The 144,179-nt window shown below is 45.4% G+C and overlaps 1 protein-coding gene across 1 annotated transcript; it reads left to right on the forward strand.

The window, feature by feature from the left end:
* Positions 1–17,488: 17,488 nt before the first annotated feature.
* PFN2 (profilin 2) lies at positions 17,489–97,359 on the forward strand. Its single transcript, XM_073674704.1, has 3 exons — positions 17,489–17,856; positions 82,179–82,371; positions 94,380–97,359. The coding sequence occupies exons 1-3, from the start codon at positions 17,725–17,727 to the stop codon at positions 94,475–94,477; spliced, it is 423 nt and encodes a 140-aa protein (XP_073530805.1). The 5' UTR covers positions 17,489–17,724; the 3' UTR covers positions 94,478–97,359.
* The last annotated feature ends 46,820 nt before the right edge of the window (positions 97,360–144,179 follow it).

Below are 144,179 nucleotides of genomic sequence, written 5' to 3' on the forward strand. Positions count from 1 at the left end.
AGGGCTGCACTGTATAATACCCTGGATCTCCTGTATAGCAGACACTGGGGCTATGTGCAGTGATTCCTGATCCTATAGGGCTGCACTGTATAATTCCCTGGATCTCCTGTATAGCAGACACTGGGGCTATGTGTAGTGATTCCTGATCCTATAGGGCTGCACTGTATAATTCCCTGGATCTCCTGTATAGCAGACACTGGGGCTATGTGCAGTGATTCCTGATCCTATAGGGCTGCACTGTATAATTCCCTGGATCTCCTGTATAGCAGACACTGGGGCTATGTGTAGTGATTCCTGATCCTATAGGGCTACACTGTATAATTCCCTGGATCTCCTGTATAGCAGACACTGGGGCTATGTGCAGTGATTCCTGATCCTATAGGGCTGCACTGTATAATTCCCTGGATCTCCTGTATAGCAGACACTGGGGCTATGTGCAGTGATTCCTGATCCTATAGGGCTGCACTGTATAATTCCCTGGATCTCCTGTATATCAGACACTGGGGCTATGTGCAGTGATTCCTGATCCTATAGGGCTGCACTGTATAATTCCTGGATCTCCTGTATAGCAGACACTGGGGCTATGTGCGGTGATTCTTGATCCTATAGGGCTGCACTGTATAATTCCTGGATCTCCTGTATATCAGACACTGGGGCTATGTGCAGTGATTCTTGATCCTATAGGGCTGCACTGTATAATTCCTGGATCTCCTGTATATCAGACACTGGGGCTATGTGCAGTGATTCCTGATCCTATAGGGCAGCACTGTATAATTCCTGGATCTCCTGTATAGCAGACACTGGGGCTATGTGCAGTGATTCCTGATCCTATAGGGCTGCACTGTATAATTCCTGGATCTCCTGTATATCAGACACTGGGGCTATGTGAAGTGATTCTTGATCCTATAGGGCTGCACTGTATAATTCCCTGGATCTGCTGTATAGCAGACACTGGGGCTATGTGCAGTGATTCCTGATCCTATAGGGCTGCACTGTATAATTCCCTGGATCTCCTGTATAGCAGACACTGGGGCTATGTGCAGTGATTCCTGATCCTATAGGGCTGCACTGTATAATTCCTGGATCTCCTGTATAGCAGACACTGGGGCTATGTGCGGTGATTCTTGATCCTATAGGGCTGCACTGTATAATTCCTGGATCTCCTGTATAGCAGACACTGGGGCTATGTGCAGTGATTCCTGATCCTATAGGGCTGCACTGTATAATTCCCTGGATCTCCTGTATAGCAGACACTGGGGCTATGTGTAGTGATTCCTGATCCTATAGGGCTACACTGTATAATTCCCTGGATCTCCTGTATAGCAGACACTGGGGCTATGTGCAGTGATTCCTGATCCTATAGGGCTGCACTGTATAATTCCCTGGATCTCCTGTATAGCAGACACTGGGGCTATGTGCAGTGATTCCTGATCCTATAGGGCTGCACTGTATAATTCCCTGGATCTCCTGTATATCAGACACTGGGGCTATGTGCAGTGATTCCTGATCCTATAGGGCTGCACTGTATAATTCCTGGATCTCCTGTATAGCAGACACTGGGGCTATGTGCGGTGATTCTTGATCCTATAGGGCTGCACTGTATAATTCCTGGATCTCCTGTATATCAGACACTGGGGCTATGTGCAGTGATTCTTGATCCTATAGGGCTGCACTGTATAATTCCTGGATCTCCTGTATATCAGACACTGGGGCTATGTGCAGTGATTCCTGATCCTATAGGGCAGCACTGTATAATTCCTGGATCTCCTGTATAGCAGACACTGGGGCTATGTGTAGTGATTCCTGATCCTATAGGGCTACACTGTATAATTCCCTGGATCTCCTGTATAGCAGACACTGGGGCTATGTGCAGTGATTCCTGATCCTATAGGGCTGCACTGTATAATTCCCTGGATCTCCTGTATAGCAGACACTGGGGCTATGTGCAGTGATTCCTGATCCTATAGGGCTGCACTGTATAATTCCCTGGATCTCCTGTATATCAGACACTGGGGCTATGTGCAGTGATTCCTGATCCTATAGGGCTGCACTGTATAATTCCTGGATCTCCTGTATAGCAGACACTGGGGCTATGTGCGGTGATTCTTGATCCTATAGGGCTGCACTGTATAATTCCTGGATCTCCTGTATATCAGACACTGGGGCTATGTGCAGTGATTCTTGATCCTATAGGGCTGCACTGTATAATTCCTGGATCTCCTGTATATCAGACACTGGGGCTATGTGCAGTGATTCCTGATCCTATAGGGCAGCACTGTATAATTCCTGGATCTCCTGTATAGCAGACACTGGGGCTATGTGCAGTGATTCCTGATCCTATAGGGCTGCACTGTATAATTCCTGGATCTCCTGTATATCAGACACTGGGGCTATGTGAAGTGATTCTTGATCCTATAGGGCTGCACTGTATAATTCCCTGGATCTGCTGTATAGCAGACACTGGGGCTATGTGCAGTGATTCCTGATCCTATAGGGCTGCACTGTATAATTCCCTGGATCTCCTGTATAGCAGACACTGGGGCTATGTGCAGTGATTCCTGATCCTATAGGGCTGTGTGGCACCCCAGGGGTCTGGTTTCCACAGTAACAAGCAATGTTATGTCTGAGAGCAGGTGGGAGGTCTCTTGGTCAGGAATCCTATGCATGCCACACCTCCTGCCCAGTCCTGGGAGGGGAAGGACTTCCCCTATATAAACCTGGGGCTGAGGCAGGGTTAGGGAGTTCAGAGGGAGAGATCAGCCAGGAGGGCTGACAGGGAGCTGTGGCTCCGGCTGGGCCCAGCTCCTGGGCCATGCCAGAAGTAGAGACAGAGAAGAGAGGCAGCTATGGGAAGAACAACAGGAGCTCTGTGGGAGCAGTGTTACAAGGAGTCAGGGGCTGGCAGCTGCAGAGCTCGCCCTGACAGAGAAGATTTCTTACCGGACCCGGAGTCCGAGGCTGTGGGGACTAACTCCTACCCAGCAGCAGAATCCGTCAGGCAGGGGATTTCAGGTCCTCTGGCCAAGAAACCCGAAGGCACGGTCACACGCATGGGACCAGCACCGCCGTCGTGGAGCGGAAGCTACTAGAAGGCCCCGAGTCACCGGCCATACGGGTGAGCACCACACGGTACACTCAGGGACGTGGGCTACTTATACTCGCTTCTAGCAAGGTAGCCAGAAGAGTATCGTTAGTTTGGGAGGCCTACAACTCCGCCTGGCCAGGGGAGATCCCATCTGCTCAAGGACTGACCAGGCCCCAATCGCTAGCCAGTACTCCGGGAGGGTCTATCGTTGTCACCAGTAAAGACCCTGAACTACACCGTACCGTCTCTGAGTGATTCCTGCTACCCCCATCATCCACGTCGGCTGCCCTGAGGCCATACCCCTCCCGTTGGGGGTTATACCATCCACGCTGCACCATCCTTCCACCGGCCTCAGCGGTCTGCCCTGCAGCGGCAGCTCCATAGCTGCATTCAACGGGTGGCGTAGTCGTCCAACATCTACCGCTAATACAGCGCCACTTAGTCTGACTCCCTGGGCACGGACCGGATCACCGCCACGAGACTACAACCCTCAAGAGATCCGGCTCCGGGTAAGCTCCCGCATGCGCAACGCAGCGCGACACAGGCCCAGGGGCGCGTCAACTTTTGGCGTAGTCGGCAGGATTTCGTGCCCGCAACCACCGGGTACTGCGTGCCTGAAAAAGACTGTTCAAACTTACCTGTGGTGAAGATTCCCGCCATCCGGCGCCATCTTCCGCTTCCTTCCCGCCATCGGTGGAGTTTTCCCGCCATCCGGCGCCATCTTCGGCCTTCTTCCCGCCATACGTGGAGTTTTCCCGCCATTGGACGCCATCTTGAGGACGCTGCGCGGGAAGAAGAGGGGCGTGGACTCCGAAAGCGCGCGAGAACTGAAGCCCCGCCTCACGTCCGGACGTTGCGTAAGGTCCTGGAAGGAGCCCAGCAGACGCCGACGTCACAGGAGCGCGACGGAAGGTCCTCAACCCTGACGATCCACTGCGGAGCCGCGGCCTACGGAAGAGGATCATCGCAAGGTAGGCCACGGTTCACTAGGGGGGAGGAGGATGTCGGATACGGAGGAGAGCTTCACTGCCTCAACCCCCGCCAGCGCCACCGCTGCTGCAGTCATGCCTTTCACCATGCCCTATATCCCGGGAGCAGCCTGGCTACCCCAGTACTCAGGGGAGTCACATACCCTGAATGACTTTAAAGAAAAGCTGGATAGCCTCTTCCAGGTGTACCCCCTCACAGAAGAGGAGAAAGTGAGCATCCTGGTGGCCCAACTAACCGGGGCAGCCCAAAGGGAGGTAAAGTCCTGGCCACCTGGGAGGAGGACTGTCGCAGAGATACTAACCCAGCTAACCGAGGAGGAGCTGCAGTACTACCAATACGAGGAAAGCCAAGAGGACCCGGACGGGTCTGAGGACTACCCTCAGGAGGGAGCACAAAGAGGACATAGCTACTGAAGGGAAATAGCGTGAATAAAGAGCTGTAAATAGTTACCCGTAAGGGTACAAGGACTGCTGCTAATTAAAATATGGTCCCCGTTGGGATTAGTGAATTGTTCCCCGTGTGTCCCTATCCCTTACCAGGCTGAGGACTGTGAGCAGCCATCCCCTATCCCTTACCAGGCTGAGGACTGTGAGCAGCCAATCCTTATCCTCACTGGCCGAGGACTGAGAGCGGCCATATCCTGTAAATAATTATGTGTTTCTAGTAATTTATAGGAGTCCTTGGTGGATTTACCGGGAATCCTTTGTACAGTTAGTGGAGCGTAACCCAGGATGGACTAAAAGACTGTTAAGGACTCGGGGAGGACAGACCCCTACCTGGTTACGTCTCCCTGTTTTGGTGAAATGGACACCTTGCTTTTCTTCAAAGACTGCACCCGGTTGCGGACACGCCGTAACCATCTTTATGTGTTTTTCTTATTGTATTATTATTGTTTATACCTTGTTATGTTTTTCTAAAAATATGTTTAGTCCCGGAGTACTAAATTTCACTAGGGGGGAATGTGGCACCCCAGGGGTCTGGTTTCCACAGTAACAAGCAATGTTATGTCTGAGAGCAGGTGGGAGGTCTCTTGGTCAGGAATCCTATGCATGCCACACCTCCTGCCCAGTCCTGGGAGGGGAAGGACTTCCCCTATATAAACCTGGGGCTGAGGCAGGGTTAGGGAGTTCAGAGGGAGAGATCAGCCAGGAGGGCTGACAGGGAGCTGTGGCTCCGGCTGGGCCCAGCTCCTGGGCCATGCCAGAAGTAGAGACAGAGAAGAGAGGCAGCTATGGGAAGAACAACAGGAGCTCTGTGGGAGCAGTGTTACAAGGAGTCAGGGGCTGGCAGCTGCAGAGCTCGCCCTGACAGAGAAGATTTCTTACCGGACCCGGAGTCCGAGGCTGTGGGGACTAACTCCTACCCAGCAGCAGAATCCGTCAGGCAGGGGATTTCAGGTCCTCTGGCCAAGAAACCCGAAGGCACGGTCACACGCATGGGACCAGCACCGCCGTCGTGGAGCGGAAGCTACTAGAAGGCCCCGAGTCACCGGCCATACGGGTGAGCACCACACGGTACACTCAGGGACGTGGGCTACTTATACTCGCTTCTAGCAAGGTAGCCAGAAGAGTATCGTTAGTTTGGGAGGCCTACAACTCCGCCTGGCCAGGGGAGATCCCATCTGCTCAAGGACTGACCAGGCTCCAATCGCTAGCCAGTACTCCGGGAGGGTCTATCGTTGTCACCAGTAAAGACCCTGAACTACACCGTACCGTCTCTGAGTGATTCCTGCTACCCCCATCATCCACGTCGGCTGCCCTGAGGCCATACCCCTCCCGTTGGGGGTTATACCATCCACGCTGCACCATCCTTCCACCGGCCTCAGCGGTCTGCCCTGCAGTGGCAGCTCCATAGCTGCATTCAACGGGTGGCGTAGTCGTCCAACATCTACAGCTAATACAGCGCCACTTAGTCTGAGTCCCTGGGCACGGACCGGATCACCGCCACGAGACTACAACCCTCAAGAGATCCGGCTCCGGGTAAGCTCCCGCATGCGCAACGCAGCGCGACACAGGCCCAGGGGCGCGTCAGCTGCACTGTATAATTCCCTGGATCTCCTGTATAGCAGACACTGGGGCTAGGTGCAGTGATTCCTGATCCTATAGGGCTGCACTGTATAATTCCTGGATCTCCTGTATAGCAGATACTGGGGCTATGTGCAGTGATTCTTGATCCTATAGGGCTGCACTGTATAATTCCCTGGATCTCCTGTATAGCAGACACTGGGGCTATGTGTAGTGATTCCTGATCCTATAGGGCTGCACTGTATAATTCCCTGGATCTCCTGTATAGCAGACACTGGGGCTATGTGCAGTGATTCTTGATCCTATAGGGCTGCACTGTATAATTCCCTGGATCTCCTGTATAGCAGATACTGGGGCTATGTGCAGTGATTCTTGATCCTATAGGGCTGCACTGTATAATTCCCTGGATCTCCAGTATAGCAGACACTGGGGCTATGTGTAGTGATTCCTGATCCTATAGGGCTGCACTGTATAATTCCCTGGATCTCCAGTATAGCAGACACTGGGGCTATGTGTAGTGATTCCTGATCCTATAGGGCTGCACTGTATAATACCCTGGATCTCCTGTATAGCAGACGCTTGGGATATCAGCAGTGATTCTTGATCCTATAGGGCTGCACTGTATAATTCCCTGGATCTCCAGTATAGCAGACACTGGGGCTATGTGCAGTGATTCCTTATCCTATAGGGCTGCACTGTATAATTCCTGGATCTCCTGTATAGCAGATACTGGGGCTATGTGCAGTGATTCCTGATCCTATAGGGCTGCACTGTATAATTCCCTGGATCTCCTGTATAGCAGACACTGGGGCTATGTGCAGTGATTCCTGATCCTATAGGGCTGCACTGTATAATTCCCTGGATCTCCTGTATAGCAGACACTGGGGCTATGTGCAGTGATTCCTGATCCTATAGGGCTGCACTGTATAATTTCCTGGATCTCCTGTATAGCAGACACTGGGGCTATGTGCAGTGATTCCTGATCCTATAGGGCTGCACTGTATAATTCCCTGGATCTCCTGTATAGCAGACACTGGGGCTATGTGCAGTGATTCCTGATCCTATAGGGCTGCACTGTATAATTCCCTGGATCTCCTGTATAGCAGACACTGGGGCTATGTGCAGTGATTCTTGATCCTATAGGGCTGCACTGTATAATTCATGGATCTCCTGTATAGCAGACACTAGGGCTATGTGCAGTGATTCCTTATCCTATAGGGCTGCACTGTATAATTCCCTGCATCTCCTGTATAGCAGACACTGGGGCTATGTGCAGTGATTCCTGATCCTATAGGGCTGCACTGTATAATTCCTGGATCTCCTGTATAGGTGACACTGGGGATATCAGCAGTGATTCCTGATCCTATAGGGCTGCACTGTATAATTCCCTGGATCTCCTGTATAGCAGACACTGGGGATATCAGCAGTGATACTTGATCCTATAGGGCTGCACTGTATAATTCCCTGGATCTCCTGTATAGCAGACAGTGGGGCTATGTGTAGTGATTCCTGATCCTATAGGGCTGCACTGTATAATTCCCTGGATCTCCTGTATAGCAGACACTGGGGCTATGTGCAGTGATTCCTGATCCTATAGGGCTGCACTGTATAATTCCCTGGATCTCCTGTATAGCAGACACTGGGGCTATGTGCAGTGATTCCTGATCCTATAGGGCTGCACTGTATAATTCCCTGGATCTCCTGTATAGCAGACACTGGGGCTATGTGCAGTGATTCTTGATCCTATAGGGCTGCACTGTATAATTCATGGATCTCCTGTATAGCAGACACTAGGGCTATGTGCAGTGATTCCTTATCCTATAGGGCTGCACTGTATAATTCCCTGGATCTCCTGTATAGCAGACACTGGGGCTATGTGCAGTGATTCCTGATCCTATAGGGCTGCACTGTATAATTCCTGGATCTCCTGTATAGGTGACACTGGGGATATCAGCAGTGATTCCTGATCCTATAGGGCTGCACTGTATAATTCCCTGGATCTCCTGTATAGCAGACACTGGGGATATCAGCAGTGATACTTGATCCTATAGGGCTGCACTGTATAATTCCCTGGATCTCCTGTATAGCAGACAGTGGGGCTATGTGTAGTGATTCCTGATCCTATAGGGCTGCACTGTATAATTCCCTGGATCTCCTGTATAGCAGACACTGGGGCTATGTGCAGTGATTCCTGATCCTATAGGGCTGCACTGTATAATTCCCTGGATCTCCTGTATAGCAGACACTGGGGCTATGTGTAGTGATTCCTGATCCTATAGAGCTACACTGTATAATTCCCTGGATCTACTGTATAGCAGACACTGGGGCTATGTGCAGTGATTCCTGATCCTATAGGGCTGCACTGTATAATTCCCTGGATCTCCTGTATAGCAGACACTGGGGCTATGTGCAGTGATTCCTGATCCTATAGGGCTGCACTGTATAATTCCCTGGATCTCCTGTATATCAGACACTGGGGCTATGTGCAGTGATTCCTGATCCTATAGGGCTGCACTGTATAATTCCCTGGATCTCCTGTATAGCAGACACTGGGGCTATGTGCAGTGATTCCTGATCCTATATGGCTGCACTGTATAATTCCCTGGATCTCCTGTATAGCAGACACTGGGGCTATGTGCAGTGATTCCTGATCCTATAGGGCTGCACTGTATAATTCCTGGATCTCCTGTATATCAGACACTGGGGCTATGTGCAGTGATTCTTGATCCTATAGGGCTGCAAAGTATAATTCCTGGATCTCCTGTATATCAGACACTGGGGCTATGTGCAGTGATTCCTGATCCTATAGGGCAGCACTGTATAATTCCTGGATCTCCTGTATAGCAGACACTGGGGCTATGTGCAGTGATTCCTGATCCTATAGGGCTGCACTGTATAATTCCTGGATCTCCTGTATATCAGACACTGGGGCTATGTGCAGTGATTCTTGATCCTATAGGGCTGCACTGTATAATTCCCTGGATCTCCTGTATAGCAGACACTGGGGCTATGTGCAGTGATTCCTGATCCTATAGGGCTGCACTGTATAATTCCCTGGATCTCCTGTATAGCAGACACTGGGGCTAGGTGCAGTGATTCCTGATCCTATAGGGCTGCACTGTATAATTCCTGGATCTCCTGTATAGCAGATACTGGGGCTATGTGCAGTGATTCTTGATCCTATAGGGCTGCACTGTATAATTCCCTGGATCTCCTGTATAGCAGACACTGGGGCTATGTGCAGTGATTCTTGATCCTATAGGGCTGCACTGTATAATTCCCTGGATCTCCTGTATAGCAGATACTGGGGCTATGTGCAGTGATTCTTGATCCTATAGGGCTGCACTGTATAATTCCCTGGATCTCCAGTATAGCAGACACTGGGGCTATGTGCAGTGATTCCTGATCCTATAGGGCTGCACTGTATAATTCCCTGGATCTCCTGTATAGCAGATACTGGGGCTATGTGCAGTGATTCTTGATCCTATAGGGCCGCACTGTATAATTCCCTGGATCTCCTGTATAGCAGACACTGGGGCTATGTGCAGTGATTCCTGATCCTATAGGGCTGCACTGTATAATTCCTGGATCACCTGTATATCAGACACTGGGGCTATGTGCAGTGATTCTTGATCCTATAGGGCTGCAAAGTATAATTCCTGGATCTCCTGTATATCAGACACTGGGGCTATGTGCAGTGATTCCTGATCCTATAGGGCAGCACTGTATAATTCCTGGATCTCCTGTATAGCAGACACTGGGGCTATGTGCAGTGATTCCTGATCCTATAGGGCTGCACTGTATAATTCCTGGATCTCCTGTATATCAGACACTGGGGCTATGTGCAGTGATTCTTGATCCTATAGGGCTGCACTGTATAATTCCCTGGATCTCCTGTATAGCAGACACTGGGGCTATGTGCAGTGATTCCTGATCCTATAGGGCTGCACTGTATAATTCCCTGGATCTCCTGTATAGCAGACACTGGGGCTATGTGCAGTGATTCCTGATCCTATAGGGCTGCACTGTATAATTCCCTGGATCTCCTGTATAGCAGACACTGGGGCTAGGTGCAGTGATTCCTGATCCTATAGGGCTGCACTGTATAATTCCTGGATCTCCTGTATAGCAGATACTGGGGCTATGTGCAGTGATTCTTGATCCTATAGGGCTGCACTGTATAATTCCCTGGATCTCCTGTATAGCAGACACTGGGGCTATGTGTAGTGATTCCTGATCCTATAGGGCTGCACTGTATAATTCCCTGGATCTCCTGTATAGCAGACACTGGGGCTATGTGCAGTGATTCTTGATCCTATAGGGCTGCACTGTATAATTCCCTGGATCTCCAGTATAGCAGACACTGGGGCTATGTGTAGTGATTCCTGATCCTATAGGGCTGCACTGTATAACTCCCTGGATCTCCAGTATAGCAGACACTGGGGCTATGTGTAGTGATTCCTGATCCTATAGGGCTGCACTGTATAATTCCCTGGATCTCCTGTATAGCAGATACTGGGGCTATGTGCAGTGATTCTTGATCCTATAGGGCTGCACTGTATAATTCCCTGGATCTCCAGTATAGCAGACACTGGGGCTATGTGTAGTGATTCCTGATCATATAGGGCTGCACTGTATAATTCCCTGGATCTCCAGTATAGCAGACACTGGGGCTATGTGTAGTGATTCCTGATCCTATAGGGCTGCACTGTATAATACCCTGGATCTCCTGTATAGCAGACGCTGGGGATATCAGCAGTGATTCTTGATCCTATAGGGCTGCACTGTATAATTCCCTGGATCTCCAGTATAGCAGACACTGGGGCTATGTGCAGTGATTCCTGATCCTATAGGGCTGCACTGTATAATTCCCTGGATCTCCTGTATAGCAGATACTGGGGCTATGTGCAGTGATTCTTGATCCTATAGGGCTGCACTGTATAATTCCCTGGATCTCCTGTATAGCAGACACTGGGGCTATGTGCAGTGATTCTTGATCCTATAGGGCTGCACTGTATAATTCCCTGGATCTCCTGTATAGCAGACACTGGGGCTAGGTGCAGTGATTCCTGATCCTATAGGGCTGCACTGTATAATTCCCTGGATCTCCTGTACAGCAGATACTGGGGCTATGTGCAGTGATTCTTGATCCTATAGGGCTGCACTGTATAATTCCCTGGATCTCCTGTATAGCAGACACTGGGGCTATGTGCAGTGATTCCTGATCCTATAGGGCTGCACTGTATAATTCCCTGGATCTCCTGTATAGCAGACACTGGGGCTATGTGCAGTGATTCCTGATCCTATAGGGCTGCACTGTATAATTCCTGGATCTCCTGTATAGGTGACACTGGGGATATGTGCAGTGATTCCTGATCCTAAAGGGCTGCACTGTATAATTCCCTGGATCTCCTGTATAGCAGACACTGGGGATATGTGCAGTGATTCCTGATCCTATAGGGCAGCACTGTATAATTCCCTGGATCTCCTGTACAGCAGATACTGGGGCTATGTGTAGTGATTCTTGATCCTATAGGGCTGCACTGTATAATTCCCTGGATCTCCTGTATAGCAGACACTGGGGCTATGTGCAGTGATTCCTGATCCTATAGGGCTGCACTGTATAATTTCCTGGATCTCCTGTATAGCAGACACTGGGGCTATGTGCAGTGATTCCTGATCCTATAGGGCTGCACTGTATAATTCCCTGGATCTCCTGTATAGCAGACACTGGGGCTATGTGCAGTGATTCCTGATCCTATAGGGCTGCACTGTATAATTCCCTGGATCTCCTGTATAGCAGATACTGGGGCTATGTGCAGTGATTCTTGATCCTATAGAGCTGCACTGTATAATTCCCTGGATCTCCTGTATAGCAGACACTGGGGCTAGGTGCAGTGATTCCTGATCCTATAGGGCTGCACTGTATAATTCCCTGGATCTCCTGTATAGCAGACACTGGGGCTATGTGCAGTGATTCTTGATCCTATAGGGCTGCACTGTATAATTCCCTGGATCTCCTGTATAGCAGACATTGGGGCTATGTGCAGTGATTCTTGATCCTATAGGGCTGCACTGTATAATTCCCTGGATCTCCTGTATAGCAGACACTGGGGCTAGGTGCAGTGATTCCTGATCCTATAGGGCTGCACTGTATAATTCCCTGGATCTCCTGTACAGCAGATACTGGGGCTATGTGCAGTGATTCTTGATCCTATAGGGCTGCACTGTATAATTCCCTGGATCTCCTGTATAGCAGACACTGGGGCTATGTGCAGTGATTCCTGATCCTATAGGGCTGCACTGTATAATTCCCTGGATCTCCTGTATATCAGACACTGGGGCTATGTGCAGTGATTCCTGATCCTATAGGGCAGCACTGTATAATTCCCTGGATCTCCTGTACAGCAGATACTGGGGCTATGTGTAGTGATTCTTGATCCTATAGGGCTGCACTGTATAATTCCCTGGATCTCCTGTATAGCAGACACTGGGGCTATGTGCAGTGATTCCCGATCCTATAGGGCTGCACTGTATAATTCCCTGGATCTCCTGTATAGCAGACACTGGGGCTATGTGCAGTGATTCCTGATCCTATAGGGCTGCACTGTATAATTCCCTGGATCTCCTGTATAGCAGACACTGGGGCTAGGTGCAGTGATTCCTGATCCTATAGGGCTGCACTGTATAATTCCTGGATCTCCTGTATAGCAGATACTGGGGCTATGTGCAGTGATTCTTGATCCTATAGGGCTGCACTGTATAATTCCCTGGATCTCCTGTATAGCAGACACTGGGGCTATGTGTAGTGATTCCTGATCCTATAGGGCTGCACTGTATAATTCCCTGGATCTCCTGTATAGCAGACACTGGGGCTATGTGCAGTGATTCTTGATCCTATAGGGCTGCACTGTATAATTCCCTGGATCTCCAGTATAGCAGACACTGGGGCTATGTGTAGTGATTCCTGATCCTATAGGGCTGCACTGTATAACTCCCTGGATCTCCAGTATAGCAGACACTGGGGCTATGTGTAGTGATTCCTGATCCTATAGGGCTGCACTGTATAATTCCCTGGATCTCCTGTATAGCAGATACTGGGGCTATGTGCAGTGATTCTTGATCCTATAGGGCTGCACTGTATAATTCCCTGGATCTCCAGTATAGCAGACACTGGGGCTATGTGTAGTGATTCCTGATCATATAGGGCTGCACTGTATAATTCCCTGGATCTCCAGTATAGCAGACACTGGGGCTATGTGTAGTGATTCCTGATCCTATAGGGCTGCACTGTATAATACCCTGGATCTCCTGTATAGCAGACGCTGGGGATATCAGCAGTGATTCTTGATCCTATAGGGCTGCACTGTATAATTCCCTGGATCTCCAGTATAGCAGACACTGGGGCTATGTGCAGTGATTCCTGATCCTATAGGGCTGCACTGTATAATTCCCTGGATCTCCTGTATAGCAGATACTGGGGCTATGTGCAGTGATTCTTGATCCTATAGGGCTGCACTGTATAATTCCCTGGATCTCCTGTATAGCAGACACTGGGGCTATGTGCAGTGATTCTTGATCCTATAGGGCTGCACTGTATAATTCCCTGGATCTCCTGTATAGCAGACACTGGGGCTAGGTGCAGTGATTCCTGATCCTATAGGGCTGCACTGTATAATTCCCTGGATCTCCTGTACAGCAGATACTGGGGCTATGTGCAGTGATTCTTGATCCTATAGGGCTGCACTGTATAATTCCCTGGATCTCCTGTATAGCAGACACTGGGGCTATGTGCAGTGATTCCTGATCCTATAGGGCTGCACTGTATAATTCCCTGGATCTCCTGTATAGCAGACACTGGGGCTATGTGCAGTGATTCCTGATCCTATAGGGCTGCACTGTATAATTCCTGGATCTCCTGTATAGGTGACACTGGGGATATGTGCAGTGATTCCTGATCCTAAAGGGCTGCACTGTATAATTCCCTGGATCTCCTGTATAGCAGACACTGGGGATATGTGCAGTGATTCCTGATCCTATAGGGCAGCACTGTATAATTCCCTGGATCTCCTGTACAGCAGATACTGGGGCTATGTGTAGTGATTCTTGATCCTATAGGGCTGCACTGTATAATTCCCTGGATCTCCTGTATAGCAGACACTGGGGCTATGTGCAGTGATTCCTGATCCTATAGGGCTGCACTGTATAATTTCCTGGATCTCCTGTATAGCAGACACTGGGGCTATGTGCAGTGATTCCTGATCCTATAGGGCTGCACTGTATAATTCCCTGGATCTCCTGTATAGCAGACACTGGGGCTATGTGCAGTGATTCCTGATCCTATAGGGCTGCACTGTATAATTCCCTGGATCTCCTGTATAGCAGATACTGGGGCTATGTGCAGTGATTCTTGATCCTATAGGGCTGCACTGTATAATTCCCTGGATCTCCTGTATAGCAGACACTGGGGCTATGTGCAGTGATTCTTGATCCTATAGGGCTGCACTGTATAATTCCCTGGATCTCCTGTATAGCAGACACTGGGGCTAGGTGCAGTGATTCCTGATCCTATAGGGCTGCACTGTATAATTCCCTGGATCTCCTGTATAGCAGACACTGGGGCTATGTGCAGTGATTCTTGATCCTATAGGGCTGCACTGTATAATTCCCTGGATCTCCTGTATAGCAGACACTGGGGCTATGTGCAGTGATTCTTGATCCTATAGGGCTGCACTGTATAATTCCCTGGATCTCCTGTATAGCAGACACTGGGGCTAGGTGCAGTGATTCCTGATCCTATAGGGCTGCACTGTATAATTCCCTGGATCTCCTGTACAGCAGATACTGGGGCTATGTGCAGTGATTCTTGATCCTATAGGGCTGCACTGTATAATTCCCTGGATCTCCTGTATAGCAGACACTGGGGCTATGTGCAGTGATTCCTGATCCTATAGGGCTGCACTGTATAATTCCCTGGATCTCCTGTATATCAGACACTGGGGCTATGTGCAGTGATTCCTGATCCTATAGGGCAGCACTGTATAATTCCCTGGATCTCCTGTACAGCAGATACTGGGGCTATGTGTAGTGATTCTTGATCCTATAGGGCTGCACTGTATAATTCCCTGGATCTCCTGTATAGCAGACACTGGGGCTATGTGCAGTGATTCCCGATCCTATAGGGCTGCACTGTATAATTCCCTGGATCTCCTGTATAGCAGACACTGGGGCTATGTGCAGTGATTCCTGATCCTATAGGGCTGCACTGTATAATTCCCTGGATCTCCTGTATAGCAGACTCTGGGGCTATGTGCAGTGATTCCTGATCCTATAGGGCTGCACTGTATAATTCCTGGATCTCCTGTATAGGTGACACTGGGGCTATGTGTAGTGATTCTTGATCCTATAGGGCTGCACTGTATAATTCCCTGGATCTCCTGTATAGCAGACACTGGGGCTATGTGCAGTGATTCCTGATCCTATAGGGCTGCACTGAATAATTCCTGGATCTCCTGTATAGCAGACACTGGGGCTATGTGCAGTGATTCCTGATCCTATAGGGCTGCACTGTATAATTCCTGGATCTCCTGTATAGGTGACACTGGGGCTATGTGCAGTGATTCCTGATCCTATAGGGCTGCACTGTATAATTCCTGGATCTCCTGTATAGGTGACACTGGGGCTATGTGCAGTGATTCTTGATCCTATAGGGCTGCACTGTATAATACCCTGGATCTCCTGTATAGCAGACACTGGGGCTATGTGCAGTGATTCCTGATCCTATAGGGCTGCACTGTATAATTCCTGGATCTCCTGTATAGCAGACACTGGGGCTATGTGCAGTGATTCTTGATCCTATAGGGCTGCACTGTATAATTCCTGGATCTCCTGTATAGCAGACACTGGGGCTATGTGCAGTGATTCTTGATCCTATAGGGCTGCACTGTATAATACCCTGGATCTCCTGTATAGCAGACACTGGGGCTATGTGCAGTGATTCCTGATCCTATAGGGCTGCACTGTATAATTCCTGGATCTCCTGTATAGCAGACACTGGGGCTATGTGCAGTGATTCCTGATCCTATAGGGCTGCACTGTATAATTCCTGGATCTCCTGTATAGCAGATACTGGGGCTATGTGCAGTGATTCCTGATCCTATAGGGCTGCACTGTATAATTCCCTGGATCTCCTGTATAGCAGACACTGGGGCTATGTGCAGTGATTCCTGATCCTATAGGGCTGCACTGTATAATTCCCTGGATCTCCTGTATAGCAGACACTGGGGCTAGGTGCAGTGATTCCTGATCCTATAGAGCTACACTGTATAATTCCTGGATCTCCTGTATAGGTGACACTGGGGCTATGTGTAGTGATTCTTGATCCTATAGGGCTGCACTGTATAATTCCTGGATCTCCTGTATAGCAGATACTGGGGCTATGTGCAGTGATTCCTGATCCTATAGGGCTGCACTGTATAATTCCCTGGATCTCCTGTATAGCAGACACTGGGGCTAGGTGCAGTGATTCCTGATCCTATAGGGCTGCACTGTATAATTTCCTGGATCTCCTGTATAGCAGACACTGGGGCTATGTGCAGTGATTCCTGATCCTATAGGGCTGCACTGTATAATTCCCTGGATCTCCTGTATAGCAGACACTGGGGCTAGGTGCAGTGATTCCTGATCCTATAGGGCTGCACTGTATAATTCCCTGGATCTCCTGTATAGCAGACACTGGGGCTATGTGCAGTGATTCTTGATCCTATAGGGCTGCACTGTATAATTCCCTGGATCTCCTGTATAGCAGACACTGGGGCTATGTGCAGTGATTCTTGATCCTATAGGGCTGCACTGTATAATTCCTGGATCTCCTGTATAGCAGACACTGGGGCTAGGTGCAGTGATTCCTGATCCTATAGAGCTACACTGTATAATTCCTGGATCTCCTGTATAGGTGACACTGGGGCTATGTGCAGTGATTCCTGATCCTATAGGGCTGCACTGTATAATTCCCTGGATCTCCTGTATAGGTGACACTGGGGCTATGTGCAGTGATTCCTGATCCTATAGGGCTGCACTGTATGATAACATCACTCCCTGGAGCTATTTTGTTACCATGTGCAGTGCCAGTGACTCCTGACTTTCCGACCAGTGCACTGTCTGTTGACTCTGATGCACTGGGACTACTTTATAACGGGGCTAGGTACATGTACAGCGAGTGCTGACTTTCTGTGCGGAGTGATGCACATAAGGCAGAGGGCTGTGTGATAAGCGGCCACGGGCATCCAGCAGGCCGGTGAGGATGTTTCCGGGCCCTGTACCCGTGCAGTGATTCCCGGTGCAGCTCACTGTGCAGTAAAGTGGTCGCCTTCCGTGGAGGTGTGCCAATGTCCTTCCGCTGCTGCTGGCGGAGGGATCTGTAGCGGCATTAGGGGGAGGGGGGCTACACCCGGGCGCTGTCCTATTTCCTCGGCTTCTCCCGGCTGTCGGAGCTCAGATTATCTCTGGCCGTGACGGAGCCGTTACATCCCCGTTACCGGCTACCCTCATCCCCGCCCCGGGCTCCCTGCTCTCTCTAACACCGGTACCTTTCGGTCGCCCCTGTCGGTGTTCCCCCCACTGAAGATGTCCGGCTGGCAGGATTACGTGGACATGTTGATGGCCGATGGCAGCTGCCAGGAGGCCGCCATTGTCGGGTACGTGGACGCCAAATACGTCTGGGCAACAACCCCCGGAGGCTTCTTCCAGACACTAACGGTAAGAGCGCAGTACTGTGCGGACGGGCGGGTGAGTGGCCCGGTGCACCTGCTGCGGGCGGCACATAACGGACCGTCCTCCTATTAATAGCAGCTGTGGTGACCGTGTGCTCTGCCGGCACCTCTGTTCCAGGCAGGCAGCGCAGATTTTGCTCACTGGGGTCTTTTGCGTAGTCCTAAGTCACTGTCATCATCAGATTTACGTATTTGACGTAATCGGCTTTAGAGAATCCCGCCCCCGCCGCTGCTGGCACCATGTTCTTCTGCAAGATGGCGTGCAACCATTGATTATTCCCTGCACAGGGGCCGAGCGGTGCTGCTGCTGATCCTCTGCGGGCGGCTCTCCCCTACACAGGGTGCTGAATGCTGCTGCCTCCTGTGCTGTGCACACCGGTGATGTGACGGACCTGGCTGTGCACACCGGTGATGTGACGGACCTGGCTGTGCACACCGGTGATGTGACGGACCTGGCTGTGCACACCGGTGATGTGACGGACCTGGCTGTGCACACCGGTGATGTGACGGACCTGGCTGTGCACACCGGTGATGCGACGGACCTGGCTGTGCACACCGGTGATGCGACGGACCTGGCTGTGCACACCGGTGATGCGACGGACCTGGCTGTGCACACCGGTGATGCGACGGACCTGGCTGTGCACACCGGTGATGCGACGGACCTGGCTGTGCACACCGGTGATGTGACGGACCTGGCTGTGCACACCGTGGCGTCGACGGACCTGGCTGGGCGTACTGTGACTATTACTTTTAAAATGCATTTTCTTTGTTTTTCACACCATATTTCTGTCTGCATCCCCATAATAACTAGAAACTGTCCATATTCAAGAAATCTAGTCTTATGTTTTTGTGCCCGTCTGGACAGATAGATGCTCAGAAAACACCCAAAACTAAAGTAGTTCATTTCAACTTCCTTCTTGTCAACGGAGTCTATGGTCCATCAAGGAGCTTTCTGAATCCTGTCGTTAGGCCAGAGACTTTATTCACAAGGCCTTTTTTTCAAGTGCGTGTTCTATTGTTTTTCATGGATAGGACATGTACCAATTACAATCTCATGTGCATGGTCACGTGTTTTTTTTTTTTTGCAAACCGAATGTCTGACAAAAAATGGAAATTTGTCTTTTTCTGATATTTGGATCACCCAATCTTTACAGAGCAGAATGACTGATTAGCGCACTGATGGTCAAAACAGACAAAATCGCATCCTCATCGGTGAAAAATGGTCTGTTATTTTCCTGTCCGGAAAAAAACCCTTACATGTGAATAAGGCCTTAGTCTGTGTTACCAGTTGGCTTGGCGCTTCTGTTAGTTAATCTCATCTACGTAGATGGATATTGTAGAAACAAACACTTTTGCAATTTGACTTCTTATTAAAATTTGCAGCCGTGTTTGAGATGTCTATATTAACACTTTTTTTTAACATTTTTCTTTAGTTTACAGCTCGTTGCCCAGGAGACCGACCACCACTGTTGTCTCGAAGTGCTGTGAAGCTGGTCGGAATTAGGAGGTGACGGTGCACACCCGTGATACTGGCCAGCTTCAAAACAGTGCTTACAAGCTCAATAGAAAAGAGCTGCACGTGTGCTGCTGTCTAGAAGAGGTGGTCGGCCCCATAGGCAACAATCTATAAAGAAAACTGTCAAGTTTTAAGCTGTTCTTGAGATGTTAAGTAAGCAGTATGTGACAATATCCATCTATGAAGGTGGGACTATCCCTTTTAAGAAGTTTTGTTGTAAATTTTGTCAGTTTTTACCAAAAGGGGCAACGCTCTAAAGGAAACCAAATGGAGCGCTGTATAGTCAGTAAGGAACTTTTGGCACAGTCTGCGGCCATTATAAGATGAATTTGTTTCTGTAACAAGATTCATATTTTCTGTTCTTATAGCAAAATAGAAAACAGAACTGTGAACTCGGCTCACAGGAATCGATAAAAAGTGCATTAAAGGGGCTAAAACCGCCCCCCAATAAAACTCTTATTTCTGTCAATTTCTGCCAGACATCGCTCGCAGGAGCTTGGCAGAGGATACATTCAGGCCAAGTTCACACGTCGCAGATTCCGCACTTTAAATCCGCAGCAATTTACAGTGCAGCAGAAGTAAATGGGTTTATAAAATCCCAGTTGCATGTTGCTTAGAAAAATCTGCATAAAAATGAGCACATGGTGCGGATTTCCAGTCTACAGTTCTCTCAATATTGAGATTTTCCTGGCGGTTTTCACCCCATTCATTGCTTAGTAAGTGGAGTAAAGTGAATTATTGGGTCAAATCACATCTGCAAGTAACACATACTGATTTGTTGTAGATATTTAACCAAATCCGCAGCAGATATTTTCCGCAATGTGTGAACATAGCTGGAAACCTGTCATGTAGAAAATTGGAATCTGATCTGCAGGCGAGATGTAATAGAGCAGGAGGAGCTGATCAGACTGAAATATGTTTAAGCTTCAGTAGTTTCAACCTTTTATTCATTGAAATCCCCGATGCTTGTATGTGTGTGTCCAGTGGGCGGCCCTACTAGTGATTGACAGTCTACCCTGTGTGTCTCTCTATGCTGTCAGTCACTAGTGGGACCGCTCAGTGCACTCGCATAAAAACACCAGGGATTCCAGTGAATGAAATGTTATACTGAATCTTTTCCATCAAACCTACATGTCGTCCTACTCCTATACTGTGCTGTCCACAGATTGCACTTCCTGTACAACGTGACGGGTCCCTTTTAAAATGTTTAAATGCAATCACCCCCCGGTGCCGTCACTCATTGTGAAGTCTGTGGATGCTCCTCTGCCTCCGGTTTTACATTCATTGTTGGGGAAGTAAATGGTCCCAGTATTTTGGCTGTTACCTGTCATCTGTACAAGTGGATCTAACCCCCTAAACAGAGGGCTGCACTATAATTGGGCATATGGGAAATTGCAAATAGTTACTCTTCATAATCACCTGTAATCAGGAATTAGTTTGTACTCTATTGGATTACAAAAAAACAAAAGCAATATTGATTTCTGATGATACATATGACTGGTCATTCAATGCCATTACTCTACGTTCATCCTGATCTTCTGTTACATGAATAAAAATAATCTCCGCTCTACTGGGACATACAAGAAGTGTGTTAGGAGAAGGGACTGGGTTGGAGGATTCATGACAGGGGAACGCTTCCTATGGGCACTTACTTGGCATAATCATAAGTGATTGTCACCCATCAGGTTTTCTCGCTTCAGTCAGAGCCTCCATCAGCAATCTCCACAAATTTGAGGGAAAGATTTGCTCTGTATGAGTGCTGTTCCTTTTGTCAAAATGACAGGAACCACAACAGAACTTGATGGGCCCCATAGGCTGTAGGGCACCAGTGGTATCTGTTGTTTTCCGATGAGTCTTCAGTGTTGTGGCTTCTGTTTGGAACAGAAACCACTGTAGTGTGAACAAAGCCTTAAAGCATACCGATTTAAATTGACTTTTTTAAAATTAAGCATGTGTGTGCTTATACATGAGGAATAACACTATTTCCAAACCTTATAATAATATGGATCCTACGTTTTTCACCAGTGTTCCCTTCTGCGGGCTCTTTCTCTACCAGTCGCCATTGAGTTTTCTGCCATGATCTCACCCATAAGCAGCACACAGACATGAGGGATTCCTGCTCTCCTGTCCCTGTATAGCACATGTTCACAATGAAGACCACTAGGCTATTTTCAGGTGGAGTTTTTGAAACCTTTTATCCAGCAGAATCTGCTGCAAGTAACACTCCTTTTTCGGGCTAATTTTTCTTTCACTTTTTATTTGGCAGTGCTTAGTTTGGAGCGGATCACATCCAGATCTACTTCAATGAAGTGACATTACAATTGGTTGAAAAAAAACAAACAACTGCTTGACAATTTAAAGGGAATCTGTCACCACTTTGGAGTTATCAGACCTCTAATATGGGCATACAGGGTATAGAAAAGTAAATCTATACATACCTGTATGGCCCATGGTGGAGGTCTGAATGCAGAGAAATGTAGTTTTATCTCCTTGGTTTTTCACAGGCTTGGCCAAGCTATCCCCACACATCTACTTATTATTCCACCAAATCCCCGCCCATGTACACGTTTACCATATCCCTCTCCCTCATGTCACAGGTTCCTGTGACGTGCGCTTTTTTCCCACTCCTCCTGGCGCAAAGCGCGGCTCACAGGGGCGCGCTTTGTTTCCTCCCAGGCCTGTTTGGCTGAGCACAGTGCAGCAGTGCTCTATTGCAGAGGCGCTGGGAAGTCAGTGACATACAGGTATGTATAGATTTACTTTTCTATACCCTGTATGCCCATAGTAGAGGTCTGGTAACTCCAAAGTGGTGACCTAATCACTTTAAAAAAAAACTTAATCTGCATTAAGACATACAGTAGTACTGACCAGAGTAGCTGTGAAACCAGCACTTACTAGAAAGCAGCAGCACTGTCTGCCTCTTTCACTCGGCTTCTCCCTCCTCATCCAACTTCAATGGGCAGCTATAATCATCTGAGTGAGCTGACTTGCTTATCTTGTCTAGAGCAAGATAGATATATATATATTTTTTTGGAGTGAATGATGAGCAAGAATGGAGGGGGGTGTATGGGTAGGAGTTTCGTATTTCACTGAACTATTCAGTTCTGCACAGTTTGGTGATAGACTGTGACCACTTAAACTGAGCATATACTTTTGGTTCTTGTTGGCTGAACACTCATTCAGCTGTAGCTCTTCTCTCCCATATACATGAGTGGAAAAGCTGCGAACATGCACCTTAGGTGGTGCTTATCTCCCTTTGGAGCAAAGGATCAGGCATGCTGACAGTCAGTGTGTCCAATCATTATTTCCTGATATAGGCTGAATCGATGTTGGCCCAAACATTTTGCACACAATAAATGGTTGGTCAGTCTCACTGCAATCTTCATATTCAGCCTCCCGGAGTCTGTGCATGGCCATATTTAGGCTGAAATAACAATGACTGATTTTGATAATGCATGTCGCTCGTGTCCATACACACCATGTCATAGAATTACTTGTACCAACCAAACAGCCAGGGCTTCTATTCAATGCTGTGGTTTGTATTGTGGATAGAATTCCGGGGGACGCAGGCTTCCTAATTGTTTGTAAGGTCCAGGACGGATCATGGTTTCAGCTCTATGGTGCTTGTATCCCGGAAAGCTTCCAATGTATTTGCCAAACGTTTTCTAGGGTTTGTTGTCAGGCAATGAGTTTCCTACCGACCTCTCTGCTAGTATATGGCAGTATAATGCATAATGACATGGCATAGACTGCGATCTTCCATACTGGTGAGTCCAGGAGAAAAACCTTTACCCTGTACAGTACAGACCAAAAGTTTGGACACACCTTCTCATTTAAAGATTTTTCTGTATTTTCATGACTATGAAAATTGTACATTCACACTGAAGGCATCAAAACTATGAATTAACACATGTGGAATTATATACTTAACAAAAAAGTGTGAAACAACTGAAAATATGTCTTATATTCTAGGTTCTTCAAAGTAGCCACCTTTTGCTTTGACTGCTTTGCACACTCTTGGCATTCTCTTGATGAGCTTCAAGAGGTAGTCACAGGAAATGGTTTTCACTTCACAGGTGTGCCCTGTCAGGTTTAATAAGTGGAATTTCTTGCTTTCTAAATGGGGTTGGGACCATCAATTGTGTTGTGCAGAAGTCTGGTGGATACACAGCTGATAGTCCTACTGAATAGACTGTTAGAATTTGTATTATGGCAAGAAAAAAGCAGCTAAGTAAAGAAAAACGAGTGGCCATCATTACTTTAAGAAATGAAGGTCAGTCAGTGTGAAAAATTGGGCAAACTTTGAAAGTGTCCCCAAGTGCCGTTGCAAAAACCATCAAGCGCTACAAAGAAACTGGCTCACATGAGGACCGCCCCAGGAAAGGAAGACCAAGAGTCACCTCTGCTTCTGAGGATAAGTTTATCCGAGTCACCAGCCTCAGAAATCGCAGGTTAACAGCAGCTCAGATTAGAGACCAGGTCAATGCCACACAGAGTTCTAGCAGCAGACACATCTCTACAACAACTGTTAAGAGGAGACTGTGCAGCAGGCCTTCATGGTAAAATAGCTGCTAGGAAACCACTGCTAAGGACAGGCAACCAGCAGAAGAGACTTGTTTGGGCTAAAGAACACAAGGAATGGACATTAGACCAGTGGAAATCTGTGCTTTGGTCTGATGAGTCCAAATTTGAGATCTTTTGGTTCCAACCACCGTGTCTTTGTGCGATGCAGAAAAGGTGAACGGATGGACTCTACATGCCTGGTTCCCACCGTGAAGCATGGAGGAGGAGGAGGTGTGATGGTGTGGGGGTGCTTTGCTGGTGACACTGTTGGGGATTTATTCAAAATTGAAGGCATACTGAACCAGCATGGCTACCACAGCATCTTGCAGCGGCATGCTATTCCATCCGGTTTGCGTTTAGTTGGACCATCATTTATTTTTCAACAGGACAATGACCCAAACACACCTCCAGGCTGTGTAAGGGCTATTTGACCAAGAAGGAGAGTGATGGGGTGCTACGCCAGATGACCTGGCCTCCACAGTCACCAGACCTGAACCCAATCGAGATGGTTTGGGGTGAGCTGGACCGCAGAGTGAAGGCAAAAGGGCCAACAAGTGCTAAGCATCTCTGGGAACTCCTTCAAGATTGTTGGAAGACCATTTCCGGTGACTACCTCTTGAAGCTCATCAAGAGAATGCCAAGAGTGTGCAAAGCAGTCATCAAAGCAAAAGTTGGCTACTTTGAAGAACCTAGAATATAAGACATATTTTCAGTTGTTTCACACTTTTTTGTTAAGTATATAATTCCACATGTGTTAATTCATAGTTTTGATGCCTTCAGTGTGAATGTACAATTTTCATAGTCATGAAAATACAGAAAAATCTTTAAATGAGAAGGTGTGTCCAAACTTTTGGTCTGTACTGTATGGCCATGATGGATGCCACTTGTTGGCGTCTGTCACTGGAATCCATCTAATGAATATGTTGTAAAGTGATTCCATGATAACCTATGGGTGACAGATGAGGTAAAAAGATGCCGAACAGTGGATCCCTCAACCACAGATTAATATGGCATCCTTTTAACAGATCCGTCATGTATGTTAGTTATCCATCACAACCTCCGTTTAAAGGGATTGTCTAATACTTGGGTCACGTACTTCAGATTGTAGGGTGTCCAACACCCAGCACCCCTGCTGATCAGCAGCAGGACGTACACAGTGTGCAGAGCCGGTCCTGTATACTGTGTAGAGGTGGTTCTCTGATACCGCTGCTCCGCTCCCAGGCACTTCAGTAGGGTGTTATCTGCAGTTTCTGAGAACCACCTCTGCACAGTGTACACTCAGTGTTACTGCTCTGCACATCCGGCCACCACAAGCTGCAGACATTAGGGTTCCAGCTGTTGGTCTACCACTGATCTGATATTGATAACCTATCGTCTTTAGATAATTATAGGAGGAAAATGTTCTAAAAGTGACTTGAAACAAGTAAGAAGAAGGTATTGGTGGGGGTCCTGCAACCAGGACCACCACTAATTGTTTGAATGAAGCACTACTCGTCATTCTTTTTGCTTAATACCATCAGATGCTGGCATATTGGGAGGTGGTGGGAATGAAGTGTACATGTTCCCTTCATGGTGGCATCAACAGTACCCTGTAAGCTTAAAGATGAAACCTGCTGTGTGTACGTGCATTATAAGTGGTTCGCTTTCTAGAGGTCGGCCATATTGTGATAATTATAGAGAAACCATGAGTCAGGCCACTTACTAATCCTATTTAATGAGGCAAGGCGGTGGGCCTATGTAAACCCTGTACACAGCACCCTTGAAGTAGACGTTCACCCTTCTGATCTTCAGCTTTTCTTTTCATAAACTGATTTGAGGATCCGAATAATTCAGCTCTATTCACTTCTGCACTACGGGTTTAATGCAAGACCATGTAAGTGAGGAATATGTATGTACGTAGCGATCTTATCCTTAGATGTGCGGTCAGGGATGTACATTACACAGTGGGGTAGATGTGTGACGGTCCTTGTTTATGGCCCAGCGATTGCGGTTTATAATGAGCAGATGCGTTGGTCGCTGCTTTTTCTTTCATTGAATGGTGACCACTTTCAATTTAAAAAGGAGAATTCATTCTGGCTTGCCGTGCGTCACAATGAGTCAGTGTAGCGCTCCTCCCTCACAGATGAGACCCACGCATGCAGACACATTTACCGGGCTGGAGATTACAGTATCAGCAGGCCTGGGATGACGCTGCAGTTATTCGGGAAGCCTACGCTTTCTCCTCCAAGGCTCAGGCAGTGCTGTGCATAGCTGTAGCTATCTGCATCATCTGATGTGGTCCACAGTACTCTGCTATGTAGCAGGGAGGTTCTCCTCCATTGTCGTCATCTGCAATACAGCAGGAATCCTGCACCTCTCCAAATAAATTCACCGGTCAAATATTCTTATCTTTGTAGAGTTTTAAGGCATGTACGGTTTATATTAAATAATAATCTGAGGTATATTCCCCTACTAGCAGATCCATCACTTCCTGCTCAGGAGATCTCTGCTGACTCCAAAAATGGTGCCTGCCCTGTAGAGAAGTCCAAGCACCGCTGCAGCCAGTTACAGGTGACTAGAAGAGCACATCATTCTTAGTTACAGGCTGCAGCGGTGTGTGACATCGCTTCCACAGCCGGCCGAGACCTCTGTAGAAGCCTGCATTGGATCTGTGGTGGTTCGGAAAGATGAGTGTGCCTGGATATTTTGATCAGTAAAACAAACCCTGTATCTTTAGATTTGGTGCAATTTTGCAAGCAGACTTCAATTTGCTAATTTGAAGAGAAAAAATACTAGTTCTCTTTAAAGAGAACCTATCAAGTTGTATAGGCAGTACAATCTGTGGGCAGCACTGTATGGAGAAGCTGAGCAGAATTATATAATGGATTGTTGAAAGGATCAGTATAGGGGGACGTGCATATCTGCTCCAATATCCGTATCTGTTTAAAAATGACCTGGTGTTCATATGTTCAGTTTTTTGAGCGTTTCCAATTTGTTCAGGTTTTTAAATACATCAAGATTTTAAAAGAAGTGACCTATCAATTCTTCAGGCGCTTTCTGCTATGAAGCTGCAATCGGAAAGTTCCAAAATGTCAGCAAAGGACGTCTAGGCCTTTTCCTTTTGTTAAGCATTTTGTAAGCTCCTGAAACGCTAGTTTTACTCATTGTTTAAAGGAAATCTGTCACCATGTTTTTGCTACCTAATCTGAGAGCAGTATAATGTAGGGGCATAGACCCTGTTTTCAGCGATATATTACTTACTTGGCTGCTTGCTGTAGTTTTGATAAAATCACTATTTTATCAGCAGGAGATTATCACTTGTTGCCAGGTAGTCATGCATATTCATGAGCTTTATATAACCCCGCCCTCACCACTGGTTGCTTTCTGCCTATGCACAGTGTACACAGAAAGCTGCCTATCAGTGGTGTGGACAGAGAATTTGTAGAGCTGCAGCAAAGAAAACTGATTTTTATAAAAATTAAAACGAGCAGCCCAGCAAGTGACACCTCTATGTAATCAGGGTCTCTGCCCCTACATTATTCTGCTCTCAGATAGGGCAGCAAAAACCTGGTGACAGATTCCCTTTTAATCTTTTTTTTTTTTTTTTTTTTGTTATCGTTAACATTTTCCTGAGGTGTTTTGTGCTAACATTTTGTTAACAAACTCTTCAAGACAAAAAAGCGCCTAGGAAACGCCACATAGGAGCGTCTCCTGAAGTGTCCTCCTGAAAACGCATTGATTTTGAGCGCATACACCCTTGCTTATATTTTTATTAGTTATAATCCTGGTGATTGTATGCATTAGTCCAGAGGGCAGTCCTACTAGTGACTGACAGCTATTTCTGCATGCACAGTCATACAGGGAAGGCTGTCAATCACTAGCAGGACCGCTGGACTCGTATTCATACAAACACCAGGGATTTCAATGCATACGATTCAAGTTTTACTGAAACTTTTCCCTCAAAAAATGTCTATTGATCTGATGAACCCCTCCTGCTCTATAATATATAATATCCTGCCTGCCGATCAGGTAGCATTTGCAATATGCCAAGTCCCCTTTAAAGAGACTAGCTGAGCGCAAAGGCTATGTGCACACAGTGCTTTTTTTCCGTGCTGAAATGGACCAAAAACGCATTGCAAACCTTATCCTATGATTTCTGTGCACATGAATTTCATGTGCAGAAAAAGAAGCAGCATGTCCATTCTTTGTGCGTTTTGGCCTGCGTTTTTCCAATGCAATGCATTGGAAAGAACGCATGGCAGATCTGCAGGCAAAAGCAGCGTCTTTGCTGTGAAGAGGTGCATAAATTTCTGTAAGCAATTCCTGATTGTGCACACATAACCTTACTTTTCACTCATGGAGCATTGGCTATATGTATATTGGCTCTCTGACTGAAAGAGACCATCTCACAAGTACTCCCTTGTGCTAGCCTATAAGTCAATGTCTGTCCCTTTTTAATGAGCCTTAGAACATGACCAGGGTTAAATACCATGCCAGAAAATCTTTTATGGGTGGCCTGTTTTGGAGTCTTTGCTCCTCAACAGTGTAGTGTGCAAAATCTGTTATTCCTGGTCATATTGCAAGCCTTATTTAAAGGGAATCTGTCACCCCCTGGGACTTATATGACCTACTATTATGGGCATACAGGTGATAGAAATGTAAATTCCTACCATACTAGAGGTCTTGTTGCTGTGAAATTTCATGTTATTCATTCATGTTAATGATGCCTTCCAGGCCCCGGGCCTGTAATAGATCCCTGCCTCCTGTGGTAATTATAATGGCTCCCCCCTCCCCTGCACTTCATTGTGCCCTGTGAAGTGCAGTTGCGGCGGCCAAATCCCACACTTGCGCACATCACTCTTTACACAAGGTGCACTTGTACTATCTACTATGCAATCATAGTACTGCAGGGACCTTGTGCGCAGGCGCCAGCGAGTCACTGTGACTTCCACTCCAGTGTCCTCCGGCGTGTGCAACACTAAGGTTCTCTCCCCATTTCCTCTCTGTATGTCATCGCTAGGAACCATGTGTGTGTATATGTATGTATGTATACATGGCTCCATCGCAATGCTCTTACTGGCCGGCGGCTCTCCTGACCCGAGCGTGGCAGCATGTATTTCTATGCAGCTAACACACTCAGGTCAGGAGAGCAGACGACCAGTCCGTGCACTGCGATGTAATAGTCGTCTGTGTTATACAGCCGTCTTGACTGTACCCTTAGGCTGTGTTCACACACATTGTGTTTTGCTGCGTATTTTGCACCAGATTTTTATGCAAATTTGCTGGTACTGCAAGACGCAGCTGAAAAGTGTATGAGAAGCTAGAATTCTCTGTTCACACATGTTGCTTTTTGTTTGCTGCGTATTTTCTGCCTTGCTTGTGTATTTGGAAAATAGAGCCTGTGTTTTTGTTGCATATTTGCAGCGTTTTTTCACCCATAGAAAGTAATGGGTGGTCAAAAAAAAACAAAAACGCACCAAAACATGTGTTTTTAACGCAGCTGTTTTCCTGCCAGAGAAAAGTTAGCAGCAGATCTGCAGCAGAAAAAAACACAACGTGTGTGAACATAGCCTATTAGGGTGTCTACCTCTCCTAGCTGCTGCTTGGAAAATAGTTTCACTCTGACACCTAACTTGCAAAAAAATAAACAATTGTGTGCAGCCTTAAGTAGTGTTGAAGAAGCCTTGTTTTAAAAAAAAAAAAAAAAAAAAAGGTATACACATATACATACACAATATATATATATATATATATATATATATATATATATATATATATATATATATATATATATATATATATATATATATATATATATATATATATATATAATTAGTACAGACCAAAAGTTTGGACACACCTCATTTAAAGATGTTTATGTATTTTCATGACTATGAAAATTGTACATTCACACTGAAGGCATCAAAACTATGAATTAACACATGTGGAATTAAATACTTAACAAAAAAGTGTGAAACAACTGAAAATATGTCTTATATTCTAGGTTCTTCAAAGTAGCCACCTTTTGCTTTGATGACTGCTTTGCACATTCTTGGCATTCTCTTGATGAGCTTCAAGAGGTAGTCACCGGAAATGGTCTTCCAACAATCTTGAAGGAGTTCCCAGAGATGCTTAGCACTTGTTGGCCCTTTTGCCTTCACTCTGCGGTCCAGCTCACCCCAAACCATCTCGATTGGGTTCAGATCTGGTGACTGTGGAGGCCAGGTAATCTAGCGTAGGACCCCATCACTCTCCTTCTTGGTCAAATAACCCTTACACAGCCTGGAGGTGTGTTTGGGGTCATTGTCCTGTTGAAAAATAAATGATGGTCCAACTAAAGGCAAACCGGATGGAATAGCATGCTGTTGCAAGATGCTGTGGTAGCCATGCTGGTTCAGTATGCCTTCAGTTTTGAATAAATCCCCAACAGTGTCACCAGCAAAGCACCCCCACACCATCACACCTCCTCCTCCATGCTTCACGGTGGCAACCAGGCATGTAGAGTCCATCCGTTCACCTTTTCTGCGTCGCACAAAGATACGGTGGTTGAAACCAAAGATCTCAAATTTGGACTCATCAGACCAAAGCACAGATTTCCACTGGTCTAATGCCCATTCCTTGTGTTCTTTAGCCCAAACAAGCCTCTTCTGCTTGTTGCCTGTCCTTAGCAGTGTTTTACTAGCAGCTATTTTACCATGAAGGCCTGCTGCACAAAGTCTCCTCTTAACAGTTGTTGAAGAGATGTGTCTGCTGCTAGAACTCTGTGTGGCATTGACCTGGTCTCTAATCTGAGCTGCTGTTAACCTGCGATTTCTGAGGCTGGTGACTCGGATAAACTTATCCTCAGAAGCAGAGGTGACTCTTGGTCTTCCTTTCCTGGGGCGGTCCTCATGTGAGCCAGTTTCTTTGTAGCGCTTGATGGTTTTTGCAACTGCACTTGGGGACACTTTCAAAGTTTTCCCAATTTTTCGGACTGACTGACCTTCATTTCTTAAAGTAATGATGGCCACTCGTTTTTCTTTACTTAGCTGCTTTTTTTTCTTGCCATAATACAAATTCTAACAGTCTATTCAGTAGGACTATCAGCGGTGTATCCACCAGACTTCTGCACAACACAACTGATGGTCCCAACCCCATTTATAAGGCAAGAAATCCCACTTATTAAACCTGACATGGCACACCTGTGAAGTGAAAACCATTTCCGGTGACTACCTCTTGAAGCTCATCAAGAGAATGTCAAGAGTGTGCAATGCAGTCATCAAAGCAAAAGGTGGCTACTTTGAAGAACCTAGAATATAAGACATATTTTCAGTTCTTTCACACTTTTTTGTTAAGTATATAATTCCACATGTGTTAATTCATAGTTTTGATGCCTTCAGTGTGAATGTACAATTTTCATAGTCATGAAAATACAGAAAAATCTTTAAATGAGAAGGTGTGTCCAAACTTTTGGTCTGTACTGTGTGTATATATATATATATATATATATATATATATATATATATATATATATATATATATATATATATATATATATATATATATATATATATATATATATATATATATATATAAATAATATATTTGATTCTGTCTGAGTTTGTTGGAAAAGATTCAGTACCAGGGCTCCTCCAAATCACTGATTTTTATCGCATGCAAAAATCAGGGCGAATTTCATCAGTGTTTGTGGTCAGTGTCCTCAGAGTTTTATCAGCTTTTCTTGGATGAAAAATGAAAGATGGTGGTTTCTTAAGCTTCTCCCACCCAATAGACGATTATAGGAATGAGTGTGATCTGTGAAAAGCACAGCACTCGTACAAAAATGCTTGACATGTGAATGAGCCCTATCGTTTCATTTTATTTATTGAAATCCCTGGTGTTTGTATGTGTGAGTCCAGTGGGCGGTCCTACAAGGTAAGACCCCACAGGACAGGAGATCTCTGCATACAAACACCAGGGATTTTGATGAATAAAATGCTGAAACTTGTCCCACGAAAATGTGTATTCATCTGATCAGCTCCTCCTGCTCTATAACATGCTGCCTGCAGATCAGATATCATTTTCTACCTGACCAGTTCCCTTTAGGAAAACAGAAAAATATAAAAAAAAAAAATCAAGCTCCAGGATCTACGTTAAAAACCAATTTATTGGAAAATAACATTAAAAAAAGTCACAGCTAGCAACACCGAAGTGAAAGAAGCCAACGCGTTTCTGACAAGAGTCTTTAGTCATTGCATGAAGATAAGTGAATTGGATCGGTGCTTTGTCATATCCTGTCAAGGCACATGGTGCAAGGAGACCAATCACAGAGCCAAGGAAATCAATCGAGATAAGAGTAAAAGTGCAGACAAAGTTCATAAATTAGAACATTTGTTTTCTAATTAGAAATGTTTGTTGCTAGCATCAGAAAGATGTCGTCTGAAGCGTATTTTGAGAGGCCCTGTGGTACAGCCAACATAATGCATGTTTCATGAAACAGATGATTAAAGGGGTTTTCTCACAAACAAAAGTTCATATAAATCAATAAATCTTGGAATAATAATTTCCACAATTGGTTGTGTTTAAATGAAATGTTCCTGTGCTGAGATAATCATATAAATGTGTGTGTACTGTGTAATGGCTGTGTCTGACCGTGCTGGAAGATGGTCTGATCATACCACATCTCCTGGGCAGGGGAAAAGCAAGAGTATACAGACATTACAGTACGGGATCGTAGTGGATTCTTTTTGTGAGGTAAAACATATCAATACCTGTTTTTAAACAAATTCTTTTTTTTTTCCTAGCCCCTCCTCTGCGCCCCCCCCCCCCTCACATCCTCCCATGCCCAGGAGCTGTGGTATGATCAGACCATGTCCCTGCACGGTCAGACACAGCCATTACACAGTACACAGCAGGGGCACATTTATAAGATTATCTCAGCACGGGAACATTTTATTTAATCACATTCAATTGTGGAAATTATTATTCCAAGATTTATTGATTAAAATGAACTTTTGTTCGTGGGGAAACCCCTTTAAATATATGACAAATGTAATGTTTCTGCAAGAATTTAATATTGTAATTTCTATTTGTAGATGACAATGTAAAAGTTTGTTGTGCGGTCCACATGTTGCAACAGGTGCAGATAATGTGACAGCATCTGTAAAAACCCTTTGTACGATGCCAAGTTTTATTGTCTTTGAAAATGTCACTAATATATAAACTTGGAGATGGAAAGCATCTTGTATTAGTAATTTACGAACAACAATGTTGTACATTAAATTTATATCTAATGCAGGGGTGGGAAACATCTGGCCCATGAGCCATTTACAAGCTGGAATTCCTTTCCTCCAATCACTGAGCAGATTCCTGGGGACCGGAGTGCCGGCAGCGGGCCCTATAATTACTCATTGCCGCGCGGGCACGCAGCGTTTACTAATGAACGCTGTGGCGCATGCAATAGCAGATGATGTCCTCATGCTGACACTTTGTGGGCAGAGTCAGTGCGTTCTGCACTCCCGTCTCCCCAATAAAGACCGCAGCGTCTCCTGTAATGTGTATGGCCCAGGACCTATGTGATGTGTATGCCCCCAGCAGCTCCTGTGATGTCTATGCCTCCAGCGTCTTCTTTTCAAAATTTATCGCAAAGGGCAGACCAACGTTAATCTGGAAAATCAGTTGTGAGTATCAACACAAGATAACCTCACAGCTGCACCAAAGAGAAAGCCGTTCCATTAGGGGTGAGTTAATTAAATGCTTATGTAGCAAGATAAATATCAAGTTGATGATTTTCTACCTCCTCCAAATAATGGTATAAATATCCACATGGGCCTTGGAAGAAAAAAAGGTTCCACATCCCTGATCTAAAGCCATGATAATCTACTGGCATACTGAAACAAAGCATCACTGCTACAGCCTCTGCCCCCTCCCTGAAACAAAGCGTCAGTGACGCTCATTTCAAAGGCTGGGCTAGTCCCTGCTCTGTCACTGTGTGGTATGCTTAAAGACAGTGCGCTCTCAACTGCTCAGATCAGTAGTAACGAGCCAGCAGCAGAGCGCACTGTCAGTGCATGTTGTAAGAACACCGGGCGTGCAGGGACCAGCGCTGCCCCTACAAGTGCACTGGGATTCTCAAATGAAGTATTATCAAAAATGAAGTAGGGGAAAAAAAACAGAAAAGTGGCGAGTGTAGTTAGGGAAGGATGGGGGAATGTTTAATTAAAGAATATTAGAAAATAGTTTAGATTATGGCATTAAATAGGGATTTAGGCTGAAAATTTAATATGTATTTTGGACTACCTTTTTAATGTAACACACATAATTCATTCCTTGTTTCTCGTTCTAATCTCTGTTCTTATCTGAGCATTCTGTCTGCACTTTTAGGCTATGTGCCCACGTTGCATTTATGAAGCAGAAAATTTCTGCTGCATAAATGCAAGTCCTCTCCCGGAAAAACGCATGCGGAATTCCGCACGCGTTTATCGCGCATCTTTTGCGCGTTTATCACGCGTTTTCCACATGCGGAATTGCCTTGCGTTTTTTATGCATTGGACAAAGGCAATTCCGCTTGCGGAAACGCAAAATTAAATGACATGCTGCGGATTTTTGAACGCGGCATAAACGCTGCGGAAAAATCCGCAGCATGTGCATAGAACTTGCGGAATCCCATTGGGGACCATGGGGTGCGGATATACATGCGTTTTTCAAGCGTTTACGCTGCGGAAATTCCGCAGCATATACGCTTGAAAAATGCTACGTGGGCACACAGCCTTACTCTCATCTTGATTGATTTCCTTGGCTCTGTAATTGGTCTCCTTGCACCATGTGCCTTGACAGGATATGACTTAAAATGCCGATCCAATTAATTTATCTTCATGCAATGACTAAAGACTCTTGTCAGAAATGCGTTGGCTTTTTTTCCACTGTGGTGTTAGCTTAAATTTATGTTTTTTTTTATTTTGCAATAAATGTGTTTTTTAAAGAGGATCCTGAGGCTGGATTTTCCATTTGTATTCCTCCTTGTTGCAACTCTGTGCCTCGGGACCTTCTAGTGCAGGGATGTCAAACTCAAACCCACAGAGGGCCAAAATGAAAACTTGGACAAAGTCGTGGGTCAACCACCATACAGAATAATGGGCCCCACACAGCCCAGCATACAGAATAATGGGCCCCACATATAAGTGGTGGTTCTGGTGTTATGGACCAAATATAACCACCATGCGGGCCAGATTTGGCACACAGGTCAGAGTTCGACATGTACAGTTCATCTCACTAAATAAGAATATCATCAAAAAGTTAATTTTATTTCCGTTCTTCAATACAAAAAGTGAAACTCATATATTATATAGTCATTACAAACATAGTGATCTATTTCAAGTGTTTATTTCTGTTAATGTTGATGATTATGGCTTACAGCCAATGAAAACACAAAAGTCATTATCTCAGTAAATTAGAATACTTTATAACAACATCTTGAAAAATGTTTTTAAAATCCGAAATGTTGGCCTACAGGAATGTATGTTCAGTAAATGCACTCAATACTTGGTCGGGGCTCCTTTTGCATCAATTACTGCATCAATGCGGCGTGGCATGGAGGCGATCAGCCTGTGGCACTGCTGAGGTGTTATGGAAGCCCAGGTTGCTTTGATAGCAGCCTTCAGCTCGTCTGCATTGTTGGGTTTGGTGTCTCATCTTCCTCTCGACAATACCCCATAGATTTTCTATGGGGTTAAGGTCAGGTGAGTTTGCTGGCCAATCAAGCTCAGTGATACTGTTATTTTTAAACCAGGTATTGGTACTTTTGGCAGTGTGGACAGGTGCCAAGTTCTGCTGGAGAATGAAATTTCCATCTCCAAAAAGCTTGTCGGCAGAGGGAAGCATGAAGTGCTCTAAAATTTCCTGATAGATGGCTGCGCTGACTTTGGTCTTGATAAAACACAGTGGACCTACACCAGCAGATGACATGGCCCCCCAAACCATCACTGATTGTAGAAACTTCACACTAGACCTCAAGCAGCTTGGATTGTGGCCTCTCAGCTCTTCCTCCAGACTCTGGGACCTTGATTACCAAATGAAAATTGGAACTCTGGGACCCTGTGGAGTGTGTCAATGACTGCCTTCTGGACATCTGTCAAGTCAGCAGTCTTCCCCATGATTGTGGAACCTACTGAAACAGACTAAGGGACCTTTTTTAAACGCTTAGGAAGCCTTTGCAGGTGTTTTTTGTTAATGCTTTTAATTTACTGAGATAATGACTTTTGTGTTTTCATTGGCTGTAAGCCATAATCATTAATATTAACAGAAATAAACACTTGAAGTAGATCACTCTGTGTGCAATGACTCTATATAATATGAGTTTCACTTTTTGTATTGAACTGAAATAAATTAACTTTTTGATGATATTCTAATTTAGTGAGATGCACCTGTATGTTCTAGTGGGTGAGCTGACTTTTTTTCCCCTGTAGCAAAGTGTCTCAAAATATAACAGCAATAAGCAGGGCTGTGGAGTCGAAGTTGTGGAGTCCGTATAAAATGGACCGACTCCAACTCCTAAAATAATAAATTGGGTACAGTAATTCAATGCAGTTTGTGGGGAATATTTTTTCATAAGAATTTGGGAAAGTTATGAAATGTCCTATTCCTGATCTAAGGGTCTAGACTTTTAGCGGAGATAAATTTACTGTAGCACAGATTCATCACTTAAACATGAGCCATGTATGAGGGAGTCGGAGTCATGGAAATTGAGGAGTCGGAGGTTTGGCTTACCGACTCCACAGCCCTTGCAATAAGGTCTGTTCACACATAGTGTTTTATATTTGTTTTTCGTGCAGACAAAAACTTGACATTTTACAGTAACGGCAAAATGAATTGTCCTAAAATCTGATCCACTTTTTTTTTTTTTTAAATTACAAAGCTATCATTTCTTTCAGCTATTTCAATGTGGTTTGTGGCTTGGCACCTAAAGGCTATGTGCCCAAGATGCAGAAATGCTCCAGATTTTTCCTGAGCGTTTCTGCATCTCCCTGGCAGAAAAAAAACACATGCAGATTGTACATGCGTTTTTCCTGCCAGGGACAAGCGGATGTGAAGCGTTCTTCACATGCATTTCCGCATGCGGGTTGACAAGCGCTTTCCAAGCGATTTTAGCATCACTTGGAAAGTGCTTGTCAACTTGGTCACACTATATAAATCCATGCAACCGGCATGGATTTATATAGTGTGACCCCCAAAGAATGGTTAAAAAATAAATCTATACTTACCTTCCGATGGCCCCTGTTGTCTTGCTTCGCTCTGTCCTGGCTGCCGGCAGATCGCGGTACACTGAAGGACCTGCCGACGTCAGCGTCACGTGACCCGTCACATGACTATGACGTCAGTGCAGGTCCTCCAGTCCATCGCGATCTGCCGGCAAGGGAGGATTTTTTTTTTTTTTTTTTTTTTTTTTACAGTTTCTATGGTACCCGGGTCCGGAGGAGAGTCTCCTCTCCTCTAGACCTGGGTACCATCCGCATGTATTCCGCATGTGCTTATCTAGTGAAGCGGAATACATGCGTTCTAATGCAAGTCAATGGCGGCAAAAATGCAGCGCTTCCGCAAAATAATTGGTAGACTGTGTGCCCATGATGCTTTTCCGCAGTGGCAAAAACGCTGCAGAAACGCTTAAAAAAACGAATGGTAGAAGGCCTGCCATGTTCCCCAATGATAATCCGCATGTGCTGTGCACATGCTGCGGAAATTTGCGCTGCGGATTATCATTGCGGGAAAAAACGCAGCACTACCAATTATTTTGTGGAAGCGCTGCGTTTTCGCCGCCATTGACTTGCATTAGAACGCATGGATTCCGCTTCACTAGATAAGCACATGCGGAATACATGCGTTCAGTGTGCGGATGGTACCCGGCTCTAGAGGAGAGGAGACTCTCCTCTGGACCCGGGTACCATAGAAACTGTTAAAAAAAAAAAAAAGAATAAAATAAAAAATAAATGTTATACTTACCTTCTGATGGCCCGCACTGCGCTCGTCCTCCCTTGCCGGCAGATCACGATTGACTGGAGGACCTTTGCTGACGTCAGTCATGTGACGGGTCACGCCACTCTGACGTCGGCAGGTCCTTCAGTGTACTGTGATCTGCCGGCAGCCAGGACGGAGCGAAGCAAGACTGCGGGGGTCATCAGAGGGTAAGTATAGATTTATTTTTTAACCATTCTTTGGGGGTCACACTATATAAATCCATGCCGGTTGCATGGATTTATATAGTGTGATCAAGTTGACAAGCACTTTCCAAGTGATGCTAAAATCACTTGGAAAGCACTTGTCAACCCGCCTGCGGAAATGCATGTGAAGAACGCTTCACTTACGCTTGTCCCTGGCAGGAAAAACGCATGTACAATCCACATGCGTTTTTTTCTGCTAGGGGAGATGCAGAAACGCTCAGGAAAAATCCGGAGCATTTCTGCATCGTGGGCACATAGCCGAAGTGCTGCGTTTTTTCCGCAATGATAATCCGCCGTGGAAATTTCCGCAGCATGTGCACAGCACATGTGGATTATCATTGGGGAACATGGCAGGCCTTCTACCATGCGTTTTTTAAGCGTTTCTGCAGCGTTTTTGCCACTGCGGATATGCTTAAAAAACGCATCGTGGGCACACAGCCAAAGTATGCTGAAGTTCTGCTGTTTTCTGGCCACTGCATGTGTTTTTCATGCAGAAAAAAATGCCTCAAAATTGCAAATTGTGAATGTTACCATACATGGGTTATTTGGGACTTTAGAATAGGACCATCAGTATCAGATGGGTGGATCTGACTCCTGATTGAAGGGGCCACTGTTCTTCGGTGAGGGTCGTGTTCCCTTCATTGCTTACCAAGCACAGTTCCCTTAATTTTGTAATTTTGAATGTTCCTGGTTTTAGACCTTAGTTCTATTCACATGAATGGAACAAATCTGCAGCCACCACATAATGTACACAGAGCGCACCGTGGTACTAAGTCAGCTAGTCAGTGGGGATTTTATGAGTCAGACTATGGGCTCGTTCAGACAGAACCTGCTGGTGTCGTTCATAGCAAAACGGGAAGCATATGGACATCACAAGGACCTATGCAAGTTCATGTGCAAGGTCATACGCACCGATTGGTCTGCGTGTAAAAATCACAGCAAGTGCTACTTGGGTGCCTGAAAAAGGATCATGTAAAGATTACAGTCAGTATGTCATGCATTTTCATAGATCCAATACAATTAAAGGGGTTGTTCGGTCTTCTGCTAAAAGTCTGTAGTCATTTTATGTGACTGGTGACTTCTGAATCCTGACAGCACATGCACCATGCACTGTATGGCCACGTTCACACTTTCAATATTTGGTCAGTATTTACATCAGTATTTGTAAGCCAAAACCAGAAGTGGAACAATCAGAGGAAAAGTATAATAAATGCCGAAGTGGTGACGTGTTTCTATCACCCACTCCTGGTTTTGGATTACAAATACTGATGTAAAAAAAATCACCTAATACTCAACATGTGCATGTGGCCTAAGGATTCTTTGGTATTGCTGGCTAGAGCAGGCGGTTACATGACTGCAAGCATGTTATTTGCGTACATCCGGCCACATTGCAAGTATGCGATTTGCACGTCTAGTAGGAATGTGGCCGGAGGTATGCAAATGACATACTTGCAGTCATGTAACCGCTCACTCTTGGTGGCAAAACCTGAGAATCATGACTGCGTGTGGGTAGAATGACTGCAGAAGATAGGACAACCCCTTTTAAGGTAGGAAACTGTAATTGGCCTTACTATTTTTACATGAACAATTTAATAATTATGTACAAAAAGGATGCAATAGAGATATTCAGAATGGACAATATGGATGCTAAAAAGACGTTCGACATAGAAATCAGACAATTTTGTATATGACCTACCACTGACCTAAGATTGAGCCTTCAATATTAAAGTCCCTGGAAACCTCAATAAAATCAGTGCATCAAGGCTGTGTGCCCACTATGCGTTTTTTTAAGCGTTTCCACAGGGGCAATTCCGCTTCAGAAACGTTTAAAACGCTTGGTAAAAGGCCTGCCATGTTCCCCAATGATAATCCGCATGTGCTGTGCACATACTGCTGAAATTTCCGCTGCGGATTATCATTGCGGAAAAATCCGCAGCACTACAAATTATTTTGCGGAAGCGCTGCGTTTTCGCCGCCATTGACTTGCATTGGAACGCATGGAATCCGCATCACTGCATCTGTACATGCAGAATCCATGCGTTTCAATGTGCGGATGGTACCCGGGTTTGGAGAAGAGGAGACTCTCCTCTGGACCCGGGTACCATAGTACCTGTAAAAAAGAAAAAAAATATTATACTTACCTTCTGATGGCCCCCGGTGTCCTTAGTGATGCGTCTTGGTTTGCCAGCAACTCGCGATGGTCTGAAAAGGACCTGCCATGATGTCATTTAGTCATGTGACGGGTCACGCGACCTCTGACGTCGGCAGGTCCTTTAGTCCACCGCGAGCTGCCGGCAAGCCAGGACGCATCGGATAAAGACTCCGGGGGCCATCGGAAGGCAAGTATAGATTTATTTTTTTATTTTTTACCATTTTTTTTTACGGTCACACTATATAAATCCATTCCGGTTGCATGGATTTATATAGTGTGATCAAGTTGACAAGCACTTTCCAAGTGATGCTAAAATCGCTTGGAAAGTTCTTGATAACCCGCATGCGGAAATACATGTGAAGAACGCTTCACTTCCGCTTGTCCCTGGCAGGAAAAATGCATGTACAATCCGCATGTACAATCCGCATGCGTTTTTTCTGCCAGGGAGATGCAGAAACGCTCAGGAAAAAATCCGGAGCATTTCTGCATCGTGGGCACATAGCCTTAATCACCACAATGATGTTGCCTATTTGCGTTGTTGCATAACAATTCTACCTACATATTAGCTCTATAGTCTCATGATGGCTCCTGGCCGGCTTTGATGTGTTCTGCCCTGATATGGTGGCCCGGTGTGGCAGGTGGGTGGTGATCCGGGCAGGTTTCCCATGTGTTAACTATCAAGTCATGCTGTTGTGGGGCTTACTGACATGTTGGAAAATCTTTGCGCTTCTGCCAGGCCGTGCCTTCTTACCAGTAAGGGAAGGAAGGTGTTAACAGCTTGCGTGCCACGTCTGCAGCGTATTTTGAGGTCATGGTAGATCTGTAGATGAGCAGATGTCCCTTTTGTCATTGTTGTGTGATGTATGGCTATTGTTGACTTCCCATTTATTCTTTTAGGTGTTACATTATATGCTTGCTCTTTGTGAGTGTGTTTGCGCAAAGGTGTTTTTTTTTTTTTTTCTTTTTTTTTTATACAAACCGTGGCCCATATTTGTGCCTAACACTTGACATAAGCTTCCCATTCCTTTCACTTGGCAAATACACCTTTAATTTCACCACTTTATAGTACCACTCCGGGGTATTTTGTATTTTTTATTTTAGCACTGAAGTGTTCTCGCTAATGTGTTTTCTCTGTGTGTAGTAAGATACTTACTGGTCATCATCTTCTTCTGTTCCCAGTGCCTCTCCGGTCCTCTTCTGCACCATGTGACCAGAGCTGTGACTAGCCAGATCGCTCTAGTGTTTGCTGGGCGGACCGGAAGTCACTTCTTAATGCGTGTGAATGAGCCTGGGACTCGTCACTCTGGAGCCTGGCTCACAAGATGGAGGAGAGGGACTAAAGTGACACCGGTAGAAGGCGACTGGAGGGTATTTAGCTGCACCTAGGGGAACAGACATTAGTGATACCACTCCGAGGCTGAAATAAAAGAATACAATGGAGAGGGAGAAAAAAAAAACACCACATGCTCAAAAACAGTCAAAAACCACTCTGAAATAAGGTTGTTTCCACATTTGATTTTCCTTACAGGATTGTCCATGTAAGGATATATCCTAATGTCTTCATGGGAAGGAATTTTGCAGCAGAAATGCTGTTTTGAAATTCCCAGTGTTATTTGTGAAAATGGCAACCATATTTTGATGTATTTTTTTTCTGCAGGCAAAACCTGCTCTCTTGACAGTAAAGAAGCCAAGTCAATGAAGCAGGTTTTGCTAAGTTTTTGTTGCGTTTGTTGTGGTGTTTTTGTTTTTTTTTGTTTTTTCTTTACTGTATTTTTTTCAGTGTTCATTTGTCTCTTGCGCATGCTGATAGGTTATTTTTTTTTCTGCACTAAACTAATTCATCTTCCTCAGGTTTTGGCACCAAAAAAAGCAGCAAACCCTGGTCCACTTTTTTTTTTTTGCTGCGTTTTTACACTACCCATTGCTTTCAGTCGCCGAACAAAAGTTCATTTTAAAAATTGTCTGTGTCTGACAGTGTACGGATCATACCACAGCTCCTGGGCAGGGGAGGAAGCAAGAGACAATACAGACATTACAACAGGGGATCACACAGGATTCATTTTTTGAGGTAAAATATTTCACTGCCTGTTTTTAAACCATATTTTACCTCACAAAATGAATCCTCTGCGATTCCCCTGCTGTAATGTCTGTATTGTCTTTTGCTTCCTCCCCTGCCCAGGAGCTGTGGTATGATCAGACCATATTCCGTACAGAATCAGACACAGACAATTTTTAAAATGAACTTTTGTTTGTGGGAAAACCCCTTTAAGGAAAAAAAAATATTAAAAATCAGTACAGGAAAAGAGTTTCTATTCACACAGTTTCAGAAATGCTTGGTAAGTTCTTCCTATCGTTCTCTGTGGGAAATCCACTTTGCCGTTATACTTTACGCAGCGTTTTTACTGCAGAAAAATCTACTGCAAGTAAAATACCCTTTGTGCGCACATTCCCTATAAAGCTGTGTGCACACTCAGTTTTTGGAGCCACGGATTGCAATAAAAAAAAAAAAAAACCTTTGCGCAAACACATCCACATATAGCTAGCATATAATGTAACACCTAAAGAAATAAGTGGGAGTTTTGGAGCAGAAACTGGCTATGTGCACAGAGTGTTTTTCTGAGTTTTTAGAGCAGAAACTGATTGGAAACCAGGGCTGTGGAGTCAGTAAGCCAAACCTCCGACTCCTCAATTTCCATGACACCGACTCCACCACTCCAACTCCCTCATACATGGCTCATGTTTAAGTGATAAATTTACTGTAGCACAGATTCATCTCCGCTAAAAGTCTAGACCCTTAGATCAGGAATAGGACAGACATTTATAGGACATTTCATAACTTTCCCAAATTCTTATGAAAAAATATTCCCCACAAACTGCATTGAATTACTGTACCCAATTTATTATAGATTTTAGGAGTTGGAGTCGGTCCATTTTATACCGACTCCACAGCCCTGGTGGAAAATCGCCAAAAACTTTTCAAACCCTCAAAACTCCTCATACTTAAAGTTGGTGTTCCATTTCTGATCAGAAATTTCAGCACAGACTCCATTGGCACATAGCCAAAATCCTCCCCCAAATCTCAAAACTTTTCAAAAACTTGGCTTTTCTGCTCCAATAACTTTAGAAAGACTCCCCGTGCATATAACTGCTCAGATCATTGTAAAGTACAGATTTCTGTAAACATTTTGTGTGTGTGCAATAAGTCCTGGAGGGAAGCGCTAGAGTTTATAAAGCTGAGTGCTGCCGCCTCTTCTGTATCTTCTGCATGGTCCTGTGCGCTCTGCGTCCATGCTACTGCTGATATACTCATCACTTCTGTCCACCTACCTCTCTTTTGCATGAGCTAAATATAACCAGTGACCTTTTTGTGCATAACCAGACATGACCATAGCAACCAATGGATCGCCAGTTTACATTTTTCTGTCCTACTTTTTGGAATCCACTCCTAGTTTTGGGTTCAAAAACTACATCAATATTGCACACATAAAAAGCAAACATGCAAAGGGCCCACTGCAAAAACTGGACCTTAGAGCCACAACATATAGACAGCTGTGGCCACGCCACTTTCAGCCCCCCTTATCATCATCATTCAGCTAAGCTGGGCATTCACAAGTCAATGGGAGATCAGCAGCTGCTGGTGCTGCTCCTCTTCAGAAGAAACAAAAGATTGGCAAAGATCAAAGTGTCGCACTTCCTCCAGACAAATTAATTAGTCCTTTTTAAAAGAGGTGTGAAATCCATATCTGTGGTCAGCTGGATCTCCTCATTCCAGAAATCTATCGTGAAATGCAGTAAACACGTCATGGGCCACACTTATCTCCACAATTATCTTGCTGACAATGAGCTGTTCAAGTTCTAAAATATTTGGTGCAATCTGTGCCAGATTTGCCGACTTTGAGTATTTTAACATCTGGACCATAACTTTGGCAAGGCCATGTTAGCATGGGACCCTGAAGGTAGCCTCACAGTTGGGAAACAACCATACAGGAATTGGCCATAGCGCTGGGCGGAGTATTGGATGCATGCTGCATGCGGCTTAACTGCACCATTTTACTGTATTTTTAGGCCCTGTTCACATGGCTTAACTTGTTTACACTCAATAACCCCTTTATCACTTTTCCACAGGTTGGTGAGGGTCTGACCAATGGGACCTCCACAGGTTGGCAGAGCAGCGCATGCTCGACTGCTATTCTGTTCAATCCCTGTTGGACTGCCAAGTGCTAGGCTCTCTGCTTTTTCCTGGCAGCTCAATAGAGAATGAATGGAGCGTCGGTCCGGCTTGTGCACTATAGATAAGAAGAGCAAAGTTCCCTGTTCTGCTGATCAGTGGAGGGGTCATCATCTAACCTGTGGATAGGTGATGGGCTATGTGCCCACGATGCAGAAACGCTCAGGATTTTTTCCTGAGCGTTTCTGCATCTCCCTGGCAGAAAAAAACGCATGCGGATTGTACATGCGGATCGTACATGCGTTTTCCTGCCAGGGACATGCGGATGTGAAGCGTTCTTCACATGCATTTCTGCATGCGGGTTGACAAGCGCTTTCCAAGCGATTTTAGCATCACTTGGAAAGTGCTTGTCAACTTGGTCACGCTATATAAATCCATGCAAACAGCATGGATTTATATAGTGTGACTTGAGAGAATGTCAAAAACTAAATGTATACTTACCTTCCGATGGCCCCTGCAGTCCTGCTGCGCTCCTGTGCTGGCTGCCGGCAGATCGCGGTACGCTGTACTGAAGGACCTGCCGTCACATGACTGTGACGTCACCGCAGGTCCTTCAGTCCTGCGCGATCTATCGGCAAGCACAGGGAAGGAGTCCGGGGGCCGTCGGAAGGTGAATATAATCTTCATTTTTTATTTTATTCTTCTTTTACAGCTTTTAATGGTACCTGGGTTTGGAGGAGAGTCTCCTGTCCTTCACACCCGGGTACCATCCGCACATTAGAACGTGCCAATTACGCAAGTACAGATGCAGTCTTGCGGAATTGGCGCGTTCTAATGCAAGTCAATGGCGGCGAAAACGTAGCGCTTCCGCAAAATAATTGGTAGTACTGCGTTTTTTTTCCGCAATGATAATCGCTGCGGAAATCTCTGCAGCATGTGCACAGCACATGCGGATTATCATTGGGGACATGGCAGGCCTTCTACCATGCGTTTTTTAAGCTTTTCTGCAGCGTTTTTGCTGCTGCGGAAACGCTTAAAAAAACGCATCGTGGGCACACAGCCATAACTTGTTTTCACCAGATAACCCCTGTAAAGCAGTATATACACTGCTCAAAAAAATAAAGGGAGCACTCAAATAACACATCCTAGATCTGAGTAAATGAAATATTCTCATTGAATACTTTGTTCTGTACAAAGTTGAATGTGCTGACAACAAAATCACACAAAAATCATCAATGGAAATCAAATTTATTAACCAATGGAGGCCTGGATTTGGAGTCACCCCCAAAATTAAAGTGGAAAAACACACTACAGGCTGATCCAACTTTGATGTAATGTCCTTATAACAAGTCAAAATGAGGCTCAATATTGTGTGTGGCCTCCACGTGCCTGTATGACCTCCCTACAACGCCTGGGCATGCTCCTGGTGAGGGTGCGGATGGTTTCCTGTGGGATCTCCTCCCATACCTGGACTAAAGCATCCGCCAACTCCTGGACAGTCTGTGGTGCAACGTGACGTTGGTGGATGGAGCGAGACATGATGTCCCAGATATGCTCAATCGGATTCAGGTCTGGGGAACGGGCGGGCCAGTCCATAGCTTCAATGTCTTCATCTTGCAGGAACTGCTGACGCACTCCAGCCACATGAGGTCTGGCATTGTCCTGCATTAGGAGGAACCCAGGGCCAGATGCACCAGCATATGGTCTCACAAGGGGTCTGAGGATCTCACCTCAGCAGTACCTAATGGCAGTCAGGCTACCTCTGGCGAGCACATGGAGGGCTGTGCGGCCCTCCAAAGAAATGCCACCCCACACCATTACTGACCCACTGCCAAACTGGTCATGCTGAAGGATGTTGCAGGCAGCAGATCGCTCTCCACGGCGTCTACAGACTCTATCACGTCTGTCACATGTGCTCAGTGTGAACCTGCTTTCATCTGTGAAGAGCACAGGGCGCCAGTGGCGACTTTGCCAATTCTGGTGTTCTGTGGCAAATGCCAAGCGTCCTGCACGGTGTTGGGCTGTGAGCACAACCCCCATCTGTGGACGTTGGGCCCTCAAACCACCCTCATGGAGTCGGTTTCTAACCATTTGTGCAGACACATGCACATTTGTGACCTGCTGGAGGTCATTTTGCAGGGCTCTGGCAGTGCTCCTCCTGTTCCTCCTTGCACAAAGGCGGAGTTAGCGGTCCTGCGGCTGGGTTGTTGCCCTCCTACGGCCCCCTCCACGTCTTCTGGTGTACTGGCCTGTCTCCTGGTAGCGCCTCCAGCCTTTGGACACTACGCTCATACACAGCAAACCTTCTTGCCACAGCTCGCATTGATGTGCCATCCTGGATGAGCTGCACTACCTGAGCAACTTCTGTGGGTTATAGAGTTTGTCTCATGCTACCACTAGTGTGAAAGCACAACCAATATTTAAAAGTGACCAAAACATCAGCCAGAAAGCATTGGTACTGAGATGTGGTCTGTGGTCCCCACCTGCAGAACCACTCCTTTATTGAGGGTGTCTTGATAAATGCCAATGATTTCCATCTATTGTCTATTCCATTTGCACAACAGCATGTGAAATTGATTATCAATCAGTGTTGCTTCCTAAGTGGACAGTTTGATTTCACAGAAGTTTGATCTGCTTGGAGTTATATTCTGTTGTTTAAGTGTTCCCTTTATGTTTTTGAGCAGAGTGTGAGTGTGTATATCTATCTATCTATTTATTTATCTATCTCACCCTCACTCTCACACACTGGGTATGGAAAGTATTCAGACCCCTTTAAATTTTTCACTTTGTTTCATTTCAGCCATTTGGTAAATTCTAAAGTTCATTTTTTTCTCATTAAATTACACTCTGCGCCCCCATCTTGACTGAAAAAAAAACAGATGTAGAAATTTTTGCAAATTTATTAAAGAAAAACTGAAATGTCACATATGGTGAGAGAGGTAAAGAAGAACCCTATACTGTGGCTCCGTATGGCATCTTATTTTCGGTGCACCCATAGACCTGAGTGGGCGAGTCTCATCCGATTTACGGAAGAAACTAGAGCATGCTGAGACTTTTTTTTTTTTTTCACACACTGTCCCATTGTATAACATTGATGTGAGTGCTGTCCGTTTTTTTTTTCCCCCACGGACATCACTCAGACTGAAAATTCAGTCTTGTGAACGAGCCCTTAAACCGAGGCTGTGGGTTCCCATTGTGAAAAGGTATATAATTTCACTGTTATGATCCTTGCAGTAGTTTGTGTTGGTCTCTGGATGCATGGAGGCCGCAATGGAAACACATCAGGGACTTAAGAATTTTGCAGTGCAGGGGATCATCATGCTGCTTTTATTATTATTCTGGACTTGCAAATCTTGCTGCAAAAAATACTTTTCCTTTGTGGATTTTTTAATTCTTAATTGAAGTGTGGAAGTTCTGCATATGGATGAAACTTTTAAGATCTCTTATTTGCTGTTACTGTAAAACTTGTGCTTTCATGTTTCCTCCAAAAAATCTGTACAGGAAGGAAAATGTGCATGTGAACACAGCCTTAGTGTGGTTGATCATTCCATGTTATAGACGGACGCCATGGTGCAGATGTGAATTATTTCCCCCATTATGTTTTCCTGCCCTCCCATTGTAAGTGGTTGGTTTTCCTTGTCCATCACTGTAGGATCTGTATAACAGATGTCCCATCACAGCAGTGACATACGACGTGACTCCTGTCTGTGGCTTCCCTCATACTTTGTACTGGGAACTCTCCCGCTGCCTCTTAAGTCACTAGGCGGTGCTTTATGGTAGACATAATATTACAGCGGTGGGTTTTGTGACTTGTCTTTATTAGGGTATGTGAAGGAGCAGCTGCTTTGGATTGTAGAGCAGCTCCTTCCTCCTCTAGAGACACATTGGAAGTGCTCCCCAGACTGATGAGTCAGGACTCGTGGCACGTGGTCTTTGTGCGTCTCTCCGTTCTCATTTATTGGATGAGCTGGAGGAAAGGAAAGTCTTGTGTAATTCTAGATCTTGGCATAGGGCAGATCCAAGGTTTATATGTGGGGGGCAATGCACATGAGGCTTTGTCTAGAAATTTCAAAATCCTTTCAAATCTAAGGATTGAAAAGGCAACAATGTGTTTTTTTTTATTTTTTTTTTTAACAATACGTTAAAGGGATTGTTCACTTCACCTTGCACAGACACTCATTGATCAGTGCAGTAGAAGGGTGGAAAAGGTGTTCTGACCTAAACTGCACCTCTCCAGTGTTCAGTGGCCATAGCCAAGACGTGCAAATCCGCTCCCCTCCTACTCATTGCCTCCAGAGACGAGAATGACAGAGGTGTAAGAGACGCACCTATCTGATATTAATGACGTATCCTAGGAATAACTCTTAAATATCAAAGTAGTGGACAACCCCTTTTTAAGGTTATTTTTACACGGACTGTTATTTAGCAACTAGCATTCACAAAAAAACCCACACTCTTTCCCGTATATGCATGTGACCGCTCATCCGACAAAACAGCAAAACACTCATTCAATGGATTATCAGAATGTTTAACGGCATAAAAATCCTCATGGCTGGCAGCACCCCCCTCCCCATATACACAGCGGATGTGCTTCCAATGATGTGTCCCCATACAGAATCCACTTTAGTTTTAACCATTGTTCTGTTCCCATCAGTTTGTTGGCCCAATAAAGCGATTGACTTGTAAATAGCCAATCACACTCGTTCAGGGGCTGAAATTGACCCCTGTTAATCAACCTTAAAGGGGTTGTCCACTACTCAGACAGCCACTTTTCAATCCATTTGTCTCCTTTTAAAGTAACAACACCGCTGGTGCCGCTCCGACAGTGTCGGCACCATTGCCCAGCAATCGCTTAATAGTGTGACGTCACACTAACCCTGCAGCCAATCAGCGGCTGTTACACTCCTCATCTTCGGACGTATCGCATATATACGGAGGAAGAGCGAGCAGCAGCGCTCACTTCCTCCGGATGTAAGCGATTTGTTCAAAGGTGGGACGAGCGAAGCGGCTGCTGACTTGCTGCAGGGTTCGCGTGATGTCACAATGTTATGCTATTTCCAGGAGAGACAGTGGTGTCACTGCTGGAGCTGCACCAGAGGTAAGTAGAAGTGATTAAGAAAACATTGTCCAATTAGTGGACACCCCTTTACATGTTAGGAGTGCACCATCTGTTTGTCTTTTCCAAACTTAAGTTATAGGTAACTATAGACTTATAACCCCTCAAGTCTACTCAGCTATGTCTTCAGGTACTGCTGGGTGGAGATGAGCGAATTAATTTGCAGGACCCTGGTCCAGTGATCACGTCAATTCTGTGGCTGCATGAATGATGACCTACAAATCGGAAGACGCGCTGGAGATTCCAGCAGGTAGGAGGCAGCTTACAGCCCCTGTCCAGCGGCTACTGAATACTGACGTGGTGGTTGGACCAGGATCCTGCAAATTAGAAGCTCCTCTCTCCTGCCAGGCTCATTTCGTCCTTCATCTCTGTGACTTTCCCTTTGGTTAGTGTGACAGCTGTTTGCTTATGGAAAGCCACATTTACCACAAGCACCATGCTTCTCCCAAGGCTCGCTGTGCTGTCCTGCACAGTACCCATGCCATGTCTCCAAACATGTCAGCACTTGTCTGTGCCCACCACCCGGTGTAAAGGTGTATAATCCACACAACGAGGCTTGGAGAGGGAATATACAGTGGTGTGAAAGTGTTTGGTCCCTTCCCGATTTCTTATTCTTTTGCATGTTTGTCACACTTAAATATTTCAGATCACAAAACAAATTTACCGTATTTTTCGGACTATAAGACACACCTAGGTTTTAGAGGAGGAAAATTAGAAAAAAAATGTAAGCAAAAAATGTGGTCATGATGCCCTGTTAAGTGGGAGGGGGTCTGCTGCTGACCGTGTTCTAGGGGTAATGTTCCCCAATTCTGTTAATATCTTCCATCCTGGTATTTATGGCCTCTCCTTCCTGGTATAAGTGGCCCCCATCCCATCCTGGTATGCATGGCACCCCTTGAGCCCCCATCCTGGTATGCATGGCACCCCTTGAGCCCCCATCCTGGTATGCATGGCACCCCTTGAGTCCCCATCACGCTGCCTACAAAAAAATAATAATAATCATACTCTCCTCCTCTCTGCTCCAGCGCTGTGTCCTGCTCTGTTCTAGGGGTAATGTTCCCCAATTCTGTTAATATCCCCCATCCTGGTATATATGGCCCCCTCCTTCCTGTTATGTGACCCTCATCCCCATCCTGATATGCATGGCACCCCAATCCCTCTTCCTGGTATGCATGGCCCCCTCATCCCTCTTCCTGATATGTATGCCCCCCCCCACACCCATCCTGGTATGTATGGCACCTTCATTCATCTGCCTGGTATGTATGGCACTCTTCATCCCTGTATGTATAGCCCTCCTTATCCTTCATTCCTGTATGTATGCCCCCCCCCCATGCCTCATCCCTGTATGCATGGCCCCCCCCTCATCCTTGTATGCTTGGCACCCCCTGATCCCCGTCACGCTGCACAGAAAAAAAAAAAAAAACTTTCATACTCACCTCCTCTCTCCTCCAGCGCTGTGTCCCGCTCTGTGTCAGAATAGTCACTGCTCCCCACGCTGGGACTGCGTGCTTGGGGAGCAGTGACCGTTCATTCTCCCTAATAGCGCGCACGCTGTAGCCGCAGTACGGCTCCTGCTGCGCTCGGCTGTCAGTGTGCCCGCTATTAAAGGCCATGGGTGTGGGGAGCAGTGAATATTCATTTTCTTTAGTAGCGGGCTGCTGCCTCCTGTGCCCCGCTACTCTGCCACTGTCGCTTCCCACAGCCACAGTATTTATGTATATCGGACTATAAGACGCATCCCCCACTTTCCTCCAAAATTTTGGAGGGAAAAAAGTACGTCTTATAGTTCGAAAAATACGGTAAATATTAGACAAAGATAACACAAGTAAACACAAAATGCAGTTTTTAAATGAAGGTCTTTATTATTAAGGGAAAAAGAAATCCAAACCTACAGGGCCCTGTGAGAAAGTGATTGCCCCCTAAACCTAATAACTGGTTGGGCCTCCCCTAGCAGCAACAGTTGCAATCAAGCGTTTGTTATAACTGGCAATGAGTCTTTTATAATGCTCTGGAGGAATTTTGGCCCACTCATCTTTGCAAAATTGTTGTAATTCAGCCACAGTGATGGGTTACCGAGCATGAACCGCCTTTTTAAGGTCATGCCACATCATTTCAATCGGATTAAGGTCAGGATTTTGACTAGGCCACTTGAATCTTAACTTTGTTTTTCTTCAGCCATTCAGAGGTGGACTCGCTAGTGTGTTTTGGATCATTGTCCTGCTGCATAATCCAAGTGCGCTTCAGCTTGAGGTCATGAACAGATGGCCGGACATTATCCTTCAGGATTTTTTGGTAGACAGCAGAATTCATGGATCCATTTACCACAGCAAGTCTTTCAGCAAAAAATAACACTCCAGACCATAACACTACCATCACCACCATATTTTACTGTTGGTATGATGTTTGTTTTTTTTCTGAAATTCTGTGTTACTTACTTCTATGCCAGATGTAATGGGATGTACACTTTCCAAAAAGTTCAACTTTTCTCTCGTCAGTCCACAGAGTATTCTCCCAAAAGTCTTAGCGATCATCAAGCTGTTTTCTGGCAAAACTGAGACGAGCCTTTTGTTTTTTGCTCAGCAGTGGTTTTTGCCTTGGAACTCTGCCATGCATTCCATTGTTGCCCAGTCTCTTTCTTGGGGTATGTGCCCATGGTCAGGAGCCGCTGAGGACCCGATGCTGCGGAATAGCCACGCGACTTCTGCCCTCATTTTATGCAAATGAGCAGCACTTTTTTTAATTTTTTTTTTTTACATGCGGACTTTCCTTAGAGGTTAATTTATTGGGAAAGTCCATTAGCGGACCCACAAAAGAAATGACATGCTTCGGGTCTGAAAGACACGCTGCATGTCAGTTTTCTCGGGTGATCCGCAGGAGCACAGAGACGCATAGTGGACATGGGATTCCAGAAATCTCATGCTGTAACGTCTGGCCGCTGCGGGTTTAACACTATATAAACACGTAGCTTCAAACCTGCAGTGGCTCCTGATCGTGGGCACATATCCTTATGGTGGAGTCATGAACACTGATCTTAAAGCGCATCGGTCAGCAGGATTGTGCTCCGTAAACTACATACCCTGTCAGGTGGGCGACATTACGCTGATTAAAATGATACCTTGGTTGATGAATTCGTCCTGTGGTTCTTGTGTAATCTTTACTTTCAGTTTGGAGATGATATGCTCTTGCTTCGGGGTGGCCTGTGGGGGGCGCTCTATCTGGTGCTCTCCTTACAAATTCATCTCTATGCTCTTATGACAGCTCACTGTACCTTCCCTGACCTGCCTCCTATTTTGCCCCTGCTGCCTATCACACAGTTGTGTGTTGCAGAGGAGAGGAACTGCTGCTTCTTAACAGCTGGTCCAACGTACTTTTCACCATTCTGTGCTGTCTTACTGCAAAGTAAATAGTGGCTACCAAATGTAGATGAATAGGGGACAATTAATAGGGATCTGGGGGAGGGTGTCAACCATAGAGCGCAGCATGCACGTTTGTTAACTGATTGTAATTGATACGTTTATTTTATGATTGTGGGACACTGAGCAAGGAATTGTCTTATGGGGATAACCCTGAACGTGCTTGTTCAGCCAATGCTCCTTTTCCCTGACTCCATCATAAACTTGCGCAGTCTACTTGGCCGCATAAAGGAGAATAAAGTTGCCGATGCCTATAAATTTTAAAATGAAGTTGATGAATCCGGGACAATTTCAGTATAACAAATGCTTGCTGGATGATGAAACTTTAATGATCGCTCTAGCCGAATGATGACGTCTTCTTCTGGAAAGAAGTCGGCCCTGTTAGAATTCTCTTTCATCTGAATTTTCGTCCACAATTTAACTTTTCTTGAAAGTACATTCCCAGACTAATAATTTGTCCTTCAATATTATAAAAAATTCGTGGCCACCTTAGACCAAGAGCCAATATGAACTGAAATGCTTATAGCTTTGAGGGTGAAATGGTTGTTCGAGTAACGCTAGGGTCACACGAAGAGAAACTCATCCGAGAGAATCAGAACGATTATGCAAATCACACGCTGATCAAAGTTTGATCAGAGTTTGGTCAAAGTGGGATCATAATGTGAATAGATTCTCTCAGATGAGGATAGGACGGAAAAAAGTTTCATTCTATTGGACTGCACTCAGATGTCGTCCAAGTGCAGTCCGATTTCCATGCACTTACTGACTTGCATGACCAAGTGCAATTTAAATATCAGGTCAAACTCTGGTATGCTGCGATTTATTTATTTTTTGTATATCCCCAGACCGACATGTGCAAGGCCCCATAAAATAACATTGCTCTGAGTGCGATTCGATGTTTTGTCAGATCGTACTTGGATCGATAACACGGTCACCTGCCCTAATAGTTGTTCAACCTTCTTCTAACATTTGACTTCAAGCTCAATGTGACAAGTTCTCTATAAGTGTGATCTGATAGCATCATGTTGTATAGTAAAGTCCCCATACACATTAGACTGATGTTGGCTGAACCCGCTGATGACGACATGTTCATCTGACAGTTTAATGTGTATGGGTTAACCCGACAATTGATTTTAGGTGGCTTTAAAGAGTTCTATATTTTGGACTGCTGATCGTTTTATTCTCCTAGAGCAGTGGTTCGCAACTCCAGTCCTCAAGAGCCACCAACAGATCATGTTTTCAGGATTTCCTTAGTATTACACAGGTGATAGAATTATTACATGTGTAATACTAAGGAAATCCTGAAAACATGATCTGCTGGTGGCTCTTGAGGACTGGAGTTGTGAACCACTGTCCTAGAGCTAAGTCGCCAGTACAGATGCCTGGCAGTGGCTCTCTCATAGAGAACACAGTAGCGCTTGGCAGAGCAAGCAATTCTACGTATGGTATGATTGACCGAACCATCGTTTGGCTGACAACCATCTAATGTTCATAATGGTCTAATGTGAACTCTCGATTCAACGGGTGAAATGATCTTTTGTGCGGAGTAAAAAGTTCATCGCTCTCAGCAGTGCATCTTCCTGTGTAAACAGGACTCACTGCTGAGAAAAATGGCAGCCTGTGTGCATTGAGCGATCTATTACTTAGTGTGCATCGTTTACCTTGGTCTGTGTAAACGGGCCATTAAATGACTGCTGATCTGTAAAAGTTTGCCTATTGGCAGTTATTTAGGGACTCCAGTTTGTCCAAGTAAAGAGACCTTATATAGGGGAGGATGTCCCTCACTGGAAGCACCAACCAACCTCTTGACTGCTGGGCCCATCATGAGCATTGATTTCAATGAACAAAATCCAAGTTTATATAAAACTTTCCTAAAATCTAAATATAAATCTCCTGCTCTATACACTGTGTTCCAAATTATTATGCAAATAATATTTTCTCAGATTTTCCCAAATTACCTATATGAATTGCAGTCATTGTAATTTTCCAGTCAAATAACTATTAGAGTACAATTGAAAGGTTTTTGTACAAACTGCCTATGATAACAGTATATTTTAAAAAAAAAAAAATAAACTCAAACTGCACTCAAAATGCATGTTCCAAATTATTATGCACAGCAGAGTTTTCAACCTTTTCATTTCAATAAAGAACAAAAAAATGGTCATTTTTGAAATTATAAGCATTAGCAGGTTATTACAAACTGAAATCAAACAGTTTTCAGCTCAAAACTTTATTCTAGGTGATGTTACATTTGCACGTAGGACCGCTTGTTCGAAAGGAGCTTCTGAACTCTCTCGTCCATTGAATTTGTCAGGTTTTGGATGGTTTCTGCTTCAATTGTTTTGCATGAGGACAGAATACCCTCCCAGAGCTGTTGCTTAGATGTGAACTGCCTCCCGCCATCATAGACACTCCTTTTGATGATGCTCCAGAGGTTCTCAATGGGGTTGAGGTCAGGGAAGCATGGGGGTCACACCATAAGTTTGTCCCCTTTTATGCCCATAGCAGCCAGAGATGCAGATGTGTTATGTGCAGCATGAGACGGGGCATTATCATGCATGAAATGATCTCGATGGTCCAGATGGATGGAGTGGAGGATGGCTGGTTGATGGACACCCCATGCAAATACGGCTACGGCGCTAACAAGGAGGAGGTGGAGTAATGTTTTGGGCTGGAATCATGGGGAGAGAGATTGTCGGCCCTTTTAGGATCCCTGAAGGGGTAAAGATGAACTCCATAATGTATGTTGAGTTTCTCAAACAGCACTTCCTTCCATGGTTCAAGAAGAAGAACCGTGCATTCCGCAGCAAGATCATTTTCATGCATGATAATGCCCAGTCTCATGCTGCACATAACACATCTGCATCTCTGGCTGCTATGGGCATAAAAGGGGATAAACTTATGGTGTGGCCCCCATGCTCCCCTGACCTCAACCCCATTGAGAACCTCTGGAGCATCATCAAAAGGAGTGTCTATGATGGCGGGAGGCAGTTCACATCTAAGCAACAGCTCTGGGAGGGTATTCTGTCCTCATGCAAAACAATTAAAGCAGAAACCATCCAAAACTTGACAAATTCAATGGACGAGAGAGTTCAGAAGCTCCTTTTCAACAAAGGGTCCTATGTGCAAATGTAACATCACCTAGAATAAAGTTTTGAGTTGAAAACTGTTTGATTTCAGTTTGTAATAACCTGCTAATGCTTATAATTTAAAAAATGACCATTTTATTAACCACTTTGCACCAGAGCCGGTTTTTGCCTTCGTGACCGGGCCAATTTTTTAAATTCTCACCACTGTCACTTTATGAGGTAATTACTCTGGAACGCTTCAACGGATTCCCCTGATTCTGAGATTGTTTTTTCGTGACATATTGTACTTCATGATAGTGGTAAAATTTCTTCGATATCACTTGCGTTTATTTGTGAAAAAATCAGAAATTTGGCGAAAATTTTGAAAATTTAGCAATTTTCAAGCTTTGAATTTTCATGCCCTTAAATCAGAGAGATATGTCACACAAAATAGTTAATAAATAACATTTCCCACATGTCTACTTCACATCAGCACAATTTTGGAACCAAAATTTTTTTTTTTGTTAGGGAGCTATAAGGGTTAAAAGTTGACCAGTGATTTCTCATTTTTCCAACAAAATTTACAAAAACATTTTTTTAGGGACCACATCATATTTGAAGTCACTTTGAGGGGTCTTTATGACAGAAAATACCCCAAAGTGACACCATTCTAAAAACTGCACCCCTCAAGGTGCTCAAAACCAAATTCAAGAAGTTTATTAACCCTTCAGGTGCTTCACAGGAATTTTTGGAATGTGGAAGAAAACAATGAACATTTAACTTTTTTTCACAAAACTGCTACTTTAACCTCAAATTTTTAATTTTCACAAGGGCAGCCAGAAAAAATGGACCCCAAAATGTGTTGTGAAATTTCTCCTGAGCATGCTGATACCCCATATGTGGTGCAAAGCCACTGTTTGGGCGCACGGCATGGCTCGGAAGGTAAGGAGCGCCATTTGACTTTTGGAATGGAAATTTGACTGGAATCGATAGCGTACGCCATGTTGCATTTGTAGAGCCCCTGAGGTGCCTAAACAGAGGAAACCCCCAACAAGTGACCCCATTTTGGAAACTAGACCCCTCAAGGAACTTATCTAGATGTGTGGTGAGCACATTGAACCCCCAGGGGCTTCACAGAATTTTATAATGTTGAAGTGTGAAAATAAAAAAACACATTTTTAACACACAACTGCTACTTTAGCCTCAAATGTTTAATTTTCACAAGGGCAGCCAGAAAAAATGGACCCCAAAATGTGTTGTGCAATTTCTCCTGAGCACGCTGATACCCCATATGTGGTGCAAAACCACTGTTTGGGCGCACGGCATGGCTCGGAAGGTAAGGAGCGCCATTTGACTTTTGGAATGGAAATTTGACTGGAATCGATAGCGGATGCCATGTTGCATTTGGAGAGCCCCTGAGGTGCCTAAACAGAGGAAACCCCCAACAAGTGACCAAATTTTACAATCTACTCCTCTGTATAAATTAATCTAGTGGTGGGAAAATAAGTAGATAGGTAAATGGTCACTAAACCCATAGATGAATTCCCAGAGAGGTGTCATTTCCAAAATGGGGTCACTTCAGGGGGGATTCTGCTGTTCTGGCACTTTTCAGAGGCGCTAAGTACCAGAATTAAAGAATTCCCCCTGAAGTGACCCCATTTTGTAAATGACACCCCTCTGGGAATTCATCTACGGGTTTAGTGACCATTTTAACTCAATGGATGATTTCCAGAAACAAGCACGCAATGGAAGGTTTAGATTCTGGAGAACCCCCCCCCACCCCTGGAAATTAAGTGAGCTCTACTCGAATGTGTCATTCACTAAATGAAGCAAATGTTTGAATGACAAATTGGGATACATTTTTACAGTTTAAAAACGTGGTTCTGTGTGGTAGATTTTAAAGCAGTCAGTGACGCATAAGGCTGGCAATGATGGGCATTGTGGGCAATAGTAGCGGGTATCACGCCTCATTCCTCTCTTAGTACATACACGACATCTTTTCTGGGGGTTCCTTCTTGTTTCCGTTGCTGGAATAAGTGCAATAAAATGTCGCTCAGTGAGTCTTTTCACATCCTCAGATTCTAATGGATGAGCGGGGCTAACACTTTGAAAAACAAGATTTTCAATGACCTTTTCTTGATAATCAAAAAAAGGATCTGAATTTCCTGCTTTTTTGTACAACACAAAAGAATTGTATGTGGCCACCTGAAACAAATAAATAACCAACTTTTTATACCAGGTATAGGACTTTCTTGATACCTGGTATGGCTGTAGAACCTGGTCTGCAAGGTCCACACCCACCATGTGTTTGTTTTAGTCAATGACTGACACAGGTTTTTGCTTCGGAGTGGTGGATCCTAGTTCTACAGTGGCCCCTGTGGCATCTGTGTGGATCGAGGTGAGGACAAAAATATCCCTCTTATCCCTATATTTCAGGGCAAGCAGCTCTCCGTTGCGTACAGCCCCTGACTGCCCCTTTTGAAACTTTTGGTTGACCAATGGTTGTGGAAACCCCTGACGTTTTTTACGGATGGTCCCACAAGCCCCGATGTTGTGTTCAACCCGACTTTTAAATAGGGGTATGCTGGTGTAATAATTGTCCACATATAGATTGTAGCCTTTTTGAAAAAATGGGCTTATCAGCTCCCAAACAATTTTTCCAGATGTCCCCAGATAAGTAGGGCATCCTGGTGGGTTTAGTTGGCTATCTTTCCCCTCATATATGCGAAAAGCGGATGTGTATCCGGGGGAACTTTCGCACATTTTATAGATCTTTATTACAAACCTTGCCCTTTTAGATGGGATAAATTGCTTGAGGTGCAGTCTTCCTTTGAATTTTACAAGGGACACATCTATAGAAATATTTTGTGTTGGGGTGTAGAGGCTTAAGAATTTTTCTGACAAATTCAGTGATGGGTCTAATTTTATATAACCTGTCATGTTCTGGGGCATTTCTGGGCAGGCATTGACTATTGTCATTAAAATGCCAAAACCGCATGAGCATTTCATAACGGGTCCTAGGCAGAATGACTGAAAACATAGGGGTGGCTTGAACAGGGTGGTTGGACCAGTAGGATCGAATGCTCGGTTTTTTAACAAGCCTCATGGCAAATGTAAGTCCTATAATTTTTTTTATTTCCGGGACATTAGTTGGTGTCCATAAATTTGCCCTAGCATAGTAAGATCGGGGATTCTGGCTTATGAATTGGGACGCATATAAAATTTGTTTGTACGACAATATGCTCTAGCAAGCTGTCTGTAAAAAACAAATTAAAAAAATGAATTGGTCCAAAATCTTCCACCTCCACATTTATACCAGGAATGGCGTTGAAATCAGGGCTGAATGGAGCAGCCGAATCCGAAGCCTCCCATCTGGGAAATGCTAGATCATGTGGCAAAGCCCCTTGTACACTGGCATGCGCCAATTCACTAGTAGCAGGGACAGCGCTTGTACTGGGCAGTGTTCCCTGATTTGGAGACGTTTCTCCAGTAGCGCTATTTGCCCCTATTGCTGTACTGGACCTTGGGCTTGAGGATGGACCAGAATCACTGCTCATTTCTGAGCTCTGTGTCACCGCTACTAAAGCCCTCAAAATCAACATCTCCATCTGAGATTGCACTGTCATCAGTGTCAGAACATAGCAGGGCATACACCTCCTCTGCGGTATAAGTCTGACAGGCCATTTTATTTTTATATTTTTTGACGGGACTGACCGGACGGGACTGACCGACTCACAGGACTGACCGACTCACAGGACTAACTGACTGATCTGACAGGACTGATCTGACTGATCTGACAGGACTGATCTGACAGGACTGATCTGACTGGACTGATCTGACTGATCTGACAGGACTGATCTGACTGATCTGACAGGACTGATCTGACTGATCTGACAGGACTGATCTGACAGGACTGATCTGACAGGACTGATCTGACTGGACTGATCTGACTGGACTGATCTGACTGGACTGATCTGACTGGACTGATCTGACTGGACTGATCTGACTGGACTGGACTGATCTGACTGGACTGATCTGACAGGACTGATCTGACTGGACTGATCTGACTGGACTGATCTGACTGGACTGATCTGACAGGACTGATCTGACAGGACTGATCTAACTGATCTGACAGGACCGGACTGACTGACTGACTCACAGGACTCACTCACTCACAGGACTGACTGACTGATCTGACAGGACTAACTGACTGATCTGACAGGACCGGACTGACTGACTGACTCACAGGACTCACTCACTCACAGGACTGACTGACTCACAGGATTCACTCACTCACAGGATTCACTCACTCACAGGACTCACTCACTCACAGGACTCACTCACTCACAGGACTGACTGACTCACAGGATTCACTCACTCACAGGACTCACTCACTCACAGGACTCACTCACTCACAGGACTGACTGACTCACAGGACTGACTGACTCACAGGACTCACTCACTCACAGGACTGACTGACTCACAGGACTCACTCACAGGACTGACTGACTCACAGGACTCACTCACTCACAGGACTGACTGACTCACAGGATTCACTCACTCACAGGACTGACTGACTCACAGGACTCACTCACTCACAGGACTGACTGACTGACTCACAGGATTCACTCACTCACAGGACTGACTGACTCACAGGACTCACTCACTCACAGGACTGACTGACTCACAGGATTCACTCACTCACAGGACTGACTGACTGATCTGACAGGACTGACTGACTGATCTGACAGGACTAACTGACTGATCTGACAGGACTAACTGACTGATCTGACAGGACTAACTGACTGATCTGACCTGACTGACTCACAGGACTCACTCACTCACAGGACTGACTGACTCACAGGACTCACTCACTCACAGGACTGACTGACTCACAGGACTCACTCACTCACAGGACTGACTGACTGATCTGACAGGACTAACTGACTGATCTGACAGGACTGATCTGACCTGACTGACTCACAGGACTGACTGACTCACAGGACTCACTCACTCACAGGACTGACTGACTCACAGGATTCACTCACTCACAGGACTGACTGACTCACAGGACTCACTCACTCACAGGACTGACTGACTGATCTGACAGGACTAACGGACTGATCTGACCTGACTGACGGACTCGCTCACAGGACTGACTGACTCACAGGACTCACTCACAGGACTGACTGACTCACAGGACTCACTCACTCACAGGACTGACTGACTCACAGGACTCACTCACTCACAGGACTGACTGATCTGACAGGACTAACTGACTGATCTGACAGGACTGATCTGACCTGACGGACTCACTCACTCACAGGACTGACTGACTCACAGGACTCACTCACAGGACTGACTGACTGATCTGACAGGACTAACTGACTGATCTGACAGGACTGATCTGACCTGACTGACTCACAGGACTGACTGACTCACAGGACTCACTCACTCACAGGACTGACTGACTCACAGGATTCACTCACTCACAGGACTGACTGACTCACAGGACTCACTCACTCACAGGACTGACTGACTGATCTGACAGGACTAACGGACTGATCTGACCTGACTGACGGACTCACTCACAGGACTGACTGACTCACAGGACTCACTCACAGGACTGACTGACTCACAGGACTCACTCACTCACAGGACTGACTGACTCACAGGATTCACTCACTCACAGGACTGACTGACTCACAGGACTCACTCACTCACAGGACTGACTGACTGATCTGACAGGACTAACTGACTGATCTGACAGGACTGATCTGACCTGACTGACTCACAGGACTGACTGACTCACAGGACTGACTGACTCACAGGACTGACTGACTCACAGGACTGACTGACTCACAGGACTGACTGACTCACAGGACTGACTGACTCACAGGACTCACTCACTCACTCACAGGACTGACTGACTCACAGGACTCACTCACTCACAGGACTGACTGACTCACAGGACTGACTGACTGATCTGACAGGACTAACTGACTCACAGGACTGACTGACTGACTCACAGGACTGACTGACTCACAGGACTGACTGACTCACAGGACTGACTGACTGATCTGACAGGACTGACTGACTGACTCACAGGACTGACTGATCTGACAGGACTGACTGATCTGACAGGACTAACGGACTGATCTGACCTGACTGACGGACTCACTCACAGGACTGACTGACTCACAGGACTCACTCACTCACAGGACTCACTCACTCACTCACTCACAGGACTGACTGACTCACAGGACTGACTGACTCACAGGACTGACTGACTCACAGGACTGACTGACTCACAGGACTGACTGACTCACAGCACTGACTGACTGACTCACAGCACTGACTGACTGACTCACAGCACTGACTGACTGACTCACAGGACTGACTGACTCACAGGACTGACTGACTCACAGGACTGACTGACTCACAGGACTGACTGACTCACAGGACTGACTGACTGACAGGACTGACTGACTGACAGGACTGACTGATCTGACAGGACTGACTGATCTGACAGGACTAACGGACTGATCTGACCTGACTGACGGACTCACTCACAGGACTCACTCACTCACAGGACTGACTGACTCACAGGACTCACTCACTCACAGGACTGACTGACTCACAGGATTCACTCACTCACAGGACTGACTGACTCACAGGATTCACTCACTCACAGGACTGACTGACTCACAGGATTCACTCACTCACAGGACTGACTGACTCACAGGACTCACTCACTCACAGGACTAACTGACTGATCTGACAGGACTAACTGATTCACAGGACTGACTGATCTGACAGGACTAACGGACTGATCTGACCTGACTGACGGACTCACTCACAGGACTCACTCACAGGACTGACTGACTCACAGGACTCACTCACTCACTCACAGGACTGACTGACTCACAGGACTCACTCACAGGACTGACTGACTCACAGGACTCACTCACAGGACTGACTTACTCACAGGACTCACTCACTCACAGGACTCACTCACTCACAGGACTGACTGACTGATCTGACAGGACTAACTGACTGATCTGACAGGACTGATCTGACCTGACTGACTCACAGGACTGACTGACTCACAGGACTCACTCACTCACAGGACTGACTGACTCACAGGACTCACTCACTCACAGGACTGACTGACTCACAGGACTCACTCACTCACAGGACTGACTGACTCACAGGACTCACTCACTCACAGGACTGACTGACTCACAGGATTCACTCACTCACAGGACTGACTGACTCACAGGATTCACTCACTCACAGGACTGACTGACTGATCTGACAGGACTAACTGACTGATCTGACAGGACTGATCTGACCTGACTGACTCACAGGACTGACTGACTCACAGGACTCACTCACTCACAGGACTGACTGACTCACAGGACTCACTCACTCACAGGACTGACTGACTCACAGGACTCACTCACAGGACTGACTGACTCACAGGACTCACTCACTCACAGGACTGACTGACTCACAGGACTCACTCACAGGACTGACTGACTCACAGGACTCACTCACTCACAGGACTGACTGACAGGATTCACTCACTCACAGGACTGACTGACTCACAGGACTCACTCACAGGACTGACTGATCTGACAGGACTAACTGACTGATCTGACAGGACTGATCTGACCTGACTGACTCACAGGACTGACTGACTCACAGGACTGACTCACTCACTCACAGGACTCACTCACTCACAGGACTGACTGACTCACAGGACTGACTGACTCACAGGACTCACTGACTCACAGGACTCACTCACAGGACTCACTCACAGGACTCACTCACTCACAGGACTCACTCACTCACAGGACTCACTCACTCACAGGACTGACTGACTGATCTGACAGGACTAACGGACTGATCTGACCTGACTGACGGACTCACTCACAGGACTGACTGACTCACAGGATTCACTCACTCACAGGACTGACTGACTCACAGGATTCACTCACTCACAGGACTGACTGACTCACAGGACTCACTCACTCACAGGACTGACTGATCTGACAGGACTAACTGACTGATCTGACAGGACTGATCTGACCTGACTGACTCACAGGACTGACTGACTCACAGGACTGACTGACTCACAGGACTCACTCACTCACAGGACTCACTCACTCACAGGACTCACTCACTCACAGGACTCACTCACTCACTCACAGGACTGACTGACTCACAGGACTGACTGACTCACAGGACTCACTGACTCACAGGACTCACTCACTCACAGGACTGACTGACTCACAGGACTCACTCACTCACAGGACTGACTGACTCACAGGACTGACTGACTGATCTGACAGGACTAACTGACTCACAGGACTAACGGACTGATCTGACCTGACTGATGGACTCACTCACAGGACTCACTCACTCACAGGACTGACTGACTCACAGGACTCACTCACTCACAGGACTGACTGACTCACAGTACTCACTCACTCACAGGACTGACTGACTCACAGTACTCACTCACAGGACTGACTGACTCACAGGACTCACTCACAGGACTGACTGACTCACAGGACTGACTGACTCACAGGACTGACTGACTCACAGGACTGACTGACTCACAGGATTCACTCACTCACAGGACTGACTGACTCACAGGACTCACTCACTCACAGGACTGACTGACTCACAGGATTCACTCACTCACAGGACTGACTGACTCACAGGACTGACTGACTGATCTGACAGGACTAACTGATCTGACAGGACTAACTGACTCACAGGACTGACTGACTGACTGACAGGACTGACTGATCTGACCTGACTGACGGACTCACTCACAGGACTCACTCACTCACAGGACTGACTGACTCACAGGACTCACTCACAGGACTGACTGACTCACAGGACTCTCTCACTCACAGGACTGACTGACTCACAGGACTCACTCACAGGACTGACTGACTCACAGGATTCACTCACTCACAGGACTGGCTGACTCACAGGACTCACTCACTCACAGGACTGACTGATCTGACAGGACTAACTGACTGATCTGACAGGACTAACTGACTGATCTGACAGGACTAACTGACTGATCTGACAGGACTGATCTGACCTGACTGACTCACAGGACTGACTGACTCACAGGACTCACTCACTCACAGGACTGACTGACTGATCTGACAGGACTAACTGACTGATCTGACAGGACTAACTGACTGATCTGACAGGACTGATCTGACCTGACTGACTCACAGGACTGACTGACTCACAGGACTCACTCACTCACAGGACTGACTGACTGATCTGACAGGACTAACTGACTGATCTGACCTGACTGACTCACAGGACTGACTGACTCACAGGACTGACTGACTCACAGGACTGACTGACTCACAGGACTGACTGACTCACAGGACTGACTGACCTGACAGGACTGACTGACTGACCTGACAGGACTGACTGACTGATCTGACAGGACTAACTGACTGATCTGACAGGACTAACTGACCTGACAGGACTAACTGACTGATCTCACAGGACTGACTGACTGATCTGACAGGACTAACTGACTGATCTGACAGGACTGATCTGACCTGACTGACTCACAGGACTGACTGACTCACAGGACTCACTCACTCACAGGACTGACTGACTGATCTGACAGGACTAACTGACTGATCTGACAGGACTAACTGACTGATCTGACAGGACTGATCTGACCTGACTGACTCACAGGACTGACTGACTCACAGGACTCACTCACTCACAGGACTGACTGACTGATCTGACAGGACTAACTGACTGATCTGACAGGACTAACTGACTGATCTGACAGGACTGATCTGACCTGACTGACTCACAGGACTGACTGACTCACAGGACTGACTGACTCACAGGACTGACTGACTCACAGGACTGACTGACTCACAGGACTGACTGACTCACAGGACTGACTGACCTGACAGGACTGACTGACTGATCTGACAGGACTAACTGACTGATCTGACAGGACTAACTGACTGATCTGACAGGACTAACTGACTGATCTGACAGGACTGACTGACTGACTCACAGGACTGACTGACTGATCTGACAGGACTAACTGACTGATCTGACAGGACTGACTGACTGATCTGACAGGACTAACTGACTGATCTGACCTGACTGACGGACTCACTCACAGGACTGACTGATCTGACGGGACTGACTGACTGATCTGACGGGACTGACTAACCCTAACTCTTACTTTCTTTTTTATTTTATTTTTTTTTTTCACTTTCCCAGTGGCAAGGCTGACAGCTCTTGTCACACTGTTTCTCCTCTGCTCTCTCACTGAGATCGGAGGAGAAACAGTGTATTTATCAGTCAGATCGCCCGGGAAAGTTTGTTGCTAAAACAAACTTCCCTAGTGATCTCTCTGATTGGCTGGTGTGACGCTGACATCATCGAGACCTGAGCCAATCAGGTCTCGATGTCAGAGGTCACAGCATCGGGATCCCCGCTGCTACTAAGGTATGTGGGGGGTCCCGATCGCCGACCACCAGCTGTCACTATCTTTTAAATGCCGCGATCGCTATGGATCACGGCATCTAGAAGATAGGAACAGGTTAACATCATGGAGACCTCATCCAATCAGGTCCCCATGATGCCACATGTCAGAGCTATCGCTCTGAACCGGTACCGCAGCGCTTGCAGGACCACCCACTGTTTTTAAACGTCGGCGCTGCACAGAGCCCAGCAAGCGCCGACGTTTATCTACAGTGGGGCGTCGCAAAGCGGTTAAAATGAAAAGGTTGAAAACTCTGCTGTGCATAATAATTTGGAACATGCATTTTGAGTGCAGTTTGAGTTTTTTATTTTTTTAAAAATATACTGTTATCATAGGCAGTTTGTACAAAAACCTTTCAATTGTACTCTAATAGTTATTTGACTGGAAAATTACAATGACTGCAATTCATATAGGTAATTTGGGAAAATCTGAGAAAATATTATTTGCATAATAATTTGGAACACACAGTGTATGTTCATAGATTGAACAGCCTATTCGAGCTGACAGGTTCACATCTGGTGCGAGTGGGCGATCACGTAAACACGTTTGCAGTTTGCTTACTTGTGGTCATGTGCTGACTAGATTACCCCCCCATTAGAACATTGAGAAGCTTAGGAGACTCTAGTTGGCGCATGACGAGGAGTACGCAAGTTGCATATTGCAGTCACGTGCAGCACTGTCACGATTCGCCATGCATCGCTCAAATTTGCGATTCCGCACTCCTTGAGGCCACGTTCACATATTCAATGCTAGGTCATTGTGTTGCATCCGTATTTGTGAGCCAAAACCAGGAGTGGGTGAAAAATGCAGGAGTGTTGCCCTTGTTTACATTATACTTTTTCCTCGGATTGTTCCACTCCTTGTTTTGGCTTACAAATATTTATGTAAAATACTGACCAAATACTGAACATGTGATCATTACCATAAAGAGGACCTGTCACAAAATTTTTCAGATTGAACTGCACATTTTATTTTTATTTTAGGCTAAACCAGGAAATCAGGGCAGTCTGTCATTATCCTCTTCACATACTGATAAATCTGCTGTAAGCTATCGTGGGGGCGTGTTCTTCTTTCCTTTTGAGTGTGGCTGCCTGCTTATGATTGGTCTGCGTCACACAGGGAGAAAAAGTACACACCCCAAGCCCAGTAAAAACTGATAAGTTCACTTTAGATGGGTGTTATTAGGCGGCAAATGTTTGATTACTAATTTCTCTGCAAAGAGGTGAAATTAAAAATAAAAAAAAATGTATTCAGCTATGGAGCCACTAGTAAAGCCTGTGTCCAGTTCATCATGAATAATTTGGTGAGCGGTCCTCTATAAGGATGCAGCTATATGAGGTCTTGTTGTAGTAGTGTTTTTTTAATGGTGCTAATCTAATGATACGTTCCCATGTAGTGTAAATGCTGCAGATTTTCTAGACAGAATATCTGCTGTGTATTATAGTGCCAGAATGGTGCGGGAGAAATCTCCTGCACTTGCAGCGTAAAATTGACCAGCACTGCAGTTTGAGATCTGCAGCGTGTCAATAAGCGGATGTGTATCTGCATTGGAAATGGTGACACGTGCGGCTAGCCTGCACTGGTTTCTCAGTGAATACCTCTGCTGGTTTCACTGTGGCATTTCCGCTGCAAGAGGTCCACTGCACAAATGCCCCGGGGGGGATATGCAGCAAACTTTAAAATGGGCAGAATCGGATTTCCCACTGATCGAGCTTTTACAGCTTGTTGTTGGCTTAGAGAGAGGAAGTGATTGAGGTGCCACTGCCAGTGGGTTGAAGGGGCAATCAGATGCCCTAAGCTAAAGTACATGGGGGCCAGGAGGCCATTGCTAGGCTTCTAAGAGTCATCTGTCTCATTGTCAGTCACAGACCTAATGGAATAAATAACCAGGCAATGTGAACTGAGGTCTAAGATGGTAGACATGCAAGAAATAGGAGCATGTTCACACTAGCAAAAAAGAAACAAAACCTACAAAAGACAAAAGACAAAAATATATCTCATACCCTACCATCATTATATATAAATGTAAAGCAAAGTTGCATAATAAATATAGGGTACTTAGTGAACTATTTTTGATCAAAAAAAGTATACAAGCCGTCCCACCAGCGGCAAGGTGACCCTAAATTGGGACGGTACCTATACTGCCTATATTAAAAACCTTACTGTATATCAAAGTTGAAGCAATGCATATAAAAGGGTAGACAAATAGGACCGGGTCCCAACTCCAGACCACCCAGGCCCGTGGTAAGCTACATATATACCAGTCAGCTCAACAAAGGGGATGCCACACCCTTAAATTGCACAGAATGCAAACAAGACAAAAAACCAAGCAACGTGAACTGAGGTCTAAGATGGTAGACATGCAAGAAATAGGAGCATGTTCACACTAGCAAAAAGAAGCAATTTAGGGTCACCTTGCCGCTGGTGGGACGGCTTGTATACTTTTTTTGATCAAAAATAGTTCACTAAGTACCCTATATTTATTATGCAACTTTGCTTTACATTTATATATAATGATGGTAGGGTATGAGATATATTTTTGTCTTTTGTCTTTTGTAGGTTTTGTTTCTAATGGAATAAATGCAGACATATTGCAGTGTATTATATAAGCGATCAGAAGATTGCATGTTTAACCCTCCTAGTAAAAAACAACAACAACAAAAAAATCCTGGTAACTTTTAACTTCTTCTCCTAAGTGGTGCAATGTAACAAAGGAAATGGCATGGCAATATTTTTTTCTTTGCTATTAGCTTCCAGCCTTCCAACCAGGGCTGTGGAGTCGTTAAGCCAAACCTCCGACTCCTCAATTTCCATGACACCGACCACCACTCCAACTCACTCATACATGGCTCATGTTTAAGTGATAAATTTACTGTAGCACAGATTCATCTCAGCTAAGTCTAGACCCTTAGATCAGGAATAGGACAGACATTTATATGACATTTCATGACTTTCCCAAATTCTTATGAAAAAATATTCCCCACAAACTGCATTGAATTACTGTACCCAATTTATTATATATTTTAGGAGTTGGTCCATTTTATACAGACTCAGACTCCACCAAAATAGGCTCCAACTCCACAGCCCTGCTTCCAAATATAATGTAACATCAAGTTAGAGGTGCATGGTGGAGGTAGTAGAAGAAGACTTCTAAATTGGCACCGGGTTATGAGGTGCTATTGGATCTGTATAGTTTTGGTCCTAGCTGCTGAGGCACAATAATGTTCCCTTCTACAGGTGCTTCTCACAAAATTAAAATATCAAAAAGTTACCGTATTTTTCAGACTATAAGACGCACCGGACCATAAGACGCACCTAGGTTTTAAAGGAGGAAAATGGGGGAAAAAAAATGTAAGCAAAAAATGTGGTCATGATGCCCTGTTGTGGGGGAGGGGGTCTGCTGCTGACACTGGTATTGGGGTAATGTCCCCCATTTCTGTTAATATCTTCCATCCTGGTATAAGGGGCCCCCATCCCATCCTGGTATGCATAGCACCCCTCTGAGCCCCCACCCTGGTATGCATGGCACCCCTTGAGCCCCCATCCTGGTATGCATGGCACCCTCTGAGCCCCTATCACGCTGCCTACAAAAAAAATAATAATAATCATACTCCCCTCCTCTCTGCTCCAGCACGGTGTCCCGCTCTGCTGCCGACACTCTCACTGTGTGAGCCGTGCATGGCTTCCCTGCCATGCACCCTCACACAGTGTGAGACGCTGTGCTGGAATAGTCACTGCTCCCCACGCCAGGACTCTTCAATAGCGCGCACACTGTACCGCAGCACGCCTCCTGCTGCCACTCTGAGCTCTGTGTGCCCGCTATTAAAGACCATGGATATTCACTGCAACCCATGGGAGTGGGTTGTAAGGAATATTCATGAGCTTTAATAGCAGGCACACAGACCGCAGAGCGTCTATTAAGAGAAATGAATATGGGGAGCAGGGAATATTCATTTTCTTTAGTAGCTGGCAGTGTAGGCTGCAGCAGGCGGCTGCTGCCTCCTGTGCTCTGTTGAATCCCCACTGCCGCTCCCCCACAGCCACTACCATGCACAGCCATAGTATATAGAGATCTAGTATTCGGACTATAAGACGCACCCCCCACTTTCCTCCAAAATTTTGGAGGAAAAAAAGTGCATCTTAGGCTGTGTGCCCACGATGCGTTTTTTAAGCGTTTCCGCAGCGGCAAAAACGCTGCAGAAACGCTTAAAGAACACTTGGTAGAAGGCCTACCATGTCCCCCAATGATAATCCGCATGTGCACATGCTGCGGATTATCATTGCGGAAAAAAACGCAGCACTACCAATTATTTTGCAGAAGCGCTGCTTTTTCGCCACCATTGACTTGCATTGGAACGCTTGGATTCCAGATCACTGCATATGTAGATGCGCATTCCATGCTTTCCAATGTGCGGATGGTACCCGGCTCTAGAGGAGAGGAGACTCTCCTCCGGACCCGGGTACCATAGAACCTGTAAAAAAAGAATAAAATAAAAAATGTTATATTTACCTGCTGGCGGCCCCCGGTGCGCTCTTCCTCCCATGCCGGCAGATCGCGATTGACTCAAGGACCTGCGCTGACGTCATAGTCATGTGACGGGGTCACGCGATGCTGATGTCGGCAGATCCTTCAGTGTATCGCGATCTGCCGGCAAGGGAGAATGGTGGGAAGCAGGACACCAGGGGCCATCGGAAGGTAAGTATAGATTTATTTTTTTATTTTTTAACATTCTTTACGGTCACACTATATAAATCCATGCCGTTTGCATGGATTTATATAGTGTGATCAAGTTGACAAGCACTTTCCAAGTGATGCTAAAATCGCTTGGAAAGTGCTTGTCAACCCGCATGCGGAAATACATGTGAAGAACACTTCACTTCCGCATGTCCCTGGCAGGAAAATGCATGTACAATCCACATTTGTTTTTTCTGCCAGGGAGATGCAGAAACGCTCAGGAAAAAATCCAGAGCATTTCTGCATCGTGGGCACATAGCCTTATAGTCTGAAAAATACGGTAATTTATTTCCGTTCTTCAATACGAAAAGTGAAACTCCTATATTATATAGAGTCATTACAAACAGAGTGATCTATTTTAAGTGTTTATTTCTGTTAATGTTGATTATGGCTTACAGCCAATGAAAGCACAAAAGTCATTATCTCAGTAAATTAAACTAATTAACAAAAAACACCTGCAAAGGCTTCCTAAGCGTTTAAAAAGGTCCCTTAGTCTATATCTGTAGGCTCCACAATCATGGGGAAGACTGCTGACTTGACAGATGTCCAGAAGGCAGTCATTGACACGAAGTAAATGCAAAGTAAATTTTGCATTTTATTTGGTAATCAAGGTCCCAGAGTCTAGAGGAAGAGTGGAGAGGCCACAATCCAAGCTGCTTGAGGTCTAGTGTGAAGTTTCCACAATCAGTGATGGTTTGGGGAGCCATGTCATCTGCTGGTGTAGGTCCACTGTGTTTTATCAAGACCAAAGTCATCGCAGCCGTCTGCCAGGAAATTTTAGAGCACTTCATGCTTCCCTCTGCCGACCAGCTTTTTGGAGATGGAAATTTCATTCTCCAGCAGGACTTGGCACCTGTCCACACTGCCCAAAAGTACCAATACCTGGTTTACAAGCAACAGTATCATTGTGCTTGATTGGCCAGCAAACTCGCCTGACCTTAACCCCATGGAGAATCTATGGGATATAGTCAAGAGGAAGATGAAAGACACCAGACCCAACAATGCAGATGAGCTGAAGGCTGCTATCAAACCAACCTGGGCTTCCATAACACCTCAGCAGTGCCACAGGCTGATCGCCTCCATGCCACGCTGCATTGATGCAAAAGGAGCCCCGACCAAGCATTGAGTGCATTTACTGAACATACATTTCAGTAGGCCAACATTTCAGATTTTACAAACATTTTTCCAGCTGGTGTTATAAAGTATTCTAATTTACTGAGATAATGACTTTTGTGTTTTCATTGGCTGTAAGCCATAATCATCTACATTAACTGAAATAAACACTTGAAATAGATCACTATGTTTGTAATGACTCTATATGAGTTTCACTTTTTGTATTGAAGAACTGAAATAAATTAACTTTTTGATGAGATTTCAATTTTGTGAGAAGCATTTGTATATAGTCCTCAGTCACATTCTTCCACATACAGTACAGACCAAAAGTTTGGACACACCTTATCATTTAAAGATTTTTCTGTATTTTCATGACTATGAAAATTGTACATTCACACTGAAAGCATCAAAACTATGAATTAACACATGTGGAATTATATACTTAACAAAAAAGTGTGAAACAACTGAAAATATGTCTTATATTCTAGGTTCTTCAAAGTAGCCACCTTTTGCTTTGATGACTGCTTTGCACACTCTTGGCATTCTCTTGATGAGCTTCAAGAGGTAGTCACCGGAAATGGTCTTCCAACAATCTTGAAGGAGTTCCCAGAGATGCTAAGCACTTGTTGGCACTTTTACCTGCACTCTGCGGTCCAGCTCACCCCAAACCATCTCGATTGGGTTCAGGTCTGGTGACTGTGGAGGCCAGGTCATCTGGCGTAGCACCCCATCACTCTCCTTCTTGGTCAAATAGCCATTACACAGCCTGGAGGTGTGTTTGGGGTCATTGTCCTGTTGAAAAATAAATGATGGTCCAACTAAACGCAAACCGGATGGAATAGCATGCCGCTGCAAGATGCTGTGGTAGCCATGCTGGTTCAGTATGCCTTCAATTTTGAATAAATCCCCAACAGTGTCACCAGCAAACCACCCCCACACCATCACACCTCCTCCTCCATGCTTCACGGTGGGAACCAGGCATGTAGAGTCCATCCGTTCACCTTTTCTGCGTCGCACAAAGACATGGTGGTTGGAACCAAAGATCTCAAATTTGGACTCATCAGACCAAAGCACAGATTTCCACTGGTCTAATGTCCATTCCTTGTGTTCTTTAGCCCAAACAAGTCTCTTCTGCTTGTTGCCTGTCCTTAGCAGTGGTTTCCTAGCAGCTATTTTACCATGAAGGCCTGCTGCACAAAGTCTCCTCTTAACAGTTGTAGAAATGTGTCTGCTGCTAGAACTCTGTGTGGCATTGACCTGCTCTCCAATCTGAGCTGCTGTTAACATGTGATTTCTGAGGCTGGTGACTCGGATAAACTTATCCTCAGAAGCAGAGGTGACTCTTGGTCTTCCTTTCCTGGGGCGGTCCTCATGTGAGCCAGTTTCTTTGTAGCACTTGATGGTTTTTGCAACTGCACTTGGGGACACATTCAAAGTTTGCCCAGTATTTCGGACTGACTGACCTTCATTTCTTAAAATAATGATGGCCACTCGTATTTCTTTACTTAGCTTCTTTTTTCTTGCCATAATACAAATTCTAACAGTCTATTCAGTAGGACTATCAGCTGTGTATCCACCTGACTTCTACACAACACAACTGATGGTCCCAACCCCATCTATAAGGCAAGAAATCCCACTTATTAAACCTGACAGGGCACACCTGTGAAGTGAAAACCATTTCCGGTGACTACCTCTTGAAGCTCATCAAGAGAATGCCAAGAGTGTGCAAAGCAGTCATCAAAGCAAAAGGTGGCTACTTTGAAGAACCTAGAATATAAGACATATTTTCAGTTGTTTCACACTTTTTTGTTAAGTATATAATTCCACATGTGTTAATTCATAGTTTTGATGCCTTCAGTGTGAATGTACAATTTTCATAGTCAAGAAAATACAGAAAAATCTTTAAATGAGAAGGTGTGTCCAAACTTTTGGTCTGTACTGTAGATGTGATGTATGAGCGCGGTTTGTGACAGCTGCTCTGACAGGTTATGTATATTCCATAGGTAGTAATGTCCTGCTCGATGTTGTTACCCATTATTACGGATTGGTCTGGCTTTCTGCAGTCCATTCCTGGGAGATCAGCTTTTCTAACACCATTTATAACTACAATAGAAGTCCATCCGAGTTCATCTGTGAACTGCAGAATTTACCGTAATAATGTTCGAGCCCAGAGATGGAAAAATTACACATCAGATTGACAACGAATCATCACATTTCATCTACAACTCTCCCTTTTATAAAGCAAGTAGGATCTGCAAAGAGCACAGTGAAAGTATACATGATCTTCTATCAGGTGCTTATTTCTAAATGACCTGTTCATGATCTAGAACATAATAATATCATAACCGATGTACTCATTTAGGCTTGTTCTCCATAGAGAACCGTGGTCAACATTTCAGAGCCTTTAGGTGATGTTCCCATGGGGCAAATTGTCCCCCATTTACCCAATTTAAAATTTGAAATAAAAAAATATATACATACTTGGTATTGCTGTAACTGTAAAAGGCCAGTCTATCAAACCCTAAAAATAATTTACCCCTGTGGTAAAGTGTAAAAAACATCAAAACGCCAGAAATGCAATTTTCAGTCATCATATGTCCCTAAAAAAATCCAACTAAAAGCGATCAAAACATCACGTGCCCCAAAATGATATCAATAAATGAAACTTCAGCTTACCCTCACAAAGCTCGATATAAAATATAAAAATGCTAAGGTGATTCCCCTTTTTTTTTCTTTTTGTTAAACTTCTGTTTTTTTCCACTTTGTACTCTTTTTTTATTTTTTTTTTATAGAAATATCTATGCAAGTTTATTATGGCCATTATCATACTGAACTGGGGAATCAGGGTGACAGGTCATTTTTACCATTGAACTTGCGCCATAAAATCAAAACTCAAAATTACAATGACCGAATAGAAAAATCCATCACTTCTCTCACCAGGGTGAAGATGGTCCATATACATGGGGTGTGAAAGGCTTCTTTCCACCCATATCCTGCAGAGACCTTGCATCAGGGATCAAATGTCCGCACCTGTTGCAGACATTTTGCTCCTTCATATTGCGTTTACATGGACGATCTTCACCCTGGTGAGAGGAGTGATGGATTTTTCTATTCTATATGTGTATGGATGTGTGAATTGGAATTTGTAATAAACAAGCATTGGAAAGAAAAAAAATGTTTTGGTATTGGCTATTTCATTGACCGCCGGTGAGTGGCAGCTTTGGGGAGAAGCTTGTTACGATATTTTTGATTAATGAGATGTTTTCTTATATGGTGTAGAGGTTGATCTGCCGTGCACAGGGACATAAAGGATGCTCCTTGTCATCATCCATCTGCATTGCTACAGGGCAGTATTATGGAGTTTACTCACCTGTCAAATAACAGTGGAGAAATAATGGAACATTCCTGTCTTAAATTAATTGAGAATGTCCATGAACAATCTGGGAATTGTAGTCCCATCTACTGAGTGTTAATTATTTTGTAGTATTTGTCGTTCCCTCTTACTGTGGATTGACTTGTTTATTGCTTTTAAATGGTGCCTTTCACCAAAATTTTCATGTTGAACTTGACACCCAATGTAATAAACGCTGTAGAGTGGAATAAAGCTTTTTATTTTGCTGTTGTGGATAGATTAGCAATCAGTGTACTTGGCACTTAAAACAGTTGTTTTTTTTGGTTTTTTTTTCAACTTCGTAAGATTTTTACCTATAGCCTATATATTATGCTTCATGTCTTTCCACCCCTAAACTTTGTCCCCCTCCCCCTTCTCATGCTGACTGTGTAACCTTTGACACATGTAATGTAAATTTAGATATTTTAGTCCCGATTCATTAAGACCAGCATTGTTGGTCTTGATGAGGAGGTGTGCTGGAGTAAGACTATCTTGATTCATGAAGAGGCGTACCCGTCTTTTTCAGGACGTTGGACGAGTTGGATACACTGCTGTGTGCGCCTTTTTTTGTGAATCTTGCTCCAATCCTTTAAGGAATAAGATTTGTGGGTAGCAAATGCTGCCAATTTTCATGAATTTGAGTGGTGGAGCCATGCTCTTGTTAAACCCACTTTGAGCTGGGCAAAAATGACATGAGTGCCAAAAATCGTGAAATTTTAGCGCAGCCTCGAGTTGCGGAAAATTATTATTATTTTTTTTTCAAAGCTTTTTACACCAGAATATTTGCGTAAAAGCTTTGAATCGGGCCTATTCTGTTTAGAATTCTGTAATTATCCTGTTCCGCCTGTGAAACTATATACTGAAACCCACCCATGAGGGTTTTTTTTCCCCCCAGTATATGTGCGTGTGGTGTTAGTGTGTAAATATACTCACCTACCACCTGTCCTGTTATCCTGCACCGTTCCAACCCTCTTCTCAGTGACGTCGCCCCTCTGCAGTCTCTTCGGGTCATGCTGTGCTCTTTGTGACCCGGAAGTGGCTTTTACAATGGAGACTATATGGAGTGTCTGAACAAGGTTTTACAGACTTGCATTGTAAGGCTACGGCCCCACTATCAGTATTTGGTCAGTATTATTTCTCAGGAGTGGGAGCCAAAACCAGGTGAGGAACAATCAGAGGAAAAGTATAATAGAAACACGTCACCACTTCTGCATTTATCACCCACTCCTGGTTTTGGCTCCCAAAAAAATAATACTGACCAAATACTGATAGTGGGGCCGTGGTCTTTAAAGACTTCCGGCTCACGCATAGAGCATAGATCCAGAGAGTCAGCTGATCACTCACGTGACCGCAGGTCCTGGCCGCACAGTATACTGCTGGGAGTGAGCGCGGGGATCTTCGGAGTGTTTCCCGCTCATTGGCTTTACTTGAAACGCAGCAAATCCACAGGTATAAATATTATACCTGCGTATTTACGGCGTTTCAATTAAAGTCAATGGGCGGGAAATGTTGGGCATAATGGTCATGCTGCGTATTTTTTCGCTTTGCTAATCCTGAGCGGAAATTTCCGCATCATGTGCACAGCAAATCAGGACTAGCATTGTTATAGCTGGCAGACCTATTAACGAGCATTTTTGCAGCGTTTCCGCGGCGGGAAAACAGCAGCAAAAACGCATCAAAAACGTTTCGTGTGCACATAGCCTTATGGAACTTTGTAATCAGCCGCCAGGTTGCAGAGGTTGTATTGGGGGCCGTCCTGATGTAAACCTTATGGCAAGACAGGAGGCTGCCGTCCCCAGATGACTGTTAGTCTGCTGCTCCTCTAAGTTTGTGATTAAACCTGAAATCTGCAGAGCATTTCTGCTTTGCCCACTAAAGGTTAAGTTCCCTCATGCTTGGGATTCCTGTCTGCTCCTTGTCATGGTGATGCTTTGCAGATGCTGGGCTTATGGTTTATGGATGTTCCTTACCGTCTCCAGAATATCTTGTGCATATTAATATAGGATAACAATGCTCCAGCATCCTCTTCTGTTCTGTCTGTATTACCCTGGCCTGGTGAGAACTGCAGCGTTCCCTATTCTCTACGGCAGTGCTCATTCTTCTGCCCTTTTTGTGATGGGTCTAATTCTTCCCTTGCACATATAATGGTCCTCTTTTATGTGGTTTCAGACATGTCACCTACACATAGGAAAAACAAGTTTTTTTTTTTTTTATTTCCTCATAGATTGTAAGCTCATGTGAGCAGAGCCCTCGACCCTTGTAACTCAGTAGCCTAGGGTTTTTGTCTGGGCACACAGTCGCATTCCCCTGCTACAATCAGACTATTGGTGTATGTGCTGGAGCTGAAGGAGTCCTTTGTATTATATCACTGAGTTTAGGAGTCTGGTATATGCAAATTACCACATCTAATCCCCACCTATCTTTTCTTTTTTTATTATTAAAATATTACATGATGAAGGTTAATGAGGTCATCTGACAATTTTTAAAGGCGTTGCCTCAACTTCTTTCATTCCTCTCTGGGCCAGCAGCCTCCTGCTGTTCTCCTGAAGACTGACAGTTCAGACCAGTGGCTGCAAGAGGGGCAGCTTTGCCTTTGCATCATGAGAACACCACGGAGACTGATGTTGGAGTGATTCGGTCAGCTTCAGATTGGTTTGAGCTGGCTCTAAATCACAGAGTTTGTTAGTGCTGCATGCTCCTTACCTAGCTGACCCGCCATACTTAGACTTCAAGGTGGCCGGTAACTTAGGCAGCGAGCTGTATATAGTTTTAAAAATGCATTCGTTCTTGAACAGGGAGGATTTTTAATAAGTAGTAAATTGCAAAGTTGCTTGTTTTTGGAAGCACTTTGAGATTTTTTTTTTAACCACATAAAAGCTTGAGACTATCCCTTTTAATATTGTGAGGCAGGCCAGTAGGAAAGAACCATGAATATTCAACAAGAAGGCAGAGAAGAGCTGCAATGTGGGCTGGGATTTGTAATCTGTGTTTTCACCTATCCAGTGTGGTAGATCGGCTCACTCGGCTGTTTAGTAAGTTGGTCAAAGCAGCTGAAAATTTAAACGAAAAGCATACCTTTATTAAAACATGACTCCTAAACTAGTCCATAGCAAAATGGCCATATTCAGTCTTGTTGGCCTAAATAAACAGCATCCATTACAGTCCATATAACTACCGGGCTGGCCGCTCAGAAATCACGTTCAGTTCTGGAGGTCAGCTCTCCTTCAGAGCCCACAGAACAATCATTAAAGGGCACCTTTCAGCAGGATTGTGCTCAGTAAACCACATACACTGTAATGTGGGCGATATTACACTGATTAAAATGATACCTTGGTTGATGAAATCCGTGCTGTGGTTTTTGTGTAATCTTTACTTTCAGTTTGGAGATAATGATATGCTCGTGCTCCTGGGCGGCCTGTGGGGGGCGCTCTACCTGGTGCTCTGCTTGCATATTCATCTGTATAAATGTTATATGTGTATAAAAAAAGCGATGAAACGCTATGTGCCCACGATGCAGAAATGCTCAGGATTTTTTCCTGCTCGTTTCTGCATCTCCCTGGCAGAAAAAAACATGCCAGGGAGAAACATGCGGATTGTACATGCGTTTTCCTGCCAGGGACATGCGGATGTGAATCGTTCTTCACTTGCATTTCCGCATGCGGGTTGTCAAGCGCTTTCCAAGCGATTTTTAGCATCACTTGGAAAGTACTTCACAACTTGGTCACGCTATATAAATCCATGCAACCAGCATGGATTTGTATAGTGTGACCTGAGAGAATGTCAAAAAATAAAAAATAAACCTATACTTGCCTTCCGATGGCCCCTGCAGTCCTGCTGCGCTCCTGTGCTGGCTGCCGGCAGATCGCGGTACGCTGTAATGAAGGACCTGCCGTCACGTGACTGTGACGTCACCGCAGGTCCTTCAGTCTTGCGCGATCTGCAGGCAAGCACAGGGAAGGAGTCCGGGGGCCGTCGGAAGGTGAATATAATCTTTATTTATTTTATTCTTTTTTTACAGCTTTTAATGGTACCTGGGTGTGGAGGAGAGTCTCCTGTCCTCTACATCCGGGTATCATCCGCATATTAGAACGCGCCAATTACGCAAGTACAGATGCAGTCTTGAGGAATTGGCTCGTTCTAATGCAAGTCAATGGAGGCGAAAACGCAGCGCTTCCGCAAAATAATTGGTAGTGATGCTTTTTTTTCCGCAATGATAATTCGCAGCGGAAATTTCCGCAGCATGTGCAGAGCACATGCGGATTATCATTGGGGAACATGGCAGGCCTTCTACCATGTGTTTTTTTAAGCGTTTCTGCAGCGTTTTTGCCGCTGCGGAAATGCTTAAAAAACGCATCGTGGGCACACAGCCAAAAAATTCTAGGTATTTCAAAATACCAATGAAAATGTCAACTCGTCCCACAAAAAACAAGGCTACTCACAACTCCACCCACAGTTTACGGTATATGGATGAGGTTTGTTCGGGTGTTATCCACATGACTAGTACTGTAATCTACTGTGGAGTTTCCATCCAGTGTGGATGTAGCTTTTATTCTCACAGCTAGTACAGGTTGCTATCTTTTTAGTTTATGCTTTCCCTATTTCATTCCCCTCTGCTCTGTAAGTGATAAAGGGAACTTGTCATGTGGGGGAAAAAAAGCTACTTACCAGCAGATATAGTGTTAATCTGCAGGTAGATCACATTAAAATCACGCCTGTCTTACTGGAAACACCGCTGCAGGGAGAAAATGAACTGGTGTCCTACCTGCAGCTGCTCTTTCAGTCATCGGGCAGTGTAGGGAGAGATTACTGTCACTTCTCATTATACTGTGAGCAGTGTAGTAATCCCTCCCTAGTACTTGGACTGATAGTCTGCTCCAGGGCTGTGGTGTCTGAGCCGATGCCCATTTTGGTGGAGTCGACTCCACGACTCCCGACTCCACAGCCCTGCTGCTTACTCCTCATTTTGCTTGTTTATGCTAGTAATTCACACACAAAAAAACTACGCTGCCCGGAAAGGAAGAATGGAAAAAATGTCAATTTTGTCATGAATTGGTCGTGTTTTTAAATCTTAAATGACCTGATGTCCCGTCATATGGGTCAGAACTACAATCCTAGATTAGGCGGCAGCACACTTCTACTTGCATGTGGCAATGAGTTTACACTAGACTGCACTTCATGGGCTGTGAATGTCTGATGACTTATTGCTGGAGGAATGATTTTTACTGTGTCCAATTATTCCAATAGCTCAGTGAAAGAGTAAAAGTGCCCCATGATTAGTTCTGTGACCTTTAGCTGTAGGCTGGGCTCCTGCACAGCGCTGTGTATGTTGGCGTGCAACGCTTCGTGCAAGGTCTATTTTCTAACCACATACATGGTATAAGGAATAGCTCACTCCTATGTTTGTATGCTAGAAGCGAGTACATGGACAAGGACCCCAACGACAAAAAAAAACAAAGGACGTGCTGCGCCTAAACTTTGTGGCTAGAACCCCAGTGTTTGCTCACATGGAGTTTATTTTTTTCCCCATATAGATTTCTGAATGTTTTCTGCCCCAAAATCCAGGTGAAAAGTGCACACAAACACTCTCGCCCATTGTTTTAAATGAAAGATCCACGTTGTGGTTCATACGACTGCCCATTTTTCTGCCTAATTTCTTTTAAAACCACTTTAGGAGACGTGTCCTTTACTGGTTTGATTCCTTTTCTAACTCTGTGTACGACCAGTCTGTGGTATAACGTTATTCTGTAGGGCCGGTGTAAACTGCCCCCATGACCTCTGTATGCCCTACCAGGACATGTGGACAGAGGTTGTCCTCAGATGAGCTACCCGCACCCCTAGCAGCAGCTCTCCACCATAACGGGAAAACGTGACAAAATGTGCCGTTCTTGAGGCCGGCAATGGCTCTGCCCAGGTCACCATAATGCTCCGTTCTTGTGTGGCAACTGTACTTAAAGGAATAATCCCATCTCAAAGATATTCTATGTCTCTTTCCTCATGTGCAGGCATTGCAGGACTTTAGGTATCCATGGTTATGACCACTGATATAGTGAGAGTTAGTTAGCTAGCTGCTAGTGGCCGTAACCAAGGATACCTAAGGTCCTGCAATGCCTGCACATGAGGAAAGAGACATAGCGAATCTGATAACGTGTACTAGATTTCTAATTGGAGGTATTTGCTAATGTTATTATTATTACACCTACTACATATTGGGATAGGATCTTGGAGATGGGAATACCCCTTTTAATCTCTCTAACTTTGCTCAGTTCTTATAAAAAATCATTGAATGGCTCATACCAGATTAATAATTGTGTTTTTGTTTTTTTCCCCTCCTTAATTTCCAGCCTGCTGAAATAGATGTGCTGATAGGAAAGGACAGAGAAGGTTTCTTCACTAATGGTCTAACTGTTGGAGGAAAGAAATGCTCGGTGATCAGAGACAGCCTGTATATTGAAAATGATTACACAATGGACATCAGGACAAAAAGTCAAGGTGGAGAACCAACATACAACATTGCTGTAGGCAGAGCTGTCAGAGGTGAGACTCTATCCGGTTGTCTGTGTGTTGATGGTCTTGGTGGGGACTTCTTGTTCCATGTGGTCCTTTTGAAATGCCTTTTTATCCATGATCCTTGTATATAAAGAGAAGAGCATGGGTTCTCAAAAGGAGATTTATCACACGGTAATAAAAACCCAGCAAAATCCCCAAGTTTCAGGGAAGTTTGTAACGGCATGTCACTAGACTTGGAGGATCTGCCGCAAGGTGAAAAGTAGCCAGTTTTTGCTCCTAGTTTATTTCCACTGCCCCCGACTGTTCAGTGTTTGTGTGTTTATTTTTCTCCAAATCCACCATAAGGTTCCAGAGATAAGGACCTTGTTTGTTTAATGCTCATTTTTATGGTCTTTAATAAAGTGTCTTTTTGGCTGCTCTGCATTATTGGGGCTCGCTCACACGAGCGTATAACATGGCCGAGTGCTATATGATGTTTATTGGATAGCACTCGGCACAATGTTATACTATGGGGCAGTGCAGATCTGCGATTGTTTCCTCACGGAGAATTGGCATGAGAAAATAATCTCGCCATGCTGCGTGTGGCTCTGATATTCGGATCACCGCACCCATGCAAGTCTATGGGTGCGTGTGAAACCTTGAACTACACTGGGTTTTCCACTCGGATCACACTAAGGTGACACTCGGATTATACTGACAGAGTTTGAGCCGAGTGTCATTAATATAATTGGCTCGATTGTCTCGCATGAGAGAATCGACGCCAGTGTGAGCGAACCATTACTCTGTGAGCCAAGCACCATTGATAAAGGCACCCCCCCCCCCCCCCCCAGAGAATCCTGTAAGCCCCCTTAGTAAAGACCATAACAGTTAGCACTAAATGAAAAGGCCCATATCTCTGGAACTATACGGTGGATTTTAAAAAAAGAAAGAAAATCTGAAAACTCGGGAACATCAAGAATAGAATGGGAGCAAAAACTGGCCACTTTTGACCTGGTGACAGGTCCTCTATAAGGCTGTGTGCCCACGTAGCGTTTTTCAAGCGTATATGCTGCGGAATTTCCGCAGCGTAAACGCTTGAAAAACGCATGTAGATCCGCACCCCATGGTCCCTAATGGCATTCCGCAATGTCAATGCTGCAGTCAAAAATCCGCAGCATGTTCATTAATTTTGCGGAAGCGCAGCGGAATCAATGTGCGGATGGTACCCAAGTCTGGAGGAGAGGAGACTCTCCTCCAGACCTGGGTACCAAAGAACCTGTAAAAAAAAGAATAAAATAAAGTTTATACTTATCTTATGATGTTTTCCCTCCGTCGCGCTGTTGTCTGAAGGACCTGCCACGTCATTGAGTCATGTGACCCACCACATGACTCAATGACGTCACCGCAGGTCCTGCACACAACAGCGTGAGCCGCTCAAGCCTCCGGACGGGGCAGAGAATGCATCGGAAGGTGAGTATAAAGTTTATTTTTTTATTTTTTACCATTCTGAACAAGTTGTCAAGCACTTTTCCAAGTGATGCTTGGAGAAGTGCTTGATAACCCGCATGCAGAAATGCATGCAAAGACGCCTCACAAACGCTTCTACCTGGCGGGAAAACCGCATGTAATATCCGCATGCGATTTTCCCGCCAGGGAGAAGCGTAAAAAATATGCTTCAGGTCCGCAACGTGGGCACATAGCCTAAGAAGATACTGAGGTAATTTCAGCAGCAGATGGAAGGAAGGGAGACACAGTCATTACTAGTGGGTAGGCGGAGCCCACATAGGATAGAACACCTCAGATTAAAAAAGAGTGTTGTCCAGCCCCTCCAGCTTGGGCTCCTCCTACTCCAGCTCTCCAGTCTAAAATTTGAGGTCACAGAGGATGGTCGCTGCTGGAAGCAGCTCCTCAGAAAAATTTTTTTTTTTTTATTTTTATCGGACAGAGACTTGGACCCCCGTGGTCTTGAGGTCTCAGGGGTCTCAGCGCTGCTGGACCCCCACCCCTCCCTTGGCGGATCTGCATTACCCTTTGAGAGAGGTCCCTGCAGAACCCTGCCGGCCCCGGGGGATGAGGGATGCTTCCCTGGCGGGGACGCAAACCGCGCATCTGGGGTCACTGCGTTCTCCGCCCTGGGGGGAAGCTTGGGCACAGCGCCACAAATCCCTGGGGGTCCCTGTGGCGCTCAGCTGGGTGAGTACTCAGCATGTTAATGTGTTTTGAGTGCTTCAGCGGCTGCTGCGGCAGCCGCTGCTACATGTATTCAGGTGGTGACTTGTGTTTTTTTGTCCGCAGGTGGATGCCTGCAGGACATGGAAGCGGGGCAGGAGCGGAGAGCGGAGGAGTCACGCGCGCTTTTTTTGAAGCCGGCGGGGGGCGTGGCTTCGCGCCTTCCCGGTCTTTCGCGGGCAGGAAGCGCTCTGAGCGCGCGCTTTCTCCTGCCCCTCCTCTTCCGGCTTCTCTCACCTCACAGCGCGGCGGCCATTACTGAACGGCTTCCATCGGGCTCCTCACTCTCCTCTCCTCCCGACAGACCGAAGGAACACTGCACCGCGGCCAGCTGGGTGAGTCGCTTCTGCCTGTCAGGGCAGAAGCTTAACCCCTCACCCCCTCAGCGCAGGGCACCTTTCTGAGGCACAATAAGGTGGCAGACTGTGCTGTCCTGCAGCGATTACCTCATATAGAGGTTCCTTTTTTTGTCTGGAGCTCGCACATCCTTTTCATTTACAGAGGTTGTGGGGAGTCTGCGACATTAACCCCTTATTAGGCGGTTATCCCTTAATTGGGGGTCAGCTGGGGTAGCTCTCTTTAAGAGCTTTAACCCTTCATCCTTCTTTTAAGAAACCACACTGTCCTACTTACTGACAGGTTTATCCTGCCATATACTGTGTGAGGGCATGTCAGATCAGGGTCCAGGAGGTGCGGACCGTCTCCCAGGTCCGCTACAGGATCAGTCTCGCGTGTCTGACACGCAGGAGTCCTCGACGGCGTCAAGCGCAGCGGTCGGGGGTTTCGGTGATGGGGCAGTGGTCAAAATGGAGGCCCTCACTCGTTCTATTGATGGCCTGTCTGACCTTCTAGGTTATTGGGTGTCAGCTAGATCCTCTCATGGCAGGAAGCGCCACAGGCCGGTACTCCCCTCCCCGCGCAGCGGCTCGGAGATCTCTGTTATGGAGGGTTCCCCTTCAAGCTCAGATGGGGAGATGTCCGATTCGGATAAGGAGGATCGGCAGGGGCACTCTGCCTCTTTTTTGGGCCGTGCAGAGGCTTTTATTGGAGCCATGAGGGAGGCGTTACAGTTTCCGGAGGAGGTAACTAGACGTCCTGGTAAGTCGGCCCGGATGTTTCAGGAGTCGCATAGGTCGCGCTTGGCATTACCATCTCTGGATGAGCTTAATGGGGCAGTGGAGAAGGAACGCCTGTGTCCAGATAAACGTTTTCAGGGGACACGGTTTTTTGAGGCACTGTATCCGTGTTCCACGGAGTTGATTGATAATTGGATTCCTTCTCCTGAAGTGGATGTCCCTTTATCCCAGCTTAGCAAATCCTCATTACTGCCTGTTAAAGGGAAGGCGAGTCTGCAGGATCCGCTGGACAGAAAAACGGAGATGGCGGCGAAATCCATCTACGAGGCCGCGGGTCATGGATTCAGAGCGGTGCTAGGATCCATGTGTGCTTGTAAAGCTTCCCTAAGCTGGTTGGACCGTCTACGGACGGCGTGGCAGGATGGATCCCCGCTATCCGAGGTAGATGGGCTTTTCAAGTTGTTGGAGGATGCGGCCCGATATGGCAGTGATGCAGGTTTGGATACCGCGTCACTGCTGTCCAGGGCGCAATCCTCGGCGGTCACAGTCAGAAGAGCTCTGTGGCTCAGACAGTGGACCGGGGACGCGGTTTCCAAGCAAGGTTTGCTATCTTTAGCTTACAAGGGTGGTCAGTTATTTGGATCTGACCTCACGGAGCTGATTGTCAAGGCAAAGGCAAAAGAAGCGGCCTTACCACAGCGAAGAACTGTGGCTTCTGCGTCGGGCAGGCCTAGTGCCGGTAGTAGTCGGCGGCCCTTTCGGTCCAGGGGACGGTCCGGTCAGCCCTCTTGGGGATCGGGTCGTCCCTCTTTTTCAGGAAAAAAGGCTTCTCAGAAATCCCGCACTCCCTGGAAACAGAGCTTCCGTCAAGACAAGCGGGAAGCTGACAAAAAGCCCGCTAAGGCGGACTGACGCCAGGTTTTCACTCGAGGGCTCTCGAGTGGGGGGTCGCCTGCTCCAATTCGAATCGACTTGGGCGTCCCGCGTTTCGGACGCCTGGGTGACGCGGGTTGTGTCAGCAGGCTACTTCATAGTTTCTTTCTCGACCCCCGGACAGGTTTTGCCGATCTCGCATTCCGTCAGAGCCCGAGCTAGTTGCTGCTCTACGGCAGGAGGTCGATTCCCTTCTGCAGAAGGGTGTGGTGGTACCGGTTCCGCCGGAGGACCGGGGAAGAGGGTTTTATTCAAACCTCTTTGTGGTCCCCAAAAAGGAGGACAAATTTCGCCCCATTCTGGATCTCAAAAGATTGAATCGGCATGTCCGCACCCGGAAATTCCGCATGGAGTCGCTTCGCTCGGTTGTGGCGGCCCTGTCGCAGAACGACTTTTTGGTGTCAATCGACATTCGCGACGCTTATTTGCATGTTCCTGTCGGAAGGGCCCACCAACGCTTCCTTCGTTTTGCCATAGGTCAGGACCATTTCCAGTTTGTGGCCCTACCATTCGGGTTGGCCTCGGCGCCCAGAGTTTTTACAAAAATTCTGGCACCTCTCATGGCGATCCTTCGAAGACAGGGGGTTACGGTTTTTCCCTACCTGGACGACCTTTTGATTGTGGCGTCCTCAAAGGAGGAGGCGGTGACGGCTCGCAATCTATCCCTTCAGCTCCTGGAGGACTTCGGGTGGCTGGTCAATTGGAAGAAGTCGTCTCTGGAACCGTCGCAGTCAATCCTGTTTTTGGGGATGCATTTCGACACGGTACGAGCAGTGGTGTCCCTGCCTCCAGACAAGCAAGCAAGTCTTCTTCGACATGTACAGGTTATAAAGTCTTCGACAGCAATGTCCCTTCGAAGGTGTATGCGCCTTTTGGGTTTGATGGTGGCGTCAATGGAGGCACTTCCGTTTGCCCAATTTCATTCCAGGACTCTCCAAATGCTCATTCTGAACCGTTGGGATCGATCACAGGCTTCGCTGGATCGCTGTGTCATCATCTCCCACAGGGTGCGAGAGTCTCTAGAATGGTGGTTACGTCCGGAAGCGTTATCCCTGGGGAAGTCCTTCCTCCTTCTGAGGTGGTCGGTCATAACCACCGATGCCAGCCTGTCAGGCTGGGGGGGTGTCTGGAACGATCTCTGGATTCAGGGAGTATGGTCGTCGGAAGAGTCTGTCCTGCCGATCAACATCCTGGAATTGAGGGCGATTTTCCTTTGCCTCCAACACTGGACGGTCCCTTTAAACGGTCTGCCAGTCCGAGTGCAGACAGACAACGCGACGGCGGTCGCGTATATCAACCATCAAGGTGGAACGAGGAGCTCCAGGCTCATGATGGAGGTGTCTCGGATCCTGGTATGGGCCGAGGCCAAGGTGCCAGCCATCTCTGCGATTCACATTCCGGGAGTTCAGAATATCACGGCGGACTTCCTCAGTCGCGAGAAGGTGGATCCCGGAGAATAGAGTCTTCACCCAGAAATTTTTGCACAGCTGTGCTCCCGTTGGGGAACTCCTCAAGTGGATTTGATGGCATCAAGGTTCAACCCCAAGTTACCGACGTTCATGTCCAGGTACAAGGACCCGAAGGCTGTGGCGGTGGATGCTCTGGTGGCTCCGTGGGACCAATTCGAGCTAATCTATGTGTTCCCGCCGATATCCTTACTTCCTCTGGTGTTGCGTCGGATCAGACTGGAAAGAGTCCCGGCTATGTTAGTAGCCCCAGACTGGCCAAGGAGGACGTGGTTCTCGACGCTGGTGTCGCTTCTGGCTGCGCCTCCACTTCCTCTCCCTCTTCGCCCGGACCTGTTAACCCAAGGGCCCGTTCGTCATCCGGACCTGAAGTCTCTGCGTTTGACGGCGTGGCTCTTGAGACCGAAATCTTGACTCGTCAAGGTTTTTCAGCCGAAGTCATTGCCACTCTGCGAGCTGCCAGGGGTCCTGCCACTACTAGGATCTATCACAAGACTTGGGAGGTCTTCTTTTCATGGTGTTCGGGTTCTTCAAGGAACCCGAGGATTTTTTCCATTCCCAATTTGTTGGCCTTTTTGCAGTATGGCCTGGACAAGGGTTTGGCAGTTAGCACTCTGAGGGGTCAGGTTTCTGCTTTGTCCTTGCTGTTTCGGAAGGCTATCGCCTCGCGTAGGGACGTTCGTTCCTTTTTTCGCGGGGTAACCCGTCAGTTTCCGCCGCGGAAGGCGCTTGTGTCCCCTTGGCGGCTCAATCTGGTCTTGGAGGCTCTTCAACATGGGCCTTTTGAGCCTATGGACTCCGTTAGCCTTTCTTTGCTTTCTTGGAAGGTTGCCTTTTTAGTGGCAGTCACCTCTTTGAGAAGGGTTTCTGAACTGGCGGCTCTTTCTTGTTCGCCTCCTTTTCTGGAGTTTCTCCCGGATCGCGTGGTGCTTCGCACACGGGGCGACTTTCTACCTAAGGTGGTGTCACAATTTCATGTTAACCAGGATATTGTGTTGCCCTCGCTCTGTCCGGAACCGAGGAATGCGAAGGAACGGGCCTTGCACTCATTGGATTTAGTGCGGGCTTTGAAGTTCTATTTGTCTATTACTCAAGGTTTTCGGAAATCGGACTCTCTGTTTGTGATTCCAGCAGGTCGTCGGCGTGGTCAACGAGCTTCCAAGGACACTATAGCTCGATGGATTCGGTCGGCCATTTTAGAGGCTTACCGACTCAAGGGCGAATCTTGTCCAATTAAGATTCGAGCTCACTCCACGAGAGCTGTGGGTTCATCGTGGGCTTTTCATCAAGGGGCCTCGACAGCTCAACTCTGCCGGGCGGCTACCTGGCGCTCCGTCCAAACTTTTACAAAGTTTTATAAGGTGGACGTCAGTGCTTCCGCTGATGCAGCCTTAGGACGTAGGGTCCTGCAGGCGGCTGTAGTTTAAGTTATCGTTAACTTGTATTTAGCGCTAGTTGCGCATTTTTCTAGGATGTTGGGATTCTGCCTCTGTTGGTTTTTTTCCCACCCTTAATTTTTGGACTGCTTTGGGACGTCCCACTAGTAATGACTGTGTCTCCCTTCCTTCCATCTGCTGCTGAAAGACGGATTTTGGTAAGACCTTACCTGTAAAATCCTTTTCAGCGAAGGAAGGAAGGGAGACACAGCTCCCTCCCATGGCAGAAGTGTGTTGTTGTGTTTTCAGATGCAGCGTGACCCTTCTCTGATAGCGATTATCTGGGCTGAGGTCGGCGCGCTAAGGCTCTGTTCCAGCATTGCCAGCTCATCGCAGTGGTCAGGTCCAGTGAGTAGTACCTGGGACTGTGTGGTTTTTCTGTTATATGCATAACCTGTCTCTTGTTTTTTCTCTGAAGTTCTTCAGAAGGGGTTATGTTGCTCCGCTGGTGATATTTGCTCTTCCTTAGCTTGTGTACGGACTGGAGAGCTGGAGTAGGAGGAGCCCAAGCTGGAGGGGCCGGACAACACTCTTTTTTAATCTGAGGTGTTCTGTCCTATGTGGGCTCCGCCTACCCACTAGTAATGACTGTGTCTCCCTTCCTTCCTTCGCTGAAAAGGATTTTACAGGTAAGGTCTTACCAAAATCCGTCTTTCTATCCAGTAAGGTGGGATTCTTCTCAGCACAGTCACTTTTCATTAGGAATTATTAGTCCAGACACCTGGAAAGGAACAGACATGTCTAGTGGTTGCATTGGTTAAGACGTCTTCTGCATCTATACACAGCACAAAACCTTTGACTAATAAATCTTGGCCATCATAAAGGGGTTGATTTGACTTCTAAAAATTTATTTTTTCAAAAGGTAAGGGATGTTGTAAAAAAACAAAACACCGTATAGCCACTGGCTGCAATCCTTGTGGCTTCAATGCAGGAGGTCTCCACCAGGACTGGAAGCTATGATGACCCACTCTTCATCTACTGCTGCAGTCATAGGACTCAACGATCAGATGAATGTAGAACAGAAGTCATCGCTTCCGGTCCCAGTGGAGACCATTGAAGCCGCCTGCGCCAGAGTCGCAGGGGTTTGAGCCGATGAGTATAACTTATTTTTAATATTTTTACAATATTCCTGCCTTTTTGAAATGTATTTATTTTTATAAATTGGACAACCCCTTTAAAGATGGCTTTAACCTTTTGTATTTTCATGCACAAATACTGCCGGCATACAATTCTGCATAAATTCTTGTGTGTCTGGAAACCCGACCCACGCAGAGCCTAAGATGCACAACACTTAGGGGAAATCTAGGCTTGAATGAATGTCTAAAAATCATTATCTGCAGCAAATTGTCCTGTCTAAACATGAGATGTACCACTGATTAAATTATACTCTATGGGGACTGAGTGCTCTGATTGGCACTTCTGTTCCCATCACTGTTTTTTAGACATAAGTAAACGTCGCCAATAGGCTTGTATATACACTCGTGGTTAAAATTGTTGGTACCCCTCGTTTAATGAAAGCAAAACCCACAATGGTCACAGCAATAACTTGAATCTGACAAAAGTAATAATTAAAAATCTATGAAAAAGAACAAATGAAAGTCAGACATTGCTTTCCAACCCTGCTTCCACAGAATTTAAAAAAAAAATTCAACTCATAAAATAGGCCTGGACAGAAATGATGGTACACCTGAAAATAATGTGACAAAAGGGACATGTTAAAGCAAGTTGTGTCCACTAATTAGCATCACAGGTGTCTACAATCTTGTAATCAGTCAGTGGGCCTGTATATAGGGCTACAGATACTCACTGTGCTGTTTGGTGACATGGTGTGTACCACCCTCAACATGGACCAGGGAAGGCAAAGGAAAGAGTTGTCTCAGGAGATTCGAAAGAAAATTATAGACTAGCATGGTAAAGGTTATAAGACCATCTCCGAGCTGCTTGATGTTCCTGTGACTACAGTTTCACATATTATTCAGAAATTTAAGATCCATGGGACTGTAGCCAACCTCCCTGGATGTGGCCGCAGGAGGAAAATTGATGACAAATCAAAGTGACGGATAATACGAATGGTAACAAAAGAGCCCAGGAAAACTTCTAAAGAGATTAAAGGTGAACTTCAAGCTCAAGGAACATCAGTGTCAGATTGTACCATCTCTCATTGTTTGATCCAAAGTGGACTTCATGGGAGACAACCAATGAGAACACCATTGTTGAAAAAAAAGCCAGACTGGAATATGCTAAACTACATGTTGACAAGCCACAAAGCTTCTGGGAGAATGTCCTATGGACAGATGAGACAAAAATGGAAGTTTTTGGCAAGGCACATCAGCTCTATGTTCACAGACGGAAAAATGAAGCATATCAAGAAAAGAACACTGTCCCTACTGTGAAACATGGAGGAGGCTCTGTTATATTCTGGGGCTGCTTTGCTGCATCTGGTACAGGGTGTCTTGAATCTGTGCAGGGTGCAATGAAATCTCAAGACTATCAAGGTATTCTTGAGAGAAATGTGCTGCCCAGTGTCAGAAAGCTTGGTCAGTCACAGGTCATGGGTCTTGCAACAGGATAATGGCCCAAACACACAGCTAAAAACACCCAAGAATGGCTAAAACATTGGACTATTCTGAAGTGGCCTTCTATGAGCCCTGACCTAAATCCTATTGAGCATCTTTGGAAAGAGCTGAAACATGCCGTCTGGAAAAGGCAACCTTCAAACACGAGACAACTGGAGCAGTTTGCTCATGAGGAGTGGGCCAAAATATCTGTCGAGCGGTGCAGAAGTCTCATTGACCGTTACAGGAATCATTTGATTGCAGTGATTGCCTCAAAAGGTTGCTCAACAAAATATTAAGTGAAGAAGAGTACCATCATTTCTGTCCAGGCCTATTTCATGAGTGTCATTTTTTTTTTTAATTCTGTGGAAGCAGGGTTGAAAAGCAATGACTGACTTTCATTTGTTCATTTCCATAGATTTTTAATTTATTATTACTTTTGTCAGATTCAAGTTATTTCTGTGACCATTGTGGGTTTTTCTTTAATTAAACGAGGGATACCAACAATTTTGACCACGTGTGTAGTTGATCAATGGTTGTTTAACAGCCTTGGCCGGCCTATGTGAATGGTCACTAATAAACAAACGGTCAGATTATGAGCAACGTTAATAGAAGAAAAATAAGCCTCTCTAAATTTGTCAATCAGAAAGACTCTATACTTTTATCTCAGCCCTGGTTGCTAGCGCTTACTATAGTTGAAGCTAGATTATGTTTTCATTTGAAATATAAGGACTGGCTTTTGGATGATGCCAAGATGGAAACTGTACTTGTTGCGATTTTGTATAGTAATCAGGGCAAATTTGTTAAGACTGACGCATTATATGCCTATTCAGAAAAAAAAGATCATTGGAGTCAGTTGTGCCAAATTTAATAAAAGGTGCACGCCGCTTAATACATTAGTACAGGAAAAAATGCACCAAAAGTCAGCAATGAAATCTACACCTCAAAAGTTGTGACCTTTTCTGGCACAAAAGTTTAATTCTGTCTCTTGACCTATCCCCCTCTTAGTACACCGTGCTCACTTTTTCAACATTCGGCAAACATAGTGCAACTGTCAGTTAAAAACTTCACATAAAACTTGCAAAAAGTCAGAAGTCCAACAAATGGCAACTTTATTTTCACTAATAACTGATGTAAATTGACTGATAAATCCGGGCCATTATTATTTACATATGTTCTTGGCTATAAAAAAAGTCATGAGATTTATTTTCCAGCACTACTTATGTCCTGAGGCCATGTCTGGCATGTCCAGCAGCAAAACTCCCCTATGGCAATATATTTTTACTTTATCATTAAATCTTATTTAAAATGAATCTGTCAGCAAGAAACCTTACATTTACCTGGAGCCATAGTAGTAACCTGCAGATTAAATACAGTTTTACACATGTACAGCAGTGTAATAGGAAGCGCGGCTACAGGGAGAAAGAAGTTACATCCTCGCATCCAAACATCAGTACGGCTTAGAGGGAGAATGGTGGTTGCAGAACCTTGGCCAACTCTCCATCTACAAAAGACGACCACCATTATGTATTCCAACATTTCTGCCACTAAAGCGCAGAGGGAGCTTTCATACAGTCACTTTGCATATGCACAGTAGGCTCTATAATAAATGCTTAATATGGGGAAACCTAGTAGGGGCCCGCAGCTGTCAGCTACTTCAGGTGCTATTCTGGACAGACTAGTGCTTGCTGTGACTTGTGGTCTGTGTGAAAGTCGCTTGTGTGCACTTGTACATACTGTAGTTAATATTGGTCGGTTTGCTGTCCATATGCATTCAGTTCTGCATACAGATAGCGCACTGACCGAAAGTGCCAGCCTTTATGTGAAAACCTCATTGAGCTTAGTTTAGAATTGTACAACAATCTACAGGTAAAGGTCACCCGGTTTTTGTCACCTAATCTCAGAGCGGCATAATGTAGAAAGACCCCAGTTCCAGTGTTTTGTCACTTACTGGCTACTTCCTATAGTTTTTATAAATCACTGTTTTATCAGCAGTAGAATACCACTGGAGGACTAGTAAACCTGCTGCCATGTAGTCAGTCCTCCATATTCATGATCTCTGTGTAATCCTCGCCCTTGCCACTGATTGGCAGCTTCCTGCCTACATACAGTGTACACAGAATGCTGCCAATCAGGGGTGTGGGTGGGGTTATACAGAGCTCAACATTCACAAACCTGGTACCTCTGTAGCAGACAAAACACAGATTTTTATAAAAACTGCAGCAAGCAGCTCAGTAAGTGCCTCGTAGCTGGAATCAGGTCTTTGCCCCTACATCATTTATCCTCAGGTATTAAAAACCTCATGACAGATTCCCTTTAGTGAGACTTATTATTGTAATCCACTTTCTTTTTTTCTTTCAGTCTTGGTCTTCGCAATGGGGAAAGAAGGAGTTCACGGAGGCGGCTTGAATAAAAAGGCGTTTGCAATGGCAAAATATTTGAGAGATATGGGATTCTAGCTGTTAGGCCAACTTATATTCTAGGGGTAAAATAAAAAAAATTGCTACTAAACTTTCCTGTCTGAACAAAGCATCCTTTCATCTGGAAATTTTATTAGCAATAACTGGGGTGATGGAGGATGAACCTGTGTCTCCTTTGTATCCCTATTTAAGTGGGGAAAGTGTTTTTTCTTATTTTTTTTTTTCTTTTTGATTTTTGTCTTTTCAAGCAATTCAGTTTATTATGGCAGATTATGTCCTCGATGGGACAACCCAACCGGATGTTCTGTTAACTGCTTTCACCCTTCCTAAAGGCTTTACCACTGAGCAGCATCTCCTGCCAGCAAACGCTGTGTCTCCCCCATCATTCAGGCTGTGGGTGATGGCTACAATTCGTCTTCTGTTTATCCATTATCCCCTTGTTAATGTCCGTCCCCAGCCATGATCTAATTGTAGTCCTATAATGTGAAATGTGGCTTTAAGTGTGTTTAAAGAACTCGTTATCCACTTTCCTTCGTTCCATAGTGTCCGTCTCATTGTATATGGGATTTCTGTAGTAAACTGTGGACTTGGGTCCCAGTTCAAGACAACTTGAGTACCGAATGTAAACTTTGCCACAAATTGTACCTCATCTACGTAAGTTTCAGGCCTCTCTTCTAAAATACCAAGTACTTGACTCTATTACAAACTGTTTGCTAAAGAGGTTGGTGATTTATTTAATACCCAGATTTCCAGGAGATTTTCCCATTTTGTGCTGCTCTGCTACATGCATGAGGTGTCTAGCACAGACTTATGTTGTCTTGGAAGAAGTCTAGGCTTAGTGTAAGTAAGGGCTTAGCGTCTTAAGTCTGCAGGACTGAATATGGGCCATAAAATATATATATGTATCTATATACATACATATATACTGGGGTGAATGGCAGTGCACAGAAAAAAAACGCTGTAAAATGAAGCATGTTGATAAACCACTGAATCGTTTGCCTTTTGGGTGGTTTGAGCATATCCACACCTCAGCTTAGTCTTCCTTTGCTCAAACACAGGTGGAGATACCTACACATACACTAAATTCTAGGTCCGCGTCCTCACGACTTTGTATCTTTTATTCTTTCTGGTGTGTTTCTGATTGATCCCTCCGATATGATTAGTGCAGATCACGGTGCCACCTTTACCGGTTTGGCTTTGACCGCTGTGCTTGGGGTGGGGGGGGGGGGGATATGTTTTCTGTGCAATAACTCAGTTACACCCTTTTATTCCACACTAGTATATGCCAAATCATATATTTTTTTTAAATAAGTTTTAAAGCCATTTGCTAAAATGTATTCCTTCATCGTGGTTGAGGTGGAGGTAAATCTTTCTTTCTTTTAACACTAAGCTCCGGTATAAAAATCTGCACCCAGCACTGCAGCACAGCAAAAGTTTTCATGGATGTGGAAGCGAACACGAGAATATAGAAGCGCCAATATAAGAGGGTCTTTAATTTAGTCCCATAAGGAGGAAGAGATTTGGGGGTCTATTGATCACTTATTTCTCTTTCTGGATCTGTATAGTAAGCATTTGACGTCTCGGGCAGTGGCCAATATCGCAATGATAACTAATTTATGTTCCGGTCTCCCGTTCCCGCCTAGAAGTATCCATCCTCTGTTTTGATCTGTTGTGATCTTGTGACATTAGCGTAAATGACAGTGTTGCCTTTCCTGTCTGCCACAAAAGATTTTTTTTTTAGTGGACGTTGGCTGATCGAAGATCCTGCTGGATACTGCAAGAACTTACTACATTCTTCAAATAAAACCAAGAAAGCTATTTGACCTCTTACATTTAACACTACAAATCTAAAGTCCTTCATTTTTGAAGGGGACGTTGAAACAGGCTCTTGATCAGCCAGCTAAGATATTTTTTTTTTAGGTTCTTCTTTTTTTTTTAAGTTAGGGAATATTGTGATGAAACCCTTTTTAATAATGTACAATATTGTGGTATATTTTTTGTTCATAGGACCAATTGCAGCTAAATATTTCCCAAGCATTTAAAGGCTTAGTGTATCTTAAAGCAAACCAGTCGCTAACTAGAAGGAGCTCTATTGTGGGTTGCATCAGTATTAAGTTGCATATTTGACCAGGAGACGGGTACATTGAGGTCTACATTACGAAGCGTCTCTGATGCAGTTTTCTTTCCAGTTGAGCTCCTCCAAACATTGGTCCAGGCCACAATATGGCCACTTTATCCTCATAACTGGCCCATTTTAAAGAAGGAGCTGCCAGCTGTAGTGAAGTACTCCTCCAGCTGATTTTTTGGGCTGGCTCTCCTAAGAACAATGACATGCTTGATTCTCTTCATAGTTTTTAAAGGGTTGGTAGTTTGCAGTAGTGCTGCTGATAAACCGTAACAGCGAATTAACAATTGGGGAAAGTTTGCTGCAGAATCAGTTCAGTACATTTTCCTTGTATTATTTGAAGCGTGTATAACCTGGTTGTCAGTTAAATTCACTACTCACTGCTAATTTAATAAATGGGGAAAAATTATGAATTCTTTGTACTAAAGAATAGTAGATGGCATTCTTTAGAATGAACCTGGCTGTATTTGTGATAGCTTCATATGTATTCTGTGCCATATGACAAAACCAAGTCGTGAGATGGGTTTTAACTGACACAAGGTCTTGCATCCCCTGGAATGGCACTTCTGTAAAGACATTTTAGTATTTTGCTTCTGTTTTTTGTCTTGTGTATCATGTAAAAGAAGAAAAAAAACTGTACACATTCTTGTTAATTTGTCCATATCTTTCCCTGCACTTTTGTTACATCTGGGATACAGTCTAACTCATCTGATTTAATATGCATTTAAAAAAATGCCATAAACTATTAAAACACCTTGTTTACAGACAGATGAAATTAAAATTTATTCCAACCAAATTGTTGTCATCTTGTTTTTGTTTTTGTTTTGTTTTTTAGAAATTATCGTCTAATTGTTACTTGCTGTAATTTTCCTCATGTAATTCTAGAGCTGCAATCCTGTCTATCATAGCATAACCCCTTTAGTTACATTTATGTTTCCTAAGTTTGGAAGTTGTAGCCATAGCATGGGGGATGGACCCGTTCGTGTGATCAGGAAGTTATCTCCTGCAGACCAAGAAAATGAATGGAGCGCAGGTGCGCATGACCGACCTTCTCTTCATTCACATGGCTGCTCTTCTGAGCGCAGCTCTCAAGACTGATGGAGTCCACAGCAGTTGGACCCCAGCTATCAAAAAGTTATCCCTTCTATAAATAGAGGATAATTTTATGGGACTACTTAAAGGGATTATTCAGGCTTTGGGCTGAAGTCTGCAGTCACAGACTGCGGGTTTGTGAGCGCAAGTATTTGATTTACATACATGCGGTCATGTGCTGGCTAGATGTGCACGGCCTCGCTCACTGCTAGTAAATTAAGCGAAGTACATCTAGTCAGAATGTGTCTGAATGTATTTAAATTGCATACTTGCGGTCACATGACATGAATCCTGATGGCGCACAGAGTGCACGCTGTGAAGATTCACAAGTGAGGTCAGAGTGACTGCACACTTGAGCCCCAAGCCTGGACAACCCCTATAAGTGCAGCTGAGTAAAGTGCCAATTTGATATTTTAAAGTGTTTGATAATGCTCCTTATAAATATTAAATGTGTAAGTTATAGGGGTAATCCAGTGCTGCTTACTTCCCCAATGTTATGGGATCAGCTGGTAAGGTGGATTTCCTAAACTCTAGGTCGGTGAGAGCAGTACCGACTGAAGGTGAAAGTGCAACAGAGTGGGTCTTGACAAACAACAAGTGGATGAGCAAGGACCAGGATAGTAGGGAATGTAGCACTGCAGATGAGCAGAGCAAGTAGCACAGGTGAAGCAGAGCCAGGTGTTTTATAAACACAAGAACAGTAGCAGTATAGGAAACTGGCATCTTCTGTCAGGGAAGCAGATAATTACAGGAATACTGTTTGGTGTCTTCCTGCAGAGAAATGGTTAATAACAGTAATATAACAGAAGTAAATGCAGATTCGTATCTTCCAACCAGCAAGCCAATGGCTAACTGCAGGAATACTGGCAATCTGGAGATTAGCTTGAAGAGATGCGTTGCATTGAGTGCAGAGACCATGATTGTATAAAGTTAGGAACTTGCTGAGTGGTTGGTGTGGACAACAACTAAGTAAAAGGGACTGATATTGGAAATATCTCTGGTTGTAGCATGGAAGGTAGGAGGGGATGAGACACCTGGCTGGCGCTGTGCTAAGTGAATTAGCAAACTTCTGACAAACTTGAAGCATCTGCAACAATGCTATTTGAGACCTGAGCTCTGTCAGAGTCACTGTTAACCATAGTCCTATTATGTCAGGAGTGTGTCAGGTTACCTGAGAAACCAGCGTGGCCTACTGCAAAGTGAATCTGCCATAGACGGGAGCCAGTCCTGGTGCTTCTGTCGAGACAGGTAAGTAACATGCAGTAGTAAAATGAAAACAAGCAGTAACCTCAACACTTAAAGGGGTTTTCCCACGAACGAAAGTTCATTTTAATCAGTAGATCTTGGAATGATAATAACTTCCACAATTGGATGTGTTTAAATAAAATGTTTGTGTTGAAATAATCTTAAGGCACTTAGCGACGCTGCAACGATCCCGACAACGATACGACCTGTCAGGGATCGTTGCTGCGTCACTATGTGGTCGCTGGTGAGCTGTCAAACAGGCAGGCTCACCAGTGATCAGGGGAGCTGCGACATCGTGGAAAGAATCTTTCCACGATGTCCTGCTCCTGGTTACCAGCCTGCTGAAGCAGGAGCAGGCTGGTAACCATGATAAACATCGGGTTACTAGGGGCACACGTGCACCTAGTAACCCGCTGTTTACCACTCTGCTACAGTGAGCGGGAGGTTACCGCTCACTTTAGCAGGCTCGTAACCATGATAAACAGCGGGTTACTAAGTGCGCGTGTGCCCCTAGTAACCCGATGTTTATCATGGTTACCAGCCTGATAGCTGCTCCCGCTGGTCACACACAGCGATGTGTGCTGACCAGCGGGAGGGCAAAGACCAAAAAATGGTCCAGGACATTCTGCAGCGATCAGCGACCTCACAGCAGGGGCCTGATCTCTGCAAAGTGTCACACATAGCGACATCGCTGGTGAGGTCGCTGTTGCGTCACCAAAACCGTGACACAGCAGCGATCTCGCTATGTGAGACGGGGGCTTTATAAATGTTCCCCTGTGTAATGGCTGTGTCTGACCTTATAAAAGGAGGAGAAGAACTCAGCGTATAATGCAAAAATTTAGTTTATTAGTGAAATATACACATAAAAGATGTAAATAGAAAAAGAAGAAACCAAGAGGTGACTGGATGGTAGCTTTTCAAGCCAGGTACATTAGTAATAATACGATCATAATAGACCCATGGATCTATAAGATTGCACATTTGCCCAAAAATAATATTAAAAGAAAAAATGGGATTATAAATATTCAATGCAGTAAGTGGCTATGGGCAAAGACACAAAAATCACCCCAAATGCAATTAAGCCCACTGAATACTGGCTATGCAGAGGCGAGAGAGACACCAGTCCTATGTTGTGGGAGAATCTGTGTCAGAGTCTAAGTGCTCAAACATCGTAGTTCCATGAGCTAGTTACCTGGCAGGAAAGCACAGCCCAAAAGGAGGGGGGGAGAGGGTGGTCAGAAGAGCCCAACACGCGTTTCGCGGTGTAGCCAACTGCTTTCTCAAGGGCAGGTGATGTCTTACTGTCTGACCTTGCAGGGACACGGTCTGATCATACCACAGCTCCTGGGCAGGGGAAGAAGCAAGAGTATACAGACATTACAGCACGGGATAACTGCTGATTCTTTCTTTGTGGTAAAACCTTTCACTTCTTGTTTTTAAACAATGTTTTCTTCAAAGAAATAATCAGCTGTGATCCTGTGCTGAAATGTCTGAATACTCTTTTGCTTCCTCTCCTGCCCAGGAGCTGTGGTATGATCAGACCGTGTCCCTGTACGGTCAGACACAGCCATTACACCGTACACAGCAGGGGCACATTTATAAGATTATCTCAGCACAGGAACATTTTATTTAAACACATCCAGTTGTGGAAATTATTATTCCAAGATCTATTGATTAAAGGGGTTTTCCCACGAACAAAAGTTAATTTTAATCTCTGTACTATGAATTCCTGTGCACAGACATCCGATGGATTAAACTTGCATATGAAAAAAAAATTCCAGCCGCAAGGAGCAAACTGTTTGTGATCGATACCATTTTTAGAAACTGGTGATTGAGGTTTGTGAGTGAATACTCCACCCATAATTAATTGAGAGTATAAATGTTTCTATATGTCACTATATTTTACACCTGAGGAAGACTCAAGAGTTTTATACCTAAAGTTTTTAGATTAAATGTATTTGGACAGTCCATCTGTTTCTAATTACTATTAATAATTTTATTATGGACATTCGGACTGCCTGATCTCTACATTGAAACGGAAGCGCCATCCACAGTTTGTTCCTTCACATTTATCCAGGGGGAGCGGCTTTAAGGTTGGATAACGCACACTTCCACGATGTTGGAAGAGCAGCATACTGGAGGAGAAACTTCAGCCCCTTATAAAGCATCTGGTCAGTGTTGTCCCTGTTCAGCACGACTTTATGAGCGAGTTCAACATACACTGCTCAAACAAAAGGAAGGGAACACTCAAAAACACATCCTAGATCTGAATGAAATATTCTCATTGAATACTTTGTTCTGTACAAAGTTGAATGTGCTGACACCAAAATCACACAAAAATCATCAATGGAAATCAAATTTATTAACCAATGGAGGCCTGGATTTGGAGTCACCCCCAAAATTAAAGTGGAAAAACACACTACAAGCTGATCCAACTTTGATGTAATGTCCTTAAAACAAGTCAAAATGAGGCTCAGTATTGTGTGTGGCCTCCACGTGCCTGTATGACCTCCCTACAACGCCTGGGCATGCTCCTGATGAGGTTGCGGATGGTCTCCTGTGGGATCTCCTCCCAGACCTGGACTAAAGCATCCGCCAACTCCTGGACAGTCTGTGGTGCAACGTGATGTTGGTGGATGGAGCGAAACATGATGTCCCAGATGTGCTCAATCGGATTCAGGTCTGGGGAGCGGGCGGGCCAGTCCATAGCTTCAATGCCTTCAACTTGCAGGAACTGCTGACTAGTGTTGAGCCACCCCCGTAGTGTCCGAGTTCGGTTCGGTTCGTCCAACACCCGTATGTTCGTCGAACACCTTCGAACACCGTTAAAACCAATGGCAGGCAAACAAAAACACATAGAAAACACCTTTAAAGGTGTCCAAAAGTTGACAAACTGCTCAGAAGACACAACTAACACATGGAAAAGTGACAAGTACATATAGTCATGCGAAAATAAAAGAGGTGGAGGAGTAAAAGGAGGGGGAGACACAGATATAGGCATGTCATGCCCTTCTAAAACCAAAAAAGTGCGAAGCCAGCACGGCCAGTCCGTTCCTGCCCGTGCGACCTCCGTGTCGCCAGTTTTGTGCCAGAGCTGCGGTGGACCCTGATGGCCAGCCCCCCCTCTCTCAATACTGGTGCCTGTCCGCTGGTGGGTCGAGCCCCCCCGTGGTGGGGGGAGTAACATCTGCAGAAGAAAGACCATCTTCCAGCCAAACTAAGATGTCTACTTCTTTTCGTGGACAATGTGATACGATCCCTTTCTTACGGACACGCCCATCACTCCAAATTCTAGATGAGGCACAAAAACAGCAGGTGCTTCAACGTATATCAAATGGGCTCTCCTCCACCTCAACTTCAACATCACAAATACTCCAGTCCTCAGAGGTGTCACCCCAATCGCACTTGCTTCCTCACAGCTCCCAAGTCTCCAGCTGCCCGTCTGAGTATGGGGTAACACAGATGGTTGAGTCTGCACAGCTGTTTACTCATACTATAGCCTGGGAAACGGAGGTCTGCTCCAGAGCTTCTGTTAATCCAGACGAGGAAATGATCTGCACTGATGCCCAGAACCTTTATGAGTCGGATCCAAGACCAGATGAAGAAGGTTCTGAGCATAATGTAGACCCTCGTTCCCAAACTGTAACTCCTATTGGTGGAGACAATGATGAAGACGATGATGAGACTCAAATACCTGATTGGAGCGACAACTTGACTTTTCGGTCAGGGCAGGAAGAGGTTGGCTCTGAGGACGACGGGTGTGAGAACACACAGGGTGATGATGACGAGGTTGGAGATCCCACTTACTGTCACCCCACAGTCAGCCAGTCGATGAGGTCAGCAGACGAGGTGGAGGAGGATGTGACTAGCCCAGGGGATGGGGATGACTCGGTACCCGGGCCTTTGCCTGGCCTTTGGGATGTCGCGGTGGTCGGCTCCCGGGCCCGTACCCTGGGGTCAGTCTTTAAAAGGGTGGATAATTGTTAATTTTATAAGAGTTCGTGACGCCACTTGTGGTATCTGGTGAGAAGCACCAGCGCTGCAGTAGTCCACTGAGGCCGGTGATAAGGCAGCTGGATGGTATAGCTCCCCACAGGTGGAGCTAGGCCTCAGAAAAGAATATGCAGGGGGAATGCAGGACAGGCAAGACCCAGCTGGGTCAGTGCAAGAACGGGAACGGACACGGTAGTCACTTCAGTACCTTTTACTGGTAGAAATTCAGGCACATCCCGGAGCACTGTAGGGTGAAGGGTGCATATCAGGATCCTCCCCAATGAGCGGGTGTAGGGCCTCCTGTTTCTTGCCTCTGCGTAGTAAGTTTCTGACCTGCCTGGAGCTAGGCCTAACTTTGTCTCTGTCCTGCGCTGGCTGACCTTGTGGTAGGGCCTTGTCTTGGAGTTCACGCTCCCAGTATGCGGGGCCTAAGCGTCTCCTGGCTCTGTTACGTATCAGCACCTTAGCGATCCTGGGAATTGTAGTTCTCCAGGGATTCCGGTTATGCCTTACTGGGTCAGAGATCCCGGTAAGCTTGGATCCGGTGTCCGGAAAATGCTTCGGGGTGAGCTGGTTGAGCTCCTCTGCCCCCTATGTACTAACTCTCCACTCGCCTTCGGCCTACTCAGGCCCTCACTAGGCTATACACACTAACGGCAACTTGCCGCGCTTCACCGATCTTATGGCGCCGGCACACCTTAAGCTCTAACTGGGCTCCCTGAATCTACCTAACAGGAGCCTCGTGCTCCACTGCTGAACTATTAACTGAGTTCTCTAGACTAAACTGAGCTCCACTGCAGACTGACCTCTCTTAGGCTTCTCTACTGCAGGAACTCTTCAGAGGAACTGAACTGCCTAGCTCCACCTTCCCTATTTATAACACAACTCTGCCTCTGACCACAAGTCGTAGTGGCTCTTCAGGTCGCATGGCCTCTAAGCCTTGCATAGTCTGGGCATTTTTCAGATCGATAAGGATGACCCAACTCGTGTTATCTGTAATATTTGTCACCAAAAGCTAAGTAGAGGCCAAAAAATCCATAGTTTGAGTACTTCAAGCATGAACCGTCACATGGATATGAAGCATAAGTTGCAGTGGGAAGCTCACTGTGCTACAATGCGGCCTAGCGGGCCGGGCCAACCACAGCCTGTCCCATCTTGTGCATCCACGGCCTCTTCATCCTCTGTGACTGGGGGGACAGCAGTCACACATGTTTTTGGACGCAGACCTGCCACCTCTTTACCCGCAACAGCCAGTGTGATTGGCCATTTCATTTGGAAGTGGAAACACCACCTTTGGATCAAGGCAACCTAACTTCCACCTGCATCTTCCTCACAGACCGGCAAGTTTGCCGGGGACACCTTACTCAACCCCGTCCAAGCACAACAGCCAGCCCTCGGTCCCTCAGATGTGGACAAGTAAAAGACCATTTCCTCCTAGCCATGAGAAAGCTAAGGTTGAATTTCACCATCTGCAAGCTCTTGGCTACAGAAATGCTGTCTTTCCGCCTGGTGGACACAGAGGATTTTCAAGACCTTATGTCCGTCGCAGTGCCCCAGTACCAGATGCCCAGTCGGCACTACTTCTCAAAGAAAGGTGTGCCTGCGCTACACCAGCATGTCGCACACAACATCACCGCTTCTTTGAGAAACTCTGTGTGTGACAGGGTGCATTTCACCACAGACACTTGGGCGAGTAGGCATGGACAGGGGCGTTACATGTCGCTGACTGGGCACTGGCTAACTATGGTGACAGCAGGACAAGGGGCTGCTGTCCAAGTCTTGCCGTCCCCACGAGTTGTAAGTCAATCCTCTTTATCTAGAAGTTCCTCCACTGCTTCTGCCTCCTCAACCTCCTCTCGGTCCTCCACCTGCACCCAAAGCCTGTCTGGTAATGCCACCCGCTTTCTAACTGCGCAGAAGGAATCCTGCACACCTCCCTACTATGCTGGCAGCAGGGCTCAACGGCATCAGGCGGTGTTTACTTTGAAATGTCTGGGAAATGTGAGTCACACAGCTGAGAAGTTGTGGTCAGCTCTGGAGACCCAGTTTCATGAATGGTTGTCTCCACTGGACCTGCAACCAGGGAAGGCCGTGTGCGACAATGCTGCAAACCTGGGTGCGGCCCTTAGCCGGGGCAATGTCACACACGTGCCTTGTATGGCTCACGTGTTGAACCTGGTTGTCCAGCAATTTTTAGCCCACTATCCCGGACTAAATGGCCTTCTGCAGAGGGCACGGTCGCTGTGTGCTCACTTCTGCCGTTCGCATCCCGCAGCTCAACGACTTACATCTCTACAGAAGTCGTTGGGCCTGCCAGTTCACCGGCTGAAATGCGATGTGCTGACACGATGGAATTCAACTCTGCACATATTGCAGTGACTGTGGCAGCACCGACAAGCCCTGGTGCAATACGTTCTGACGTATAGCCTGGGCCAACGAGATCCAGAGGTGGGGCAAATCACGCTGCAGGAGTGGTCTCAGATCAGGGACCTATGAATTTGACGCGCCCCCTGGGCCGTGGGGTACCCGGAGCCGGGCCAGTAGACGCTGGGGGTTGTAGTCACTGTGGCGGCGACCCGGTCCGTGACCCAGGGCGGTCAATCCAAGGGTAATTTGTATATATGGGTTTTATAATGTCCGACTACGCTACCTGTGGAGTGCGGCCAAAGGGGCCGCCGCTGCGGAACAGTCCTCTGAAGCTGGTGGTTTTGCAACAATGGTATTATTACTCCCCACAGGAAGAGTGTAGCTTCAGGGCAGTGTCGGTGGATGATGGTGGTTGTAGTGCAGGGAGTCAGTAATGAACACAGAGTCCGTGTGATGCAGTCCCAAGATCTTTACTCACAGTTGTTGCAGTCCAGATTACAGGTACCAGAGCAATCTCCTCCGTCGTGCTGTGCGTACTCAGTGAGGGGCTCAGTCCTCCCCCAGATAGCTCCGGAGTACTTAGCAGGACCCCCTTCTGTGTGTCCTTTCTCTGGCTTTCTCCCTGCACCTCACACCCAGTGACACTTCTATCCGATATCCTCGGGCCTTGGCGGGCGACGTGTGTTCCGTCCCCTGGGTCCTATGTGGCTACCTTCTTAGTGAGACTGGTGTGGACTTTGGACTGCAGTACATGAAATGCTGCAGCCTCCGTTTCTAGTTGAGCCTTGCTGTTTCTCCACTAGTTGAGGGACCGGTTCCCCTTATCTGGCCTGACCCCTCTACCTCCTGGTAGCAGCGGGCGTATGGGTGGCCTTCTGCACGGCCCGTACCCCTAGGGTCCCTTCGGTTCCTGGAGCCTTCCTGCTCCCACTCCTCTCTTCTCTCCTTCAGTCCTGGGCCTCACAGGCTAGGCCCGCCTCTGGAGCAGAGCTCATGCAGAGCCTCTGCTCCTGTCACTTCTCTTCGTCTGACTGGCTTGCTCTTTCTAAGATGGCTTCCTATTTATACTCTCCCTGTCATGTGCTCCCCTAAGCTGCTTTATCCACCCACACCCACTACATAGGACCCTCCCACCAGCTAGGGACCTGGGACTGTGCTCTCCCTTAGGAGCAATCTCGCCCTACCCCCACTGCGGGTATGTGTTGGATGCAGGTGTTAGGGTCCCGAGCCATACTCCTTCCTTACCTGAGGGTGAGATACCACACCTCTGGGTGAGATGCAGTACCTCTTTGGCGACTGAACCCTCAGGGGCGCCACACACCCTTCTGCACAGTTTTGAAATGGCGACAAAGATGTTTAGTGCTGACGACGATGCCATTATCAGCATGACTATTCTGGTGATCTACATGCTGGAGCACACGTTAAACAGAATTCAGAGTCAGGTGGTGGGACAAGAGGAGGTGGAGGAAGTAGAAGAGGAGTCGTATGCGGAAGGGATAACATCTCCAAGGTCCAGACGGTCGGCAGCACCAAGGTGGCAGGCATGGGAGGGTGGGGGAGAGGGATTAACCAGGGCGCATGGTAGCAGCCAAACTGTTGAGGAAGGTGCAGGAGCCGAGGAAGAAGTGGAGGACGAACTGGCGATGGGCATGTAAGACTCATCAGATGAGGGAGACCTTGATCACATTTCTGTTGTGCGAGGTTGGGGGGAGAGGGCAGAGGAAGGAAGCATGATTCTTACCTCGCTACCAACACAACAAGGACTTGGTCCTCCTGGATGCGCAAGACACATGAGTGCCTTCTTGCTGCACTAACTGCAACATGACCCTCGGATTGTCAGAATTCGAAGTAATCCTGACTACTGGATTGCCACACTCTTAGATCCCCGGTACAAAAGTAAATTTGCCGAAATAATTCCTGCCATAGAAAGGGATTCACGCATGCAGGAGTATCAGCAGAGGCTGTTGCAGAATCTTACATGTGCTTTTCCACAAAACACCAGTGGTGCACGTAGTGAATCTCACAGTTCTAACTTGCAAACCGTGGGACTATTGAGTCTTCATCACTAAAACCGTAACAGTAACAAGGTATCTGCTGGTAACAGCAATTTTGTGGAATCGTTTCACCACTTTTTTAGACCATCCTTTACAAGGCCACAGGAGACAAGAAGTCCGTTACATACCTGCACGCAACCTCCGATCCTCACAAGATCTCCTGCTCTACTCCCCTCTTATCTCCTCCTCCCACAACCGTATACAAGATTTCTCCCGTGCTTCCGCCCTACTCTGGAACTCTCTACCCCAACGTATCAGACTCTCGCCTACCGTGGAAACCTTCAAAAGGAACCTGAAGACCCACCTCTTCCGACAAGCCTACAACCTGCAGTAACCACCGCTCCACCATACCGCTGCACGACCAGCTCTACCCTCACCTACTGTATCCTCACCCATCCCTCGTAGATTGTGAGCCCTCGCGGGCAGGGTCCTCGCTCCGCCTGTACCAGTCGCTGTCACATTGTGTTCAAGATTATTGAAATTGTTCTTGTATTATACCCCCTTTTTCACATGTAAAGCGCCATGGAATAAATGGCGCTATAATAATAAATAATAATAATAAAGTCTGACACATAGTCAACGCCTAGAGAGGATGGTACAGGAGTATCTCCAAGTGAACATCGAAGCTATGACTGTGTCACTGGACCCTTGCTCATTTTGGGCTTCCAATCTGGAAAAATGGCCGGAGCTCGCCACTCACGCCTTGGAGATCTTGTCATGCCCTGCAGCCAGCGTTCTCTCTGAACGTGTGTTCAGCGCTGCTGGTGGTCTGCTGACAGATAAGCGCACGCGGCTGTCCACTGAGAATGTAGACAGACTCACGTTCATAAAGATTAACAAATCATGGATCCGCAAGGACTTTTCTACCCCTGTGTCATCCTGGGGAGACTAAAAGCTTGAGGATTTGGTAAAATCACCTCACCAACCATTTTAAGCAACTCTGGGGCAATTGATGCCACTTAAGTGGTGTCTGTGCCACAATTTTTGGAAAAAATGGAGACTCTTTTTGGAGTCCCCTTGCTGTGTTTTACGTGACGTTGGCATCGTCCATTCCAGGTGGGTTGGGTCGCTCCCCCCCCCTTTTAACTTTAAGAAACTACATACACTATGGCTTGGGGTAACACAGATGGTTGAGTCTGAAGAGCTGTTTACTCAGAGGTCTGCTCCAAAGCTTCAGTGTCTGCTAGTCAGCGTAGAATTTTTAACTGCATCTAGCCTAGGCAATACTTTGGGCGTAGTAGCCCAGCTGCGAAGCAAGCTGCACCGCCTGTGTATCTAATAAGAATTTTTAAATGCATCTAGCCTAGGCAGACTGTGGGGACCCCCAACCAAACCCAGGTGCTCAGCCCCCCTACCGCCCCCCTTTCCTTGACAATACAATAATGTAACTCTTACAACTGGATGGGTGAGGATCGGTCACAGCTTTATTAACTCTTTATACTCATTCCATTAGAAAGGCATTTTATTTCTAAAATAATTCAGCTTGTTGCAGCATGCCCTGCGTCTCCACACCGGAAAGTTGGCCAACAAGTGTAACTCTCCAACATGTCCTTTCTATTTCCAGGCCACGGAGGATCCTGCGTACTCGTATGCAGGACTCTGACCCCCATCCATCACTCTTAATGCTTCTTCCACTCCATCCTGGAGTCCTGACAGGAATATGTCCAGTCCAATATCCATTAAGTGAACACCGTCGGGCCGTATGAGGCCTGCTTTATCTCCTTCCAGTTGTCGGTGTTGTATTACTACACCACCTCTGTCTCTTCTAAATTTTGCCATCCGAATATTTATTACCCGCCTTGTCCGTTCGATGGCCGTCATGTCTCGCGCACCTTGCCATACCGCTATCGGCACAATCTCTGACCATACTATAGTTAGTTTTGTGAAAAATTCTCTGAAGCGCTCAGTGTCTAGTTTCATTATTGCCATTAGTTATGCGCTCTTGTGATGATCTAGGTCGTTTCCCCCAGCCTGTATAACTAAGATGACCGGACCTCTTGCTCTCTCCCTACCTTGATTACATCCATTAGTACCTGTGGCCATAGCAGGCCTCTAATACCTCTCCAGTTGAAATATGTGTTATGAAACTCTAATTTCCTCCCGCCTGGGCGGACTTTCGCCCTTTTTTCTGCCCAATATATATATGAGTGGCCTATCACCCACACTGTTGGCTTAGCGTCACCTGTAAAAGAAACAAACCACGTTAGGATAACAAGTCCGGTCTTATGTATCTCGCCAAACACGTGGATCGCCATCTCCCTATCCTCTGAACTTCCGTTTCTGACAGTCCTGCTCTTGCTGCTTCCGTTGCCGCGCCTATGCGGAATGAGTATGTCCCGTAATCTTTGGGGTGGTTCCCTGCCGATGTTAGGCATTTATTAAATATAGCTTGGAACTTGTATCTTGATAATGGCGTTCCATCAATGTGTGATAGGAAGAAATTACTTTGTGATCTGATGGTTATATATGTTTTTACTATTGTTACCCGACTCAGTGTACCGTTTGTGGGTTGTAGAAGTACCCAAGTGCCCCTGCCCGCTGGAACCGTTTTCAATTGGCGTATGCGTAGACGTATTGCATTATTGGCTATGACTGCGTCCTGGTGTAATAAGCCTCCACTGGTGGTAATTTTGGATTGAGGGACTAATTCGCTTATGCATAGCGCCCCGAAGAAGGCAATCGCAAATGCAGTAGACAGTAGTGTTGCTTCAAATTGTGAGTGTCATGTTAATGGTGTTAGGGATATGATATGAGAAATCAGTTTTAGTGACACGGGACAGGACGTCTACACTCCTGACTTGGCTGACCCCTTTTCCACCCTTTTATGGATTGTCTGATGATGAATCTCTTTGTCACATCTCCCCAATTCAGTAGTTGGAAGTGAAATGCTACTCCGGTCAGACACCGCTGCGCTGACGCCCCTGATATGCCCCTCATGATTAGCTTGTGGAGAAATTCTATGGTGACTTGTAATCTGGCTTATTCACATTGGTCAACCCATCTGCCTGCTACTAGTCGTGTCCACTCTTCCCATGCCTTACCGTATGCTTGCCACGTCGACGGGGCAACTGACGCTCTGATTAATGGCATCAACTATTCGCCACTAGATCACATAGGGAGGGTGGGCAACTGTTGCCCGATGGGTGGGCGTTGGGGAGGAGCTCTGTGAAAATCTGCCAATTGAATTGTGATAAAGCGTTAGCAGCAGCTTTAGACCCCTCAACATCGTGGCTAGCGGGAACCCATGCATTGTGTTTTAGGCACAGGAATGCTAGCCGGCGTAGACAGGAGAGACAATGATGCCATCTTATTAATGCAGTGCGCTAGGCTGGTGTTTTTTGTTATGAAGCGTATATTTTTGTTAGCCAGGAGCGCGCCCCATATTTCTATTGCTACCACTATTGGGAAGAAAAAAATTTTTCCGGGCTAGATGCAGCTAAAAAATATTATTAATTTCAAAGCTGGTGGAGCTTGGTATAGATGGCCTAATACAATGAGTACCACACACTGCTACTATGCCCAAAATTATTTTCCAGGCAAGATGCAGCTAAAAATTATTATTAATTTGAAAGCTGGTGGAGCTTAGTATAGATGGCCTAATAGAATGAGTACCACACACTGCTAATATGCCCAATATTAGTTTACAGGCAAGATGCAGCTAAAAATTATTATTAATTTCAAAGCTGGTGGAGCTTGGTATAGATGGCCTAATACAATGAGTACCACACACTGCTACTAAGCCCAAAATTATTTTCCGGTCTAGATGAAGCTAAAAATTATTTTGAATTTGCAACCTGGTGGAGGTTAGTATAGATGGACTAATAGAACAAGTCCCACACACTGCTACAAGCCAAAGCCCAAATATTTTTTCAGAGCTAGATGCAGATAAAAATTATATTGAATTTGCAACCTGGTGGATGTTAGTATAGATGGACTAATAGAACAAGTCCCACACACTGCTACAAGCCGAAGCCCAAATATTTTTTCAGAGCTAGATGCAGATAAAAATTATATTGAATTTTCAACCTGGTGGAGGTTAGTATAGATGGACTAATAGAACAAGTCCCACACACTGCTACAAGCCGAAGCCCAAATATTTATTCAGAGCTAGATGCAGATAAAAGTTATATTGAATTTGCAACCTGGTGGAGGTTAGTATAGATGGACTAATAGAACAAGTCCCACACACTGCTACAAGCCGAAACCCAAATATTTTTTCAGAGCTAGATGCAGATAAAAATTATATTGAATTTGCAACCTGGTGGAGGTTAGTATAGATGGACTAATAGAACAAGTCCCACACACTGCTGCAAGCCAAAACCCAAATATTTTTTCAGAGCTAGATGCAGATAAAAATTATATTGAATTTGCAACCTGGTGGAGGTTAGTATAGATGGACTAATAGAACAAGTCCCACACACTGCTACAAGCCGAAATATCTTTTCAGAGCTAGATGCAGATAAAAATTATATTGAATTTGCAACCTGATGGAGGTCAGTATAGATGGACTAATAGAACAAGTCCCACACACTGCTACAAGCCGAAATATTTTTCAGAGCTAGATGCAGATAAAAATTAGATTGAATTTGCAACCTGGTGGAGGTTAGTATAGATGGACTAATAGAATGATGCTATGCCCAAAAGGTTTTACTTCACTAGGTGCAGTAAAAAAAATGTATTCTATACACAGGTGGTGTAGCTTGCAACACAGATAGGCTACTCCACTGACTAACACACTCTGCAATAGGCCAAAAAGGATTTGCTTAGCTAGATTTAGCCAAATGCTGTGAAAAAAAACTTGCACAGCACTGGCACAGACCTGCCTGGCAAAAAGTGATAGGAATTGATGTAACTTAGTCCTGAAAAGGACTGCAATCACAACTATTCCCTACTCCCAAGCTATCTGTAGATTTGTGCGAAAATTGGCTTGAAATTAACAAAGTATAGCGCACACAGCAACAGCGGTGCCGTCTAACACGCAGCTGCAGCAGTGAGAAAATGGTGGCGACGGGGAAAATGGCTGGGTCTTATAGGGCAAGGACATGTGACATACACTGCCAATGACACATGCCCTTGCTTGTGTGAAAAAAAGCAGTTCGCTCCGTGTGTGCGCTGCTGATAGGCTGACAGACTGCACCTCCCCACTGTAAATGCGGGAAAGAGAAAAAAAAATGGAGATCTTCATTATTTCTGCAGAGATCCATCCCCTGCCCCTCCCCCCGCCCCGCTGTACACTCAAACTGCGTATTAACATTAATTTTCAGCATTACTGAGAAAAAATCCAGTTATGATTTTGGTGCACGAACAGTTATCGAACATAACCTTGAACAGCCAAATTTTTTTCAAATCGTTCGGGTTCGCTGAACGGCTCGAACACCGCCCAAAACAGCTCGAATTTGAGATTGGCGAACAGTTTGAGTCGAACACCGCTCAGCTCTACTGCTAACACACTCCAGCCACATGAGGTCTGGCATTGTCCTGCATTAGGAGGAACCCAGGGCCAACTGCACCAGCATATGGTCTCACAAGAGGTCTGAGGATCTCATCTTGGTACCTAATGGCAGTCGGGCTACCTCTGGTGAGCACATGGAGGGCTGTGCGGCCCTCCAAAGAAATGCCACCCCACACCATTACTGACCCACTGCCAAACCGGTCATGCTGAAGGATGTTGCAGGCAGCATATCGCTCTCCACGGCATCTCCAGACTCTGTCACGTCTGTCACATGTGCTCAGTGTGAACCTACTTTCATCTGTGCAGAGCACAGGGCGCCAGTGGCGACTTTGCCAAACCTGGTGTTCTGTGGCAAATGCCAAGTGTCCTGCACTGTGTTGGGCTGTGAGCACAACCCCCATCTGTGGACGCCCTCATACCACCCTCACGGAGTCGGTTTCTGACCGTTTGTGCAGACATATGCACATTTGTGGCCTGCTGGAGGTCATTTTGCAGGTCTCTGGCAGTGCTCCTCCTGTTTCTCCTTGCACAAAGGAGGAGGTAACGGCTCTGCTGCCGGATTGTTGCCCTCCTATGGCTCCCTCCACATCTCCTGGTATCTTCTTCTCCATGCTCTGGACACTGTGCTGACAGACACAGCTACCCTTCTTGCCACAGCTCGCACTGATGTGCCATCCTGGATGAACTGCACTACCTGAGCAACTTCTGTGGGTTGTACTGTAGACACCGCCTCATGCTACTGTACCTCTAAGGGTGAGAGCATGGCAAAATGAAAAAGTGACCAAAACAGCCAAAAAGGATGAGAACAGAGAAATGGTCTGTGGTCACCACCTGCAGAACCACTGCTTTATAGGGGGTATCTTGCTAATTGCTGATCATTTCTACCAGTTGTCTGTTCCATTTGTACAATAGCAGGAGAAATTGATTCACAATCAGTGTTGCTTCATTACTGGACAGGTAGATTTCACAGAAGTGTTATTGACTTGGAGATACATTGTGTTGTTTAAGTGTTCCCTTTATTTTTTTGAGCAGTGTATATCTCACCTTTTTATAGTGTCATAATTACTATGCTTATGCAGCGCTCCCTGTTTCTTTCCTACTAACGACAGCCACTGTCCAGCAGCAAGGAGAATTCCTTATAAAACATCCACTTTATTTTCTGCACATTTAAATCCCAGAGCCCATATCAACGGCTTGATAGGTCCTTAGTCAGGCCCGGTCTAAGGATAGATCTGTCTGAAGTGTGTGGGCTGCCGATGCAGGCTGTGGAATATTAAATAAACTGGACGTTTTACAAGGATTTCTCCTTGCTGATGAAATTTAGTTTTTCCATAGCGTGCAGTAGTAGGTGAGCGGAGCCGGTGACGTCATGTCTTCCGATATCTGCTGGTTTGCATGCATGCTAGCTTGCGCACAGGACGGGGCTTATTTCTGTATGTCCACTGCTTTAGATGGTAGTATACTATTTGTAATTGTGTTAAACCCTGGATTAATCAAAAAAAGATGTGGTAAATGATTCACACTGGGTGTTCCCCAATTATAAGATCTATCCTAAGGTTCAGTGCAAAGACATTGGTTATTCATTTTAGTAGCATTATATTCCTGTGAATATTTTAGTCCTTTTGGTGCTGGTGTCGATATATTTACAGATTGACACATTCTCCCGTTCTTGGTGCCTTTCCGGTACTCCTCTCCGCAACGTGACTGCACTGTGACTAGCTGGACCACACAGCTTTCTTTATAGCCTGAAACTCTCCTTTCAATGCATTTCTGAGAGCCTGAGTTTGCTTCTTGTAAGGGTAAGTCCACACCATGTAGCTATGTGGATTTGGAGCACCTGAAAATTGCACTTAGAGAATGGTCAAAAGAGAATTTTTTTCTTCTGTGAAGAAAGACTTGCTGTTCATACGTTCAGGATTTGAATGTCTTGCAACCACTTTAGGTTTTCAAAACCGCTAAGTGGCTAAAAAAAAGTGACTTGATCATTTTTAGGCGTTTTTGATTGGAAGACTCTCCGTACTTACAATACAATGCTGCTTGAGCAATTTGCTAGCAGGTTAAAAATTAAAAAAAAAAAAAAAAAACCCACAGGCAGTAAAAGTGATCAGGAAATGCTTCAAGTTCAAAACCTTGTCTGGTTGCCACCTGGAAAAGACTTTCACATCCCCAACGGATGCACAAAACAGTGACTTCCAGAACTGTACTGATAATAATATAATTACTCGTTGCCACATTTTCCTAACACTTACACCATATTCACTACAAAGGAGCTAAAAATTATTTTCATGGGTGTGCTACTTAAATAATTTTGGCATTATTAGTTTTGTGAGGACACAATGCTAAGTAATATGCAAGGTATTCTATAACAAGGATGTACAAACTTGTGGCCTCCATGCTATTCTGTGTGGCCCCTAACTATTTAGAAAAACACCTGTCTGCTCATGTGTATTTTTCATGGAAGAGGGGTCGTGCCTAGCAAAGGAGCAGGTATGGGTAATTACTGATGGTTCACTGTGCTGCCATCGCTGGGACCGCCAAATATTGTCAGACACTGGCAGCCTAGTAAAGAGCAGATGACGTGCAGAGTGCGGTTATTTTTATTGATTCACTACTCCTATAAACACTTCAGCAACTCACTACAATGGAGAATACTTAACCCTTGGTCTCTTCCTTTCTTGAGTCTTAACAAGGGGATCCCTATTGTTTGAAAAGGTGGGAGTTCTGGAAGTGGAACCAGCACCTGAAACGGAAGATAAATTGCAGTACCTGGCAGCGGCCACTAGAGAATGTATTTAGCTACTGTGCTCCTATAAGGGCTCACCATGGCAAGTTAGATCCACTAAGCCTCTGGTCCTGGTGAGCACACGGACACCAGGAGTTGGTGCAGCCTCCAGAGGACACGTGGAATCATGGGGACTAGGACTAACTGGAAACTCTGGAGATAACAGACAGATGGAGTAGAAACCAGCAGGGATGGATGTGATTAGTAAAGATAATGGAGCATACCGAATAAGGAACACAAGAGTCTCAATCCCAAGACAGGTGTGTTTCAGTGGGCCTTAAGTATAGGGATATTGTCATTGATTGGGCAGGGCAACTTACAAAACCTGACAGCACAACAGAGGGCAGCAGACCTAGAAGAAGGGAGCAGATCTTGGGAGAGACGGGTGTGTAACAGCTCCACTCTGGCAACTGTGGGAGCAGATATAAGCGGATATATGGGGTGCTGGTTGTCGGACCCTCACCAAACTCGTATTAATAACCTTTCCTATGGGTAGGTCATGAATATACAGTATTTGTCCCAGACTATCTATGTTTATAAGGATTAGCCTTTAGTATGCGGGATGCCCTGGTTATTGACAATGACTTTAAAAATATGGATTTTTCAGAAACAAGTAGCATTTGCCTGCCTAAGGCTGTGTGCCCACTATGCGTTTTTTAAGCGTTTTTGATGCGGATTTTCCGCAGCGTAAATGCTTGCAAGACGCTTGGTAATCTGTGTCCCTTGATCCCCAATGAAAATCTGCATGTTCTGTGCCCATGCTGCGGAATTTTCTGCAGCTGATTTTCCTTGCGGAAAAATCCGCAGCATGTCCATTATTTGCGCGTTTCTGCATGCGGATTTGAGGTCCCAATGCACTTGAAAAACGCAAGTCACATCTGCATGTAAAAACGCGTGCAAAATTTGCAAGCGTTTTTAATTGCCAAGAACATGCAGAAACGCTGCAGAAATTTTCTGCTTCATTTCTGCATCGTGGACACATACCCTTACATGTTTGGTTCCAATATAAATAGACTTGGAATATCATATTCAAGGCTATCATTCCAAAATGACAAATCCTTTCTTTACCCTCTGCTTTTACCTCACTGCCATCTTGGTACTCGCGCAGCCACAGACTGGACTTCATAGGAGACTGATTTGAACTATATACTGCAATACATCGGATATAAAAAAGTCTACACACTCCTGTTTTACACTAAGTTTTTATGTAAAAAAAAAAAATACCAAGAATTATTTCTGAACTTTGTCATCTTTAATGTCACCCATAATCTGTAGAATTCCATTGGGAAACATAATGAAATCATTTTGGGAGGTGGGGATAAAACTACAAGAATGTGGTTGCTAAAGTGTTAACGACCTCTGATAATGGAGAATGTGGTTGTTCAGAATTAGCCAATCACATGTAAACTAATGTTATATAGTAGTCAGTACACAGCTGCCATCATTTACAGTGATTCTGAATAACTCCATATAAAATTTCTGTTCAAAAAGGATTTTCAATTGCGGTCAGTGGGAAAAGCAAGATAATCTTGTAGTTATTATGATATTTTAATATCTGTGTCCCCGTCGGGGCATACGTCCAAAATCCCCTGCAATACGGGGTCTGGACCTATGATCTGACGGGAGCCATAGACTGCAATGGTGACTGCAGAGCGAATGTGTACTCTGCCGTGCACTTTTTTCGGGAGTGTATGCCCACAGGAGGAGGACACTAAGGCAGGCTACTGTGCCTGCCATTTTTATTTTACAGGAAGATGACGCGGAACGCCTTGGGACGGATCAAGAGGGCCCGGGGATGGCGGAGGTTTTGGGGGGGCTCATTTTCTCTCTCCTCTGACATGCATGTCATGTCAGAAGAGAGAGAAATCATTGTGACAGCGGCACACTTTTTTTTTTTTTACTTGATCAGCTCACATGAATGGGGACCGGAAAAAGTGCCCTGATCATGTTCTCCTGGGTCTCCGCTACCCTCGGTACCTGAAACCCCTGGAGATTGTTTCTAAAGTAATTATGGCTACTATTATAAGTAAATGAAGCCAAAGTTAATCAAAACAAAGTAAACAATATACTACAAATATACAAGATTGAGGTGGTGCTTGGGTAAAGTGGTATACCGTAGTCATAGGCAGATTATAATGAGGACGATCTGGGCTACCGCCCGGGGCCCGTGGCTCCTTGGGGCCCATGGCCAGATCGCCCTCATTATAATGTTTTCTGCAGAGGCAGGGGGACTGCATTGTACCTTTTAGACGCCGGCCGGCTACATCACAGGGAGGCAGACATGCCCCCTGCACTGCACGCTGTGTGCTGCATCTCCAGGACTGACGTCACACAGCAGCGCCTGGAGCTGCTTCTCTTCAGCCTGCCGGAGAGGAGCTCGTGCAGCTGTGGATGGCGGTAAATAGCAAATGTGAGGTCGGGCCCAGGGCAGGATGTCTGGAGTAAGGAGGGGGCTGCAAGATGCTGCTCCCCTCCTGATGAGTTCACATGGATCCCTTAGTGTCAGGTCGGCGGCCGCTCTGCTGGGGCTCTGTATGACTTATTGCCAGAGTCTGACCTTTGCTGCAGATCAGGTCGCGCTGTCAGTGCCAGGTCATCGGCTCCAGCGTCACCAGATCTGCAGGAAAATGTCCTGCAATAAATCACACTGAGCCCCAGCAGAGCGACCACAGGCATCAGCAGACCAGATCATACACTGACTGATCAACCCTGAACCTACAGGATGTCACATACTATACTGCTCCATATATGATATGTGAGGTCCTGTAGGCAGGTCCAGGTGTGATCAGTACAGTGTATATCCCTGTACAAAAAATGTCATCCAATATACAGATTAGTGTATGGTATACTATGGCACAGACATCAGATGGGATATAACAATGTGTATAGTATATAACATCTGATGTCTGTATCACAGTATATCGTACTAGCTATTGAACCCGTTGTATGCCCGGGTGGCGAGCTTTTTTTATTGATATATGCTTCCCCATCCTGGTATATGCTCACCCATCCTGGACCATGCTCCCCCCCCCCCCCCCCTCCCCATCCTGGTCCATGCTCCCCCATCCTGGTCCATGCTCCCCCATCCTGGTCCATGCTCCCCTATCCTGGTATATGCTCCCCCATCCTGGTCCATGCTTCCGCTCCCCCATCCTGGTATATGCTCCCCCATCCTGGTATATGCTCACCCATCCTGGTCCATGCCCCGCCCTATCCTGGTATATGGTCCCCCATCCTGGTCCATGCTCCCTCCCCCCCATCCTGGTATATGCTCCTCCATCCTGGTCCATGCTTTCCCCCCCCCCCCATCCTGGTATATGCTCTGCCATCCTGGTATATGCGCCCCCGTTCTGGCATATGCTCCCCCATCCTGATATATGCTCCCCCATCCTGGTCCATGCTTCCCCCCCCATCTTGGTATATGCTACTCCATCCTGGTCCCTGTTTCCCCCCCATCTTGGTCCCCCATCCTGGTATATGTATATGCTTCCCCCCCATCCTAGTATATGCTCCCCCATCCTGGCATTTGCATACCACGCTGTCCATTTTGTCGAAGACACTGTTCATATTTGTCTTCACTAAAATAGCGCTGGAAATCGCAGTATGCGCAGGAGCTGATTCCGGCGCCACACTCCTCCTCCGGCCTCTCCAGAGATGCCAGGACCGAACAGGTATGGGTTTATGGTGCCTTTGCATACTGCAATCTCCGGCCCCACACTCCTCATCCTTGTCTGGGATGTGGATGTGTCTTTCTGTCTGCGGCCAGACTGCGCAGGTATTGCGCTTGCACAGTCTATAGAGGCTTCTGACAGAAGGGCACATCCCTGATTATACTATAGATACCAGTCATGTATTGTCATATAAACTGTACAGGGCTGTACCTAGGGGAATCAGGGGGGGCATGTGACCTGGGTACAGCCGTAAGGGGGGTGCCTCTGGGTCACCTCATGCGGTGGTCAGAGGTGTCTCCCAGGCAGCTGCATTTTGCATTCGACCATTCTCTGAGCTGGCTGTGGAACCGACAGTCGATCAGAGAAGGGAGCTATGTACTGGCTCATATTGTATATAGGAGGCTATGTGCGGGCTCATATTGTATATAGGGAACTATGCGGGGGCTCATACTATTTCTAGGGAGCTATTCGGGGGCTCATACTGTATAGGGAGCTATGTGCGGGGCTCATACTGTATATAGGGAGCTATGTGGGGGCACATACTATATATAGGAGGCTATGTGGGGGCCATATTGTATATAGGGGACTATGCGGGGGCTCATACTATATCTAGGGAGCTGTGTGTAGGGAGCTATGCGGGGGCTCATACTATTTCTAGGGAGCTATTCGGGGGCTCATACTGTATATAGGGAGCTATGTGGGGGCACATACTATATATAGGAGGCTATGTGGGGGCCATATTGTATATAGGGGACTATGCGGGGGCTCATACTATATCTAGGGAGCTATGTGTGGGGCTCATACTGTATCTAGGGAGCTATGCGGTGGCTCATACTGTATCTAGGGTGCTATGTGTGGGGCTCATACTGTATCTAGGCAGCTATGTAGGGGCTCATACTGTATATAGTGGGATGTCAGTATACTTAATTCTGCTCAATATTAAGTCATACAGTTAATAATATTAACAAAATAATAAACTAAATATATTAACATTGAGCAGAATTAATTTCAGCCTATTGGTTTGGCTTCCACAACAGTCACGGTCTCTCATGTGGCCCCTCAAGGAAATGAATCTCCCACCGCTGCTCTACTATAAATAGCGCTATGTTATGTATAGGGCTGTGTACATAATGGAAAAAAAATTCCATCATTTTCCATCTACAGATGTGACCAAAGCATATGTGTGTTAGTCACATGACCTATCACATGATCTATCAAAGGGGATCATGTGACATGTCACGTGATACATCGGGTACCTGTGGGGGGGGGCCTGGCTACTCTTAATCCACCCCTGACCGTAGTTATATAGCATGAAAATAAGTTTGTAAGTGACTTTCTTTTTCTATCTCCTGTTATTCGCCTAGTTTGAGAGCTTTTATCTTACATCATGTACAGCTTGTTGCCAAGGAGATCGACCCCAAGAGCCTAGCCCAGTGTGCACAGTAGTTACATTCTAGGCAGAGGAGTTAACTCCTATGATCCCTGTCAGCTGTCTTCAGCTCATTAATTCCTATAAAGAATTAGCTGCTCACCTCTCTCGCCCTCCCTCTCAGTTCCTGACCAATGTGCTGCTGTCAGTGCTTTAGGAGCACACAATAACTCACCCCAGCACCCAACATTGTCAGTTTCCACAGCAGTTCTAATCACGGCTTTCACTTTCCTGAGTCGTGTACTTGTTCAAAGGTATGCAATTTCTATATGTAAATATAGAACAATACTAGGCCATTATTGACCTTATTTTCTGTCCGTGGATGATCTGACAAAACATGGGATCGCACTTGAACCAATTTTATTTTATGTGGCTGTACATTTGTCAGATTTTTTGTTCTTCGGACTGAGATGGAAAAAAAAATTGCAGCATGCCTGAGTTGGATCCGATTATCGGATCGCACTCGGCCATGCAATTCAATGAGTCCACGAGAAAAAAAAATTGGACTGCACTCAAATACCATCTGAGTGCAGGCTGATTTTCATGGACTGACAGAATTCAGAATTTTTTTCCCCATCTTCTCATCATTCTGATCAAACTCTGATCAGAGTGTGTTTGGCACCCGATTGTCTCAGATGAGAGAAAATACCCTGGTGTGACCCTAGCCTAACAGGAGAAGCTGCAGACTAAAACTGTCATTCGAAGAGTGCCCACTTCTCCAGCAACCAGGAAGTGAAGAGACTACAGAGCTGAGTGCTGTTCAAGAAACAAGTTGAGAATACCCTTTTAACCCCTTTCTGACGACGTCAGTAATAGTATGTAGCTGTGCCCTGGGACATATGGACCAGCTATGTATTATTACGCAAGCGGCAATCGCGCCCGCACACAAGCGGTGCGGGGCGATCGCTGCCGGGTGTCAGCTGATTGTCACAGCTGACACCCGGTGCTATGTGCAGGGAGCGGTCCCGCACCGCTCCTGGCACATTAACCCCCGCAATGCTGCGGTCAAACTCAATCGCAGCATTGGAGGGGCAAGGGGAGGTGATCACTATACTCACCTCTCCTGACGGCCTCCAGCGATGTCTGCCGCGTCTTACCGGATGCTGTCATGATGACATCGGGTCGTCATGGCAACATCTGGGTCACCAGGAGGCAGGACGTTACTTTGGTCATGCGCAGTGCATGACCAAAGCAATGTCTCCCTGTGTGCAGTACTGACAGGCTGCATGACATAGGGAGCTGCTGCTCTCTATGCCATGCAACTGATCAGGCTGCAAAAACTAAAAGTCCCATAGTAGGACATAGAGTAAGAGTAAAAAAAAAAAGTAGAAAAGGAAAGAAAAAAAATTGTAAAAATATTAAAAATAATCCCCCAAAAATAGAAATATATTGAACCCATAATATTTATTTATTATGAAAAAATAAACCAATAAAAGTACACATATTTGGTATCGCCGCGTCCGGAACGACCTGACCTCTAAAACTGTCCCATTAGTTAATCCTTTAGTGAACAGGGTAAAAAAAAAAAAAAAAAAAAAAAAAAAAAAAAAAACGAAGCAAAAAAACAATGCTTTATCATCATACCGCCAAACAAAAAATGGAATAACACGCGGTCAAAAAGATGAATGTAAATAAAAATGGTACCGCTGAAAACGTCATCTTGTCCCGCAAAAAACAAGCCGCCATACAGCTGCATCATCCAAAAAATAAAAAAGTTATAGCTGTCAGAATAAAGCGATGCAAAAAAAATATTTTTTCTAGAAAATAGTTTTTATTGTGTAAAAGCGCCAAAACATAAAAAAAAGATATAAATGTGGTACCGCTGTAAACATACTGACCCGAAGAATAAAGCTGCCTCATCAATTTTACCACACATGAAGCGGCATAAAAAAAAAAAACATAAAAACAATTCCGGAATTGCAGTTTTTTGTTTATTCTGCCTCCCAAAAATCGGAATAGAAGAGATCAAGTCACATGCCCAAAAATTGTACCAATAAAAACGTCAACTTATCCCTAAAAAAAAAAAGCCGTCACATGACTCTGTCAACCAAAATATGCAAAAGTTATAGCTCTCAAAATATGGTGATGCAAAAACTAGTCTTTGCAAAAAAAGTGCCTTTTAGTGTGTGACAGCTGTCAATCATAAAAACCCGATATGAATCTGGCATCTCTGTAATCGCACCGACCCGAAAAATAAAGTCGTCAAATCACTTATACCACACGAGGAACGGTGTAAAAAATAAACTTTAGGGTTACGGCAGAGCTAGGTTTACGGTAGTACTAGGTTAGGGTTGGGCTTGGGTTAGGGTTGGGCTAGGGTTTGGGTAGGGTTAGGGTTGGGCTAGGGTGGGGCTAGGATTAGGGTTGGGCTAGGGTTAGGGCTGGGCTAGGGTTGGGGTTGGGTTAGGATTGGCCTAGGGTTAGGGTTGGGCTAGTGTGGAGCTAGGGTTGGGTTAGGGTTGGGATAGGGTGGAGCTAGGGTTAGGGTTGAGCTAGGGTTAGGGCTGGGCTAGGGTTGGGGTTGGGTCAGGATTGGCCTTGGGTTAGGGTTGGGCTAGTGTGGAGCTAGGGCTAGGGTTGGGCTAGGGTTAGGGTTGGGATAGGGTGGAGCTAGGGTTGGGCTAGGGTGGAGCTAGGGTTAGGGCTGGGCTAGGGTTGGGGTTGGGTTAGGATTGGCCTAGGGTTAGGGTTGGGCTAGTGTAGAGCTAGGGTTAGGGTTGGGCTAGGGTTAGGGCTGGGCTAGGGTTGGGTTAGGATTGGCCTAGGGTTAGGGTTGGGCTAGTGTGGAGCTAGGGTTAGGGTTGGGCTAGGGTTAGGGCTAGGGTTGGGCTAAGGTTAGGGTTGGGCTAGGGTGGAGCTAGGGGTAGGGTAGGGTTAGGGTTGGGCTAGGGTGGAGCTAGGGTTGGGGTTAGGGTTGTATTAGGGTTGGGATTTTTTCAAAAGTAAGGAAAAAAAAAAATGATGACGATATGGCGACTAGTGTTGAGCGCAAGTGCTCGCTACTTGAGTTTGCATCGAGAGCTCGTGTATGCACTTAGTATCGTGGGTGTTCGAGCGACATGCTCGAGTCTCCGCCCCATATGCTTCGCAGCCAAAAAAACGTTGCTGGGATCGCCTGCCATGCACGAGCAATCCCCGCATGTTTTTTTTGGGTGTCTAACAACCGTGAAACATGCGGGGCAGGGACTCGAGCATGTCACTCGAGCACTCGTGATACATGGTGCATATCCGAGTACCCGATGCAAACTCAAGTAGAGAGCACTTACGCTCAAGGCTAATGACAACATTACGTCATCATATTGAATAAGTTATCAAATTCTGTCATACCTCTGGGTTCAAAATGTACACTATACCACTTGATAAAATCCTTGAGGGCTCTAGTTTCCAAAATGGAGTCAATTGTGGGAGGTTTCCACTATTTAGGCACATCAGAGGCTCCCAAAATGCGACATGGCGTCCGTTCGTGATTCCAGCCATTTTTGCGTTCAAAAAGTCACACAGTGCTCCTTCCCTTCTGATCCCTGATGGGCGCCCAAACTGTGTATTTTCCCCACATATGGGGTATTGGCGTATTCAGGAGAAATTGCACAACAGTTTTTAGGTTCCATTTTCTCCTCTTACCCTTGTGAAACTAAAAAAAATGAGGCTAAAAGATTATTTTTGTGGAAATAGTTAGATTTTTTTATTCTCATGGCTTCATGTTCTAAACTTCTGTGAAGCACCAGGGGGTTCAAGGTGCTCACCACAAATCTAGATAAGTTCCCTGAGGAATCTAGTTTCCTAAATGGTATCACTTATGGGGAGTTTCCACTGTTTAGGCACATCAGGGGCTCTCTAAAGTCAAATGGCACTCCTTACCTTCTAAGCCCTGCCGTGCGCCCAAACAGTGTTTTTTCCCCACGTATGGGGTATTTGCGTGCTCAGGAGAATTTGCAAAACAAATTTTGGGGTCCATTTTTCCTGCTACCTCTGCAAAAATAAAAAATTGGGGTCTAAAGTAACATTTTTATGAAAAAAGTTAAATGTTAATTTTTTTCTTCCCCATTCCAAAAATTCCTGTGAAGCACGTGAAGGGTTAATAAACTTCTTGAATGTTGTTTTGAGCACCTTAAAGGGTGCAGTTTGTAGAATAGTGTAATTTTTGGGTATTTTCTGTCAAAAAGACCCCTAAAGTCACTTCAAATGTGATGTGGTGCCTAAAAAAAATGGTTTTGCAAATTTTGCTGGTCAACTTTTAACCCTTATAGCTCCCTAATAAAAATACAAAATTGTTTCCAAAATTGTGCTGATGTAAAGTAGACATGTGGGAAATGTTATTTATTAACTATTTTGTGTGACATACAGTACAGACCAAAAGTTTGGACACACCTTCTCATTTAAAGATTTTTCTGTATTTTCATGACTATGAAAATTGTACATTCACACTGAAGGCATCAAAACTATGAATTAACACATGTGGAATTATATACTTAACAAAAAAGTGTGAAACGACTGAAAACATGTCTTATATTCTAGGTTCTTCAAAGTAGCCACCTTTTTCTTTGATGACTGCTTCGCACACTCTTGGCATTCTCTTGATGAGCTTCAAGAGGTAGTCACCGGAAATGGTCTTCCAACAATCTTGAAGGAATTCCCAGAGATGCTAAGCACTTGTTGGCTCTTTTGCCTTCACTCTGCTGTCCAGCTCACCCCAAACCATCTCGATTGGGTTCAGGTCTGGTGACTGTGGAGGCCAGGTCATCTGGCGTAGCACCCCATCACTCTCCTTCTTGGTCAAATAGCCCTTACACAGCCTGGAGGTGTGTTTGGGGTCATTGTCCTGTTGAAATATAAATGATGGTCCAACTAAACGCAAACCGGATGGAATAGCATGCCGCTACAAGATGCTATGGTAGCCATGCTGGTTCAGTATGCCTTCAATTTTGAATAAATCCCCAACAGTGTCACCAGCAAAGCACCCCCACACCATCACACCTCCTCCTCCATGCTTCATGGTGGGAACCAGGCATGTAGAGTCCATCCGTTCACCTTTTCTGCGTCGCACAAAGACACGGTGGTTGGAACCAAAGATCTCAAATTTGGACTCATCAGACCATAGTACAGATTTCCACTGGTCTAATGTCCATTCCTTGTGTTCTTTAGCCCAAACAAGTCTCTTCTGCTTGTTGCCTGTCCTTAGCAGTGGTTTCCTAGCAGCTATTTTACCATGAAGGCCTGCTGCACAAAGTCTCCTCTAAACAGTTGTTGTAGAGATGTGTCTGCTGCTAGAACTCTGTGTGGCATTGACCTGGTCTCTAATCTGAGCTGCTGTTAACCGGTGATTTCTGAGGCTGGTGACTCGGATAAACTTATCCTCAGAAGCAGAGGTGACTCTTGGTCTTCCTTTCCTGGGACGGTCCTCATGTGAGCCAGTTTCTTTGTAGCGCTTGATGGTTTTTGCAACTGCACTTGGGGACACTTTCAAAGTTTGCCCAATTTTTTACACTGACTGACTGCAGCCATAGTATATAGCTAAAATATAGTTATATAGAGATTTATTTAGAATTCAACTCAGTCAGTACTCTAAACACTGCCAATCGCATCTTGCATTTTTTAATATTTAGTGTAGTATTCGTTTATTAGCACAAAAATAAAAGTTAAGTTTTAACATTGTCTTTAATTAAGGAATTTTAGTTGCCTTTTGACAATTTGTAAATAATCATTTGTCATCCCTTGACAGTTGACAGTGGGTTCAGACACCGTCTTCTTGGCCTATGTCAAGTTTTTCTAGGTGCTTCATTGCTAATAGGGCTAAGTTTTACTAAGTTTTTAAGTTATGCTATATAGATAGAATAGGGGATAACTTGCTGATCACGGGGAGTCCAACCACTGGAACTCCCAGGGATCCAAAGAACAGTGCTGTACAGAGCCGTGTCTGAATGGAGCAAAGGTCGAACATACCTATGTTCTATTCATTCTCTGTGGGACTACTGGAGTTAGCCAAGCACTATACTCGGCTATCTCCAGCATTCTCCTAGAGAATGGAGTGGATGTGAGCGTGCATTGCCTCCCTGCAGACGGGACTCTGCAGAGCCCCATTGTCCGACTGCTGGAGTCTCCAGCGATTAAAAGAATCTAGTGATCAGTTCTTTATTCCATATAAAATAGATAAGAGATGACTTAAAAACTTAATAGAACCCCTATAATTATGTCCTAGGCTACATGTCTTTGCTGGTCTTTGGCTTATGTTTTTTTTTATTTTAATTGTTGTATTAAACACCACTCGCTCATGACACATGTGCTTCGGATGTGACCTATTGCAGTAGGCCAAGAATGAGCTAAGGGAACCCCACAGACGATCTATGCCGCACTTTAAGTTGCCACCACTCCATAATTTACCAGGTCAACAAGACACCTGAACCTGGCAACACGCTAGTACACATGCCCACCCAGCTTTCCTGAAGCTCCTGAATGGTTCACTACTTGCTCACTAGCTATAAGATAACACAGCCAAGCAATTTTCTATCCTTGAGAACATGGGTACATTAGCGCATCAAAGAACAAACTTACTTTTTGTATATTAAGTCTAAAATTTAGTAAGGTGCTTAAAACAATGGTGAAATAACAAAAAGACATATATAAAACAAACATTCAAATAAAAAGGATAAAGAAACCTTACACAATTGGATTGTGAGACTTCTTTGCGGGGAAGACTCCGCCGAAAAGGTTGTTGTACAGAATTACCATATACGTGTGGTTCTTTTGGATCTGACCCTGATATTGGGTAGATGAGATGTTACAAAGGGTCTCATGAGACCTCTCACTCCTCCCTCAGCTGAGGTAAAATGGGGGGATGGCTGATTAGATTAGATTCTAATCCAGTAGTAGTCCTCATTTCTGCTGTAGGTCATATTTTCCCCCAGGAACCTCCTAATGAAACAATATGACCGTCATCTTACCAAACATACTTCAAGCATTCTATACATACTACACATGAATGATATATCCATAATTCAAGGAGATATACGCTCCTGTGGTTTGCCTGGAATATGCTCCCGGATCATGGATATAACCATGGATTCTGTCAAATTAGAATTATAATAAAAAAAAAACATTTAAACTATTGTGTCTTTGTCCTGACTATGCAATACAGACAAAGTGTAAGGGTCGCACAGGTCCTTTCTCAATGCTACATCCTCAAACGCTAGTGAAACGAGTCCACGAATGTGAACAGGTGTTCTAGGTGTTCTCAGATTAACTGAAAAAATTAGCTGTAGCATAAATTGGTATGCATGCAAAATAAGAGCATGTTCACACTGGCCATTAAACAGGCAAAAAAACAGAAACAAAATGAACATATACCTGCTGTAAGTAAAAGCAATATTGTATAAAATAACAATGGTAAACTTGGTAAACACTGTTTTTGAAAAAAAAAAAGTGTAAAAGCGTAAAGGCCATCCCACCATTGTCAAGGTGTACACAAATTAGGATGGTCCTAACCTCTAGTATTAAAATCTTACCATGGGTCAAAGTGATGCCAATGTGAATAAGGGCCGAGAAGGACCAGGTCCAGAATATGGATACCCAGCAAATGGGAAGCTACATAAACGTTATATCCAACGCAAAGAAAAGGAGGCCATGCCATTACCTGCACTAAGTGCAGAAACCAGAAATGTAACTGAAAAAAATGATTGTCAGTTTGACACATAGTAGGGTTTTAATACTAGAGTTTAGAACCATCCCAATTTGGGTACTGACTGCAAGAATACTTTGATCTCAAACTTGTTATCTTTACTTACTCTGGAAATATCGCACTCTCCATTTGTGGCCTTTTTCACAACAGCAATACTTCCTAATTCTTCAGTAACTTCTTTCCAACTCCTCTAGCAAACAGGAAAACCAGTTTTTATGCCCACTTAACTCTTCCCACCAATGGCTGGCCTAATAGTTAACCCTGTCAACAGGCTAATTAACTGCTGCAGGCCCAAAATAGACAAAAACAACATATAAAACAGGTCAATGCATTACATTGATACCAAGGTTTTTAGAATGGGTGTGACAGCTCTTCCACGCCTTTACAAGAGCAGCTGCTCAAAATGAAAGCATTGATGTCCCACACATCTGCTTACTCAAATGGTTATCCGACATGGACAGCAACCTATTAATCACTCTGCATGCACACTGCATGGCGTCTCTTTATAAGATTACCTGCTTCAATTACCTGTTCACAGTGTGGGGGTCAGGCAATGATAAAATACCTCCAGCCTTTGATCTGTATAACTCATAGCCCCACTTATGACAATTGTGTTAACTGATTGCTGTTGGTTAGTTTGTAATTTTTCACATTTTTGTCCACAAATTTCATGACTCTAACCTATCTCTAGCCCCAGGCGTAGTCATGTGTCTCCTAACATGAGCTAATTACCAGCTCCTTGCTTCATGTTGCCCTACAACCTGAACCAATTATTATTATTATTTATTATTATAGCGCCATTTATTCCATGGCGCTTTACATGTGAAAAAGGGGTATAATACAAGAACAATTACAATAATCTTGAACACAATGTGACAGCGACTGGTACAGGAGGAGCGAGGACCCTGCCCGCGAGGGCTCACAATCTACAAGGGATGGGTGAGGATACAGTAGGTGAGGGTAGAGCTGGTCGTGCAGCGGTATGGTGGAGCGGTGGTTACTGCAGGTTGTAGGCTTGTTGGAAAAGGTGGATCTTTAGGTTCCTTTTGAAGGTTTCCACGGTAGGCGAGAGTCTGATACGTTGGGGTAGAGAGTTCCAGAGTAGGGGGGAAGCACGGGAGAAATCTTGTATGCGATTGTGGGAGGAGGAGATAAGAGGGGAGTAGAGAAGGAGATCTTGTGAGAATCGGAGGTTGCATGCGGGTATGTAACGGGAGACTATGTCATAGATATATGGAGGAGACAGGTTGTGAATGGCTTTGTATGTCATGGTTAGGGTTTTGAACTGGAGTCTCTGAGCAATGGGGAGCCAGTGAAGAGATTGACAGAGAGGAGAGGCCGAGGAATAGCGGGGGAACAGGTTGATTAGTCGAGCAGCAGTGTTTACGATAGATTGGAGGGGTGCGAGAGTGTTAGAGGGGAGGCCACAGAGCAGGAGGTTGCAGTAGTCAAGGCGGGAGATGATGAGGGCGTGCACTAGTGTTTTTGCAGATTCATGGTTGAGGAATGTGCGGATCCGGGAGATATTTTTGAATTGGAGTCGGCAGGAAGTGGAAAGGGCTTGGATATGTGGTTTGAAGGAGAGATCAGAGTCCAGGGTTACCCCAAGGCAGCGAGCTTGAGGGACTGGGGAGAGTGGGCAGCCATTGACGTTGATAGATAGGTCAGTTGGGGGGGTTGAATGAGATGGTGGAAAGATGATGAATTCTGTTTTGTCCATGTTAAGTTTTAGAAATCTGGCAGAGAAGAAGGATGAAATAGCAGACATACATTGTGGGATTTTGGTTAGTAAGAAGGTGATATCGGGTCCAGAGAGGTACAGTCATGGCCAAAAGTATTGAGAATGAGACAAATAGTAATTTTTCCAAAGTTTACTGCTTCATTTTTTGTAATGGCAATTTGCATATACTCCTGAATGTCAAAGAGTGATCAGCTTAACAGCAATTACTGTACTTGCAAAGTCAATATTTGCCCAGAAAATGAACTTTAACCCCCAAAACACATTTCAACATCATTGCAGTCCTGCCTTAAAAGGAGCAGCTAACATCGTTTTAGTGATTGATCCATTAACACAGGTGTGGGTGTTGATGAGGACAGGGCTGGCGATCAGTCAGTCATGATTAAGTAAGAATGACATCACTGGACACTTTAAAAGGAGGCTGGTTCTTGGTATCATTGTTTCTCTTCAGTTAACCATGGTTAACGCTAAAGAAACACGTGCAGCCATCATTGCACTGCACAAAAATGGCCTAACAGGGAAGAGTATCGCAGCTACAAAGATTGCACCTCCGTCTACAATCTATCGCTTCATCAAGAACTTCAAGGAGAGAGCTTCCATTGTTGTCAAAAAGGCTCCAGGGCGCCCAAGAAAGACAAGCAAGCGCCAGGACCGTATCTTAAAACTGTTTCAGCTGCGGGATCGGACTGCCAGCAGTGCCGAGCTTGCTCAGGAATGGCAGCAGGCTGGTGTGAGTGCCTCTGCACGCACTGTGAGGTGGAGACTCTTTGAGCAAGGGCTGGTTTCAAGGAGGGCAGCAAAGAAGCCACTTCTCTCCAGAAAAAACATCAGGGACCGACTGATATTCTGCAAAAGGTACAGGGAGTGGACTGCTGAGGACTGGGGCAAAGTCATTTTCTCTGATAAATCCCCTTTTCGATTGTTTGGGACATCTGGAAAACAGCTTATTCTGAGAAGAAGAGGTGAGCGCTACCACCAGTCTTGTCTCATGCCAACTGTAAAGCATCCTGAAACCATTCATGTGTGGGGTTGCTTCTCAGCCAAGGGAATCGGCTCACTCACAGTCTTGCCTAAAAACATAGCCATGAATAAAGAATGGTACCAGAATGTCCTCCAAGAGCAACTTCTCCCAACCGTCCAAGAGCAGTTTGGCGCCCAACAATGCCTTTTCCAGCATGATGGAGCACCTTGCCATAAAGCAAAGGTGATAACTAAATGGCTCATGGAACAAAACATAGAGATTTTGGGTCCATGGCCTGGAAACTCCCCGGATCTTAATCCCATTGAGAACTTGTGGTCAATCATCAAGAGATGGGTGGACAAACAAAAACCAACAAATTCTGGCAAAATGCTAGCATTGATTATGCAAGAATGGACTGCTATCTGTCAGGATTTGGTACAAAGGTTGATTGAGAGCATGCCAGGGAGAATTACAGAGGTCTTGAAGAAGAAGGGGCAACACTGCAAATATTGACTTGCTGCATTAACTCATTCTAACTGTCAATATAACCTATTGGTACTCATAATATGATTGCAATTATATTTCTGTATGTGATATAAACATCAGACAAACACTAATAAAAACCAGAGGCCAGCAGATCATGTGAAAATATAATTTTGGTGTCATTCTCAAAACTTTTGGCCATGACTGTAGATCTGTGTGTCATCAGCATGGAGGTGATAATGAAAGCCGTGAGACTCTTATGAGCTGTCCCAGGCCGAAGGTGTAGATGGAGAAGAGCAGCGGTCCTAGAACTGAACCTTGGGGGACACCGACAGATAGGGGGCGAGATGAGGAGGTGGTGTGTGAGTGGGAGACACTGAATGTCCGGACTGTTAGGTATGAGGAGATCCAGGATAGGGCCAAGTCTGTGATGCCGATAGATGAGAGAGTCTGCAGTAAGAGGGAATGGTCCATTGTGTCAAAGGCAGATGACAGGTCTAGGAGGAGGAGGACAGAGTAGTGTCGCTTAGATTTGGCGGTTAGTAGGTCGTTGGTGACTTTAGTCAGTGCAGTTTCAGTAGAATGGTGCGGTGGGAAACCAGATTGTAGGCGGTCAAAGAGGGAGCAGGAGGAGAGGTGGGAGGACAGTTCAGAATGGACATGTTGTTCCAGTAGTTTTGAGGCATAGGGGAGAAGTGATATGGGGCGATAGCTAGACACAGAGGATGGGTCAAGGGAGGGCTTTTTGACGATGGGTGTGATTGAGGCATGAGGGGAAGACACCAGCTGTTAGTGACAGGTTGAAGAGGTGGGCTAGGGCTGGGATGAAGATAGTGGTAAGGTTTGGGATGAGGTGGGACGGGATTGGGTCAAGTTTACAGGTGGTGAGGTGTGATTTGGAGAGTAAGGAGGAAAGTTGATCTTCAGAAATGGTGGAGAAGGTGGTTTTGGAGGAAGAGGGTTGAGTAGGTGTGGGGAGGGGCTGTGGGGGCTTTAGGCAAAAGCTTTGTCTGATGGTGTTAATCTTCTGCTTGAAGAATGAGGCAAAGTCTTCGGCTAAAATAAGAGGAGAGGGAGGAGGCACTGGGGGACAGAGGAGAGAATTGAAGGTGTTGAATAGTTGTTTGGGGTTGTGAGACAGGGAGGATATGAGAGATGTGAAGTATGTTTGTTTTGCTGCAGTGAGCGTGGACTTGAAGGTAGTGAGGGACTGTTTGAATGCGATGAAGTGCTCATGGGAGTGGGACCTTTTCCATCTACGCTCAGCAACCCTGGAGGCCCATCGCAGTTCTTTAGCTAGGCTGATGTGCCAGGGTTGTCTGTTGATTGTGCGAGCCTTGGTATGTGTGAGGGGGGCGACCGAATCGAGAGCTGCAGCAGTTGTGGTGTTGTATAAAGTGGCAGCAACATCTGCATCATGTAAGGAACTAATGTCTAAGAGGGAGGAGGGATTCAGAGAGTGAGTGTAGGTCAATGTGTTTGAGATTTCTGCGAGGATATGCAAGTTTGTGGAGTGGGGATTGTTGCCCCGGGGAGGAGAGAGAAGAGAATGTGAGTAGGTTGTGGTCAGAGAGAGGGAGAGGTGAGTTAGAGAGGTTAGATAGGGAACAGAGGCGGGTGAAGATGAGGTCCAGTGTGTGGCCGTCTTTGTGGGTGGGTGAGGAAGACCACTGAGTAAGACCAAAGGAGGAAGTGAGGGATAGAAGCTGAGAGGGAATTGTCAATGGGGATGTTAAAGTCGCCCATGAGGATAGTGGGGATGTCAACGGAGAGGAAATGAAGTAGCCAAGTGGTGAAGTGGTCAAAGAAAGTGGTGGTTGATCCTGGGGGGGTGGTAGATGGCAGCCAGTTAGAGGGGGAGTAGATACGCACGCAGTGCACTTCAAAAGAGGGGAGAGTAATTGAGGGCAGCAGTGGGATATGGGTGAAGGAGCAGTTTTCTGAGAGGAGGAAACCTATTCCTCCACCGTGCTTGCCGGTGGGGCGGGGGGTATGGGAGAGGTGGAATCCACCATATGAAAGTGCAGCAGGAGAGGCTGTGTCGGAGGGGGTGAGCCAGGTTTCAGTGATGCCGAGGAAGGAAAGCTTGTTAGTGATGAAGAGATCGTGAATGTAGGAAAGTTTGTTGCAGACGGAGCGAGCATTCCATAGAGCTCCTATTAGTGGGACTGGGGAAGCGGGGGGGCTGGGCAGATGAGTATAAGGTTATAAGGGTTACGAAAGTTTGGGATAGATCGTGGGTAGGAGGTGGAAGTGATTGTAGGAATGTGGTGAGGGGGCCAGGATTTGGAGAGATGTCGCCGGCAGTAAGGAGGAGCAGAGAAAGCATTAGTATGTGGGAGCAGGAGAGGGCATGAGGTGGCTGTCTGTGTTTGGAGGCAAAGGATTGTATGTTGAGGAATAGCTCTAAGGAGGAGGTGAGATGGGTGGAGAGAATGGAGGGAGAGATGAAGAGTTCATTACTAGATGTAGGGATTAGGGGTGGTTGTAAAAAGTGAAGGATTAAGGGGGTGAGAGTGAAAACAAAGACAAACATTGTTTACTGTGACAAAGTATCCAGTTCCCTTCAGGTTCAATTCAGGATTAATTCAAATTTCAGACACTTCAGCTAATGGACACTTAAGGTGATGGACACAGACTAAAGTCTAACAGACTCCTGGCCCACAATATATTTGTAACAGAATGCATTAAGCTGTGAACCAGAGAGGAGTGGTCTGTGCCTATTCACTCACACATCCTTCAGTCCCTCTTCCCGGCTGTCACTGCCTACCTAACTAAAATATTTAACCTCTCTTTCTTTTGGTAACTTTCTCTCTTCATTCAAACATGACATCATAACTCCTTTTCAATAAAAAAAAAAGTCCCCCCCCCCCCCCCCCACGAACAGAGCTGCACTGCTAACCACAGACTTATCTCTAATCTTCCCTTCATCTCTAAACTCCTGGAACACTTGGTCACTCTCCTTTAATCCGCTATCGCTTTACACTCTACTAAAACTGCCCTTACTAAAGTCTCTAACGATCTACTAACAGCAAAATCTAATGGTCACTACTCCCTGCTGATTCTCCTTGATCTCTCTGCAGCATTGACATTTTAGATCACTAGATCCTCCTCACTATGCTCTGCTTTATAGGTCCCAAAGAAACTGCTCTCTTGCTTCTATCTCCCTGACCGTTCCTTCACTGTGTCTTTTGCAGGCTATAATTCATTTTATCTTCACCTTATTGGGGTTCCTCAAGGCTCAATCCTAGGCCCCCTCTCTTTCTCACTATACACTACCCCTATTGTAAAAACCATTAGCAGATTTGGTTTCCAGTATCATCTCTATGCTGATGATAGTTATACACCTCTTCTCCTGACGTCACCCCCACCACAATACAAAATACCAAGGATTATCTGTCCAATATCTCTAACATCATGTCCTCCCTCTATCTGAAACTGAATCTCTCCAAAAATGAGCTTCTCGTGTTTCCTACTTCTACTAACCTATCTATATCTGATATTGCAATTGCCTTGGGACGTTCAAGCATAACTTCCAAGCAGCATGCTCTCTTTCTTGAATAATCAAACCTTTTTTCACCTTTGAAACTGCTAAAACTCTTACTGTCACTCATTAATTCATCTGGACTACTGCAACTCTACTGATCAGTCTGTCCAGCCAGCTAGGTTTCTGTCCAGCCGCTACACTGATGCCTCCACCTTGTAGCAGTCATTACACTGGTTGCCCATTCACTACAAACAAACAATACAAACTCATCTCTCTCATCCACAAAGTTCACCGTTCTGCACCACCATACATCTCCTCCCTCATCTGTCTATCCCCCTCACCATGCTCTCCATTCCGCAACTGATATAAGAATAACATGCTCCATAATCTGAATCTTGCACCTCAGTCTCCAAGACTTCTCTCATGCTGCACCAGTTTTCTGGAATGCACTACTCCAGACGATCCGACTAATACCTAGCCCCCGCATTTTTAAACTTGCTTTAAAAACACATCTTATCATCTAACTCTTCCCTATTTGCTTTCTAAATTTTCCTCAGAATCTGGTCCCTCTTATTCATCTGTCTCCACATCCTCCATGCACCCAATAGCACTTGGTAACTGTACTTAGACAGATACTGGCTGGTGACCGGATCATGCAGCTTATTTGAAAACCCTTATTTATTATAATGATGGCTGGACTATATATAACAAGCACGTTCTACCTATTGTGTCCCCCTATTTCCTTATAGATTATAAGCTTGCAAGCATGGCCCTCACGCCCCCTGTGTTACTTAGCAATGTCTTTATTTTCTGTACATCTCCCCGCTCAATTGTAAATTGCTTCGGAATATGTTGGCACTATAGAAATAAATTAATAATAATGCTAATAATTTTAACAATCGGTAACATAAGTCATGCACGTTTGTGTTTTCTAATATGAGCTAATTCTGACATGTTTACTTAATAGTTATGAAAACTTGTTACAACTTTAATTATGTAGTGCTGTGTATCTCAATCTATAACGCACTTAATCATAGACTATCTTGCTGCCAGAGGTTCTTTTGATAAATGTCTGACAACGGCGTCATGACTACAAATTTATCAGATCATCGCTATTTTGTCGTTTTATCTCAATTCACACTCTCAAGTTAAATGTGGATGAAATTTATGCAGCAGCTGTGCTTTGACTAAAGATGCACGTACAGCCTGAAATGCATAGGTCGGATGTGCCTCTTGTGGCACACTTTATTCCTTGTGGTTAACGGATGTTCAATAAAACTTTTATTTTTTCTTGTTAAACTCAATTGATCTTTTTTACCTTAATGTCTTTTATAAGACCAGTAACATATAAGTAGAGTTATGAAAGATATAGAGGATGTGCTAAAAGCCTAAATTAGGAAACATTTATGTAGTTTACACATTGAAAAGACCCTCTAATAGGAGTTAACAGCATGATATCATGTGGAGCGGAAGAAGGAGAGAAAATGCAGTACTAAGTCCTCACAAACTATTAGAAACTATCAGAACCTATTAGAACAAAGCATAACATCCCTATGCTTTATCTATAAAGGCAGAAAAACGAATGTCCAAATGAGATGGCAAGACTGGTCCCTATATTCTGGCCCCATAGGTAAGCTCAGGTTTTATGCATTTGTAAGGGTACAACCAGACTATGTAGAGCTAAAACTCTACTATAATCTTACCTTAGATCAACTCCTACGCGTATGTATGCCAATTAATCTTCAGGAGGGACAATGCTTACAACCCTACAGGAGAGAAGCCCTTATCCTTTGGTCCTAGGAAGAAAGATTGCCCTGCTGTTACTTGTGGAGTCAAAGTCCATTCTGGGACTAAAACCTCTGTGGTACCTATACATGTGAGGGTTTCTGTTTTTAAGGGGTTTGCCCACCATAGTAACCCAACTCCCAAAGCAGGATAAGTGGCTGATTGTTGTGAGTACCCCTAATGGTCCTAAGAACAGGGCTCTAGAGTCCCTCATTTGTTCACTGGTCCAATCATTTTCATTTGGATTGCAGGGGTATGTGTGCTCTAGACCCTACTGCTGGGACGACCACTGTTCACTAAAACAGGGGCTGTTAGACACTTTATCCACATTACTGGAGATAAGCAAATCAATACAAAATTCAGATTTGACTCAATGAAAAAAAAATTGGTTCAAAATGGAAGTGCCCTGATTGTCATTGAAAGTTGTTTAATATGCTTTGGGGTTTCTCCAGACCCCAAAGCATAATAAACGGAGGAGAAGGTAGGGAATGTGTTAAAAATAGAGAACACTTTACCCACCTGCCCCAGTTCTTCACCTTACTTCTTACATGACCAAAGCTTCCTGGTCCTCACTCAACCCCATGTGACTGCGTGAGGCCGATTAATGGCTTCAGAGCTGCCATTTTGTTGCATTCATGCAAATAAAATCTTGAAAATTTGGGAGGGAAATTTGTAACAAATTCATTTAGTTACGGATAAATTCATTCATCCCTATTTTTTTACTGCATGACCATCAGGCTTGGACTGGCCTACTAGTAGAATGGGAAGTTCCCCAGTAGGTCCCTGAGCAGAGGGTGCGACTTGTCCCAGACTGCATAGTGGACCACAGGGGTCAGAGCTTTTTTCAGCTCGATGTGCATTCTTGAATCCACATCCAGTTGAAAAGTATTGCAAAGCAGAGAGCTGTTTGCCGTTGCCCTGGAATACTAATACAAGCTCCAGGCCTATCAGAGGTCAGCAACGAACATCGGTGTACCATCACAATGACATCACTGCATTGTGCTGCCTGTGTCAGGCTATGGAGCAGGAAGAAGGAGCAAGGACTAGTCCTGGCTGAAAAAAAGTCATAGCGGTCTAAACTGGATAAAGAAAAATGAAAATGAACTACTTCAATTGCAGATGCCCCCGGATTTACCTGTACACTATATACACAGTACACCACTGTTTCTCAACTCTGGCCCTCAAAGCCCCGCAGTAGGTCATGATTTGTGAATATCCTATAGAAAGAACCTGTGGCAATTTCTGATGGTTTGCTAATAATTCCATCACCTGTGCAATACTAAGGAAATTCTGAAAAGATGATCTGTTAGGTGGCCTTGAGGACTGCAGTTGAGAATCACTGCTATACACTCTATATTAGGCCTCTTTCACACGTCAGTGTGTCCGGTACGTGTAGTGACAGTTTCCACATGTACTGGAGACACTTACACACGCAGGCCCATTCAAATCTAGGGGTCTGCGCATATGTCAGTGTGTTTCCACGGACCATGTGTCCGTGGGCAAAAAAAACGCTGACATATCCGTTTTTTACACGCTGCACGGTCCGCAAAATGTCTCACGCTGGACTCATCCGTGTGTCATCGGTGTGACACGTACCGACGCCTGGGAATCAGTGTACAGTTAGCGCTGTTCACAAGCGCCGGGTCCTGAACGCTGCCCTCATCATTGTCCCTTGCTCGTGCTGTGATCAGCACGAGCAAAGGACAATGTTGGGAGTAGTAGTTTGCTCCCGCAGTGTCCATGTGTAAAAATAAGTCTAAAATAATAAAATCCTTCTACTCACCTGTCCGGAGATGTCCCCCGGTGTAATCCTCTGACCGCTCATGCTGAGGAGCCGGGAAGAATGACTTACTTCAGCGAGCGGGGCCCTGCACTGAGAGGAGCAGTGAGTGACAGAACACTGCTCCTGAGCTCAGCTCCAGAGCCTGCTTGCTGGAGCGGCTCATTCTCCCTGGCTCCTCAGCATCAGCAGTCAGAGGATTACAGTGAGGGACATCTCCGGATAGATGAGTATAAGGATTTTATTATTTTAGTCTTATTTTTACACATGGACACTGCAGGAGCAGAATACAACTCCCAACATTGTCCCTTGCTCGTGCTGATCACAGCGTGAGCAAGGGACAATGATGAGGGCTGCGTTTAGCATCCGGTGCTTGGGAGCAGCGCTAACTGTACACTGATTCCCAAATGCCGGTAGATGTGCTCCTGATGCAGCACACAGGCGGCACACGTGTGCCACACAGGTGCACACGGACATGGATATCTCCTTTAAAGGTTTTTCCAGTACCGGAAATATCCAGACTTCTGAAACCGCCCTCATATACAGAGCTCCTATGTATAATGTCATCGATGATCACTCTATTACCTGTACACTTATTATACACAGGAGCTCTGTATATAGTGTATAGTATATCAACTTTGATCAGTATATTACCTGTACACTTATACTATACACTGTCTATAGAGCTCTTGTGTAGAACTGTCACTGGAGGTCTGGTCAGGCAAAACCACCATACCAATAAGTGGTGGTATTGGTATGGTGGTTTTGCAAAAGTGAATTTTCTTTAGTAGATTAGTATTGTGAATTGTTTTGTGTCTGAAGATAACTTATTGTCTTCTCTGCTATCAATAAGCAAAAGACTCTTTATTTCCATTAGAGATTAATTAAATACTTGAAAGTTTAACCCCTCCCTGTCCCGTGACATGCTATTAAACAGTGGAAGAGATGCACCTAAAGGGGTTCTTCAATGAAATCCATAAGATAGGTAATAATTTATTGATTGGTGAGGGTTAGACTGTTGGGACCCCCACCGACTAGCAGAACGGGAAACTTTTATCCCTTTTAAATGTAGCAAAGAGCCGAAGTATACATGCAAAGTGTAAGAGCACGTTCACACTGTGGCCATTTCACACCTGGCCCACCTGATGATCCCTTTTGAAATGGGGATAAGAACTGTCCAGTGGGGATAAAAGTTCCTCATTCTGTTGATGACCAAAGTGAAGAGAAATTTGAATGGACCGATGGTCACACATTTGACATTTTGCTCCAGTTTAAACTCTACATGACTCTACATGACTGGTGAGGACAATTCAGCATAGCTGTTTTTGTTATTTTGTTATGTGTATAAAGTCCAAAATGCACGTTTGTGGGTGTCATAATTTGGCTCCATATACCTGATACATTGTATAGAATTTTTTAAGGTCCTTTAATTGTAAAATGCGCTGTAAGGAATGGGGTTAACCCATGGTTTTTTTTTACTGTGAACATATTTGCATATATGGCAGCACAGTACAGGATTTTATAGTATTTTAGGATTAATGATATTCAGTGGTGTAACTTGAATCTCATGGGCCCCAATGCAAAAGCTAGAATGGCTACCTCAATTATTGCAAGTCTTTAATAGTATTGGTCTTTTCATATAGGCCAATGGGACTTTTTGGGCCCCTTAGCCTCCAGGGTCCGGGTGCGACGATTGCAACCCCCGCACCTATTGTATTTATTTCCCATTGCTGACATCCCATTATAGAGCATGAGATGGTGAGACAATTGCTTAGAAATAGACTTCTGCCTTCTATTTCCCATAGGAATGGATAAACCAGTGCTGGAATTGTATCACACCTGCTCCTGCTGGTTTCTATTAGATTTGGAGAGACATGGATATCACCAGGCCTGTGCTCCGAAGGATGGAATAGTGAGTGTGGTTAGGAGATGAGCAGCACACCAGCATCTCTGAAGTCACAAAAATAACACTCAATTACTAAATAATGCAGCATGGCTTTAGCTTCTAGCAGATAAATAAATCATGTATATGCATGGAGGATGTTCACTTGTGCTCAGTATTCTTTAAAGGTGCCATCTTATAGATTATATTTATGTGTTATATAATATGTATTTTAGGATAAATAGGAAAAGAATTTTATGCGTTTTTTTGGATTTACGTTTTTTGTTGTGTTGTCAGTGTGACTTTTTTGTTTTACATCCCATATTACAGGTGTAGTTTTACAACATATAAATTCATATAAATATGACACACAATCTTAATGTACTGATAAAATATAACCTTTATTGACAATCTTAAAATGTAACAAGAGAATCAAAAATCTTAGAAAGGAATGCCCAAAGAAACGGGCATGGGGTGTCAGTATACATATTTGCAATGTACTATACACATAATGCCGCACTACAATCCAATATCACAAACAATCATGGACAAATATTGTGATAGATGTCAACAGTATCCAAGTAAGAGTAACATATAGAGAAATAAAGTGCCTAGTGCAATATCACAAAATAACTAGTACATAAAGTTCCTGGTATATTAATTATAAAGTGCAGTACATTATCAAGTATTTATCAGAGGCAGGCATTAGGGTATGTGAGAAAATGCCAATAACATATCCCAGTCCATTATACAGTACAGTACGTGTAGCACCAAGAACGCACACTAGAATGTGCCACTGAACTCAGCAGTGGGTACATGAACAGGGAATATGAAGTAGATACTAACCCCAAAGTGTCCGCACTTTACCCAACGCCCATTTCTCCATAGGCTTTAATGAGGATGTGTGGAGTACTCCTAGAGAGGGGGTTATTTAAGGGGCCTTGGACCAATCAGCTCACCTGTGAAGATTGTTGCCAGCTGTGGATGTGTTACCATGCATGGTAATGCCAGCGTTACTTCCACCAGGACGGCCGCGTCTCCTCAAGAGGCTCATAGCCTTGAGGAGTCCCACTCAGGAACATGGTCTGATCATACCACAGCTCCTGGGCAGGGGAGGAAGCAAAAGAATATTGAGGCCTTACAGCAGGGGATCACAGCTGATTCTTTTTGTGAGGTAAAACACTTCACTGCCTGCTTTTAAACAGAGAAAGAAAGAATCAGCTGTGATCCCGTGCTGTAATGTCTGTATACTCTTTTGCTTCCTCCCCTACCCAGGAGATGTGGTATGATCAGACCATGTTCCTGTATGGTCAGACACAGCCATTACACAGTACACAGCAGGGGCACATTTATAAGATTATCTCAGCACAGGAACATTTTATTTACCACATCCAATTGTGGAAATTATTATTATTATTCCAATATGTATTGATTAAAATTAGCGTATGTTCGTGGGAAAACCCCTTTAAGTATAAAGAATTAAAAACTGCATTTAGCATAGCAGGCACCATTTATGTCTTACCATCACCCAGCTTTGCTTTTCACTTTGGTTGGAAACTGGTAATAAACAGTGGAGTGGAGGAAAAAGAGACTAAACACTGCCATCTAGTGGTCAAAGTTGTCATTACCTTTTTCAGTCAATGTTTTCAAGAACTACTTTCACAAGAACAGTGTTCCATTGAAGGGTTATCCACTCTCAGCCATTAGTGCACAAGTGTGGCCAGGGGCGTACGTAGAAATCATGGGGCCCCATAGCAGAAGTTCTAATTGGGCACCCACCCCCAAAAAAAATATATATATATTTGTCTGTGTCGCAGAAGAGCAGATCTCACAATTTTCCTGCCTTTACATAGTAATTTTCCTCCTGCTGAAGTCCTAGATTCCTTTCATTGCCCCCATAAAGTTTGATGCCAATAAAAGTGCCCCCAAACACAGTATGATACCCCCATGGTGAATTCCTCCATATTAGCCTCCACATGCACAGTATACTGACCCTACTGTGCCCCACCTCAACTCCCAAGGCAAAGTATGGTGACCACAGCACAGTATGATCCCCCAACTGTGACTCCCACACAGTCCTCCATACAGTATAATGTGCCTACATACAGTATAATGGCCTGCACTAGCCCTCCAAACAGTATGATGGACCCCACACAAACCTTCACAACATATAATTACTTTCATACAGTAGAATGGCTCCCCACATAGCCCTCAAAATATTATAATGGCATCACATAGCCTTCCATATAATATAATATGCCACCCATAATCCTCCAAATAGTATAATGCACCCCCCATAATCCCCCCATATAGTATAATGCACCCCCCATAATCCTCCATATAGTATAATGAACTTTCCATGGTCCTCCATAGAATATAATGAACTCCCCATAGTCCTCCATACAGTATATTACACACCCCATAGGGTAAAATGCAGCACCCATATAGTATAATGCACCCATAATCCTGCTGCATTATGGGCACCACGTACTCACTGATTTTAAAATACTGTATATTTTAAATAAGCCGACCCGAGTATAAGCCGAGGCACCTAATTTTACCACAAAAAAATGGGAAAATGTATTGACTCGAGTATAAGCCTAGGGTGGGAAATGCAGCAGCTACTGGTAAATTTCCCCATGCTGGTACGCATGGCTCCCTCATCACCAATCCTGGAACGTATGGCACCCCTCATCCCCCAATCCTGGTATGTATGGCACCCCTCATGTCCCAATCTTGGTATGCATGGCCTCCTCATACCCCAATTCTGGTATGTATGGCATCCCTCATCCCCCAATCCTGGTATGCATGGCACCCCTCATGTCCCAATCTTGGTATGCATGGCCTCCTCATACCCCAATTCTGGTATGTATGGCATCCCTCATCCCCCAATACTGGTATGCATGGCACCCCTCATCCCCCAATTCTGGTATACATGGCACCCCTCATCCCCAATCCTGGTATGTGTGGCTCCCTCATTCCCCAATCCTGGTATGCATGGTCTCCTCATCCCCCAATCGTGGTATGCATGTCCTCTGTAGTGTCGGCGTCTCTGCCTCCTGCCCTGTCTCCTCACCGCCGCAGCCTCGGTCCGGCGTCCTCCGCTCCCTTCTCCTGTTCCCACGGCATGCCTGCCCGGGTTGCACGCACTGCGTGCACTGTTTTAGGGCATGCACGCGCTCCCTGATTCTTAAAAGGACGGTGCGTGTCATCCTAAAATGTTCCCGGCCAATGGCCGGAGGACATTTGCTACATAAGGCACCTCCTCCAAAATGGAGGTGCATGTGCAAGGTTGTTGTTGGTGTTCTTGCACTCTCTCTAGCCATCAGGTTCCAGTGCTGCTCGCCTGCCTGTCTATCAGCCGTGACCACTTGTCAGTCTGCCAGCCAAGCCTGCCTGCCTACCAGCCGAATGCATCTTCCGTGCCTGTCTGCTTTGGCTGTCAGTCCCATGGGAGTCGCCTGCTCTCACAAGAGGTTGGTCCCAGAGTGGTATGCATGGCACCCCTCATCCCCCAATCCTGATATGTATGGCCCCCTCATTCCCCACTCCTGGTATGCATGACCCCCTCATCCCCCAATCCTGGTATGCATGGTCTCCTCATCCCCCAATCCTGGTATGCGTTGCCTCCTCATTTCCCAATCCTGGTATGCGTTGCCCCCTCATCCCCCAATCCTGGTATGTGTGGCCCCCTCATCCCCCAATCCTGGTATGTGTGGCCCCCTCATCCCCCAATCCTGGTA

The sequence above is a fragment of the Phyllobates terribilis genome, unplaced genomic scaffold, assembly GCF_046119375.1.
Source record: "Phyllobates terribilis strain yellow unplaced genomic scaffold, ASM4611937v1 Scaffold_3__8_contigs__length_932513732, whole genome shotgun sequence".
In the NCBI taxonomy this organism is placed as follows: domain Eukaryota; kingdom Metazoa; phylum Chordata; class Amphibia; order Anura; family Dendrobatidae; genus Phyllobates; species Phyllobates terribilis.

Bases quoted from the DNA above. Each gene is read 5' to 3' on its own strand.
- PFN2 (XM_073674704.1), top strand. From the start codon at position 17,725: ATGTCCGGCTGGCAGGATTACGTGGACATGTTGATGGCCGATGGCAGC. The intron at 17,857-82,178 runs GTAAGAGCGCAG...CTTAATTTCCAG, and splicing joins GCTTCTTCCAGACACTAACG to CCTGCTGAAATAGATGTGCT. The intron at 82,372-94,379 runs GTGAGACTCTAT...TTTTTCTTTCAG, and splicing joins TGTAGGCAGAGCTGTCAGAG to TCTTGGTCTTCGCAATGGGG.